Raw genomic sequence first — 144,179 nt, forward strand, 5'->3', positions numbered from 1 at the left:
AAGCAAAAAAATGCATTTTACCCCTATGTTCCATTATAGCCATAGTGGCTATGTTTCTTGACGTGCAAGGAAATAAAATACAAAATTTATACCAAATACTCTGAAACTCATTCAGCCCTAGTTTGGCTCAAAAAAAGTTTCAAAGCAGAAGATTTTTTAAAGTAAGGCAAGCAAACTAGACGAACAAAGTGTGAAAAATTGTCTTTAAAGGGCAATAACTCCTTAAGAGGTCAATTGACAATGTTGGTCATATAAAACATTTTTGTAGATCTTACTTCGCTGAACATTTTTGCTGTTAACAGTTTATCTTTATCTTCAATTATATTCAAGATAATCACCAAAAACTTCTAAATTTCCTTAAAATTACCAATTTAGTGGCAGCAACCTAACAATGGGTTATTCGGTTCGGCTGAAAATTTCAGGGCTGACAGATCTTGACCTATTGAACATTTTCACCCCTGTCAGATTTGCTCTAAATGCTTTAGTTTTTGAGATATAAGCCAAAAACTGCATTTGACCCCTATGTTCTATTTTTAGCCATGGCAGCCATATTTGTTGATGGATCAAAACTTCAGATACAATTTATAAACTAGATACCTTAAGGAACATTCAGATAAAGTTAAGAAGTATTAGGCCCAGTAGTTTCAGAGAAGAAGATTTTTAAATGTAAGCAAACATGATGAACAAATTGTGTGAAATTGTCTTTAAAGGGCCATCACTCCTTAAGGGGTCAATTGACAATTTTGGTCATATTAAACTTTTTTGTAGATCTTACTTTGCTGAACATTATTGCTGTTTACAGTTTATCTCTATCTTTAATAAGATTCAAGATAATAACCAAAAACTGCAAAATTTCCTTAAAATTACCAATTTAGTGGTAGCAACCCAACAATGGGTTGTTTGGTTCGTCTGAAAATTTCATGGCTGATAGATGTTGACCTATTGAACATTATCACCCCATGTCAGATTTGCTCTAAATGCTTTAGTTTTTGAGATATAAGCCAAAAACTGCATTTGACCCCTGTGTTCTATTTTTAGTCATGGCGGCCGTGTTTGTTGATGGATCAAACCTTCGGATACAATTTATAAACTAGATACCCTAAGGTACATTCAGTTATGTTAAAGTTTGAAGGTATTTGGCACATAAGTTTACGTCGACGACGACGACGGACACCAAGTGATGGCATAAGCTCACATGGGGCCCGAAGGGCCCGGTGAGTTACAAAAAAAAGACATTGTTTCAAACACGACTTCAACATTTTTTCAATCACCATATTTTTCTCCAACCATATAAATTGGAAACAACTTTCTTTTTGGTCGGCAAAAAGCACAATGAAGATTTGGATTTATTATACTAGAAACTCTAAACAAAAGCATCAAGGTTGGAAAAGGATAAAAAGTTGAGCGAATGCACATGCGTCAACAGTCTCACAAAATACTGCAAACTTATCGATGTATTAGGAAAAAACACTTTAATTGCTGTTCTTGGCCATGACAAATGTTTGTTTCATAGAAATCTTTTTGTTTGATTGTAGTTTAAATGTTTTGCCTATTAAAGGGAATACTATGTTTCCAATGAAAAAACTGTCCAACATGGACAAAAGGATGAAATGATGCAAACAATCACAGGTAACCTTATGAGCTTCAACTATGAGCAAACCCCGTACTGCATAGTAAGGTAAAAGGCCCCAGTAATACATTTAAAAATTCAAAAGGGAAATGTATCATCTTGATTGAAGTTGATATCTTTAATTAAAAGCACAATTAAGACTGGCGGTAACCAATCTTTAGACAGGCACATTAAATGTGATAGGTGTAGTCATATCTTGATGTTTTTTGTCTTTTAGGTGAACATAATTGTTTATCTCATGGTTCATTAACAGTGAAACTTAAGATTTTTTTTTATAATTCTATTCAATAGTTGGCCAAGTGACAGAAAAAATAAAGTCATTTCACATTTGTTTATTATGTTGTGCAGACTGCACCACAACAGTAATACTGAGTTTGGTTTTACCAATAGCTGAAATATAAATATTAATATTTACAATAATTTATATATACAAAATCCGTTACTATGGCACAGAGCCAGTTTCACCAGCGTCATATGGCAAGATGGTGTTCATTTATAAATAACAAGTAGAAACTTCCTCTCTAAATGTTCAAGTATCGTATTCTGTGAATATCAATTCCCGCGTGATTTTGTCAGTAATTTCGTTTTTTTCCGAAGTTGCTTTCAAAAAGCAACTGAAATTTCACTTCTTTAAGCTTAAAATCTTTAGTTTGCATCAACACAAAAATCCACGAAAAATCAAAATCAATTTGGAAAATGCTGCAACATATAATTTAATCAAAATCAATGTAAAGAGAGTGGTAACACTGTCTAGTTCGTGTTCTATTTGGAATTTATTGGTTTTCTATGTAGTTTAATGCAAACATGATAAATGTTCTTGCATTTGCAAGTCAAAATATGACAAAACAGGTTCATATGTGTTAGCTCTGGACCAGGGTTCACATCTCGGCAGCTGAATGCAAAGCAGAACATGATCCAAGGCTATATAGATACCACCAAATTTAGTTTCTGTTGCAGGATTTTCCAAATCGATTTTAATATCCAACAAATATTGATGAATCTACAAGAGAAATCTTTCAGACTAGACGATAATGATGTACATTCCATAGTTAAAATGTCAGCACTTTTAATGATGATGAAGCAATGGTTGCCCTTAATGGTCCATTTTTCCTGACTCTGATTCTAGTCATGCTTGGTACTGTAGTACAGGATTAGATAAGTGGTGACTGTTGTTCATGCGCAGTGCTGTCAAACTTTTGTTATACCAATCATCTTCGTGGTTGTCCTGTAAAATAATAAACAAGAAAACATGAGACTGGTCTCACAGCTAGACATATCCTAGTTATATATATAAAAAAGCATGGTTCATTCTCCACCACGGATATTATCTTTTAAAATTATATGCATATATTTGCATATATTGATCAATTTCTTTAAATATTACTATGCATGACTAAAAATCCCCTTCATGTCCTCAATGTAAGTAAGTTTATTGAATTAAGTCTAAACATTTGAATATCATCATTTACTTAAAAAATTTAGCAGAAAAAATTCAATGAAAACTATGACTGTGACTAAAAGAGTTATCTTGAATATATGAGAATAAACTTACCAAACTGTAGTCTGAAGACATTGGGAATTGTTGAACTTGTCTTGGCATACTGGCCATGTTAGAAGTGGCCATACTGGACATCCCTGAAAACTGAGCCATTGATGGATATGATGAGTTCATCTGTGGATATCTTGCCATAGAATTCATGTTGGTATGCGGTGAGTACGCAGCATATGGTCGAGATGTGGTAGGATACAAGTTTCTCATCATTCCGTTGCAGGCAGGGTTCATTACTGGGGACAGAGACTTGGCGAGTTGTTTTTCATGTTTCCTGTATTTTGCTCTTCTATTTTGAAACCAAACCTGCAGAAGAATCGAAACAAAATAGATTGATTGATTGGTGTTTGCTTGATATCCAGTGGTATTCAAAAATAACCATGGATGTTTCTTATAAAAGATTAAGGACAAAGTCGTCGAGTAAAGACGTGAACTGAACATTTATTACCAATCCAGCAAGGAATGGGGACATTTTTTTTATTAAACTTCCATCCAAGTTATGATCTTTTTCAAAATGTTACAGGGCTCACAAAATGTAACAAACCGATACAATTTGTTCAAAAAAGAAAGAAATAGCCCACACAAATACGAAAAAATCGCAGCCTATTTCCATTTAGGAAAACTATTTTTTATTTATGTAACAATTTTATGTTAGCATTTTCTTGTAATTATGTTTTTCAAATTATCATGAAATTGTTGTCATCTTAGTTCGTTTTATGTATTTTAACACCCATTTATATTAATGCTTACTTTTATTTAATAACCTAACTGTAACAAATGGATGCTTTTAATGTTCACATACCGAATGAAATAATTTCTTTTTCGACAAAATATTTGTAAAATAATAAAGTGGAAGTCCTCATTCGGTGCGTTCAAGTATGGGCTGGGTAGTCTTGATTGTGAATATGTAATTGAAATTAAATAGGTCCTGATGAGTCGAGTGGGCAAACACTCTTACAACATCTAATGAAGCAAGAACGTTCCTTGTCAATTACTCTGTACAAAATCCAAGTAGCATTTTAATCGAAGAAGCGGAATTGATTACAATTAGTATCGGCAGCTAGCACGAACAACTCGTCACCGATCAATGCATTAAACATTGGTAAAATTGAAAGAATTTGGTTCTCTATTCTACATGCAAGATGAGTCCGATTCAGTGATCGCATGAGCACAAACAAAGTCTTTTCAGTGACATAATAGTGCTCGCATGATCGAAGAAAATTTACCAATAGAGATGCCATTTTATGTTCATCAGCACAGTCCACGGCTTATAATCTAATAAGGTTTAAAATGCGTCTTGAATAAAGAATGCGAATTTGAGGACAGCAATTAGAGTTCTTTGTGTTCAGTATCGTGTTGACAATCCAGTAGTTTCCGATACCAATTGAAAATGTCTATACTGTCTTCTCCACTGTCAATTTAAAATTCAGTCGAAAGTTTTTGAATAATTTTGGCTCATTCATAAAATCCGTTCAGATAATTTAATTATGTTTTTTAAATTTTGTTTGTATGAAAACTAGACAACACTGATTTATACTTGAGTCGCATTCAGAAAAAAGTAAGAAGAAAAATGTTTACACGATATAAAAACTCAGATATATCACTATAAAATAAGGAAACGTTTGCTATAGCAACAGGTTATATTTAGATCAAGACGACATCATACAGCAAAAAGCAGACGAAAATAAAGTTTATTTAAAACTTTCTTGCAGATTGTATCATTTTTTTTGTTATATATAGTTGCGCCAAATATAAGGAATTCGAAACTTAGGTGAAACCCTGAATTAACTCTGCTAAATTATCTCCCAAAAGAATTTAAATAAATTTGCCCACGTTTTCTGGAAAAAACAGTATTTTTGCTTGTTACAAAAAAGAAAACAATGCTATGCTATAAATGTAGTAGCACAAACAACTTGACGCGGTTCAAGGGACAAAAAGCGAGAATATTCAGGGAATGAAAACATAGTCTTTCTTTAACTGAATTAAATTTGCATTTTTTTATTTTGTTTGTATGAAACATTTAGACAACATTTAGTAAAGTTCTGATTTGAGCTTGAGCCGCGCTTAAAAAAAATTGAATCGACAGCAAGATAAAAAAAAATACTGGATTCATTCCTGCTTAATTCTCTCTTAAAAGAATTTGAATAAATGTGCCCACATTTTCGGGATAAACAGTATTTTTGCTACATATGAATTAATGATATGCTATAAATGTAACCCAAACAACTTGACAGTTCAAAGGACAAAAGGCGAGAATATCCAGGGAATGGAAACATAGTTTTTTTTTCATCCCTTTTGAATCTTATTAACATAACAAGACAGAAATCTACAATTTTTGACAAACCAAAGACGCAAACCTATTTGATGAATATAAATTGTGAATATTTGGACACAATGGTCACTACCCTGAGAAGAAGCTCGCTATACTCGTCTGTCCCGAGACTATACATCTTATGAATTTTTATATTAAGAGACGTGGTATAAGAGAGAATAGTCATGAGGTTTTTAAGCGAAGTTATTCTGTCTCGTGAGAATGGCTCTAGTAATCAGGATTGACATATCTTTTAATGGAGCAGTCTCTAGCATCTTTACATTCGACGCATTAGCGACAGGCAAAAATTCATCAACAGCGATGTTAGAACACCATTGATCGTTCTTCACTCATTTACTAAATTCAATTGTGATTCTCCCTAAAGCAGTGCTAAGTTTTAATGTTTTTCATGGAGGAAAATGGCAACTTCGTTACTTTGTAAGCCTAAGAAAACACACCGAAACATTGCAGTATTAGAATGGTAGTCATTTGAGCATTATAGAATTAGTTCTGATAGGTAATTAGGGTCGAGTCTTTGAAAATTGTTCCAGAAATATTAAGCTGTGGTAAATAGGATTTTCCGTGTTGATTCAATAAACTGGGAACATGGCCTATAAGGGGACATATTCATTCTTATAAATAAAATATATCAAGAAATTCTTTTTTATTCTATAAAATAAAATGTGTCTGCAAAATAATTTTGAATGATTTCAATCTCTACGTTATAATATACCAAATCGAAAACTGTAAATTTAGAAATTTTTGCGGTGTTTTATGACGTTTCGGACATGGACCCCCTCTTTTTCTTTTCTGTTCCTTCTTCTTAATGGTACCACTCCACAACGAAATTTGGCATGTAAACGGTCAAACAAAGAGTATATCAGTGGAATTTTTATTAGAACTGTCCAAAGCAGGGAAATTTAAATACAGCGAGGAATTTGCATAAAATGAAAAGGTACTTAAATCTATTAACGACGATTATGGTTGCATGGACGGGTTGGTCGACGTGGGTCCACATGGGGAAGAGGGGCTCAAGTTACAGAAACAATGTAGAAAGAAAACATATGAATTGTCATGCATATACGAATCAAAAGTTTACCGTCCAAAATTGATATCAAGAAAAACATTTTGTAATAAATGGAAAGGCGAAATAAGTTATTTTATACAACAGACCCATCTTAAAAACAATAGCAAAACATTTGCACACATAATGAAAGCAAAAAAAACCAAGTTCGTGTTATATTGTTTATACCTTATTATAGTCTATTTTTCAATTATTGTCCTATTAAAACGTTACTTATGCATTAACCTATCCCGATTATCCAAATAAAATTTCATTTGCAATAATTTATTAACCTGTGATTTCAAAGATTGATTTCGTTCTGCAAATAATATTAATTCTTAATTTAAAAAAAAATGAAATAACATTGTGTGTGTACCTTCATCAGAAACGCCAAAACCAAAATCTTGTAAGCCATGGATTTATAAATTCTTAAGGAGCTATATGACTTCGATGAACCTTGACATAACAACAGAACAAAGTACAACTACTTAAATTTGGAGAACATGATTACGCAAATTCTTAGTAAGATGGCCATCTTTGATTTCTACTAGAGTGATAGCCTCCTTGCTATAAAATATATTAGATGCAGGTTTTTTTGTGTATGAGGAACAAAGGCTACTGATTTCTTTGTCTAATTTGAAGAGTATAGGGGTCAGTAGGAAGATGTGGCAGTGACTGTTGGTGATGGACAGAATAGACGAACATACAAGGGGTGGACGATATACAAAGTAATCTTTAAAAACCTCAAAAAAGTAAGTGTTATCGATCATGAACTAAATCAAATTCTAACCCTGAATTATTGAATCCGGGTTATCCCTTGTAGGTTTTTATCTTCCGATGCGAATAAAAAGATATAAGGTATGGGTCAATAAGACAGCAACCCAATGCCATAAAAAAATAAATCCAGCGACCGAAATACGGCCTTCAAAATGAAAGTGTTTGTATAAAATATGACAAGCTTTAAATTATCCCGAATCTGAATACACTGTATACAAAAGCTGTGAATAAATTCAGAAGAAACATTCAAAGATGTTGCACCAACACCAATATTGAATTGAATTGTGTTTTTTTAAAATGTATACGAAATGAAAGCAAGTTACCATCACATTTTGCATGAAGCGCTTCTAGCTAAAAGAAGTGATGGTCACTTTCTTCCATTTAGTATAAATTTGCAAAAACATAGCATTCAGTTTTTATATCTACAGATTTTCGAAATAGAAAAATTATATGTTATTCACATCTGAATCTGAAAGTAAAACTTTAAACACAAAATTCCGGCAGAAACTGTCTTTTGAGATCAAGGCAGTATCATTCCGCGTGCATCAATTATAATACGTCATGTAGACGAAATCGATTTCTAAAATCACAGTTAAACGGCATGGATTGCTTTCAAACGGCATGTGTTTCTTTCATACGAAATGAAAGCATATGACGGAATCATATGATTCGACTTTCAGCAACGAAAAAAAAAACAGATCAGCATTTCTATGAATTGAACACCTACTGTAAATATTTAAAGCTACATCTTTCAAATATAACTAACGAGAACCACCGACGAGGACACTGACTTGGGACAGTGGTTCTCTTAACTTATATTTGACTGTTTTTATCTTAAAACGTACAATTAATATCGGTTCAGAATAAAAATTTCAGGTAGTCATGATGGGACTGTTCCGACAACTTGGATGACAAACGACAGCGCATGATCGGCAAATTTGGATGCAAAATGCAATTTATTTGTTGAACTTTACATTTTAGATGTTTGTATATATGCATTTCTCATGGTGTTAATAACGGGTTTTTTTTTACAATTACAGTTTTTGTCTTATTTCTAAATTCTTTACATTTTTGAAAATGGGAGACAACTCAGATAATTTAGCTGTATACAGGAATTTACAGTATATCTGTAGCCCATCTTTTCAAATCTTATTTCGAAATGTTATCATAATGTTTTCTTTCTATAGTGACTATTACAGGGATACTGAATCATACAAAATGTGAGAATTTTGCACAGCCTACAATTTGAAAAACAAGTTGGTGATTTACCCTTTTTATTACAATGTATATTATTTACACATTTTTAATATGTTTTTAAAGAAATCAAGGGGTGCCAATATTAAACTATTTTACGTAAAAAAAACATCTACTGCGTGCGCTTCTTATAGTATATCTTGACCAGTTGAGTTTTGGTAGCATTACCTCCACGTCATTTATGCAATGTAGTTGTAAAAGTGAAATAGTGAAAAAAACAACCTAATGGTCCATTTGTCCCGGTAAGGTGAGAAGACCTAACAATATTGAAGAAGCTTCCTTTCTCTACAGTGTCCCAACACGTCTTGGTTTGCACAGCAATGGATACGCTACTTATATATATACATATAATTATATATGTGTGTAAGTTTATACTTTGTATGACATTAATTTACGAATAAAGAATAAGAAAAATATCATATTGATAGTCAAATGAAAATTAAAAAAAAAGAAAATAAATAAATCAACTATAGATGAGTAAATAAATTTTAATATGTACTTTCTTAATTAAATGAAAATTTAAAAAAAAGGATAAATTAATTAACTAAAGATAAAAAAAATAGATTTCAAAATGTTCTTTCTATCTCAATTAACTGTCTCTTCGTTCTGCTTAAGAGTACAGCGACAGTTTGTACGAAGCTTTCATGGACAGGGTAAACAAGGAGACATATGGACATTTCATGTCTAAAACTACAAGCATTTTCTGTTTTCTTTTGAGGAATTCTAACGGACTTGTTCAAGTGAATATAATGATTCCAATAGTTCAGTTTAGTGTATTTAGTTGGTGCCCCCCGCGGCTACATTGCTATCGCTAATATTCCATCTGTTCCTTAAATCTCTAAATTGAATTGATAATTTGCATCCGGGGCATATTTTCCTTTTCTCTTCCTTTCTTTTTAAAATCATCGCGTGCATCAACTATGTTTTACTTATTTCGAATTGTTAATTTGTATCGGGGTATATTTCGTTTTTTTTTTTCTTTCTTTACTTCTGTTCCTTTCTCTTTAAAATCAAGAGTTTGCATGACTTACCTTTTACTAATTTCGAATTCTTAATTTGCATGTAAGGCATATTTGGTTTTTTTTTTAATTTCTCTTCCTTTCCTTTTAAAATCATCGCGTGCATCTACTATCTTTTACTTATTTCGAATTCTTAATTTGCATCTAGGTCATATTTGGGTTTTTTTCTTTTCTTCCTTCTTTTTAAAATCAGTATGTGCGTCCACTTTCTTTTTCTTATTTCGAATTTATAATTTGCATGTAAGGCATATTTGTTTTTTTTCATATCTCTTACTTTCTTTTTAAAATCAGCATGTGCATCTACTATCTTTTACTTATTTTGAATTGTTAATTTGCATTGAGGGTAATTTTCTTTTTTGTTATTTTCGTCTGTTCCATCTTTTTAAAAATCAGCAGGCGGTATTAACTATCTTTTATTTATTTCGAATATATTTTCTGATGAAAGTATTTTCATCGAAATATACGGTTATTTTTCGACGAATATAAATGTTCAGGGAGTAATGAATATTTGTTTTATTTGTCTGTACCTACAGTTTCACACATTATAATTTGGTATTATTTTTTTTTAAACCCACCGTTAGAAAAGTTAAAAGATAGTCCTTAAATATAAAAATAAGGAGATGTGGTATGATTGCCAATGAGACAACTATTCACCAAAGTTCAAATGAAGTGGATGTAAGCAATTAAAGGCAACCATACGGACTTCAACAATGAGATAAACCCATACCGTATGGTCGGCTATAAAAGGCCCAGACATGAAAAATATGAAACAATTCAATTGAGAAAACTAACGGCCTAATTTATATCAAAACAATTTACGAAAAACAAATATGACAGACATGAACTATCGACAACCACTGAACTACAGGCTTCTGACTTGGGATAGGCACATAAAAATGTGGCGGGGTTAAACATGGTTGTGAGCGCTCAACCCTCCCCCTAACCTGGGACAGTGGTGTAACAGTACAACAAAAGAACAAACTATAAAAAGCAGTTGAAAAAGGCTTAACTCATCAGATGGATACAAATCGAAATACATCTAACAAAAACAAAGAGAGGACGTGGACGGGTACTTATACATCCACACAACAGAAAGACACTAAGTTAAGATCTGAGAGTACTCGCAGTTACTGCCAGCTAGTTCAAAGCCAATAAAAACTAATAAAAAAATCATGTATCTAAGACTAAATTAAAGCCTTTCTCATGCTTAATTTTCATTTCAAGTGTTTCAACTTTGAACATTTATTATTATATTTTTCATGAAATTATTTCATTAGTGAATCATACTTGAATTAAATAAATTCCGGCTTTGAATAATTAAATAAAAAGCGACATATTATTTTCTTATATTCAAAATACAAAATCAGCATGTACGAATTTATTTGCATACACTGTTTTCAAATGAAAATGATTTTTTTTCTTTAACTAAAAAATATATAAACAGAGATTTAAATTTGCGTTTTTCTTCACGGAAGTCATTGAAAATACACCCGTTGACGGCAAAAATTTACTGAGGTTGTAAAATTCAAACAATTTGTTTTCAGGAACATTCATTTTAATTTTCACCGTAAATATTTCAATTTAACTTGAGAATGACAGAAAAGAAATGCAAAAAATAAACATATTATAAACAAATAAACACGTAAACCATTAAAACAAATAACAAATAAAAACCAAACAAATAAAACCAGAGACATATAATACAATTGTATTATATGTCACTGATTAAACCAAACAAACAAATAATAACAAAGAAAAAAAAAAAAAAAAAAATAAACAAATGAAACTTACCTGTATCCTGGCTTCATTTAATTTGGTAATCCTAGCTAGTTCTTCCCGACAGTATATATCTGGGTAGTGACTTTTGGCAAAAGCGGATTCTAATTCTTGTAGTTGTTCTTGTGTAAATGTTGTCCGATGTCTCCTCCGTGCGGGGGTCGGGCATGAACTAGGGTTGTGACTACCACTTCCAGATCCTCCGCTTAAAAGTGAACTTGACCCGCCATTTCCAGGCTCTGGTTTTATCTTTTTAAAAGCTCCCTCTTGTACTGTAATTACAATATTATATTTACATGTAATAATGAAATATATATATAGTATATAAATATGTAATAATGAATTATATATTATATAAACTAATATTGTACATTATTTGTTTTGATTGTTTTAGTCTGAAATATAAAACAATCCTAAAAACTTGTTTTTACCGTAGAAATCTGAATCCAATGTATAGTATTCCATATTTTTTAATGAAACTTATTTCTTTGACAAAACCTCCCCCGTTAAGGTGAAAAATTACAGAAAAGACATATCGGTGGTCAATATCGGAAGTCAAACAATGATGTTTTTACGTAATTTATATTTTATTAATTATTTACAAAATCACATGTTAACAAGAAGGTGTCAACAGATGGTCAACTCTGGCCACATCACCGGACAATTTCATTTTAACGCCAGGTATAACAACAATTCGGAATTTCTGTTAGACACCTAGTTTTGCCACCTTTGACATTTCAGAAAGCTTGTTAAAAGATTGCTATTTTCTTATCTTCTATATTTACACACATTTTAGAATCAACACGCGAACAAAAATTTCAATCCGAATTATCACCTTCTTAATCGCTAAGAGTCACGAAAGGGTACCAGCGTATAGTTTGAAAATACATGATATGTATAAGAATTTCCTATAAAATTTCATTTAAAATTGTGACATAAAGAAAATTAGACTTTTAAAAAATACATATCTTTTTTTTTAATTTATTTATATGCTTTTTCTTTATTTGGCATGTGAAAAGCTGTAAGATGCTATTTTGATTCAAGACTTAAAAACAATGTGGGGTCGAATTATACATACGTTTTTTGTTTTTTGTTTTTTGTTTTTATTTTAGCCGAAAGAAGGCAATATCTGTTTCCATTATATGATGCTGAAAGCGTTCATATAGATATTTTTTGTTTTTGTTTTTTTATTTACCATTATTTTTTTTTTACAATTAAAGATTAAGAACAATTCCAAGAAAAACATTGCTGACAAAAAGGTAAAACGAGTTTATTAAATTCCGGATAATTCAACTTAGTAGTTTTAGGCGCAGAATAAATGTCTTTCTCGTTTAATCCCCCAAAATACTTGAAAAATAGTTTCTTAAGTTTGAAATTATTAGAAATTAAGGTTTCAACTCCCTCAGATAAAGTTGACCTTAGATGGATTTGGCTATTTTTTTTCGGTCCTTTTTGGTAATATAGCTCTTCAACTTTTCGGTTCTTATACATCCTTGACTTTCAAATATTCGGCTTTGATCGTTCCTGATGAAGGTAAATCCATAAAAGCGCTTCGGACGCATAAAATTTATAACGTGTTGTTTTCAATTTTTCTTAAGATTTGCATTTAAGTTCTATTTATCCTGAAATACGATGCCGAAAATTCTTAACATGAAGAAGCAAGTAAACTTTAAAAATTAATAATTCAAAGTTTACACAATTTTAATTTTGCTAATTAGTTAACTTCGACGAACATCAAGATAAATTATTTATTCTTACGGATGTAAACTGAAAACAAATATTATTGAAGAGATAAAGAACTTTTTTTTACTAATAATTCTTACCATATATATATGTACAGTGCTCCTGTATTGTTTAATATCACTTCTATATGATTGCCTCTATGTTGCATAAAATAGAATGTTCTTCCTTTATATTAGGTTTAAGACTGGAGTAATTTAATAGAAGCATCCTTTAATCATATATATTAACTTTATTGCCGCAGACATAACAAATGAAATTTTCCCGGAGTACAAAATTTCGTTACCAGAAAACAAAATTACGCTTGTGTAAATTACCTGGAGTTTGATCGAAACATTATCGGCTGTAAATTAGTACAATTGTATGAAGCGTTGGTAACATTATTTCATATTCCAAACGTGTCGAACATAAATAGGAATAATATATTTAGTTATTTACGACCATTGTAAACAAAATAGAATTATTGTCCGTATGTAATAACATTTCCGATCCCTTCGCATTCCCCTACCTTGATAAATTAATAAATTTTATTCCAATTCTTCAATTATTGGGTAATTGGAAATGAGATTAATTAATAAAATGAATTATTCGTCGTAATAAATTGAATTTTGTGAATTAGAGACCTACCGGTTGTTTCCGTTAAGTTTCTAGTGCTGCTATCGAGATTGTACAAAGCTGCAAAATCATCCACTTTTCTTTTTTCAACTCTTTCTTCACTAACTGAAATCCTATTTTCATCAGCCATTTTTTATCAGAATAAAAGGAGAAAGATATGCCCGATTCTAAGAAAAATTAAAACTCTATAATGAGATTTACTTTTCGTTTACATTTATATCAAAGCCTAAAGAAGTTTTCGGAATTTTCTTAACCAATCAAAAGTGTTTTTGATTGGTATTATCTTAAGTTATTTCTACCTTATGTAGTCGCGTGCCAAGACGTTCGCTGATTGGTCAAAATGATCAATCGTGCCGCGTTTAACCACAGAACTACTGCATATCGATAGAGAAACAACCGCAATTTCAATAAAAATAAAAGTTAACGGGTTCTAAATAATATTGTTTACAGATAAGTCTGATGCTTGACTAGGATTATATCAAATCTACATCACCATGTTTTTACTTCTTAGCATCAGAGACATACTCAGTAATAATTAATGTCTCTGTTGGTATCGCCAAAGACATGGTTTTATAAGTCTCTGGTATTGCTTATGCATTACTTTTTATACTCTTAATTCCGTTGCTTTGATAGATTTAAACCTCTCAGTGAAGTGGACAAATATAAAGTCAGCAATACGTAAAAAGCTTATATTTTCTTTAAATTCGTTGACAGAGATGGTTTTAGGGGGAGGGGAGAGCTACGAATTTCCAAAATACGTAACAGAAAAAAAACAATAAATGACCTCACTTTAATTTTAATAATATACTTACATATAAACAAAAAGGTCTTTCCTATCCCCCCCCTTTTTTTTTGTCTCTGTCTCATTTAGTCGGCGTCATACTAGTAAACTGTATAGGTTTTGCCCAAATAAAATTACAATTTTATATCTTTAAGGTTTTGGTGTGTTGTTGTTATAATGTATATCCCACGATTTAGTGTTCACAAGGATTTATACGTCTTGCTATATATATCTATAAATCCTTGGTTACAATATTTAAAAAAAAAATGATAATGAAGAAAATCTCAAAAGTGAACTTTAAACAAGACAGCAAACATAAAAACGTTTACAAAATAAGTGACCAGATGGCAGTGTAGAAAGTTGCATAGATATCTCTGGTCACTCTCGTGCCCCGGGAAGTGGACGTAATGAGCTTTCACAACTATCAATTAGGTAACTACAGAGTAATTAGCCTCGATGAGGGTCTAATGAAAGCGATGCCATGACCTTAAGGGGACAATCCTTTCTTTAATGGTCAAAAATAGAATTTAGTTTCATCCTTAAAATTTTCAAACAAAGTTTTGTAATTTTGTATCTCTTTACATTTGTTGTTTCTTACTAATCGTTTGAGTTTGAGATGGAGCAATCTGTCACAAAATCTGGCAATCGTGGTCAGTGTTGTTATAAGGTAGATATAGTATACATTTAACCTTTAACACCTTAATCAATTAATCAACGATCAAAGACTAATATACCGATAAACAAAAACACCCATATGGTGTTCCTTCAAGTCACCGATAGTTGTAATTATTCAGTAAAAAAGCGATCAAAACAATTTTAAAATATGAAAAAAGTAAAAAATTAGTATAAACAATATTTTATTTTGAAAACAATTAAATAATTATGTATAGCAAAACAATGCATGGATTGTAAACTAGTGACAAGTCACTTATACAAATTCATCTCCTTGTAGAAAAAATGAAAATTATGACTATTTATTTGTGACGAGCAAACTTTTTTTTCTCTAAATATACATATTTTTCAGTTTTCTAAAATTGACATTTCAAAAATTTGTCTTTTACTGTCTTGAAATATAACAGTGTTATTATGGGTGCTGGGGGTATAAAAAAAAACTTTGAGCTTGTCTATCCCCTCCCCATTTTACATTTTTCATGGAAATGCCCTCCGCCGAAAGGACACTTAAAATTGTAACCAGTATAAGAATGTTTGTAAAGAACAAAAAAAAAATCTCATTAGTTAAATTCTGCATTTGCAAAGATGGATATTTTAAAATGTGTCTCTAAAGTCTCAAAAAACACAACATTAAAGTTATACATGAATTTGATTTAAACCATCCTTACAATGTTGAATGAACGAGTTCTTCTTTATGTTAGCAGGGATTGTCCAAGCAGCTTCGCGAATGTACAAAATATACTTGACAGTGTATGAATACAAAATGTATAGTTAGGAAATTTGTATGCTTGCGTGATTTTTTAACGCGTAAGTGTTGTGTAAGGTTGCTTTTCATTAGTTTTTACGTCACATATTCTTTTATTGATATAATCCCTTTCTTTTAACACAGTATTGCATTTGTCGTTTAAAATTATTTTGAATAATTTTTCATTAAAATTTCTACTTAAAGGCATAAACATGCGAATTCCTAATGTAGAGGTTACACATGTTTAATTCAAAACATTTTTTCCCTTCTTAATTCTGATCATTTGTATGAATGGAAACAAAAGCGAGACACATCAAAACTGAAACAAAACAATTTTAACTGGGACAGAATGTTAAAAGTCAACAGAAAACTAAAACTCAGCAGGACCAGTCAGAATATTTCAATTACCATTTTTGTATTGTCAATTAAGCTGTATAACAGTTTATTTGTAGAAATTATAGAAATATTGCCAACTGAGTGAACAAGTTCTGCTTTATGTCAGCAGAGATCATTCAAGCAATACTCTCTTAAAATTGAATGCAAATGACAGAGAGAAAAACAAACCGAAGTTTCGAAATGAAGTTATGATAAGTATGATGAAAATCTGTGATTTGTGAAAATATCAATTTCCCCACAGTCGAAGTTGTAATGATGTTCTCTGACGAAAGATAATACGATTTGTAACATATTTGAAGAAATGAATAATTTTACAACTAGTCGTAGACCGATCAATTACGGGTTAAAGAAAGTTAAAATATGTTGTCGTAAATCAAGATACTCTCTAAACAGGTTACGGGAAAAAACAACTTGTAAGAGGTTTGCACTTTCTGGTTTGACTTTATAGCACCTTGATTTTTTTTCAGTTATAGGTGTCGCGAGAAGCTTAAACGGATAAAAAGTCATCTGTTTTTATGAAAAGTACATATTTTATAGAAATAATAAAAAGCAGATGTGGTATGATTGCCATCCACATAAGACCAAATGACCAGGAAGTACAGGTCAACGGCCTTTAGCAACGAGCAAAACCCAGACTGTATATTTTTAGCAAGCAAGTCTGAATTGAAAACAACGTTCACACCTATGATTGCGTTAGATAAAAACCGCATTTTTTATACGTGTGCATGCAAAACAAATTTCTTGGTAGAGGGGTCTAAATACAGCACAAAAAACATTTTCCAAAAGACCAAAAAAGTGAAAAATTATATAAAAGCAAACTCACTGTAAATTGTAAAAAGACTAATACTATGGTACTTTGTCATTAGCTTAAAAGACAAAAAATACACAATTAATATTTGTTTACAGGAGCACTGTTTTAAAACCTGTAAAAGAATTAAGTTGAAATTCTTGTGAAAATTTCACTTATAATAAGGAAAAGGTAAACTTAGTGTCATCTGCTTAAGCAACTTAAAACGACACTCGAAGTTATGTTCTCTATTGATAACTGTACAAGTTGTGTGAACGAACTGCCAGCATATTCATTTGTTTATTTTATATTATTCTTTGTATAAAATATTAAAAAAATGTTGCACGCATCTAACAAATGTTCAAACAATGCTCCCATGTTAATATATCCAGTCTATTGAAGGATTAATAATAACTAAAGGTCAGTAAATCATAAAGAGAGTATAGGTATGATTGACAACTATTTGGTCCGTCCAATTTTACATATAATTGTGAAATTCTGTTTCTGGATTATATGATAAAAGAAATAATTGTCCGTCGGATAAACTCAACTTTATTGATAATAAACTCATCATACATATACCAGGATAAAAATTTGGTACGCCAGACGCGCGTTTCGTTTATAAAAGAAGCTCGAACCAAAAAAGTTTAAAAGGCCAAATAAAGTACGAAGTTTAAGAGCATTCAGGACTCAAAATTCCGATAAGAGTCCTCCTGGAACAATAGAACATAATAAGTTTTGTAAATACATACTTGGAATAAAGACATGTGCTGTAACATTGCTTTTAGATATGAATTGTGAAGATTCTCCCTTAACTTTTTATTTCTACAGTCACTTTTGTAAGAAGACCGTCCTTTAACCGAACTTCGGAAGATGCACCGGCTATACTTAAAAGAGTACTATTCTCAATCGAAGTTCCTTCACGATCAAGGTATATACTCATGGTACTCACACGTGAATCATGGCAGGTCCGTTAATAATATTAGCAGACCCAAAGTTGAATTTAAAATCAAATACATAGTCTGTAAGTATCTCAGAAAACAATACTATAAATTGAGCTTGAGCAAAGATATAAATAAGTATATGACAATCACATATCATCTTCTGGTCAAAATTATTGACTCCTATAATTTAAACAAATAAACACTGAATATAAACACAAGTATTATAATTTTACCCAGAGATCCTGGCTCACTGCGCGACAGCAGACGTACTGACGCGAAGAGGAGGTTTGACCAGGATGCCAGGCTAGTATTATTTGACATGCCCTAATCGTGACACCAAAAAACTTATATGCAAAATTGAAATTCTGAGCATCATCACCTTGCTATTGAAAGTATCCCATTTCTTTTTATTTAGAAAAATAAAAAGAAAGAAAAACTTGCAAAAATAAATTTTTAATTAAGAAAGTTTTTTTTAAAGACTTAAAACATCAGAATTGTCATGTATGTTGCCCTTGACCTTCATATGGATGTAAAAAATTGAAAACAACACGTTTAATAATTTCATGCGTCCGAAGCGCTTTTCTAGATTTACCTTCATCAGGAACGCTCAAAGCCAAACATTTGAAATCCGAGGGATGTATAAGTACCGAAACAGTTGAAGAGCTATATGACAAAAATACCTAAAACAAATAGCCAAATCCATCTAAGGTCAACTTTGCCTGAGGGAGTTGAAACCTTAGTTTCTTTATAATTTCAAAATTTATAAACAGGCAATTTTAGAATTTTTTTTTATAAATCATGTCAGTACCGAAGTACTGACTACTGAGCTGATGATACCCCCGGGGACTGATAGTCCACCAGCAGAGGTATCGACCCAGTGATGTAAAAAATTGAAAACAACACGTGTAATGTGCGCGAAATAGCTGAATAAATAAAAGGCCCTGGATAACAAAATGTAGAAATATTAACGACAAGTTTTAAGAAAATAGCATTAGGTCCTAAACGAAAAAAATATTGACAAACGACACAATTCAGGGGCGGATTCAGGCCTCCAGGACAGGGGAGGAGTGTACTTGTCTGTAATGATAAAAATGGCGGCAGAATTTTGAGTTTTTATTTCGATCCCCTACGTACCCCTAACTTGTCACTGCAAATGTAATCTTAAACGATGTAATATATAAATAATACTAATTTAATTTAAGACATTGTATGAGAGTACTCACACTCTATTCTAGTTAAAACAGTTTGTACTTAACATATAGAGCGTCGGGAAAAAAAGAACAATTTTAAACTGAATAAGTGACTTGCTGTTGAAAAAGACATTTCCAGGGTATACATATATCATTTTCAGTGTTTTAGTTCTATCAACGAACGATCTTTGAATGAAGACTTTCATGTTCTAGCTTTTTCTACAAAATTTCAAATCATAATGGAATCTGCACTTTCGAAAATATCTGCACTTTCGAAAATATTCCATTTATCTGAGGCCTTGTGCCGTAATACGTAATTTGATTTAAATCCACAAAACCACCATATAAATCAGGCCATATAGAATACGGAAGTTGCATGTTTCACTTTAGCATTTAAATTTCAATATTTCTTTAATAGTAGTACATTTGTATATTTCTTGTTCAAATAAAAAAAATGAATAAGATATCAACTTCTGCAATTTTTTTTAATCAGTTGACGATTGTCTATAAATTTAATACTAGTAGATCATGAGAGCACTATCTAACGATTCACAACTGATTACGCAATACGAATTTTGGCTTAAAATTAATTTTAAAGATTTATAAATATTGGTATCAAATAATCTGATTTTGCGTCTCTAAATTAAGTAAAATTTTCACTCACTGTAAGTTTTAAAGGAATTAAAGTGTAAAGATGCTTTAGCAACGCCACCAGATATATATGGAAGAACACTCTGTTTTATCGCATATAGAATGTTCAAAATGAACGCAAAAGCTCCTAAAGAGTCATAGAAATGAATAATACACAATTCATATGATTATAGTGCAAATACACTGATCCCTGCTCGATAGTACGGACTCTAAACAGAGATTGGTCAGGTTCCAAGGACATCGTTGTTCAAACTGTGAGTGAAACATTCGGACGATTTTTTGCATTTTGAAATGAGGAAGAAGATACCAAAACAAAAAAGTCGAGGAAAAAACATATATCATGTGTAAATTCAGGTGCTCCAAAAGGGTCAACAGTTCCTGGTCCACTAGCAACACCTGTCGTGTTACTCTTGCTAAAATACGTTGATGACTCTTTATCTAACCATAATACTCAAGACATTACTAACTTCATAAATCATCTGTCATTTAAATTCTCTAATAACCCTAAAACTAAACTGAATATGAATTTCACAGTGTTTTGTCTATCTATTATACTTCGTACTTTATTTGGTCGTTTTAACTTTTTGATTCGAGCGCCACTGATGAGCCTTATATATACAAAACGCTCCGGCGTACACAAGTTTAATCCTGGTATCTATGATGAGTTTATGATAGTTACCAATACAATATACATAAATGCTATAATTCGTCAAAATTGTCTTTCAAGCGCAATTATTTCTCTAAAGGGCCATTTTATGTTTTCTGTCTTAAAAAAAACCACATTTTTGTAGATCTTGTATTGCTGATCATGTTGACATTTACAGTGTTTTTCTTTCTTTTATAGTTTTCAAATTAATATAGGCAACACTAACTATATGCCCTCCTAATGTCTTTTAATTATTTTAGTCGTTAGATTGCTGTCTTATGGGTGTATTCTTTTTATTCACAGCAAAGGAAAATAACTGTTACGGGGATTCATCTGATAATGTAAAAACGAAAAGTAGGTAGATCTTGACATTCGTAACTTTGTTTGTGTCTGTCAGTTATTCTATATATTTTATATATGCTCTATTAGGGTTTTCAAGCTATAAGACAATCAATTATATTTTACTCCTATTTTCTATATATATTTTTAGCAACGGCGGTTAAGTTGGTTAATGGATCTTAGTATAATTCACAAACTTTTATATAGAGACCCTAAAGATAAATCATGTAAGGGTTGTTTTGCATAGGTTCGGTAGTTTCGAATAAGAGGTTCGAAAATGTTTAGAACAGACGACGGACGACGACGAGTGCTACGTTTGTTACGTAAAGCACATCATAGTCTTTTAAATAGATGAGCCTAACAGAGGACTTTAGAAGGGATGACTTCAACTTTACGAGTATTTGTAACCCTAGCTTGGTTTAATAGTTTCGTAATAAGCAGCAAACCTCTAAAATGGAAACCATGATAGGAAACGCAAGCCTATATTATCGTTTCAAATGTGAGATATTTACAACATATGTAGGGACGGCTGGAGTGTTTCTACAGAGAAGTGGAAAGTTACAATGAGAAAATTGAAACACCTTTTTTGTCGTAAAGTTAGTTCTCTACTGACTCTCATTATTAGTATCTAGATGTCACAGGCATTGTCTCTTTAATATTAAAGTCTATAGACAACAAAAATTCAGAGACACGTGCCTGTGCTAGATGTGTGTAAAGATATGACGCATGTGTAGCAACATATCTGTGGTACCATTTGTTTTAAGTCCAATAGGATAGATGCTATCAAATAATTACCTAAGTGGGAATACATCATCTATATAGCGGAATAAGTAGTAAAATTAAAATGCCAGCTTCTTCTTCAGAAGCTTTTCTGTACAAATTGTACGAGTAAGGAAACAATTCGACAGAAAGGCAGAGACATATATGTGGACATAATGAATGAAACAGATATGGTATCAATAAAAAAAAATCCAAGCATCACAGTTTCAGAAAGCATTTTGTTTGAATCAGTTGGTTTTTACTATGTATGATCTGTCCTTCCCAAAAGAAGATATTGGTTCAGCGTTGGTAATTTCTTTATGAAATAAAGTTGGACTAATTCTTTCAGTCTTCTTTTAAATTTAGGATAAAACAATATACTAGTGTATAGGGTAAGTGTTTTTGTTATTACAATTGCATTACACGATGAAAGAGGCTTAGATTGTCTGCAGTCTAACAGATCTTTGACTTTTGTTAGTACTCACATCTTATTAAAATCAAAATATTCAAAACCTGTTGTCACCAAGTGCAAGGGATATATCGAAATCTCAGCCTATCTGTGCAAGAAGCGTCCTGTTCAGATGTTTTGAATGCCTTTGAGAATATTAATGATACTGTACCCCTAATTTTGACATTTTTACCTATTATGTCTGTTTGTTTTGTTCACACATTGTTGTCAATATGATGGAATTTTTTTACGACTGTCATACAAGTGAGAGGTTTAGCTAGCTATAAAACCAGGTTTTATCCACCATTTTCTACATAGGGAAATGTACCAAGTCAGGAAAATGACAGTTGTTTTCCAATCGTTTGATGTGTTTGAGCTTTTAATTTTGCCATTTGATAATGGACTTTCTGATTTGAATTTTCCTTGGAGTTCGATATTTTCGTTATTTTACTTTTTTGTATTATTGTTGTTGTTATTGTGAGGTAAATAAGTTTGGTCTTCTTATTTTTATATTAGAATATCTGTTTGCAAGGTCAATATCACAAAAATGTTCAACTTTACATCTCCAATTCAAATGAAATGTACAAAGTCATGTTAAACTAAGAACTTTTGAAAGCCTTCTAGGATATTTATGGTGGTGATTAAGTTATGAATGGCTGTCTGTAAGGACAAGTCAATATTTAAGATTTGATTTGATTTTTGGTGTTTTAACGCCACTTTTAAGCACCGCTTTTGTGCTATTTCGTGGCGGTCAGTTTTTATTGGTGGAGGCAGCCGGAGTGCCCGGAGAAAACCACCGACCTTCGATAGGAAAACTGACAATCCTAGTCAATTAAGATTGGAGTCGAGTACACCCGCACGAGCGGGGTTCGAACTCACAATCTCAGTGTTGACTGGCTAGTGATTACAGTAATAACTACTTAGACCACTCGGCCACCGAGGCCCCCAATATTTAAGTATATTAAGACTAATACCTGGATCTGGGGTATCATTGTTAGTTTTGCTGTTTCCTCTAAGTATGACATTGGGGTTAATTTTATCATAAATAGCTTTATTTTTTATTGTAGAAGTAGCAAATAACCATTTATGTTTGGAGATGCCATGTGCTCTCAGAGTTTCCAACTAGAATTTCATTTTTCCTTGACCTCATTTTCATTTTTGGATGACTTTTACCAGGAAGCTTCTCCATAATAATTGATTGAAAAAGTTGGTCATGGACCTTTTTCTAAGTTATTATGTAAAGTTTGTATCAGTTTAAGGGAAATCATAATGACAAGTCAATGATTTTTTGTGATAAGGTTAGTTTAAGAACCACTAATTGTAAGTCAATTTTAAGTCAATAAAATTTGTCTCATTTTCGTGGAGATTTTTTTACCCTGTCCACTTTTCCACCTCAGTCATGATCCATTGACGTTTGCTTGGTTTCAAAATATTTTAAAAACAATTACAATTTCTAATTTAATGTAGCTGAGGTGTCTAAATGTTCAATAATAGATTTTTCTTAAACTTCTAAATCAATGTTCTCTCAAATATCAATATAAAAACTGGGGGTAATAAACCTTGTTTTTATATTGGTTATATAGGGGAAACTTGATGTTTCCTTAATAAAGGAAACATTAAACGACAGAATTGGCTAAAATTCAATGAGATAATTGCTTTTTATTAATACTTCTGAAATATCAAATAAAAACAGGGGGTCACAGGCCTTGTTTTCTTGAAAAAAAAAAAAAAACTCAAATAGTCCTATAAAATTCAGTACATGTATAAAAGGATTTTTTTCTGAAAATTTTAAATATACTTTACGACACCTAATTGTTTGATAGTTTAATCTTTAAATTTAAATTTTAGTTATTTTTGTTGTATAATGAACGATACTTGGTAAAATATTTTAAAAACAAAAAAGTATGTTTGAAACATGCCCAGAAGGGATGCTCAGAAAAAGACAATCTATCTAGCTTAAACAAAATTTAAATGTCTTTAAGAATACAACTGCAAGGTAGGTATGTTGTAGTGGGGTAGCATAAAACATTTAGGAGTAAGAGCAAAGACTAGTTAGTCTGAATAATAGCTTTAGTTATGGCCAGAGGAGAACAGTTAATTACCTGATGCAGGCCGATTTTCTGTTGAAAAAACATGTTTACCACCCATAAGAAATATATTGTCAGTTAAAACAACAAGCATCTAGACAAAGTCGGTTCCTTGTTTAAACATAGGTATAGATTATCAGGTTTTTTACCCAATGATATATATAGAATAATGGCATTTTTTTTGTTGATACTGATTTTATCAGCAAGAATATCAAGCTAGCCCGGTAGGGCGAGCTGATATTTGAGCTGATGAAGTCAGTATCAAAAATTAAAATTCCATTATTTTTTTTATCAGCAATTTGTCTTAACTGTATATTTTTTTAGTTGAGATTATGAAGTAAAATGAAATAATAAGAAAAACTACTTTTACGCGTACAAAATGTTGGGAAGCATTTCATTGATAAATTGATGCGGATGGACTTGAACATGTGACGTTGCTGCACTGATACATGACGTCATTGCTTAATATTTTCGAGTATCAAGTCCTGTCCATGATCTTAAAAATATTAGGCAGTAAGATCAAAGGGAAAATGTACAAATTGCCAATAAAGTAAAATAACAGCCACGAGCCACAATGTGAACTGTTTTGTTGAGGGAGCACAGAGAACAAGCAAAAAAGCTTCACATTGTGTAGAGCGGCTGATATTTAAGATCTCTGAGTAGAAAACCCGATAATCTGTTTAACTTTCTATTACTCACTATTCTTTTCCACCTCTTTTAAACAGTTTTACGCTTGACAAAAGTAAGCTTGATATCTTCTCACACATTGTGACTTCACTGATAACTTCTACTCACACATTGTGACTTCACTGATAACTTCTACTCAGACATTGTGACTTCACTGATAACTTCTGCTCAGACATTGTTACATGGTTGATAATGTCTGCTCATGTCTCAATGTCTTGATACGAGGATTACGACTACGCAGGGTGATATAGGCAAATGGGACAATAAAATGATTTATTATATACTTAGTGGTAAATACAGATAAATTGTATGTTTAATACAATCATTGACAAACGTGCTGTATCAGCCACCCGTGATGATATCAATATCAGCACGGTTGCAAAGGCTTTATCACACCTTTAATCTGTATGACGTCACGTCATTGATTGCAGTCACTGTTGCAAAGGCTTTATCAAACCCCTAATCTGTATGACGTCATGTCAAACCTATAATCCGTATGACGTCATTTCAAACCTCCTTACCTGTATGACGTCATGTCACATAAAAAACATCTACGTGAGGTATATGTATATAATAAAGTGTATATGATATGGCCTTTTCAATATCACACACCGTATCAACCTTCAACCAATATAATCCCTCGAGCAGAGCTCTTGGGATTATATTGGTGTCTCGGGTTGATACGGGTGTGATATTGAAAAAGCCATATGATATTCTCTATTTATCACTATGACTTTAAGTGTAGAATAATAAAACTAAACACACATATTGAAGCAAAGGTTTTATTATACAATTCCTTCATAAAAATTATTGCACAATCATGATAACAATCCATCTTGCCACAGTAATGAAATACTTTAATAACACTTTTATTCATGGTTACAATTCATGATTTGTGGAATAAACTCCGATTCCTAAATTCTTCCTGAAACTAATCAAAGCAAAATTCACCGTTTGTTGAACATTTTTGTTGTTTTTGAATACAAACATAAAAAAAAAAATTGCACACAAAAGTTTTGATTCAGGAGATAGTTTATTTGAAGTCATGCATGGAATCAACTGTTGAAAGACTTTTTGTTAAACTTCTAAATAGTTTTATCAAATCGATATGAAATTACATTTGTACTTGTATGAACTAACAAGTTTCTTTAACATAAAAGTTTTTGATTTTGGAAAAAATGGATTAACAAAACTAAATATGAACAAAACCAAAAATAAATTGGCATAGATATCTGATAAGAGATTTAAAAAGACATTTTGTTTTTGGAAGAAGATCTAACAAATTTTCTAGTGAAGTGTACATGTTTTTTCATTCACATTCTGATATACTATATTTTTTAAAACTACTGAAACCATAATTTGTACATAATTGTTTTTATCAAGATTTTTGTGCCAACTAATAAAGAACTGCCTTAGATGAGTCCACTTGGTAAACATAATCACAATCTCTTGATAATATTTATAGCATGTCCTCACCCAAGTGTTCCATTAAGATGGTTTCACTGTACCCTGAAAGTAGTTTACAGGTAATTTTTGTGATACAAATTTTCTCAGACTTCGTGGTCATTCAAAACTGCAAATTTTTTAACCCATTGAAATGCATATTCTCTATCAAACTGATTTTTCAATTAATTTTCCACAAACAATGAAATAAGTAACAACTAATTTAACCACTTCCCAGTGTTTGTATATTTGTAGCTGCTTATCTTGCTATATTAGATTTATTTTAAAATAAAATACACATTTTATAACGAAACTTAAGTTCCCACATTTTCCTCTTTAGATTCAGTCTCTATGTTGTCCTTTGAATTTTGAATAATGTCACATTTTTTCTCAGTAGCAAATTTAACAGCGTTCTGCAGAATAATTTTCTCACATCTCCTTAACTGTATTATAAATAGTTTATTGTCTGGTATACCAGATTCCATTAACAGATTGGTATCCTCCTGTAATAAAAACAGAATATATAAGACACAGAATAAAGAAAGATGTGTAAGAAACAATATGATACTGTTTCATTTATATCGCTTCACAATTTGTCATGGAAAATAATTTTACCCTCAATCATAGAAAATAGGTCCAATTTGCCCCTGGATTCCCTCAGGTTTCAGTAAACAAGAGAGGCTGCACCATAATGACAGGTCTTGTAATAATAGAGATAAAAATCTGTAATGTTGGACATCAACATGATATCACAGATCAGTTATACAAAATATGTTCTTTTCCTGAAGTTTTCAGATGAATTAAGAATATCCTAGTATTTCAGCAAACATTTAGTCAATAATGAAAGAAAGTTCATTAACATGATTCTATTCTGTAATAAACAGCTGCGCCATGAGCGCATGATACGCCCGTCGTCTTGTGTGTGAATTTTTATGCAATAAGCATAAATAGTTTCTGACATACGGCGTGACATGCAAAAACCCCCCTTTTTTTTTTACAAAAAACTCAATATCTCTAAAATAAAATTTTGAATCAAAACCAAAAAGTATACAGATCTTTAGATTAATATAACTAAGAAGTGTGTAAAATTTTAAGCAATAATCATAAATCGTTTTTGAGATATGGCGCGACATGTGAAAACCCCCCCTTTTAAAAAAAAAAAAATCAATATCTCAAAAATAAGATCTTGTATCAAAACCAAAAAGTATACAGATCTTTAGATTAATATAACTAAGAAGTGTGTAAAATTTTAAGCAATAATCATAAATCGTTTTTGAGATACGGCGCGACATGTGAAAAACCCCTCCCCCTTTTTTTACAAAATACTCAATAACTCAAAAATAAAATTTTGAATCATCACCAAAAAGTATACAGATCTTAAGGTTAATATAACTAAGAAGTGTGTAAAGTTTTAAGCAATAATCATAAACTGTTTTTGAGATACGGCGCGACATGTGAAAAACCCCTCCCCCTTTTTTAACAAAATACTCAATATCTCTAAAATAAAATTTTGAATCATCACCAAAAAGTATACAGATCTTAAGATTAATATAACTGAGAAGTGTGTAAAGTTTTAAGCAATAATCATTAACTGTTTTTGAGATACGGCGCGACATGTGAACAAAAACACACACCTGTTTTAGTTACTAAGTCCCGTAACTCAAAAAGTTTTAATCTTATTTTCACCAAAAAGTATACAGATCGTTTGACCATCATAAGAAACAACTATGTTAAGTTTCATGAAATTTGGATAAGTCATTCTCAAGTTACGGTGCGACATGTTAACGCCAGACAGACAGACGGACGGACCCCGGACATTTGTATACCATAATACGTCCCGTCAAAAATTTGACGGGCGTATAATAAAAAAAAGTTAAAAAATAATAACACTATCATACCTCCGCTGTGGTATCATAAGCCCTCAGTAACAATGCCAGTCTTGTTTCTAAAAATTTCCACAATTTTTCTTCATTCTCCACATTAATTGGTGTGTTGACATCACCCATCTTTTCTAGGTCTTCTTCTGTCATGTTCTCACAGTCATAACAGGAGATTTCATCTACAATAAAGTCAATTACAATAAAGTCAGCAACACCCTTTAGACATTTTATGGAAAAAATATATTAAATTCTATAGTTACTTTACATTTTCAAAATGTCTGTGCTGTTGAAAACAAAAATAGTTTGAAATCTTCAGGACATATATCTTTCTTAAATTGCTTTTCTTAATTTCCCTTACCTCACAATACGTAGATATGCTCAAAATCTAATGCAGTATTTTTAATGCCCAAAATCCAATGCTTGTATTTTTAATGCTCAAAATCTAATACTGTATTATCAAACTAAAAAATACAAGATCAGAACAATATTGAAATAACTTATTACGAACGAATACAGCATTATGGATCGAATTCCCCTATATAGATATGTAAAACTTACCTTCCGTCATATTAAATACTCTAAGAAAAGATACAAGGTGTGGATCTACAGGGATTTCCCCTGAGTAAATAAAGAACATTCTGGACCTAAAAAATACAAAAATACATATAACAATGTTATTCCTTTGTCAGCATATACAGTGTTTACTTACTGTATGCTGTCTTGAGCTTATAGTGAGGTGAAAGCTACCCTGAGATGAAGAACAGCAATAAAAGCTCTGTTCCTTTACTTTTGGTTTCTTTTCTTGTGTGTGTTTTGATTTTGTGTCATGAATTTATAAACTATATCCTTATTTTCATGACTTACTTAAACCATATCCTGTTTTAAGTGGAGTCATAATGAAGCATGAAAGCAACCTATAAACCCTGTTCAACTTGACATGTTTCTTCATGAGTACAATTAATAGTAGTTTTGAAAAGTGCTTTTCTGGGGTACTTTATGTTTGCTCCTCTCTAGGCAATTGAACATATGTACTTCCTATATTCATGAAACCACTCCCCCTTATATAAAAATGTAACTGTCATTATAATCTGTTTAATAAAGTAAAGTATATTCTTCATTTTGGGTTAACTATAAACATCTTAATCTTTACTTACGGAGCTAAACCAAGAGCTGTTAATAATTTGGTTTTTTTGTCAATAAGGCTATCACTTTTACTAATTCCTGAAAAAAAATCCTTACTTGATTTAATCATAAATTTTAAAGAGGTAAGCTGCTGAATTCACAATAATAACATTTTCATAAATTAAGTATTTCTACAACATTAGAAGATTACAAAATTATGGTTACATAAGGATAAGTGTAAATATAAAAATAAGAAGATGTGGTATAATTGCCAATGAGACAACTCTCCACCAGAGACCAAATAACATAGAAGATAACAACTATAGGTCACTGTATGACCTTCAACATTGAGCAGAACATTAATATAATGGAATATGTAGACAGCTCTCTCACAAGCAAAAAACCCTAACTGTAAAATATAAGGGCATACACTACAGGTACGGGGACACATTCTACTGCATCCACACAGCATGAGTAACAAACCCTGTTGTAAATATAAAAATAAGCATTGGATAAATCAGAATTTTTGTCGGGGGAAAAAGATGTCTCTGGATTTTTCATATGAAATATAAAAAAAAACATATACTGTGGATTCAGTTATTTTCGTGCTGCCAATTTTCATGGATAGAAGAACATTACATTTTCTTTGATACTAAATTTCATTTTTGTTGTTAAAAAACTTTGGAAGCTGTCATTGTCAAACACAAAACTTTTAACAGTGTATGTTAACCCTTCATAATTATCATATAAGTTCATATATCATGTATATTATTTAACACTAAATTACAACTATTCAACTTTGTTATCCCATAAAATATACCTAATTTAATAGCTGTTCTATCCATATCATTCTCTGGGTAAACAAATCCATTATGTACTAGTAACTCAGCATTTGATCTGGCCCCATAAAATATACTGATCTGGAAACCACAAGAGGTATACATAGTTATTCTAATAACACAAAATTCAGTCCATATGAAAATGTGCTTCATTATAGGAACAAGTCAGAAACTCCTTCACACTGAACTATGTTTATTGACATCAATAAGTACACAATAGCGACAATACACTGTCATACAAGTGAGAGGTTTAGCTAGCTATAAAACCAGGTTTTATACATAAGGAAATGCCTGTACCAAGTCAGGACTATGATAGTTGTTTTTTTCCATTCGTTTGATGTGTTTGAGCTTTTGATTTTGTCATTTGATAACGAACTTTTCATTTTTATTTTTCCTTGGAGTTTGGTATTTTTGTTATTTTACTTTTATTATCAATAAGTACACTATATAATCAATAAGTACACTATATAATCAATAAGTACACCATGTCATCAATAGATGCACTACACTGTATGACATAAACAAGTACACTATGTCTCCAATTATGTAGTAAATTGTAATGAATATAGGATGATATTACAAATTTACAAATGAAATACTTTAAGAACCATGCATAATGGAAGTTCATAATGTACACTTTATAAATTGTAACTAGAGAGGGGGAGATACCAAAGGGATATTCAAACTTATAAGTCAAAAAATAAAATGACAAAGCCATGTCAGAAAACGAAAAAAAAAACAAGAAAAAAACAAGAAAAGACAAATAACAGTCTACAAAACAAAACAGAAAACAATATCTGAGCAACATGAACCCTACCAGAAAGGGTGATCTATAAATGGTAAAATGTTCAATACTGTAAATTCAGAAATTATTGTGAATAATGCTATTGGGCGAGTATCGCAATAATAAGAACTCGCATTCTGATATCTGATCCATATATCTTAATGGACATTTTCCTGAAATCGCAATAATTAATCTCGCATTTTTGTACATACTTCAAAAATAGCAATAATAAATGCACACAGTAATTTGTGAATTTACAGTATTTCATAGATGCCAAGTTTCCAGATATTGGTTGGACCCTCCAAATATTTTTTCCCAACATAAGAACACATGATCATCACATGCTTGTATATTTCACAAATAACGTTTTTATCATATTTAACATAGTTGTCCCAGGAAAGTAGAGAACAAAATTTCCATCAAAAATCAAGAAAGTTGATCTAAAATAATCCTGTATAATATCATTTCAAAATCAAAATTATGTCATCACCAAGTAAAGTAGCATTTTCATACATTTATTCCATAATGTTGTTAGCACTTGAATATTTTTTAAAAGCCAAATCATATTTCCCCACCTGCAAGGGTACAGAGATAATAACAAGCAAGGTAAATAATTTATCATAGTAATTATCAATATGTTGACTGCCATGACAGAAGACATGTTACTCTAGCATTGTAATGGTATTAGTTGTTCATTGAAGATCTTTAAGAAATACTCTTGAAAAAGAACAGCAATAAAAGGGATATATGTATAGGATAAAAACATGTAAGATGTTTGTTTGTTCGTGTTTAAAGCCATTTTCAGCACACTTAGCAATATCATGACATCCAGATTTTATTTGTGGCGGACACCATAATACCCTAAGAGAACCAACGACCTTTTGCAGGAAAACTAGCAACCCTTGTGAATTAAGAACAGGTTCGAAAAAACAAACTTTTTCTTTTGAACTCACAACCTTAAGAGTTGACAGGCTAGTGATAACTGTATATGAACAACTGAGACAACTCAGCCACCAAGGCCCCTCAGATAATACCCATGTGCGAGATGATATATCAGTGAAACAACAAGCCTACAACACACTTTCATTGCATGTAAATAGATGTGATAGTGTTTAAAAATTATCCAGATAATATTGTCTGATGTATATCCACCCGACATCCCATCTTTCTTCCTAAATAGTAAGTTTGCTCACCTGTTCACCTTGTTTAAATTCCTTCAAAGCAAAACAGTCACTGCAGTCTGATTCTAAGTTGTAATCTGTTGTTATCTGAAAATTGATTGTTAAAACAGTGTTTCATTTATCTAATAAAATAAAATAATAACAAAATATTATTGAGAAACAGTGTAGTCCCATGCAAAAGAAAATTTCTGAGGTGGCCTTTTAAAATCTATCCCCAAAACAACAATTTTTTTTTCTTGTTTGTCTGTCACATAGATTATTAGAGGGATTTACAGCATCTGAGCTGAAATTTTTGCCCTCAAAATCCTACATAACCTACTATGCAGAGTAGACATAAAATTATCTATGCATTGAGCTGGTTTAATCCAATCAATATTCATGTACCTGTACCTGTCCCATAACTGGAACATAAGAAAGTTGTAATCTCTATTAAATTGTTTAAACTATTTAGCCATGTCCCAAGGTTATGCCCCATCCCTACTGTGAAATCCATATATGTACATCTTAGTGGTTGTCATCATAGAGGTTGTCAGCATAGAGGTTGTCAGCATAGAGGTTGTCAGCATAGAGGTTGTCATCATCTCTTTATCGTTGATGACTGTTCATTTAATTTAAGGATGTTGTGCTAACATTATCTTTGATTATCTCAGTTGGTTTGTCTCTCAGGTTATACTTTTTCTGGAGAGTTAAGATATTACTGTACAGTGTGCATGGCTTATTAACATACTAAACCAAAATACATTTTGTACTGAGATCTTCATTTTTTATCTGGATGCTGTTTCAATTTTCCATGCAGGTTTTTTTTTTTCAAAGCAAGCAACATCCATCAAATTTTATCAGAACTGCTTCATAAGTTCATAATCACCCCCTTTAAATTTTACAGAAAGCATTAGGTTGCTACAATCAGTGAAGGAATCTCATTATCAAACTAAAAAATATGTTTACATTACTCTGGAAGTGTTAGGGTTTAGCTATTTGAATAAATGAACTTTCAGTAAAACAATAATTCCTGACAAACTTACTGTTCCATTACAGTGATTACACATATCCCACATTGGTATCAGACCAAATGTGATCTTACTGCCATCTGGTGTAGGGATCTGATTTTGTCTGGTCATAACTGTAGAAACTGCCCATCTGAAAAAATATTGAAGAAGTGTTTGAAATCATAAATAAATTACACCAAGATTGTGTCATAATTGATAATTTTTTTAACTCCATGAACACAAACTCAAATCTAAAATTTATAACAAAACAGTTATCTCCCCTTTGTAAATATAAATAAATGAAATACATACAAAAAACTAAGAGCTATAAGCTTGCATTAATAACATTTTGTTTTTTTAAATCCCATAAAAACTGGACAAAAGTATTATTACAACTATGTCTCACCTGTAATCATCAAAAGTAAAGCAGTCTTTTATTGGCAGCTTTGATGTTGTTGGCAAATTCTAAAAGAATCCAAAACAATTAAAGTAATTTAAAGTGTAACAAGCAATGTTGCTTGCCTAGAAATATTAAATATTCTAAAATGTCTTGGAATCTCCTTGACTAATTACAGAAATAATTATTCTTTACTGGAAGTTGGAACTGTTAAAACAGTATCTTTATACTTTTGTCAATTGAAGCTCAACATTACATAATAATGGTGATTTTCATGTTTTCTTTTAAAATTTAAATAGGAAGTCAGATAAAACAAGTGAATCTGTGAGCTACTGCCCACTAATGATACCCCCGTCTCGCTAAAAGTATAAGGTAAACAGGAATTTGTTGAGTGATGAATCTGAAATCGCATCACACGGTATAGCTGACTCATATAAACCCTGAAAGCAAATTACAGAAATCCTTGTAAAGTAGTTCCTGAGAAAGATGCGACGAAAAATATTCATGAGACGGACGGACTGACGGATGGAAAGTCAGAGGTAAAACAGTATACCCCCACTTTTTTAATGAAAAGTTCTGTTATCAAACCAGGAGGAGGCAAGTACATTATATGTCATGGTTTGTAGCTGCATCCTTCACCCACAAACCGTTATAAACATCATATCTTTGGAACAGCCAAAAATTGCAATTCAAGATGTGAGTCAACACAGATTAACTGTAAAGATGACTAAATAACATATTCAAAGAAGCTGCAGTTAGTTACCTGAAATAATCTGTAAAAGTAGGCATACTGTCTTGCTATGTTTTTTAACTGATTATAACAATCACCTAGAAAAGATATGTATAATAAAACATCATTATACTGAATTTATTATTGTTTTAAGCATGAGAATAAGTGTCTGTACATTTCAAAATTTGTACAATAACAACCCTGATCTGAAATATAAATAATTATTTATGTTGATCCAGTTTGCAGGTATGGATTCAGAAACTTGGTTTACAGAACGTAGATGCTTTAAATTGGTTACATGCATACAAAGCAACGCAAAATGGTAATTGCATATTTGGCATGTCTATAATAAAAACATCAGGCATTTCTTTAAAAGGTATGTAAGAATTTTTACCAAATTTTTCTCTTTCTTTATTGTATACAGTGGAATCATTTTTTGAGGAATATTACTTTATATCCATCTTCTTGTTCTATCTACACTTTCTCCTTTACTTCAAGTCACCATGGAAACATATCTAGTTTTATAAAAAACAGATGAAATAATGTATTGTTGCCTCAAAGACTGCTACATCATATCAATGCTTAAAGAAATTTTCAGAATGATCCCTCAACAAAATGTACGCCAGATTCTTAAAACAAAACAAGGCTTCTGATAACTGGACCTTTGCACCAATGGGGATAAACCTACTTATTCCAAGGGAGATAACTTACTTTGTACAGGAGAGCCTTTCAAAAGTTTGATTTCATCCTCTGTAAAGTAGAGTGGTGTACAATATGAATCTGGTAATACATCTATCATAAGTTAAGGTTATAAATATATAGCCATTTGTCACTCTATGCATTATGTCTCAAGTTGGTAGTAACAACTTGTATTGGGACTTTGAAGTGTAAGGACCAAAGGGTGGACCTTGGAGTGTAAGGACCAAAGGGTTTTTCCAAAAACTGAGAATCAGGGCTACTATGGTTTTAAACTTGAGTGTTCTTGGTTAAGCTGATAAACTCCACACTTAACAACAACATAAAAAGAATTAGGTCAACATATCCAAGCAAATTAGGTGAACAATTTCAATTTAATTACACTGTTGAAATTCTGTCACTGGTGTCCATCATAAGCCTTGGAATAGGTATTATAAATGCTATACAATGACAATGTATTTTGTTTATTTTCCACAAGAGTTAAAAAAAAAATCCTACTAGTTTTTATTTTATATAAATTGTAGCTGAAGCCTAAAGTTACATTTTTGTAGCATGGGAAAGGGGAGGTAAGTCATTGTATTTTAATGAAAAAGTCCATTAAGAGTAGAAAACGGCTTTGTTAATTATGTAGCTTCCAAAATATTACCAGACATCATTGAGTGTATATGTTTGAGAAAGATTCTTGAAATAACAAAACGATATAATGCTTTATATGAATAATTGACCATTTGTAAGTCAGTTTCAGCTAAGTGAAAAATATATAAAAGGATATCAACATAAGGTTTCCAGAATGATTCAGGTATCTTCTTCTCACAGAGCAGGTGTAGTGCTAGTAGTATACTGGGCATGGCTTGTAACATTTTATCTTGTCCTATTAATGGCCCTACAAAAAAAAATGCATAAACTGTGGTCTAAAATGGGTTATAATGATTTACGTAATACACATAAACATTTGAATATTGTAAACACTCAGTAATAAAAATATAAAATATGATTGTCAATATTAAAAAAAATATGCAGATTGTTTCATCGTTTATGATTTCTCTTTCCATTAACTTATTTATAATTAAAATATTTTTATTTCCTCAAAAATGAGCTGACATGCACTGTTAATGACATTTTTATTTAACCATTGTTTTAGTTTTTAAATTTCTATGATGAAATGTGATGATGAAATGTGAAGCAGATCTACATGTATCATGATTAAAATATTTGCTGTCTGCTGATCACATAATTGGATTACAATATCCCTCACAACCATATTTGGTGCAGATGTTTTCAGTTTTTTTTTTAAAACTTGTTGCCTTATATTTGTATTTGGGATTTGCTCTATTGTTGACATATACCCTGTTTCAACATTTAAAAATCTTTTACATTCATGATATCTTAATCCATCATTAAATATTAAAGGCTTTTCCATAAAAACATACATAGGACCCAGGGAAGGCACTTAAAGATGTCAACTGAGAGTTGGTGTTTTTGGACAGTGAAAGTGTAAGAGATATTATAAATTTGCATCTACAGAAGGAGGTAACCCCATTTTCAAAGTGCCTTCCTGGGTACAATGCTTTAATGGAACAGCCCTAAATTTTATATATTACCCAATACTGAATCCCTGGCTGTTTGTGTTGTCATCATGACTTTTCTAGGTATGGTTAAAAATGGATCAGCCTCCTGCAGAAAGAATATATTGTTAATATATATACACATGTATTGCTCCTAAAAATCTAAAGAAAGTGTGTAATCCTAATGTAACTGAGAAAACTCATTTAATGGAAGCCATCTTCAAGTTTCAGATTTTTTTTATAGGTTTCCTGAAAAGAGCAAATTTGCCTTAGAGCTATTGTCAAACCTGCTATAAAGGTCATCTCTGTTAAAAGAAAACCTGTCTTGTGTTGCTGTAGTAATAAATATGCATTTTGAACCTCAATACAAATGTGGTCCAACTTGTGAGGTCAGTTTTATCTGGTCCTGAGGGTGACCAATATATACATCTATCATACATTGTATTTTTGTTAATAAGATTATCATCCTTGCTAAAAAAAATTATAGCCGACTATACAGTAATTCTGTATGTGTTCTCCCTAGAATTTTCAAATAGCACCACGGAAATTAACATAGCACTGGTTTTCCAAAAATATAGCACCATGGCCCCTACACATTCTATTATAAAATCATCCAAGATAGCACCAGGGTAGAAAATATAGCACCAGGGTACCATGGTGCTTTATGGCCCTGGGGAGAACACTGACTACTGTATGGGTTTTTCTTCTCAATGCTGAAGGCTGTACGGTTGCCTATAATTGCTTACATCCACTTCATTTGAATTTTGGATAGTTGTATCATTGGCAATCATACCACATCTCCTTATTTTTGTATTGTGTTAATAAAAAGTTATAAAAGCTATCTATTAATAATTATCTGCTAATCAATTAAGCACTAACTTTGAGATCTTTGGTGGCTTGTAAGTCATATTGTTAATCAATTTAGCACTAACTTTGAGATCTTTGGTGGCTTGCAAGCCATATCCACATCCAGGGAAGTTCTTTATCTCTACCACACTTGTTTCTACCCCATTACTATGTAACCATTCTGTAAAGCCTGGGAAGTTCTTCTCTCTGTCTACTGCAGGAGTACCTAGAACTAGAAATAAAATATGACTCTCAATACTTCATGACTGGATAAATATTATATATATGTGTCGAGCCATGTTAGTCACTGCTATTACAAAACAATAAGTTGAAAAAAGACAGACAACATGGACAAAACCATGCTCAAAAGAAAAAGACAAATGATTGTCCACATACCACTAGTGACTTCACAGAAAATTAAAGACTGAGAAATACTAACAAATCTTAAAGGTCATGTCAGGAACTATGTAAGGGTAAAAAGTTCATGCGCTACTAGTGGTCCTTTACAAATCTTTATAAATGACTTTGAAACACTACAGTAGTGCATGTTTTGCAAATCAAGTGTTGAAAATCGGTCAGAAAAAAAACATTTGGTCTGAACAAAGTGAACAGTTATTGCCAGTTAATACATGTACATGTAGATTTAAAGTTATTTGATTTATATTAAGTAAAATTAAACCTCTACATTTACGTTTGCTTGTAGAAACACATAAACAATTAATATAGAAGAATTGTCTAATTTATAACTTTTTTTTATCATAATAATCTGTGTAGTAGATACAGTGTGGTAACCATTTTAAAAATGATTAAAATGTGTCATTTACCTAATTGTCACAGGTGTTGTTTATATAACAATATAAATACTTTCCACTTGCTCAATATGACTTTTATTTGAATTCCACTATCATGAGCAATTGAGTTAAAAAGTCTTGATTTCTAATACTGTCCTTCATGTAGAAATAAAGTCTGTATATTTGTTTTTACAAATTGCCCCTGTTCATAAACCTATTATAATTATAGGTTCTTGTATGGTCCTCATTGTCTGAATCATAAAATTGAGAATGGAAATGGGGAATGTGTCAAAGAGACAACAACTCGACCAAAGAGCAGAAAACAGGTCAAGGCCACAATGGGGCTTCTACACAGCAAGAAAATACTGCACCCTGAGGCTGGCTTTAGCTGGCCCTAAAAAAAATGTATACTGGTTCAGAGAAAATGGATGTCGCACTAAACTCAAAAACATATAAATGAACCAAATAAGATATAAAGGGACAGAGTTTATAGTGACATGCTGGCATAGTTTTTTTCTATAGAAAATTAACAGCCTGATATATATATATATATATATATATTTTAAAAAAATAAAAGAAAGAGTTATAAAAGACAGCAACCACTGAAAGTCTCTAGAATACAGGCTTCTGGCTCTGGACAGGAATATTTGAATAAAAATTTGAAATGACAAATTACAAGGATTCTTGATAAGCATGTTATTATCAGCAAGACCTATTGGTACCATAACAATAATTTAACATGCCCTTTTATATGTACAGTGTATCAACGAATCTAGTTATAATATGACATCATAATGAACTAGATAAAAATCACTGCATCTCAAATTACTGGCTAACTGCACCAGACAATTAAACCAACATGTAGTTCAAATTAGTGTTGACCACATGATTGGGCATTTTATAACCAATGAGAGAAGATATTTAATTAAACTAACCTGACTGTAAGGTTGAGCATTTCATAACCAATGAGAGAAGAGATTTAAACTAACCTGACTGTAAAGTTGAACATTTTATAACCAATGAGAGAAGAGATTTAAACTAACCTGACTGTAAAGTTGAACATTTTATAACCAATGAGAGAAGAGATTTAAACTAACCTGACTGTAAAGTTGAACATTTTATAACCAATGAGAGAAAAGATTTAAACTAACCTGACTGTAAATTTATCAGTTTATCAACTAGAGCCTTGATCTTCATATACTCCTCCAACTCTTTTGGACCAGCTGCATTCACAGGATTGGAACAAACTGAAATACATGCGATATTTATGAAAAGCTTGCTGATTATAATGCAAATATCTAATAGTTTTAGTTTCAGAATGGATGAAAAATTTCTATCACTTTCAACCTTCCTAGATCACCTGATATCACCCCCTGGTTTTATGTTTCCAAGTAGTTTAAAGTATTGTGTGTTGTGAACATGTTTCATTGCTTTGAGGTTGGCCAAAAACAATTGCCCTATTAGATATAGATATACATCATTTGTACATGTTACTGAATATTTACCTTCTAATAGTTGATTGACTGTATCCAAGACTTCTTTCTTTTCACCTTTTGATAATTCCTTATGTTCAGGAGAAGCTGCAGCTGGCTTTTCTTTATTCTTTTTACTTTTCTTTCCCATTATTATTCTCACCTTTCTGAACAAAGAATGTTCATACAATCAAAATAACAGTAAACTTATTTGAATCAAATAAATTAAAAAAAACAAGGGTAAAACTTAATGCCCCCTCCGCTACGGCGGGGACATAAAAAAAAACCACATAATAAACCATTATTCATTATTTAATTATTTTGTAATGTTTATACTTTTCTTGTAAATATATGGATGGAATCACTTTCAGTTTATTGATATTCTATTGTCGGTTCATATGTATTGTAAAGGCCATCCTTCCAACTGACCATATTGCCTAGTTTAAAGCAGAATCTAAAAGATTTTATTGTCTTTCCAATTTTTTCTTCAAAAAATAATGTTTTGAGTTGTTTGAGTGGACTACAAATCTTTTTTTCAAGATTCATAATTGACTTTTGTAATAAGATTGACCAAAATCGAGTGAAAATGTTGTCAAAATATTAGAAAATACAAATGTTCAATGTACCATTGTGCAGGCATGAAATAGAGGATGTTTGGACATGTGTAAATTAGGATTTGACTACGAGAAAACATGTTATTTTCAGAGTTTTGAAGCTAGGCCTACGTAATATGTGGGTTTTACTGTCGCAAATTGAGTTTTCCTGGTTGTATAAATAAGGTTAGTGTAAACAGAACAGCAAATTTATGTATTGATTCTTTTGCCCTAAGAGTAGATATACTGTGATTTTACTTGTTGACGATATATAGATCATTTGTGCGTCTTCATATTACATGTATTAGACATTTTCTAGTTTTTTTGGGCCTAATTCCTCTTACTATCAAAATAAATAGTACCCTCTCAAATAGCACTGGTAATGCTATCGAAGTCTGGATCTATATTACACATTTTTTAAAAGTCAAATTTTATAGTCTTAAAATTTACCATAAATGGCAATACCCCATCTAAAACTAAAGACTGTGTTGAGTAAAACTAAAAGACAGAGACGGTACAAATAGCTGACTTACCAGTGAATGAATTAAGACTGAAAATAGCTATTGGAAAAGTGAAATGCTATAAATATTGTTAAAGGCTTTGATAAGTTCTACCACCAGCTGACAATGTGATATTAAATTTCAACAGTGGTATCTTACTAATTCCAACTTCCGCTGTGTTCTACGTCACCATATCTCGTATGTCGTTAAAGTGTAAAAATATTAAATACAAATAAAACTTAATGCGTATTAACATAATTAAAAAAAATCATTTAAAATTCAATAATATGAAAAACAATTTTTAAAATACTGAAAAACAAAATGACTTGATATTTCTACGACATGCCAAAAACAAGTCTGAAAAGTTACGTTTGGTATTTTGAAACACTAGAGATTTATCAGTAAAACAGATTATTCACGTTTCAAAACAGGTATAATAAATTGAACACAGACGGTGTGTAAGCTAGTTTACAATATTTTTCAAGTTATGATCGAATAGGGACACAGATTTTCTGAGAAAGCTAGTACTATACATGATTTATCACTGACAAAATAATGTGAATTCATTTTATTTATATCAGTCATCATGTAACTAGAAAACAACAACCTATTATTGTTGAATATACAATGTACACTACATACTCAAATGTTAATATCAACAGAAAATATTCTGGCATTAACTGGAGGGACAGTAGAGGGCTTTAGATAAGAAAATATACAATTTGGGTTTTCTGGTAATTACAATGTATGTTCATTTATTGAAATGAAAGGACCTATCTGATGAACGAAATAAGTGGACTTCAGTGTAACAATGATAATATGAGGCAACTGCTGAAATAACTTAGGCATTCATAAGACAACAAATATAACGTGGAACGTACATTGTATATTAAAATCTACCTATATTTGTTTAGGGGCCAGCTGAAGGACGCCTCCGGGTGCGGGAGTTTCTCTCGCTGCATTGAAGACCCATTGGTGGCCTTCGGCTGTTGTCTGCTCTATGGTCGGGTTGTTGTCTCTTTGACACATTCCCCATTTCCATTCTCAATTTTAAGAACACATAAAGTAACCAAGGATGTGACGTTACATAAGGAACACCAAAGTGTAACGTTACGTTATGCGCAATTAAAGTCATTACATTTCTCCATTTCTTCAAAAGTTTTGATCAATCATTTCAAATAAAGTGCTGTTGAATAAATTAATGTTCAAAATTAAAGTTTAAATTTTACAGTCCATATTTCACTGATGATATCATATTTGATATTTACAGCTGTCTATATTTGAAATCACACTACACAGTCTCTAAATCTAGCAGGTGGTCTTCTTGTTCGGATTGGCATCTCTCTTCTTCATCCTTGTGCAACCATGTGTTTATCTCCATTCTGTTTAGTGTGCATCAAAATTCTATCTTGCCACTTATGATTTGAGTTCGGAATGTCAATGTTATTTGCGAGTTTGAAGTGTGAAGAGTCACGAAACACTTTTCTTCCGTCTGACTTTCGTTGAGCTCCTATGCTTGATCCGGATATTTTGTATACGATATACGGTTCAAGTTCATATGCAGTTGACCATTTATTCCTTTTCTCTTGCTTGAATATGACACGGTCACTGATTTTAAACGAATGTTCTCTATACCTCCTTTTTGTGAATGTTTATTTAAAACATTTTGTTTGTATTCTTTGTCTCTTTGTTTGATCTTCTTGTTCGTGTTTTCAGTTTTATTGCTGTTCCTTACGTGGTCTAATTTAGTCCTTGCTGCTTTGTTTTTTATATCTGGTATTTTATGTTCAAATTTTACATTTCCACCCTGAATTCCTAATTTATTTAGCTCTTTTAATGTGCCATCTTCTTTTATTTGTAGCATGCCTAATTCAATAAGTGTTTTCTTTCCAATAAGTGGTGGTTAATTAGTTTTTCCTTTAATCACAATTATTTTTGTTTTTATCCCTCGTGTTGCATTTCTCACTGTTGTAATAAATTCTCCTTTTTCTTTTAAACTGGTTTGCAAAGTACTCAATTTCGTTTTGCTTTCTAATAATTCAGTTCCATCACTAGTTCTGTTTTTGTATGCTCTGTACTGATACTCGTCCATTACGTTGACGTCGGCTCCACTATCTGGTTCTACTTCCACTTGTACATCATTCATCATAACTAGTACTGGTTTTGCTTTGTCTCCGATTTTATGTACATTTATTTTCTTAACTGCTCCCAAATGATTCACTGTACTTCTGAAAAACTCATCATCTGAACATTCTTCTTCGCTTGTGTCTTCCATTGTTTTCCTAACATTCCTACCTTAATTCGTTCAGTGTGTCATTGATTCCTGAATCGATCATTATCATGGTTTATGGATTGCAATCTCGATTTGCAAACTACAGCAAAATGATTCCTTTTCTGACATTTGTTATACTGTTTTCCGTAGCTCCTCAATCTTCACGTCGTTCAAACGAATGTGTTTTTCCACAATAATTACAATAATTGTCTGTGTTTTCTCTATATATTGCATGCCGTAATTTCTTTGTTTTCCTCCATAATTCGTCACGATTGCAATTTCTCCGGCTCTTGATGCTGTATGTATATCCCTCATGTCATGTATCTGCAATGTCGTATCTTCTAACTGGTGTACTTCCTGTAACATTTGATCAAGTGTCCAATTTCTGTTAATCGTCTCTTTGATTAGCAATTCATTATCTGTGGTTTGAATAATGTGTTCTAAAATTCTGTCATCTTGATTTTCAAACTCACAATCAGCAGCTCTCTCTCATAGTCATGTCGCGTTTGCCACTGTTGACTCTCCATTAATCGGTCGCATTTTCAGAAATACGCATCTCGCATAATGTTTGTTCTTCTTTGGAGCAAAATGATCATTCAGTTTCTTCTTTATCTTCTCATATACATCCATGCGTCTGTCTACGGGGTCAGGTGTACTTTTCTCTTATCTTGAAATTTCTTTACCTCCGTAAATTATCATTACGTCCTTTTTGTCCTGGGATCTGTAATGCGAAAATATCGGAATTCTCTTTCTATTCCTTCTAGCCCCATTCCTCCCACTGACTGCCCGTGGTGAGATGATCCTCCAACGGTGTGAACGGTAAAGTTCTCAAATTTCTGTTTCCTGTCACTACTGTAATTCTTTCAGCCATTTTTCTTTTTTTTCACTTTTTATGCCTTTAAATCTCTTCTTTCAATTGCTTTTCATTTCATTTCATACAAATTTATGGGAAATATTATGTTCCTACTACAGTAATCATATACAAATTTGTGGGAAATATTATGTTCCTACTACAGTAATCATATACAAATTTATGGGAAATATTATGTTCCTACTTCAGTAATCATATACAAATTTATGGGAAATATTATGTTCCTACTACAGTAATCATATACAAATTTATGGGAAATATTATGTTCCTACTTCAGTAATCATATACAAATTTATGGGAAATATTATGTTCCTACTTCAGTAATCACACACAAATTTGTGGGAAATATTATGTTCCTACTACAGTAATCATATACAAATTTGCACACAATTTTATGCTTCTGTATGATGATTTTTGAAAATTCCCTAAAAAAAAACCTGAAAGAAATTTGCCACCATGTTATTAAATCTGCTTAGTATGATAACATGATGATAGTATGATATGAAATATGGCAGGTGTTACATTTGCATTGTTATAATTTTTTCATTAAAGTTGCTTAACTTTGTTAAATTTACAAAATGTATGTATTTTTTTTATGAGAAACAATGAATTTCATAAACATGATAAACAGAATTTTGAATGAATTTTAATTGACATGATAGTATTACTTTCTTTTCCTTTTTGCTATAAAAAAGTTTCTTTTTTGTGCTACATGTAGATATTTACATGTAGTTGGAACATGTAGTTTCTGACAAGAGGAAACAATATGATTGTGCAACTATAAATGATTATTTAAGACATAAACTGAGACAACTTAAGTTGTACTATCAGGCATTTGTCAGGTATGAATTGAACAATATAAAAAATTATCAAATAAATAGTATTCATGTGGCTCTTTATATTATGGTAAAAAAAAATATTGTAGCACTGCAAGCGAACAAGCACTTTTCTTTAAAGTCTCACCACTTCTTCTCCCTATCAGTTTCAAAAAGAGAAGGTACTTCTCCATATGATTCTGAAGTACATGTAGTGTGAGCCCTGAGACTGCCAAGGATGTTTAGCAAAAGTTATTTCATTTTGACAAAATTTGCCTTAAAATAAAACAATTTTAATGAAAGATAGTTAAATATGGAATTGCTATTATAAATTTATGCTTTAACTTATTAATTTAAACCTTGTCTGGACATGCTGGAAGACTGAAACAATAACAACATGTACAAGAACAATTATATTCAGCGTATGTTACTCTGGGAAATGTTGAAATCAGGTAATACCCAATATAAAAGTGATTTTTTAACTGAATGTCAATGTGTTTTCTTTTCTTAATTAAGTTGCATATACAAATTCATATGTTTAAGCTAATTTGAATTATTTTCAGCACTAACTTGTATTATTATTATCATAGATATGCCTTGTTGGTACTTTGATAAGAAAGAGATACGAAACACACCAACCCACAGAGATGGGATTGATCCAACAACAGAAGCCAGATACAGAAGGGAAGGGGCAAGATTTATCATTGACGCAGGAACAAAGATGGGACTGTATCCTTGTATAAAAATTCACATTTTGTTTTAGTCATACAACATGTACAAATGTACAATAACATGTTAGTAAGTTTTATTTTTGAATAGATCCACCAACTTCCTGTCTCTATAACATTCAGGTAGTTCTGACGCACCTTACTAATTGCACAAACCTAGAGTGGGTCTTGGAATTTTACCATAGTAGTGATAAGGGGGCAGATATTGACCATCTACATGTACAAAAATATAAACTACATGTATCTACTCGGCCATACATGTATATGTAGACATTTTATTATCATTACTAATTCATATTTGCAGAAGTACAGTAGGTGTTGGAATCATACAAATGCTGATCTTTTATGGGCTTAAAGACAAATCATTTGATTCTGTCATATGCTTTCTTTTGTATGAAAACAATCCCTGCCATATGAAAGACCCAAGATTATAGAATTATTATAATTAGCTCGGCCTAATCTACACAATACTTCGTGCAAACGATTATGCTTTTTGAAAAATACCACATTTTATTCATTTGAAAACAGAAAGAAATGTGATTTACTTTATTTATGTATCTTGTTAATATGGAGTATTGATGAACATAGTAAATTAGTATTATATACATGATATATATGTCTATATAACGGTATGTGAAAATTAGAAAGACTCAGATGAATCTTTTTTTCTGCTTGCACTGTCAATATTTAAAGATGCCTCTCAGATTTTTATATACAACTAGATAACAAAAATGTAACAGAACAACAGAATGGGTTTTAAATAGATTTGACTGACGTTTCTCAAAGCTTACATACATGTACATTGTGTAGTGATAGAACGGTAGGCATTATTTAAATCAATTGATTGAATTGAATCATTTGATAGACACAAGTCCTTATTTTGACTTTTCCTTAACCTACCCTCAGGAGATATGATACATGTGCCACTGGTGTAGTATATTTTCACAGATTTTATCTTTTCCATTCTTTTAAAGATTTCCACCGATATGTAAGTATTAATGTTTAGAAGTTTTGTAGCTTATGTCATATGTGTTGCTTTTTTTTCCTTTTCGATACCTTTTGCACTTTTGTGATGTCATCCAAACTTCAAATATTGAATATATTTGTTCCTGAGTACTTTGCAATTAATTTTACAATACAAACATTTACTCTTTAGGCCAGGCAAAAAGGATTGATTGTTTCCCCTAACCCTGCTGGGTCTGTTTTACCTTGTGGGTCAGTTCTTTTTTAGCTCACCTGGCCCGAAGGGCCAAGTGAGCTTTTCTCATCACTTGGCGTCCGTCGTCGTCGTTAACTTTTTACATTTTGAACTTCTTCTAGAGAACCACTGAATGGAATGAAACCAAACATGGCATGAATGTTCCTTATGAGGTTCTGACCAAGTGTTGTTACTTTGTAGCGGATCCATCATCCAAGATGGCCGCCAGCAGGGGACTTAGTTTAACATAGGACCCTATGGGAAATACATACAAATGTCTTCTTTTAGAGAACCAGTGAATGGAATGAAACAAAACATTGCAATAATGTTCCTTATGAGGTGCTGACCAAGTGTTGTTACTTTGCAGTCGGTCCATCATCCAAGATGGCCGACAGCGGGGGACTTAGTTTAACATAGGACCCTATGGGAAATACATACAAATGTCTTCTTTTAGAGAACCAGTGAATGGCATGAAACCAAACATGGCATGAATGTTCCTTATGAAGTGCTGACCAAGTGTTGTTACTTTGCAGCCGATCCATCATCCAAGATGGCCGCCAGTGGGTGACTTAGTTTAACATAGGACCCTATGGGAAATACATACAAATGTCTTCTTTTAGAGAACCACCGAATGGAATGAAACCAAACATGGCACGAATGTTCCTTATGAGGTGCTGACCAAATGTTGTTACTTTGCAGCCGATCCATCATCCAAGATGGCCGCCAGCGGGGGGACTTAGTTTAACATAGGACCCTATGGGAAATACATACAAATGTCTTCTTTTAGAGAACCACTGAATGGAATGGAACCAAACATGGTATGAATGTTCCTTATGAGGTGCTGACCAAGTCTTGTTACTTTGCAGTCAGTCCATGATCCAAGATGGCACCCAGGGGGGGACTTAGTTTAATTTAGGACCTTATGGGAAATACATACAAATGTCTTCTTTTAGAGAACCACTGAAAGGAATGAAACCAAACATGGCACGAATGTTCCTTATGAGGTGTTGACCAAGTGGTGTTTCTTTGCAGCCGATCCATCATCCAAGATGGCCGCTAGCGGGGGACTTAGTTTAACATAGGACCTTATGGGAAATACATACAAATGTCTTCTTTCAGAGAACCACTGAATCGAATGAAACCAAACATGGCATGAATGTTCCTTATGAGGTGCTGACCAAGTCTTGTTACTTTGCAGTCAGTCCATGATCCAAGATGGCACCCAGGGGGGGACTTAGTTTAATTTAGGACCTTATGGGAAATACATACAAATGTCTTCTTTTAGAGAACCACTGAATTGAATGAAACCAAACATGGCATGAATGTTCAAGATGGTCAACAGGATATTTTATTAAATAACTGGACCAATATTAAACCAAATTTGGCCTCAATCATTATTTGGGTATATGTTATGATTTTTATCTATCTTTACATGATTTCTAAAACCAAAGTAGAGTCAGGTGAGCGACACAGGCTCTTGAGAGCCTCTAGTTTTCTTTTCTTTTTTTTGCAGGTGAAAAAAAAATGTTGCTTTGGTTTCAATTGACAATTTTCAATAATGCTTTTTAAAATTGTCTGATAATCTCTTTTAAAAAAGTGTTTCATCCTTGCTCAATTGTCATCCCTTTAGTTTCACATACTGTCATGATAGCTTATACCACAATATAGAATGTAAAATAAGAATTTACGATCAGGTTAACAACAACATTCTCACAAATTTTCACAAAAAAATAAGTAATAAAATAGAATAAAACAAATTTCTGTCTGCCGGACCTTGATAATTTTCTCAAGTTGGGGGAAACTAATATTCATTTTCCATGGCCTTAGCATACGCAATTACATGATTTGCCCCAGCTCATCTTAAACCATTACTAGTCACAGCCATCTGAAAAAATATTCTGACTTATTTTTGTTGCATGGTACAGTTGGTTTTTTTTTGGTTACAGATAACAGCCGCTGGTTGTTTATTTCTGGCTGGTAAAGTAGAGGAAACTCCAAAGAAATGTAAAGACATCGTTAAAATAACACAGAGTATCCTGTCTCCACAACTGTTTGCCGTGTTTTCGGATGATCCTAAGGTAAAGTTTTAATTTACTCAGGCTCAAAACATATGATCACTATATACACCAAATTAGTTGTTTAAATTAAGTACATTTGTTTTTTTCATTTTATCAGGCCATTAGAATTTTTAGATTTTCATTTTACAGTTTGTGGAAGAGACGTTGAGGTGGTTAATCTTTTATTTTCTTCATTTTATGCCAATTTTTCTATAAAAACTTCTTGCAAAATAGAAAAAAATTGCCAAAAATCAAATCAAATTTTGTTTGGAGGACAGGGATTGGAATCGAGTATTTTTGTTTATTATAGTTTTATTTAGAATTTTTGAATTCAATTAAAGGAAAAAATGATGTTCTGACATGATACTTATTAAGGATCTAATCAGTTTTATACAGACATGATTTGAGCATGTTCAAAATTTTATGAAAGAATCTTCTGGTTACCATGATAACAATAATACTGGTTTATAGAGTGTCAACACTATAACAAAAGCTAATAATAATATTTTATTATATTTGAACAGAAGTAATAATAATACAGTTAATTGGATAATACAAATGAACATTTTCAAATTAATCCAGCAGATGGCACTGCAAAAGCAAAGTTGCTTCAGGAGACAAACATTTACACCAAATTTCTAAGTTTCAAGTTTTAATTCTGATCTAAGACAAACTGGCATTGTAAATGCTGCTTCAAAAACAGATACATAAGATTAATTAAGAAGATGACTTTTTATTGCTTGATACACATAACTGAATAGTTGCTGCAATTATTAAAACTGGTATTTTTATTTTTCAAGGAAGAAATAATGACATTAGAAAGAATACTTCTACAGACAATCAAATTTGATTTACAAGTGGACCATCCTTATGCTTGCCTGTTAAAATTTGCCAAACAAGTTAAAAGTAAGTTGCTTTATCACTATGTTCCTGTAGGATTTTCACTGTTTTTGTTTCGCTATTGTGAAATTATGTGATAAGGCTACACAGGCAAATAAATTGACAGAAAAGTAAAGCTGAAAGTTACAGTGAAGACAGATTCAAAACATGGATTATCATTTTTTTTAACCACAACTTTCATGACTTTGTCAAACACAATTACCACATACATGCATTATCCTTCATTTCTTGTTTTTCTTGCATGTAGGGGTTTAGACATTGATAAAATATTAGTCACATTAAATATTTAATCTTAAATGTTTGGAAAATTCCCATGCTGTCGGATGTGACTTGGTAGCAGATTTTCTTCTAATTTTAAATCTTTTTTCAAAGCATTTATTAATAAAGACATTTAACACAGTCAGGGTAACCATTGGGAGATAGAGACATGGAAAGAGGTTTTATAAGTAGGGAACCAGACTAACATTTTCCAGCTAGGCATTAAACCTGCCACAAAATGAAAGATTAACATTAGCAATGTGGTCCTTTTCAGATATTTAGGGGTCCAGCCAAAAATTTGGCAATCTAGTCTACTGGGTCACTGCTAATCTTTTCCTCTGTTAAGAATGGTTGCTCCTCTGTTTCAAAATAACAAGCTTTTTGAAAGACTGATATAAATTGATAGTATACAAATAACAGAACTTAAAAAGTAAAAAAAAAAAAATGACAGGTCAAGATCTGTGTCCTTGTTTTTGAGATAAAATCAGTTGAAAATTTGGCAGGAAATGATTCTCTAGACTTTTCATGCATTTAACATTGACACCTTTTTTCTTTCAAAAACTATGAAAATAAAAGTAGGGGGAAACGGGGAAAATTCTTATTGGCACAACATGAATATAACTAGAGAATTCTGAATATCTGACAAAAAGTCAAAAACAAAGATTTGCGAACATCCTTAAGTATTTTATTACTTTATTTTACAGTTGAAAAGGAGAAATCACAGAAACTTGTACAGATGGCATGGACTTTTATAAATGATAGGTTGGTATAGTAGTAACACAGGAATTTACTGTATACCATAACAAAAGAGGTTTAAGAAGGAATATGCTCGGAATGCATATTTGAGACAGCAAGCCAACAAAACAAGAAATCTAGAAGTCAACATTCAGTTTTAAATAATATACAAGTAAAAGGGTATAAATGAAAATAACATTTATTAACTTTGTGTGTGGAGTAAATTTGATAGCTGTTTCACCATGTTTGCTCCTCCTCCTTTTGTGTTGGAATTAAACTTTTCATGTTTGTTTACAACATTAATCGTTATATATTTCAGTTTATGTACAACTTTATGTTTACAATGGGAACCTGAGGTCATAGGTATATCACTGATGTATCTGGCAACACGTCTGGCAAAGTTTGAGATATCTGACTGGCAAGGCAAGCCACCAGGAAGTAAATTAAAATGGTGGGAAGGGATTGTGGAAGATATTACAGTGGAATTAATGGAGGGTAAGATTAAGCTAAGTGTAAATTTTTAGAAACAAAATTGATTTACAGATTAGGTCCACATAGGCATATATTTGGCCCTAGAATTTGCACTGTACCAGAATCAACCCAATGAAATCTTGAAAGAAATTAGCATTATGCATATTAAGTGTGGTATTCCAATCCAATTTGAAAACTCTCATAATAAAAGCACCAGTAATTTAATACAGACCTCTGGGATGTCTTCTGGTTACCATATTTTTGTCATCGGCATGCTGTCTCATAAATGTATACCCCACATCTCCTTTTATTCCTACATGTATATTTGTCAAAATAGATTAAATCTATACATGAGGGTGTGGGTGAGGTTTACAGGAAAGAAAATAATGGACAAAAAATATAAGGAATAGAGAAAAATGGACCAAAAAAATAAAGAATAGAGAATATTGGGCAAAAAGTATAAAGAATAGAAAAAAATGGCCTAAAAAATTAAAGAATACAGAAATGAAGGTCCCCCATCCATACCCTCATACATGTCATCACCTCTTTTAATATTTTACTTAATAGAAAAGGTAATTTAATGAGCCTCTTCATGTCACAAATTAGGAAAATTTAGATTAAAGTTACCAGGTGTTCTTATGCAGGCTTGATAACAATTTTGATAATTATAAAAAACATTCAGACTCCAAACCAGATTATATTTAAAAGTAAAAGTAATGGAAATAAGGATGCAGCCATTCATTGAAACTCTAATTCTGTTATAAAGTTGTTAAAGGATATGTTGTTCTTTGTGTTTTTTGGGGTATTAAAGGAAAATGTACTTAGGACAGTATGAAAAAAGATAACAACCTAGATTAAGTTCACAATAAGTTCACAATATAAAACATAAACTAACACCATATAGAGAGCTTATAAAGGCTCATACAATTTGGTTCAAAAGAATAGAGAAAAAGCCGAAAATATATTTTTAAACCATAATGGCAAAAATTCAAAATGCTCTTAAAGAAGTAAGTCATTCAAACTTTACTGAACATCTAAGGTTTTCTGTATTGCTGTTCTTTTGAAACTTAGGCTTTTTGCTTCCTTGAATATATTTAACTAAAATGTAAATAATTGTACAGGTTTTTTTAATCAATTGTATTTCATAGATGTATAATACTGTAAAAACAAAAATTTTTGCCTACATTTATTTTTGCAACTGTTGAACAATCGAAACAAATAAGTGTTTAATATTTGCGAATTTAAGAAATACTGGGAACAACAAATGCTATCAAAATTTAAAATGTGAGTTTTTATTTTTGCGACAATTATCTCATTGCAATTTTCTGAACATATAGTATTTAGAATTATGTATATTTTCTTTATGTTCATTAACATACATTGTATAACCTTTTGTTTTCAGATATATGTCATAAGGTCTTAGATCTGTACAGCAAAAATCCCCAGCAACATGAAGATTCTCCCCCAGTCACGCCTAGTAAATCCCACAGACAAACACCACCACCACCACCCCCACAGAAACGTAGTGTAAGTATGGTGTGTAGGCTCGGATTTCTTTGAAAAGTCATTTATATCATCCTTATAAGGAAGTTAATTTATTTTTTTGAAATGCTCAATTTTACCTATATTTAAACATTTGTTAAATATATATTGTAATAATTAAATTGTAAGTACCTCAAAATTGCAGAAATGTATTAATGGAAATGAACTATAAAGTAAAATTAAAATATGAGTTCAGGACACTCAACCAGTTGCATTTTCGGCAGTAATAAATTAAAAATAATAGCAATAATAAATGAAGCTAAAGTTGCATAAAAGTTTTATTTATTTGTGTACTTATTAAAACCTACCACCTTCTAAAATGATTTAATATGGAAAATGATAACTTGTGGTCTATGGTTGAATCTAGATCTTTTGGGTTGTGGTTTGGTTGCTGTCTTATATATGAATACCTAACATCTCCTTTTGTTCATTAAAATAGACAGTAGAAGGAAAGAAAAGTAATAGGAAGTGATTTTTTTTAAGAAACAAAAAACATGGATTTTACCAATCATTATAAAGTATAGTATGTTTTTAACTGACTTCTACTGAAAACTTGATTTTAATGCAAAACTTTTTTCTGCAAAGTTGAGGGTCAGCCATAATTATAATATTTGCCCCCTTTCTTGTCCTCCTTTTCCACCAGTTATAAAAATTTAAATATGTAGTTTGAATTATGTAATTACAGACCACTCCAGCAGATGGTGCACCAGAGAGTAAATTAGCGAGAGTAGATAGTCGAACAACACCAAAAGTAAAAGAATCTAGTTCTAGTTCTGATCTGAGACAAACTGCCATGGTAAATGCTGCGTCTAAATCACATTCATCAGATGACTCAAATATACAAACTATACAAACAGTAGGCGCTGCACAAACAACAGAATTCTCATCGTATAATCCTTATATGTCTCGTAGCATGTACAGTTCATCGTTCTTGTCTGGAGAGGGTAGTAAGTCTATACAGAATTTAATGAGTGGGGGTGGTGGAAGCTCGTCAGAGAATTATCCTGCAGGGCAACAAACACCTCAGGGCATGGCCCACTACTCTCAATATCCTCCTGGCTACCAACAGGCAAATTATGTTCAGGCAGCTCAACAACAGTATTCTGCCCAGGGCCAATATCCTGGCTATCCACAACCATCATATCCTACAACACAACAGGTTCCCGGTCAACAGCAGGTTTATCCACAAGGTACCAATTATCAGCAGTATCAGCAGGGACAACAACAATACCCAGGTCAATATCCTCCCACCACATCAGTAGCTCAAAGTCCTTACAACACTGGAGGTCAACAGGGTTATCAACAACAGCAGCAAATGATTAACCAACGTGGCGCCACAGCAAATGTACCGCGTGGCCCAAGTACGCCACGCACATCAAAGTCACAGACCCAATCATCACAGCAAGGTCAAAATCAAAATTTAGCAATGGTACGAATTACTGGCAGATGAACAGATAATCTCATCTGATATGAAGTGGCATAATTAAAACAAGCACTCAAACAACAATGGAAAAAAGTAAACATTTCTAAAAATGAATTTGTTCCTTTGTGGAAAAGTTAAATGTGATGATATTTCATGTAATGAAATCAGAACAGTCAATTGAATGTAAAATAAATTTATGAAGTGCTAAAAACAGATGCCGGTACATGTACAACAATAATAAGAATGTCTGGATTTTAATCGCAAAACAATCATATTCTTTTTTATAAATGTGAAAACACAATAGATTTAAAACAATGGATTTTTTAAGACTGAATTGAAATATGATATACCATTTGTTTTTGTAAAAATGTGATTAATTTTAAGACTAAATGGAAGTATTATACACCTTAAGTTTGTGTGTAAACATAAATCATCAACTAAAATTTTACCCAAAATAAAGACATTAAGTGTTTTATGTATGGTATTGTTGAAGTTGTTGGAAACACAGTTTTTAAAATTCAGTCAGAACAATCTGACCTAGTTTTAGTTGACAAATTGTTTATACTGAATATTGGCTGTCAGTCAATTGTTATATTAAAATTAAAGTTCTTTATATAAAACATAAAAGAAATTTTGTCAGAATTTTTCTAATGCCAAATTCAAGTTTCCTAAAGAGGATTTATTATTATGTTACAACTACAGCTTCAAGATTGGTTGAATATTTGTAGATTCTACCACTAAAATGAGGGTGGTCAGATATTTCTCTACTTAAGACAAGTCAGCTGAATATTTTTAGAGAAATACTGTGGATCTGTCTGTCCATTTTGCCTTGTAAGAGCAACTCCTCCTAATGGATAGTCTGCCTCAGTGATCTTGTGGTAGAGTGTTTGCCTCGAGTCAAACCAAAGATTTTAAAATTGGTATTTGCTGCCTCTCTGCTTAGCACAAACATTAATGAGTAAGAGCAAAAACTGGTCGGCTCTGAGTCACAATAATGTGTCCGGGTATGGTGACATGTCTTCCTGCAGACTGTTACCTTGTGAACTAGCTATAGAGCGCATTAACAATCTTGCTCAGCGTGTTGGTCTTGTAAAAAGCCGGGTTAATATTCATATTACATTAACATGTTCTTGTCCTGAATATGCATTTAAATTTGCCACTGGACATTAAGCAGCCATCCATCATCCTAATAGATAGATATTGATGAAACAATACAGAGTTGTAAAAATGGTACATGAGGATGGGTATACAGGAACATAATCCTGGTCCAACAATGTTAAAGGGGCCATAAGCCAACTTACTTTCTCTGTCTGTCTGCCTACACATGAGCCTTGTCAGTCAACTAACAGGCTAGAGGGATATTGATAAAACTTTACACACTTGTAGAACACTTCCTGATGATGTGCATACAGGAATATATTGCTGGTCCAATGTGTTTAAAGGGGGATAATCAATCTTACTAACTCTATCTGCCTGTCTACTTGTGTGAGTTGTCAGCCAATCCTTAAAAACTGGATGATTATTGATGGCACTTGACACAGTTGTAGGACAGTACCTGAGGATGTGCATACAGCAATATAATTCTGGTCCTATATGTTAAAGGGGAGATAATCAAACTTACTACATAGGACTTTTTACCAATGTGCCTTGTTAACCAACTCTTAACAGACTTGTGGCATATTGATGAAACTTTTTACAGGTGTAGAACACTACGTGACAATGGGCATAGAGGAATACAATCACAGCCCTTGTTAAAGGGGAGATATTGAACTTACTTTTTCTGTATTTTAGTCTGTCCATGTGCCTTGTAAACCTTCTGCTTTTTAGTAGACTTAATGGACATTGTTAAGACTTAATACAGTTGTAGAAATTTACCCCAAGTACATGCATAAAGGAGTATAATCCCAGTGCTACGTGTTAAAGGGGAGATATTGGAACCTTTTTTCCTTCAATTTGTGCATAATGGTTTCTTGTAAGTCCAACTCCTTAAAACTGGAGGTGTATTAATGAAACTTTACACAGTTGTAGAACTTTTTCATAAAGGAATATAATCTTGATCCTACTTGTTAAAGAATATTACCTGAGAATATGCATACAAAAATATAATTCCAGTCCTAAGTGGTAAAAGGGAGATAATTGAATTTGTTTGCTTTATTATTTTAATATGTGGTAATAATCTCTTGTAAGGTGGGGGTATCTTTCTGTCAACAAGAAAAATTGTACAAATGAAAATGAAAATTACATTCATATCTATGTGATTGTAGACCAGAAGAGAAAATAATTTAAATGCATGGTTCATATGTACACACGAAATAGTTATCCCACGTAAAATAATGAATCCACAATATTATTTTGTCAGAATTTGAGATGCAGGGATGCTAATCTAGCACTGACTAGCCTAGAGAGAGATCAAAACTTAAGCTTTATATTACAGAAGGTAGAAGACCTCAATAATTCATATTTTGTTTCATATACTAAGATGGTAATGTCTGGCATATGTCATTTGTCCAGTGAATTATATTAAACTTTTGAGCCTTAGCAAACTCCCTAAAAAAAAAAACTATATATAAAAAAGATGTGATATGATTGCCAATGAGACAACTCTCCACAAGAGACAAAATGACACAGAAATTAACAACTTTAGGTCACCGTACGGCCTTCAACAATGAGCAAAGCCCATACCGCACAGTCAGCTATAAAAGGCCCGGAAATGACAATGTAAAACAATTCAAACGAGAAAACTAACGGCCTAATTTATGTACAAAAAATGAACGAAAAACAAATATGTAACACATAAATAAACGACAACCACTGAATTACAGGCTTCTGACTTGGGACAGGCACATGCATACAGAATGTGGCGGGGTTAAACATGTTAGCGGGATCCCAACCCTCCCCCTAACCTGGGACAGTGGTGTAACAGTACAACATAAGAACGAACTTTGAAAAAAAAAATTTTGCTTAAGTTATGAATTTTTCTAGACTTTTTGGCTCATTAAAACCAGTATATTCAATGTTGAATACATCACAAAAACAAGTGCATACTCTGAGATGCTTTATCATTACAGTATACATTAACTGTTTACAAAACTAATACTAAGGATTTTCTACGCTAGGAATAGATTACCTTAGCTGTATTTGGCAAAACATTTTGGAATTTTGGTTCCTCAATGCTCTTAAACTTTGTACTTTATTTGGCACTTTTAACTTTTTCGATTAGAGCGTAACTGATGAGTCTTTTGTAGACATACATCCGTCTGGCTTATAAAATTTTAAGTCTGGTATCTATGATTAGTTTATTTACTGTTCATGATTGAAATTATTTTAAAAACCTTTAATATCAAGGTTTTACTACATATATTAAACGTATTCCAAGGGACTCTAATCTCCAAAACCTTTCAATATCATGATCCTCTCCTTCATGACTTGTTAATACATGCATCATGTGTAAATTGCGTTGTTGTCTTGCACATGAAGTAAGTGGTCCAGACAACAAATATCCTATTTTTGAGCTCATCGCTGTCGGTCCGTCGCCTCGAACTATATTGTCCTTAATTACATCCCAGTAGTTGTCTGCTCCAATGAGTAAAGAAAGGTCAAAGGTATTATCCTCTGACAAGGGGTGGGCTAGTTTAAGTCCCTTCAAATACTGTAGTTTCTGTGAAATGTACCTGCGATTATTCTGGATCGGCGCTGCTATGGTAGGTACAATCAATACCTGTAAAGGTATTTTCTCTCCTGAGGCTGCCTCTAAGTATACTGTGGCTTTGTTCATGTGGCGAACATTCTAGTCTGAATCTCCAAAGGCGGATATGTTGATGGTTTCCTTTCTGTCTGGCTTGACTTTCAACTTGTCGGCTAATTCCTGTGCTATAAAGGATTGTTGAGCTCCTTCGTCAAAAAGTATGTTAGCGTCGGCGCACTGACTCTGTGACCATATAAGAGCTATTGTGGTTTTCAAGAAGACGGTGGAATTTTGTTGAATAGCAGCTGAATGCATGATCGGCGTGCTATTTTCTCTATCACTAGTATGCTTACTCTGTGATTGCTGATCGGACGATTCTTTGCACAAACTTGTGTGGTGCTTACAGTTACATTTACGACAGGTGTTTTTCGATCCACACTCTGATATCTTATGGTTACCCAAACAATTGAAACATAGATGTCTCTTCTTTACTATCATCATTCTTAATGTGCTATCTGTGTATTTTTTACAATCTGCAGAGAAATGATGATCATTGCAATAAATGCACCTTTTACTTTGGAAATAGTTGTCAGTTTTTGGTATATTTGGGTTCGTTCTCATACTTATTCCTGCATGAAAACTTGCGGTTGGGATCACATTTTCTGCTGTCTCATTAGTACTGGCTTCTTGAATAGATATTTCTCTTTGTATTGCCTGTCTAAGATTTCCAAGTGTCCAGTCATCGTTTCCGTTTTCTCTTGTTATGTTACTTTTTACGGTAATAGGGAGCTTACCAAGAATAACTGGGATCAACAGGGAACCATACGTATCTTGGCACTGTCCTAAAGATTCCAATCCACAGTTATAGACCTCTGACTTATCAGAAAAATTACGGAGACTATCTAATGTGCATGAGGGTGCTGGCAGATCTAAAAGTGCTTTCATATATGCGTTCACAATTTTATGTGTTTTCCCAAAGCGATTTACTAATAATTCTACGGCTTTGTGGTAATTTGCACTTGACAAGTTCAAACCATTTATGACATTCATAGCGTCTGCATCAAGAAGTGACTGTAGGTAGGTGAATTTCTGTACATCAGTTAGAGTATGATTACTGTGAATGGTGGTTTCAAACGACTCCCAAAAGTATTGCCACTCAAGAATATCCCCAGAAAAAGTAGGTAAGGTAAGCTTCGGCAAGTGGTGGTTTTGACTTGACAGTGAACTAGTTTGTGACGAAAATCTTGGGATGAATTCTGTGTTCATTACAGGACGGGTTTCGGGATTGACTTCATGTATGTTCATGATTGGGCGTGTGCTTGGGATACTTTCATGAGATAATTCTGTACATGTACGTGTAATTTTTTGTGCTTACTTCTTATAACGGCGTAAATGTGTTTCAAGTTCTAAATTATACTCATCTGCATCTGTGATTTCAACTTCTATATCTTCTTCCGAGGTATTTTCCAAGATCTGTTCATCCAGTTTAAGAATAACACTTTGTTTTTTCACTATAGCATCAATAATTGGACCTGCAATATCAATATCCATCTCCGAATCAGTGTTCAACTCATCTAGTTTCTTGAAGAATTTCGTGACGGCGGCTCTATTTCATGCTCGAATAGACTTGATTCTCGTCGAATCCATCTTTTATCCTGGTCTCGGTACCAATCTCGTGATCGTATAATTGTAGAATGCATTGTGTTATGAAGTGAGAAAAAGACGTCTATACAAATGAATGATTTAATGCTGGAATACAATGACGTTAACGCATAGCAACCATGACGTTACATATAGATAGCTCTAACGCGTATAAGCACACATATGATTCCCGCCGTACTGTGATAGTCTCTATTTATCAACGACAGACCAATGAACCATGAAAATTAAGGTCAAGGTCAGATGAACCTTGCCAGACTGACATGTACACCTTACAAACAATTTTTATACACCAAATATAGTTAACCTATTGATTATATTATCTGAGAAACAGACCGTACCATGAAAACTTAAGACTGACCAATGAACCAAGAAAATGAGATCAAGGTCAGTTGAACCCTGCCAGATAAAATGTAGACCTTACAATAACTTTGTTGGTTTGTATGGCTTTATGCACTTCAGCATCACAAAACTAATAATATTTTATTATAAAATTTTAAAAATGTTCACACAATACACGTAAATGGACAACAATTTGTATGTTAGCACTAAAACATATAAATAAAATCATGTATATAAAAAAAGTAAAACAATACAACCTTTTTTTTTAAATAAAAAACATGTACAACCTGAATTCAATAAGTAAGCAAAATATTCATAAGTCTTTGTCTTATGTTATTGAAAATGCTGCGTAATTGTAAAGCTTTTCATACATTAAAGTACAAGCTTAACTGCCAAATACAGTGAAAAGCAAAAATATACCTACCACACATGCTGTCAGAAAAAAAAAAAAAAATAAACTTAACTTTACGTAGTTTCTTTTAGATTATGAAATTCATAACTATTGAATGATGAAACATTCATAAAGGTTCAGAGAACCCGGTTTCTAGTCTAGCTAGTATTTATCCAGATATTGTTTGTTGATCATGAAGGTTTGACAAAGTTATTGATGGTTAAAAAGAAATTCAACCACAGACTGAACCTAAATTTTAACACCTTAGACACCAAGGACAGACTGTATGATTACTATGTCTCCCTTCTGTGACAAATTGTTGTATGTTTGACAAAAATGTTTTGAGTTAGTTTCATTTGTTTACAAAAATTGAATGTTCAAAAACCATTATTAACTTAAGATTTGATCTTGACTACTAAAGTTACTAGACCATGAATCATCTTTCCAGTTGTCTGTCACTGGGTTGCTGTCTTTTTGATGTTTACACCACATCTTCTTCTATTCATGATTGAATATGTGTTTCTCATGTTTTCAACTCTTACTTTATATTTTCTAAGCCCCATTGCTTTTTTAGGCAATGCACTGAAACAATTTTTGTCCCTATATCTCTCATTATTTTTTTAAACACATCTTCCATACACTTCTTGTAAAATATTTTGACATTTTGTGCATATTTAATACTTTTTCATACAGTTCAGCATATATATGAAAATCAAGAGACATTGTTATTTGTCAAAAATTCTAATTTCTAAAATACTAGAACCTAAAAAAATTCCAAAAATCCAAAAAACAACAAAACAACAAAACAAAAAACAAACACACACACACACCTTTCTTGATTTTTGTTTAATTTTAATGTATTATACATTAGCTGTTGAAAAAGACTTCATTTTTAAAATGATTAATTTAGAATCTTAGCCCGGAACATCCTTAATCATAAATCTGCTCATTTTATAAATCTTTTTAAGTTGAGAGATTGTACTAAAGGCTTTAATATTCATACTGACCTTACTGGAGCCCATCATTTTAGGGCCATCCCAAAATTGTCTGGTTTTGGGGGCTGGGTACTCAAATTTATCAATTGTGGAGGTAAAATTTTTCTTAGAATTTTTTAAGAATTATTAGTAAAATGGAAATTTTATATTAGGGGTGGTTAGGGCTATTCCATTAAAATGTATGTGGGAGGGTAGGAAGGGACTTTCAAAATATCCCTACAACCAAGAACCATTTTTTAGATAATTTTGCATAATGGTAATAGACGCATACTGAAAAAAGACCCATGACCCACATTCAATAATTAAACTTCCCTTCCTACCCTCCCACATACATTTTAATGGAATAGCCCTTAGGGCCCAAAAAAAGGTGACTCATATGCCCCCAATGTGTTTAATTCTAGAAGAGCCCTTAGTTAATCTTTTGAATGGTTTTTAGATATTAACTGATAAAATAAGACAAATTACAGATGTTTAGATTGAGTTTTGTGAGGATCTTTCAATATAATAACCAACAGCATATTTTGAATACAACATAAAAATGGATCTATTGTTCTGGCAATTTTGAATTCCTACATACATCAGATATTTTTGCTAAAGCTGCTTTACAACTATTGTCATCTTTGGCACAACAGGAGATAACATGAAGATATGGTGAACTTGGGAAGTTTGTAGTCTTCTCTATTGCTTCTGCTTTCTCACCTAAAAATATAAATTCTAGAAGAATAAATTTTTAAGAGCTGAATTTTATGGTAAAATTGTGACTTAATAACATGTGGTCATCATCACAGTTTATTACATAATATAAGAACCAAACGGAACTTCTCGGGAATCCTGCACAGAATGTATGGATAAATGTTTTTGTAAGAAATCATACACAAAACATAGCTATCGAAACTGATTTTCATAATTATATAGTTTTAATAAAAAGCCATTTTTGATAACCTTATAAAATCCTTGTTATTTTTTCATAGTTTTTAAAAGAAAAAAGGTGACAATGTTAAATGTATGAAAATTCTAGAGAGAATCATTTCCTGCCAAATTTTTAATGGCTTTATATATCTCAAAAACAAGGATATGGATTTTTCACTTTTTTCAGCTTTTTTAGTTTCCATTATTTATATACTATCAATTTGTAACCGTTTTTAAAAAAAACTTGTTACAGCAGCCAGCATGCTTAATTTCATCAAACTGTCAATCACTGAAATCGCCATCTGATTCATAGTAAGGATGAACAAGGTTTGACACATCAAAATAAGGTCTATGTAGTGTTAAAAGCAATTAAGATTTTTGGCAAAAAATGCACTGAAAGAAAACATTTTCATAACTTTATAAAGTAAATTTTCTTTGAAATTTGGCATATTGCAAGGTGGTTGAATGTATGTTAAAAACAGCGCTGATTGTTTTTCTTCATCCTTACTAATACTTTCACAAATCAATGAAAGATGTTTGTACTTCACTTTTCTGTAATGCCTATAACTCAAATTATTAACTTTTGAATTTCCAACAGCTTGGGATCCATCTTTCAAGATTCAAGATTCAAGATTCTTTATTTCTCAAACACTATGCATATAGTTACAATGGTACAAAGAAGTTCATCAAAAGTTATAACATAACATAAACACACATGACAAGATGAGAAGAAAAAATAAAATAAAACAAAATAACACAGTACTGGCAAAGAGTGGTGATTAACCAGGAAGACTTGCTTGAAAAGTTATAACCCTGATAAATTTGCACAGCTTTTTTAACTTATTTTTTAATTTTAACTGAAATAGTTTTCCAAACTTTAGTATATTACTTCTGTGCAAGAAAAAAAGTATCCAAATATTGTGCTCGAAAGTTTGTCAAAGAACTACATTGCAAAATGTAATGTAATTCATCCCCAATCTTTCTGACCTACTGTAATTAATGAAATCTTGGGCATCCAGACTTTGCCTCAACTTCTTAAACAAATTTGTATTGGACAGAAGTAGTTAACTCATATAACTTTGATTGCTTTTTATATTTGGTGTTTCAAATGGGCATGATTTACAGTTTCTAATCAATACTCCCATAAAACCATATTGAGTTGGCATAAAACTGGTTTATCCCCTCAACATATAAACCTTTTTTAAGCCAGGAATCAAAGCAGTACCAGCTGTTATTTTTATTTTGCGTCCCATTGAGAATTTGGTGTTGAGATCAGATCTTCAGTTTAATAGTGTTTACTCCATTCACAAATTTCTAGGCTTTGAATGATTGGGTCCTATGACTGCTTACCCTATAGTGAAGATTCTTGACAAAATACTTCTAACCATGTAGTGACTATATCACTCATGGTCTATTTTTGGTTTACTTGGGTCGTTGGATAGCTGAATCATTATCAAAGTTAATCCAACATTTTTACAGTTATATTTACATTACACATTTGTTGAATTTTTATGCATTCACCTTAATACAAAAACTATTTTTCAAATATAAAAAAAATTATATTAAATATGATAATAAAAGTGACTTAAAATGATTCAAATTAGTTTGTGTGGTTATAACTACATATATACCTACCAGCTATGTCAGATTTATTGAATATAAGTACACATGGAATGTCATCTAAATCCCTTTCCTGTTGAATGGAGGTGACATCTTCCCTCAGTGATCTCATAACGTCTTTGTCACTGCTGTCTACAACTATAACTAGCACTGCAAAAAAAGGTGGAGTAAATATGAATTAGATAAGATGTGGGGTATACAGAAATGAGACAGCATCCCAACAATACAAATATTTTAAATTCAGAAATTAATGTGTCCATTTATTATTGGGAATCACTGATTCATGGTAAAAAAAAATTCTAACTAATGTAATTGCAAAAATATTGTGAAGAAAAATCACTACTGAAATTATGAATGCAAGATTTATTATTGTGAACCTGATACTGATGCATTTAAATTATAACATAAATAAAAAGGTCACAATAATTTCTGAATTAACAGCTACTAAAAGACATCAAGAGGTCAACATATATACCTATATGCCAAGCACTAAATTGTTCAGTCTATAAAATTTGTGAATAAATTAAATAAAAATTATCAAAGGTCTGCCATCATACATACATCTAGAGACCGAAAAGCAGTTTTCTTTGTTTCTTGCTTCATGTTGATTGCAGATCTTTAGTATAGGTCTTGTTAAAATAATTCACAACTTGTCTAGAAAATGTGTGATTTATAGAGTCTGACATATGGTGTATATATATACTAGAACACACCCACGAAATCGTGGGTCTGTGACCATGGTGACTGAATTAAAATACCTATGCCTTATTTCTAGCCTGGATTTTTAGTATTGTATTGTCATCTAATAAAATCATACTGATTGTAAGGTGCCCAGTTTTCTCACCTTTCAAAATCTTTCTGTTTGAACCCGTCCTGGGTAAAATTCTTACTACAATAAACTAAATTTATTTTTTTAACTAAATAACTAAAATTAATAGTGGTATTGAGGTGGAAGAATACAGACTTGTTAAATAGTGTACTATAGTGTAACATAGATGAAAAACAACTATTGGAAGAATTTCATGTTCTCCTGATAAGAGTTTTTATTATTGCGATACCCATCCAGTCGCATTCACATTAATAAAAACCTGGCAATAATTTCTGAATTTACAGTATAGACACGAGTTAATGATTGTTATTTTATTTGATGTAGTCCTGATAAACTCATTCTAAACTTGTATAGAATCAATACAAGTTTGAGCATTTCATTTGGTGTAGATGGTATTTTTACATCTACCAGACAAGAGTTTACTTACAATATATGGTGAACTTGGTCTTTAGATGTCTTTTTTTTTAAAATCTTTTATCATATACATGTAAGAGTACAGTAAGATCATGCTCCTTTAAACCAGAAGAAATACATTTACTTCAAATAATAGTATTTGGGTAATGGAAATTCTTCATAGTTGAATTTGATAAAATTTTACACAAAGCAGCAAAAAATTTTGTTTTAAAATGAGTCCCCTTTGCCTTTGCTACTTAATTCACATTAAAATTCAATGTTATTAAAGAAATAACTAATCTGGTTATTTGTGAAGTAATGTGTTGTTTCAATCACTCTATGAATATTTTTTTACATTTAAATGTTTGGGATTAGTTGTTCTTTAAATATCAGCATTTATTACAACTCCCCAACATCAAGAAATATTATTTTAAGACAAATATCATTGCCGCTATCCCCTCTCATCCTGCAGGCATATAATCAGTGTAAGTATCATTCATTATCAATCATGATGTGAATAAATACCATTTGTTCCATGGTAAAACTGTCTCCATCTTGGATGGTAATTGGGAGCACCACTAAGATCCCATATTATGTAGATTTGTCCATTATATTCAATCTTTTCAACATTAAAATCCTCTGTAGGTATTGGTTTAATGACAGAATCACATCCTAGCTTCCAAGCATACAGTAAGCTTGTTTTACCTGTGAATAAAAAAAATTATATATTAATATTTATATAAAGTTTTATTATCAAAAATTGATTTCTTTGTGCAAAAATCAATGAATCAACATGCAAACAATTCAAAGAACCAAAACTGCAAACTCTCCCATTCAAAGAATCAGTGACAAGTGTTTCTTTTTCCTTGTCTTTGCAGGTTTCTGTCACAGGCACTTGGGTGATTGGACCTCCCTTTTTCTGCAATTTTTGTGTGTGCGTTTTATTTCTAGTAAATATTTCTTAATAGTTTATCTAACTAAATGTGTTATTGCTCTTATCCATACTATTTTACAATAATTTTAGTTTGTGTATGAAACCCCCATATTTTTATTTTCCATGTAAGGAATATCTACTAAAAAAAATAGATATTCCTTACGTGGAAAATACTAAATATATATATATATATATATATATATATATATATATATATGAGGGGCCTGATGGGTTATTTTCGTTCTTCGTGATTGGCACATTTTCACTAGCGTGATCCGTTTTTCTACAGATTTTTTTTTTTTTTTATATTTTCGTGATCCGTGATCATTGAAATTTATTTTCCATGAATCATGATTGACAAAAAAATCAACTCGTGAATCGTGATGAGACCCCCCCATCAGGCCCCTCATATATAATATAAATGCCTAAGAATGTAACTTTAACACATGAATGAGTGTTATAAAAATAGTTTTTATATTTTGTATATTCATGCAATATTTCGCTAAACAAATGAGCTTAATAAGGTGTGTGCAGCCGTCCAGGTAAAAACCGGATGCTTTAAAGAAATGTTTGCAGCTTATTGTACATGTCTTTTAAATATATTTTTGCAGCTTATTGTACATTGCGATTCTTAAATCAAAACAAATAATTGTGTTAGTTAAAAAGCAAGAAGTTCAAGATTTACTTCTTTGGTTTTGGATAAATCTATATATATATATATATAAAAAGGGGGGTCCTACATGTAGCTCTATAAAGATGACTCATATTAATTTTTCATTGTACCTGCACCGCTTTTCCCGAGCAACAATACTTTTTGTGGAAAGTCTATGACATTGTTTATATCAGGTCTTGTGCATGCCAGTCCCATCTACATTATAATGTCACTAAATTTTATATGTTTCCCAAATATTCAACTTCTGATTGTTTATGTTGGAGACGCAAGGGAGATAACCAGGAGATGAAAATATTACTTAAAACCCAAAAGGATATTTTTAATAAAGACGAATAGCCACGGTCATGGAAAGTCATGTAAAATCTATGAACAGGTAATTTACCCTTCCGGAGCACCTGAGATCACCCCCAGTTTTTGTCTCAGGGCAACATGGGATTTTGGGTACAGTTGTGCAGCTGGGATTTAAAAAACACCCCCCATTCATATATTGAATAATTGTGAAATCCCTATCTATACATATATTTCACAGCGAAATCATAACCCATTCATATATTTATCAGCTCAAATAGTACCTAAATATAATATCACAATTGGTCAATTTCTACCTATTGATATATTTCCTCAATAAAATTGCACCCCATTGATATATTTGACGTATCAAAAAAGGGACCCATTCCAGCGGCACATATGTATATACCTTCATATAGGAAGAGACCCCCCGTGGCTTCCTCCACCTCATTTTTAGTCTTATACGTCGAATTTGACATAAGCCGTGATCTCAGTATCAGAATCTATGACAAACGAGACGATTTTAATTTTGAAATTATCACCTTAGTAGCAATATCCCAACTTCACCTGCATATGGGATATACATTTCCCAACTCATTCGGTATTCAAGAGCTTGCAGCTGCTACTCAGACTTTATAAAACGTCACCAGTGTCCGAGCAGAAAGTTGATGAACCAGGGTTATGTGAAAGAACGTCTCGTCCTTTTTCTAAAAAAGTTCATCGGAAGATACCAAGACCTTGTTGATAAATATTCCGCATCAACTCCACAAATAATACATGATGGTCTTGAGGTATAGATTCTAGGTACTGATGTTGTTTATCATCTTAATTACGTTTATTTGTCTTTGTAAATTATTAACCTGTTTAGTTCATTTTTGATAATATCCTTTTGGCGTGGCTCGGTACTTATACATCCCGCCATTGTGTTGTTGTGCTATGGTCATTTTTTGCAATCTTGTCTTTCATTTTTGCTTATGTGCTTTGTCTATATGCCATTTTGTTTTTCTTTTATGACATATTTGTTTGTTTTTATAGTGATTAAGATTATAACACAATTTTGACTGCTGTATCCCTATTTTTGACATTTTTACCTATTATGTCTGTTTGTTTTGTTCACACATTGTTGTCAATATTATCGACTGTCATACAAGTAAGAGGTTTAGCTAGCTATAAAACCAGGTTTAATCCACCATTTTCTACATAAGGAAATGCCTGTACCAAGTCAGAAATACGACAGTTGTTTTCCATTCGTTTGATGTGTTTGAGCTTTTAATTTTGACCGTTTCCGTTTTGAATTTTCCATGGAGTTCGGTATTTTTGTTATTCAGTTACTTTTTATCCGTTTTCAAAAGTGTGAATCAGCTTTTAGGGAAAAAATAAGACTATTTTTAATTCCAAAACAAAAGAAATTATTGTAGAAAACAGGGATGTTCTTGGAAAAAGTTGTTGAAAGAGCGAAAGGAACGTCAGGGAAGGAAAATTAACACTAGAGAAGAAAGAGTTACAAAAGGGAATAGTATTAATAAAAAAATGTCCTATTTATCTTCAGATTTTAAGCACTTTTTAAATGTAATTCTTATAATTGTCAAAAATAGAAATAGCAGTTTCATTTAGTAATATATTATTTATATTATATATCAAAGTAGTACAAACAGAAGAAGCTTAGTATACCCTACTCGACAAGGATGCGTTGGGTATTACGTTTTTGACCCGTCCGTCAGTCCGTCAATCCTTTTCTTGTCATCGCAACAGCTCTGAAAAAGTAAAATAACAAAAATACCGTACTTCAAGGAAAATTCAAAACGGAAAGTCCTTTATCAAACGATAAAATCAAAAGCTCAAACACATTAAACGAATGGAAAACAACTGTCATATTCCTGACTTGGTACAGGCATAACAAAATTTCATGAAACTTTGTACATAATAAGGACATACTATATAGATGTGCATTTCGACAGGAAATTAGGATTCTATTTTTTTTTATAAGTTATGCCCCTTTGAACTTAGAATTTTGGCCTAAATATACTACTGCAACAGTTTGTCATCATGCACAACTCCTTTGAAATCACACATTGTAGATAATAAGATTGATTGATTGATTGTTGGTTGCCAAACGTCCAGTGGCAACTATTTCATGCATGTTCAGGACGAGAACAAATTAACAATACAAACAATAGGAAGGTCCTGTAATAGAGGCCGTTCGGGATGAAGGTTGGGGAAATTTAGACTGCCACAGGAAAATGAGGGTATATTGAATGTGGACAGAAATTTAGCCTTGCAACAGGCCAACTACGGACCCCTCAAAGAATTGTTACAAGGGATCTTGACGTACACAGAGCGTGGCACTCTCTCTACACTAGGCATCGAATTTGACATTCCTATTCTTACCGTACGTGGCTGCGTACTTTTATCCCGCACAGCCAAACGAACGCCCCACATTGGCAAGGGTTTTGCTGCTGGTCGGAAGAAGACCTGTAGTAACCATATTTCTATTCCCCATTCTACCTTGGGGTGTAGATAATAAGGACATACTACCTAGATGTGCATATCGACAGGAAATTAGGATTCAATTCTTTTTCTGGAAGTTATGCCTCTTTGAACTTAGAATTTTGATCTAAATATAATACTACAACAGTTTGTCATAGCAACTTCTCTGAAACCTACAACAGAATTTCATGAAACTTTGTAGATAATTAGGACATACTATGCAGAAATTATGATTCAATGTTTTTTTCTAGGAGTAATGCCCTTTTGAATTTAGAATTTTGGCAATAATATACTACAAACAGTTTGCCATCGCAACCCCTCTGAAACCACACAACAGAATATACAAGCCAAGTGAAAACATTGGGCAACCGCATGAACCCCACAAGAAGAGAAACCGGGTTCGTTGATAGGGTATGCGTCTCCTGCTATGCTACAGCTAAATTCACCATCCAGCGTCATGCGAATCCAGGCAGCCAAAATATAATGATAGGGACAGGACACAATCGCGCTTAATTTAAAGATCAGACGGCTATACTAGTATAGTCTTTGAGATATTAGGCAAAACTTTTACCCGTGTTTTATTATTAGCGACAGCGACCTTTTTCTGTTAATGGATTAAATCTCCAGATGTGCTTTTTAAACTATATTCCCTAATGAACATTCAGGTCAAGTTTGGCAAAGTTGTTTTAGAGAAGATTAAAAAAAAGTTTACTAAGACGGACGAATGACGGACGCAAAGTGATGTCAACAGCTCAAATTGCTATTTGCCGGCCAGATGAACTATCAGTCCGTCAGTAGAATTTCACATTTAGTATTGATTGAAATATCGATTGTTTGTTGAATCAATGTGGTTTGTCACAAAGTAAGATTTTTTTCTTTACTAAAATAAGAAATTGCATTAATAACTTACATTGTTTTAGAAAAAAGGCACTATTAAACGAGAAGCTAAAGTACATACGGAACAGTAGTAAATATAGAGGGTAGATAACATTCAAAGTTTTAATATTATGGTAAATTTGTTATTATTGTGTTTGAATTTTTTAATATATCTTTTGCACGTTTAAGAACCCAAAGCTGACTGCATGATACTGTCTACTACCAGTTAGGTAACCAGTTCATAAACCACCATAGTCGATTACATTGTTGCGTGTGATATCAAATCCTCTCCCGAGTTTTTCATGATACATTGCATATATCATTAGATAAACAGATTCTACCCTTTTACCCATATATTCAATATTTATTTGTACTTAAATTTTCTTTCTGCAAATCTTGTATTAATATTTTCTTTCAACTTCACATTTGTATTTGGTATTTGGCCTTTTTCGGGTACACAGTTCTATGTACTTACACACATATATATTGCTTTCAAACCTTATAATTATACGAGATTTCCGGATGAAGTTTGATTTAGAAAAGCGGTTCTAACGACACACATTCGGTATCGGTGTATCAATATCAAAAAAGGAAGCAACACCAAAGTGATTTTCAAACTCACAAGTCGAAAATAAACTGATAGTTGTTAATTTCTGTGTCATTTGGTCTCTTGTGGAGAGTTATCTCATTGGCAATCATACCACATCTTCTGTTTTATATTGACAACGCCATGGCAAAAAAAGAAAAACGACTGATAGCCACAGAAGATATCTGCACACCCGTCTGATGCGTCTGCACTGTCTGTGATGTTTTAGATACATTTCTGTTGATGATCTTTGTACTTTACTGATATACAAAAACTAAAGTTCCAATTCAATGGGACAGAGTTGACATTCGGTCAATTTTTTGGCACTCAATATATTGATTGGGGTTTAGAAATGGTCACCCGTTCTATCCCCACGACCCGGCTGTCAAATCCATAAAGAGAAATCCGTTTGGTTATGCTTGATCCAAAAAAACGAAGCCACGTCCGGTCGGAATAGGGAAGTTCAATCCAATGCATCGTGTAGGGAAAGTGCAACGTTTTATACACGTTTAAGAGCCCATTAAGAAGTCTTAGTGAGATCTGTTACAAGACCATGTCTGACCCTATCCGACACACTTTCGTTTTCAGTGGTAGTCCGAATTTCTCAATCTTCATGTCAACGGCCATCAATAATTTACTAATAAGAGTTATTGATAATTTGATCTCGTCCTGAATGTGCACGTATATTTACCACTAGATTTCGATCAGCAAACATCAATCAATCTTAAGGCTTTTAGCATCATTCATAATTACAGGCTAAGTAAAATGAAAGCTTCAAAACAATATTTTGCGTTATGTTTGACATTTTTGGCATCTTGTATACAGACCTTCTGTCGATAAAAGTATTCACATACCAGTCAACTACTTGAAGAGTTAGTTTAATACATGTATGTAATATTTTCATATAATATAAATTATGATCCCCGAGACAAGCCCCTGTGATGGGATGCAGTTTTAAAGGAATATTCAGTTTCTTTATTTAACTGATTTCAATACAGACATAACTACATATTGATTAAAAAGACAACACAGCATGATATATATATACAAGTAAAACCATGTGCTATCTTATTCACGTTCTTATCTTTCTAAGATCTATATGTAGTGTAGAAAATATCAATCAATAATATAGACAACTGCTGACAAATGAGCTTACTTTGTAAAGCTTGTATAGCATGTAATCTGAGAAAGTTAGGCACTGCCAGTACAATCAATACTTGTTCCTGATGTAACTTCGTTGTGCAGGTAGTTGTCATAATCAAGGACATTGTTGCACTAGCCTTGAACAGTGGAGCCGTCATGATAGTATCTGATAGCGACATTCCAAGGTAAGCCATTAACAATGCATCAGAAATATACATTATTTGTTATTATAATCAATGAGTAAAACTGCAGATCGTTTTATTTACTTTCAATGTTTTTGATTGACTGGTTTATCCATTTAAGGTTGGAAACCGATGAGAGATGAAATTCTAGATTTAATTGATTTACATAAAAATTATAGGCACTAATTTAACCTGCTTCCCTCAGAATTCACCAGATATACAGTAGTTTTAATTCAAATCAGTATTGTTTTTATAAAAAAATATTTGAAAAAAAACTATTAATTTTCTAATTCCTTTACCATGTTTACCATCACCATTGATATTTTGTGTCTGTCGACTTATGGAATATCATCATCATGATATCGGGTGTACCTTTAAAGGTTTAGTAGCTTACTAAACGTGCAATTTATGCTGATACATGGTGTAGACTTCTGCGTAAATATCAATATATAATTTTCAGGTATGGGGTAAACGTACATTAGACAATATACAAGAAAACACAACGTTTAAAAATATACCCACAAGTGATTTTTTTTATTAGAAAGAAACTGCACTTATCCAATCGTTCAGAACGGTATACGATTGAAACATATTATGTCGTCTGCAACTGACCGTGACGTGTATTACATCGAGCCTCGTGAGATGGAGCTCGATGGAACACGTGAAAATCGATTATTGACGATAGAACACGTGACAATCAATAAAGAACGATAAAAACTCGGTTAAAGGTGGGAATGAATGGCGAAAACTAACTCACCTCGTCTGCAACTATTTTTGACAGCGAATATCTGGCGCTTAGAAAAGTGTTGACCATAGATTTCCTTTGGTTTTTTTGTGTTTTTGGGTTGATGTTCATTTTCATGCATAGATAACTTTAAGGGTTACTGTATGGTCTTTCAAAACTATCTCTTTCAAAGTAAAGAACATAAACAGCTAAGTAGGCATAAAAAATACAATTAAGCAAAATTGCAGAATAAGCTAAAGTACTTTATTATTCAGATTTTCAAGGGGAACGCCCTTTAAAGGAGAAAGTTAGATGGATTTATCAAAATGATCCGTAGGATGTTCAGCGTTACTAAGAGGTGAAACAATCCATATTTACTAGTTTATTGGGAGATTTATGACATAGTACATTTAATAATTTTATATACGGACTGTAAAATTTGAATGGTATAAAGATCAAAAGATCATACTTGTTGAGTTTAAAATAAAGCAGTGCCAAATATACGTAAACACCTGTTCAATATTTATAATACGCAATTGTGCAATTATATGTGAGCTTTGTAAAAAGTCGACTTAATAACAATGCTAGAGTAAGACTGATTTAGTTTTAAATTTATTTGAAAGTGAAAGGTAAAGCTATTAATGTATTTAAATCTCGCTTGTACCTTATTTGCAACCACATGACTATACATTTATAAGTTTACTGCAGAGATTTGCTGATAGTATTTTCAAGGTGAGTAAATATTAATTTTATCTTTGTCTGTCTGAGTGTGACACACCCCATTGTACACAATATATGAAGGATATTCGTACTTGAAACATGGTAGGAGAAATTTATATCTTTGTAGTTCAACAAAAAAAACTTAAAAACATTCATAAAAAATATCGGCGATTAATTATATTTGTACAATGCGCATTTAATATATTGTGTCGAATGAATGGTAATTGTTTGGCATTGTGTCACACTCAGAAACTTATGTCAATAAGTGTCATTATTCAACTATATCGGCCTACCTCTTGTCAAAGAATGAGTTTATATTTCAATGAAGTGATGTAACATATTGATATTATGTCATATTGTAGAGACTCAAAGATATATTTCCGGGTTCACTATTTAGGGTGAAATATTTGTTTATCCCAATCTTTTCTAATACATTAATCATTTAGAGTTCTCCCATATCAAATTCATTTCGATGGTCTTTTATAAGTCGGAGATTGCTCCGATGTCTGACTGTCTATTTTTGGGACAAGTTGGCTTCTAAAGCCAAAACCAGTCTCCCAAATGGAAATCACTGATTCACAAGACAGGGCAATCTGGGACTAATATATTATACGCCACTTGCAGTCACCCCGGGTATATGAGGCCTCCAGGAACTAAATAAGTCATAAGTTTTGAAATCCAGAGAAATGTAGAGATGTTGAGAGCAATAGAATAGGTTGGCATAAAAAAAAAACCAAAAATCAGTTAGGTCAGGTTTACCCACATGTTGATGAAAGAGTCTGCCCGCTTCCCGGTGCGTGATTTTCTCGGGGTACACAATTGATTGTCGAAATGCGCATCTGGTGCAGAAAAATTGGTACCGTTTATGTTATTACTACCACTGATTCGATGCCTCTGCTGGTGGACTGATAGTCCCCGAGGGTATCACCAACCCAGTAGCCAGTACGTTGGTACTGGCATGAAAATACGGATTTTATGTTATTAAAAATTTGCTGTCACAAAATTTGGAAATTATTTAAAATTAAGGAATGTATCTCCCTCATGCAAAGCTCTGATTCCTTGCCCGGCTTTGGCTATACTTTTTGGTCCTTTTTTGTTTATAGCTCTTCATATTTTTAATAAGCTTTGGATTTTCAAATATTTTGGCCTCGAGCATCACTGAAGAGACATTGATTGTCGAAATGCGCATCTGGTGCAGAAAAATTGGTACCGTTTATGTTGTTACTCGTACCTTCAACAACTCGTACCCTATTTTTACCAACTCGTACTTCTACCAACTCAACCCAATATATTATTTTTATTTATATACATCATTTTTGTTATTTTCTTTCATTGCTAATCATTAGTCATTAGAATTTTTTGATAATATGAAATTGTTTGAACGGCAATTTATTTGGCATACATATTAAATAATTATAGCGTTTACGATATATATACATATGGTTTCAAAAGGATTAGATTATATACACTAACACGAAAAATCTCACATCTCCAACGCAAAATTCAGTATGAAATATCCTTTTCCAATATTCCATGGATCGTTCAAGCTTGAGATGATGTTCTATATATTCTTAGTTTACCAACAAGGGTTAAAACTAATGAATTAATTACTTCACAATTAAAGACTTATGCTGCATTTAAAACAAAAATGTTTAAAAAAAAACATTAAGAAAAATCATATCAGTAGATCAATTGCAAAATGAAAATAACAATTAAATATTCCAGATAACCTGTGACATAATTTATTGACAATAGTCCCAGATATAACCTAATAAATGAAACACAATCATGCTAAAAAAATATTGGGTACGAGTTGGTCAAAATAGTGTACGAGTTGACATGTATCCATTTTCTCTCTGTGTTGAAGACCCATTGGTGGCCTTGGGCCGTTTTCTGCTCTTTGGTCGGGTTGTTGTCTCTTTGACACATTCCCCGTTTCCATTCTCAATTTTATTGTTATCATTCAAATTTACGAAATTGATAAAGTGATAATTTCGCAAAATGTATACAACAGACTTCCGCTGACACACTTAAAAATCGATTAAGTATTAAAATAAGAAGATTTGGTATCCATCAGAGTTCAAATCGACGTGGAAGTCAGCAATTATAGGTAAAAAGTATCCATGGACTTCAGCAAATGTTCACCAACACAATGACCAAATTATACAGAGTAACAAACTTTTAACAATCAAAACTCTAGGCGCAAATCTATGCAGAAATATTTGAAAAGGGAAGTTTCAGTCCTTTCTTTCTTCGATTTTTACGTGATAAAAATAATCGAGCATTTAAAGGTGGAGTTACAACCCCGAGAACCACCAACGATCTGACTGCATGGCCCACCCATTATTACTCCACAAAGAATAGGGTTCACGAAAGTCGAGTGCGTTTGATCCCTGGCTGCTTACAAGTATGGTTAAATTATCAGATGTAAGCGATGATTGCAACCCACGTGGTCAGTTCTAATCAGATTTAAACAAAATTTGCCCATCTGATGTCTTAATGGGCAAATTTTGTTTAAATCTGAACTGTCATCCTGATTAATGTAAAAGGGGAGCGAAGAGGGGCAATCTCAAAGCATAAGTCGAAGTGAAAAAAAAACACCATTGCAAAATAAAACGTAACAAAAAAAACAGACAAACAACATTCCACAACACAGTTTACAGAAACTAAACATTTATCAACACGAGTCCCACTGAGAACAGTGGGTTAGTTAAATTATTCCGTTGTAATGACTCTTGTTAAACTTTAAGACATCATCAGAGTCATTAATTATCGATAAGTGGAAATTTTCTTTCTACAACTTGACCGAAAGCGAAAATTTGAAATGAAAATACCGATTTTGTTTTAAATTGACTGATTGATTGCTGTTTGCTTAATGTCCAGTGGCAAGTGGTTCATGCATGTTCAGGACGGGAACAAATTAACAATAAGTACAATAGATAAGATCCTGTAAGAGGGATCGACCATGCAGGACGAAGGCGTAAAATTTGGACTGCCACTGGACAATGAGAGTATATTGAATAGGGAAAAATTTAGTCTTGCAACAGACCATCTACGGGCCCCTAAAAGATTTGTTGCATTGATACTTATCGTACAGAGAACTTGGCATTCTCTCTACACGAGGCATTGGATTTAACGTCCCCTTTTTTGACCCGACGAGGCTGCGTATTTATACATCCCGCACAACTAATCTTGAGTCCAAAAAACAGTACACAGGAAACTAAAGATGGAGCAGCATATGAACCCCATCAGCAACCTAAGAAGAACTAAGTTAAGGAGTTCCCGCTCCGGCTCACAGTAATTAAAAGAAGCAAAACATAGTCATTGTTACCTATGACACAGATACACCATATTGGAATTTCAAAAAGTAATAATTTTGTTGTTATTCTTTTTACAGGAAATGGATATGATGAAGACAAAGCTGTTAGAATATCTGCCAAAACCAACACTTTACCCTTTTTATGGGACACTTCTGTTATACTTCATCTTATACCAGCCCTTTATAGGATATCCGCCTATAACATTCTTAGCGGCATTCTTTAAAATCCTTCCAATATGGTCGTTGGCATATTTTGTGCGGTCCACCGTTAAAGGAAACTTGAATAAACTGATGGACAATGACTATAAGAAATTCATTTTCATTGGATTGCTGACATCCAGTCTGGGAGATGCATTACTAGTGGCTCGTACCACTCTCTTCATTCCTGGTATGCTGGCCTTTGGTGTTGCGCATTTGTTCTATATCTTGGCTTTCGAACCATCCAGTGGCAAAAGCAGATTACAGAATTTGTACATTCTAGGATATATAGCTCTTGCAGTGACATTGCAAGCAGACATTGATAGTTTTATAATGTTTTGTCTTGTTATGATATATATGACATTGATTCTTATAATGTCTTGGAGAGCGACAAATGCCTATGAAAGAACAAAAACATTTCCAGCACTTGCTGGATGCGTCGGTAGCATGTTGTTTATTTTCTCAGATTTCCTGATAGCAGTTGACAAATGGAAATTGTCCGTACCATTTACCCAGTTTTTTGTGATGATAACTTATTATTCTGCCCAATTCTTTCTTGCTTTGAGTACAGATAGTTAGTTAAAAAATATAAAAGCTTAAACTACAGACAATCAAAAACAAATTTCAAAATGATACTAAGACTTTAATTGTAGCTTTTTGGAACTTCATATGTAGCTTTATAACAATAAATTAATGTGAAATACATTATATTCATTATGACAGCAGACACAAGATTTCTGAGATTAGTATGTACTTCAGTGGTATGATCAGATGAAAATATATGATACCGATTCCAGAGCACACGAAACGTGTTTCTGGAAGGACATTCATTAGGTACATTCGGGTTCAAAAGATTGTGAGAAAATACATTTAACGTTAAAATGCATACCCCCACAAAAGACAAAGAAAAAAAGGAGAAGATGATCAGAACAGCCAAAGTTGTCTAAGGTAATCGTTGTCTGAGGTAGTCGCAGCCTACGTTTTGGTCAAATTATTTTTATTATAAACTGATGTGCAACTAGAGAGGCAGCAGATTATTAGAAGTAAAATACTACCTAAAGAAAAAACAAAAACAAACAGCAATTGTTGTTTATTTCGCCATCATTTGTTTTAATATCAAATTAACATAATTTAGTTTATGGTATTAACTCTTTTCTGGAAAATTGAATAAACTGAGATGTCCCATGGTTAGTTCTTTCTATCATTAAAACTATTCATGAAAAGTTAATGAATTAAGATGTTTAGAGACGTTAGAATTCATGTATATGAGCTTATTTGCATATTTCGGATGCAAAAGTAATATTGAATAAGCTATGACAAGAATGTAGACACTATTAAAAAAAAAACATTGAACATGTATACACTAAAGCAAAAATATACTTATACATGTATGTCAGTTTCCTCGCCGTGTAGGATAGAACATAAGTAATGTTCGTATTATATACTCAAGGATAATTGAAAAACATCACCTATAGGTATTTTCTCGCTGAATAAAAAAATCAACTAATATATTTTTTTGAAAGATTTTGCAAATTGTTTAGAATATGCATACAGAACATTATAGCATTTCTTTCCGATTTTCACATTTTAAAATTAAAAAAGTCGAGAGAAAAAAAAGAAGAAAATGTTCACACTGGAATGAAAACTTCAACCTGTGCTGAAGCAAATATTAGAAAAAGTGACAGTCATCTTTTGTAATTGGTACAGCGCATTCACATTTGGAGGAAGAGCCGTAAATTTAAATTTTGACCGTAATGATACTGATCGAAAACTTGTTTCGGAACTAAAAAAAGGCAGAGCGAGACTAATTTTTTCTATTTTTATAAGTAACGTGCCACAAAATGTTCGAGCAATGCCACTATTAAAGAACTATATGTATTGCGATTGTAAATAAGAATAAAAGGGACTTGAAATATAATGTGTTTCCTTTCTAATGGCACCTACAACAGAAAATTTAACAATGTAAATATGACTTAGGATACTTTTTAGTGTAAATAAAAATGAACTTTTCATGACCTAAAGTGTTACCTCATGCCATGACGACTATTCAAGCCAGAAGTCTTAATCTTTATACCCAGATTATTATAAAACTGTCTGATCAGATTAGTTAATCAATAGTGTGAACGTATACCCAAAGGGAGGCAACAGCATTACCGGAAATTATAACAGTGGATCAAGGTATCATTCACGACAGCTTTCAATTTCATAGGAAAAGGTGAAATGTGTGAAAAAAAAGACGTGGTAAAAAGTATTATTAGCAATACCGAATTATTAGCATACTTTTGTTTGATATATCCGTGAAGAAAACTACTTGTTTTATAAGAATATAACCCAAAGGACGACCAAGTATTGTGATAAGAAAAAAAGCAGGAGAAGAAACCAAAAACCAAAAAGATCAATAAAAACCGACAACACCATGTCCAAAAAAAAAAAAAAAAAACAACAACGAAAAGACAACAGTCCACAAAACACTACACAGTAATTTAAAGATTGAGGCAAACGAACACCACCAAAACCCATGCAGAGATAAACACGGTTCCTCAGGAATAGTCAATAGATAATGGTTAATCTGTTTAAACCTAGTGAAGAAAAGCAAATTCAATGGAAAACACTCTAGTATTATAAAAAGGTTACACACATAAAATATGTGTCTATAAAGATGAAAATAACACTAGAAATATAAATGTGGTGCGTCCGGAGAGCTTTTCTTGATATACTTTCATCAAGAACACTGAAACCAACACATTTGAAATCAAAGGATGTATAAATACGCGAGTAGTTATATATGTGCAAACTGGAAAAACATAATGCTTGGTACTTGAGAGAAATTTGATTTTTATTCGTTTTTTTCTCGCATTAATATACATAAAAACATTTAGGTCAATAAATGGCTTATCAACACTGTCAAGTAACAAATAAAACAAGAGGACGAAAAGGGTACAATCTTAAATCACAAGTCGAAAAAAAACCAACATACAAGACCAAAAGAAAATGGACGAAAAAAACTCAAATACGTCAACAAAACACGACACAGAAATTAAAGACGATAAACAGTTCCAGCTCCACCAGAAGCACCAGACATCATCCGCGTTTCTAATGAAAAACCGTCTGACTGAAACTCTTAACGAGGAAAGGGGGTTAGGACTGTAGAAAGGACAAAGTATAGCTATTTCTTGTGACTAATATTCCGTAACAATGGATTTAGTAAGTATCAGCTCACAATGGTAAATAATTTCGGTAAATTTGAAAAAAAATCTGGATTATTTAGAGGGAATATGTCGCCTGAAAATCTGTAGATACTGAAAAAGGGCGCAAGATATTTGGATTAAATAATATGCGTGGCTACTGTATCTTTTGGGCTAAACATTTTTGGGTCAAGTTAAGTTTACATTTGAGCTATTAGTAATTAAATTTGACTAATTATAACTGTAGAGGTAAATTACAGATAAAATTTATCTATATCAATTCTAGTATTTGATATCAAATATATAATCACTGAACAATAATTTAAAAAATACAACCTGCATAAAAATCCGGTCATTAGAAAAGCAAGCTAGTTTGAAAAAGAAACAAATTGAAGTTTGACTAAAAACTAAGGATTTTCTTATCCCAGGAATAGATTACCCTAGCCGTATTTGGCACAACTTTTTGGAATTTTGGGTCCTCAATGCTCTTCAACTTTGTACTTGTTTGGCTTTATAACTATTTTGATCTGAGCGTCACTGATGAGTCTTATGTAGAAGAAACGCGCGTCTGGCGTACTAAATTATAATCCTGGTACCTTTGATAACTATTTACACCACTGGTCCGATGCCACTGCTGGAGGACGTTTCGTCCCCGAGGGTATCACCAGCCCAGTAGTCAGCACTTCGGTGTTGACATGAATATCAATTATATGGTCTTTTTTTTTTTATAGATTTCCTGTTACAAAACTTTGAATTTTTCGAAAAACTAAGGATTTTTTTTTATCCCAGGAATAGATTACCCTAGCCGTATTCGGCACAACTTTTTGGAATTTTGGGTCCTCAATGCTCTTCAACTTTGTACTTGTTTGGCTTTATAACTATTTTGAACGGAGCGTCACTGATGAGTCTTATGTAGACGAAACGCGCGTCTGGCGTATCAAATTATAATCCTGGTACCTTTGATAACTATTTACACCATTTAATTGAAACGAGTTTACAGTTGAGAGTTTTTTTTAGCTTTAAACTGGAAACAATAACCGATCTTTTAGAACAATCAATTGGATGAACTTTTTATATTTTTACCTAGCTGTTTAATACCTGCACGTTGTACATAGTTTTAAAAAAGGTCATTTAGTGCTGTTTAGATTCATCTTGCTCAAAATCCTACTCCCCCCTCACTGTGCCGAGTAGGGAGCAGATATTGTCTGGCAAACGAAAAGGGTGCATAAAACATGAATATGTTATAAATGTAAAGTCATATATTATACTTCGACAATTAATTTAAAATAAAAATACTTTATGATACCTTTATGGCCCAATTGTTAAACCAATTAGCCCAAACGTGCATCTTCCAATACAGAATTTTAGTTTTAAATAAACTCATCATAGATACCAGGCTTAAAAAGTTTTTACGGCAGAAGCGCGTTTCGTAAGTGAGACTCGAATAAAAAAAGTTGAAAAGGCCAAATAAAATACAAAGTTGAAGAACATTGAGTACCTAAAATTCCGAAAGGTTTTGTCAAATACAGCTAAAGTAATCTAATCATAGGGTAGACAATCCTTAGTATTTAAAAAATTCAAAGTTTTGTTAACAGTTAATTTATAATTATGATAATTCATGTCAACACAGAAGTGCTGGTTTTTTTGGTTATTAAGATTGATTGTTGTTTGCTTAACATCATGAGGCAAATATTTCAGTTATATTCAGGATGAGAACAAACCAACAATCTATACAATAGGTAGGTTCTTCAAAGTGGGTCGATCGAATGAAGGTATGGAAATATAGACTGTCGCTGAAAAAAGAAAAGATGATCTGTGACAAAACATTAGCATTACAATTTGCTTCATATGGACTATAGTTATTGATATGTGACATTCACCTCACACGAGGCATTGGTTTATTACTCATGCCATTTATACGGAACGTGACTGTGTATTTATACATCCACCCAGCCAAAAGGCTACCCCTGTCTAGTATTGGTTTAACTGCCGGATGAGTGAAGTTCAAGTGACCAGTCAAACTTTGGTGTTTTTAAGAAGTGCAGCATAAAAATGTGATACAATATATAAACCACTTATTGGTAACTCTATCCTGAAACGTAACAACAAAAAATTTCGTATGTTTTAGTTAGTTTTGGTACTGATAAGGGAATAGTAACCAACAGATATCATAGCAGCAAAAAGATTTGTAGTCATCATATTAGAAAATAAGGGAATTGTTATATATAAAAAAAAATTTGGTGGGGCTCGTGTCGCTCTGTCTTTAGTTTTTTATGTTGTGTTTTGTATACATTTGTTTGTCTTTTGGTATTTTTCTTGTTTAGCCATGGCGTTGTCAGATTATTTTCGACTTATGAGTGTGAATGTCCCTTTGGTATCTTTCATCTTTCTTTTATGCTCGCATCGTACAGACTGTAGAGAAAGCTGTAACGATTAACAGACTGACACATAACTCAACTGTTATCAACAAAAACCGTTTTAAAGGGTGGCAATATCTTTCTCTACTAGTTTCATTTGTCTGTCTTTTATTCAGTTTTTACTACATGAACCATATGGACGGCTGTTTGAATATTCATTTTTAAAATATAAACGATTAGAATTGAATTTGGTTGACTGCTGTTTATCCTTTTCTATTTTTTTCTATTGTCCATGGTGTTGTCCGTCTTTCTTTGAGTTCTTGGCATTGTCTTACTTTTGCAAAATGCCCTTCGGATTCACGAACAATTTTTTCATGCTCATTCAGGACGAGAATGTTGTAACAATTAACATAATAGTTTGGTCCGGTATGAAGGGCTGGTAATTTGAGCTGCCACTAGACATTAGGGTATGTTGAATTAAAGCAGAAATGTTGCCTTGAAACAAAAAATCTTCGATCCCCCCAGAGATGTGTTGCAAGGCGTCTACAACGCGTGCAAAGAACATAGATCTGACACAATTCGATGAATCGTAATTAACGTCCAAATCCTACCGGACATGACTGCGTATTTATACATCCTTCACAGCTAATCAGACGTATTGCTTTCCGCAATATTGCTCTCTGCCCGTAATGGACATCTTGCAATATCTCTCTGAGGTAGCCTGTTGCAAGGCAAAGTTTGTTTTATCCAATAGACCATAATTTCTAGTGACAGTTCAAATATCCCGCCTCTCATCTAGCTCTCACTAAACTTTTGTCGTCCTGAATATGGATGAAATAATTACCACTGGACGTTGAGCAAGCAACAATCAACCAACGGTAGCGTCGACAGGGTGATCGTCTACTGCTTTTCATAATATGTAATGCGAAAGCCGACTCATGTCACCAAAGGGATGGTTTATGCTGAACAGGCTAAAAGTTATGATTTTCTTTTATCAATACTGCATATGGTATCTCGACACTTATTTTGGCGTACAGACTAATTTAGACTATAACCCAAGACATTATAGACAAAATCGTATCGTTGTCATGTGCCATATGTTATATCACATTCGTACTTCAGCAGTTGCATTTGCCTTTTTGTATCGTCAAACTTGTTCAACTTAGTTGTTTGGTGCAATGGTAAAATGTTGCCCCGTATCCAATTCAAAATCAGTTATTTAGACATAAAAATTTACTACTTAAAGAACAGTTACAATTTAATTTTTTAAATAATATTTTTAGAATATTTTTGTTAAAAAGGAATCATGGGTTTTTCTTCAGATTTGAAACGTATGGGAGTCCTCAATTCATTATATTATGAGTCCGATCCTATAATCGAGTGTCCACTGAATTATTCTTGTTTCGTGGATCCTTACAATTTCGATAAAAAGTCACCATTTAAAAGGTGAAGTACATGTACACATAATTTATATATATTTAGACATTTTAGGAAATTTTGTATACATTTTAAACCCGTAGAGCTGCATCTGAAAATTGAAGGGGGGAGGGGACTATAAACTGTTTTTGTATAGTAGAAAGGTCGATTGCAGGATAAAGATAAAAAGATATACAGCATGTGCGAAAACAATATGACATAAAAAGAAAATATTTTCACTTTAAATTGCGATTGGTCGCCTGACACAAATGAAATAACTGTCATAGTATAATTAAATCTGATCATTACACATATTTCCTGTGTTTTTCATTTATCTGGTACAAACTTAACTAAATCAAACAAATGTTTATAAATTTGAACAAAGCTCAAATACTCTTAATATAAAAAAAATGTGATTTAGATCAATTTAGTGCACGCTATGTTTCATGCTTTGAATTAAATGTCATGTATAATGTATCATAATGAATATCACAAATTGTGATTACATGAAACAAGGTTTTTCGTGACTATCTCTATAAATGTAGTTTTGGGACTTCCTTAATTTTATTTATTAATATTTGCAAACACATATCTGGGTAATTTACATATATTATGTCCCGGCAAGTATAAACAGAAAAATAGAAAATTAGTTAGTTTATTGTGGATTAACATCCAGTTGGTCTGTATTTTACAATTATTGGAACGAGAACAAATTACAATATCCCACATTGTAGCAGATTTTTCTCTTGCGTCACAAACGGCGAGAGAATATCTAGTAACAAATTCACTCCTTTCGTCTGTCTGTCCTTCCTTCCGTCCGTCCGACCAAAAGACGTTGATTAGAAAACTTTCGTCAATTGTTTCCTAGCTTCTATGAAATTTTACAACACTCCGACATTGTACATAGAAAATTGTCTTCAAAATTTTCTTGGATTCAATGAAAGTGAATGATTAGTTATGCTTCAGTATATATGTTCCTCGATCAATTGCACGCAGAGACACAAGTCCAGACCAGGTATTGTTTTTTCCCGTAACTTAAGTTTGAATTAAAACTAGAATCATTATCTAATGCGATGATTTCAGTTACCGTATTTTGAAATTCCCGTTCTTTAGTTGTAACAAAACATCTGCCCCAGCCAATCACGTTCATGTTTCTCAAATAAAACGACATACAAGAGCACGTTTTCATTAAGGAAATTGTACTAACATAGCTATGCTCTGTAGTTATAAATGGTTCCAACAAAGTTAAGAATTAATTGACATATATCATCAATTCACAAGATTAGCTCCATGGGTGCCACTAATGCAACAAAGCCTTTTTGCCTTTCTGGAGAACTCGGAAGTCAACGCCGGGTTACAATGGGGTTTGTATTACCTAATTTTTGTTTTCTTTATATATTTATTATACAGGCGTATTACTTGTAAAATGTTTCCCATGCAACTCAAAACTGAAACGGAAGTATGAAACACCTTTGCAATAAATAATAGTATTCATCGAATATTTATAAAAACTGATGGGCCAATTTTTTATTTTTTTCACTATTGTGGATTGGTACCAAAAATTATTTTCCGTAGATACTTGATTTCGTTGTTTTAACAAATTCTGCCTAGGAGCCCACATATATATTTTTATTTAGTTGAAGACAAAACATCGTGGACAATCTTATACCAACGAAACTTTATTTGGCCTTTTTAACTAATTTGATTCGAACGTCACTGATGAGTCTATTGTAAACGAAACGCGCATCTGGCGTACAACATTTCAATCCTGGTATTCATGATAAGTTTATCTATCCACTGCTTCAAAAATATCTCTAAGCTCAATTTGAATTCTGCTTTTGTCCATTGTCTCTAAACTTCTCAACACCGTATATTTTAAGTTAAAGGTATCTTCTTCTCCTTTGCTAGTTCGACGTTGACCTTTGCTATTACAAAATGGTAGTCTGAGCCAACATCAGCCCCTCACATCCTGTAACGAACTTCTCCATATTCAAATTGTTTGTCCTGCCACCTCTCCTGTCACGTTGGAAATATGTTTGTGTGGATATATAGAACGACCTATCACGAATTCATTGATTTTACAGAAGTCTATTAGTTATTCTCCATTTTCATTCAGTTCTCCTGTAGCAGTGTGCTTTTGAATAACACTTACCCTATTATCATTGTCTTGGCCTATTGTAGCATTCATGTAACGCATCAAGATTTATACGACGTATACATGTATGTGAAAGGAACCTTTTTCCACACTAGGTCTAGTTGTTCATAGATATATTCTTGTTTAGTCTCGTTGGTTGGTGCGTAGCCCTGCTCGATGGTAAATTTTGTCCCACATTCATAAGTACTTCTATAGATATTAGAATTCACCGCTCAAAGAAAGATTAAATGGACAACGGGAATGTACTTATTCTGTTAAATACAACAGATGTTACTTTTCATATGCAAAATAGAAGACGATCATGTCTTCAAATTTTAAAAAGACTGGGAATGATTTTTGTTAAAAAGGAACTACATACATGTATATGAGTACATGTATCCGTAATTTCGATGTATTTCGATTGTTTTTATGAAATGTTGTATGCATTCAAAACTCGTGGAACTGCATCTTAAAATTGAAAAAAAAAAATATAATATATATATATAATAAAATTATACACCCGGAGAAAACTGAATATAAATATTTTTAAGAAGTATATAAAACATGATAATAAAAACACATGGAACTATGAAATGAGCAATTATTGTCCATTTTTAAGATAATCAGCTAAAAACTGTCTTAGAAACGTAGTCTGTTATCGGATTAGTAGAAAAATTATTAAAGTCCAAAAGATGGTAGTCCCAATAATTGACATGCTTTTCGTCCGGTCATAATAAAATGCGCGTAAGAATGCCATATAAAGAAAATGTTTTCATTCTAAATTGAGATTGTTTGTTTTACACAAGTTAAGAAACTGTTTGACTATATAAGCATAATTTGCTTTGCATTTATTTTTATTAATCTTTTACAATAAACTCATCATAGACAAACTACTATTATCAAATGGATATCATTTTGAACATAACACAACTAATTTGTATATAAAAAATTGTGATTTAGGTCAATATAGTACACGCTAGAGGAAGTAGATTTATATTCCATGTTTTAAAATGTCATGTATCATTATGAATTTCTCAAATTTTTATTACACGAAACTAGGGTTTTCCTGACGATCTCTTAAAATGTAGTTTTGGGACTTCCTCAATTTTCTATAATAATATTTACAAACTCTCATCTGGGTAATATATGTATTATGTCCCAGCAAATATAAATAGAAAAATAGAAAATAGTTTCTTGTGGATTAACATGATCCAGTTTGCCTGTATTTTACAATTATCAGAACGAAAACAAATTACAATACCCCAGATTGTAACCACTATGTTTTTTTACTTCCGTCGCCAACTCGAACGCAGGTCTAGTAACCACTTTACTCCGTCCGTCCGTCTGTTCTTTTTGGTTTTTCCTGGCTTCTGTAGAAGGGAATGCTTATATAATTAATCTAGCTTCATAACATTGGGTTATATTGTGTAGGCAATTTTTGCATCTGCCGTGCAGCCACTTCCTATTTCCCGATAGTTTGAAAATTTACAACACTCATTGTACAATGAAAATTGTCTTCAAAGTTGTCTTGGCTTCAATGAAAAGGTATAACCAGTTATGGTTCAGAATTCATATTCCTCAATCAATTGCATGCAGCGAGACAGGTCCAGACCGGTATTGTTTTTATCTTTTTTTAACTTCAGAAGTAATAAAGCACATGGGAATAAATCTATTTCATTCAATCTAAGATTTATTTTAAGAACCGTATTGTGAAACTCACATTTTTGAGTAGTAACAAACCACGTGCAAAGGGCGTTCATGTATCTCAAATAATACGACATACGCCTTGTTTGAGTATGGAAATTTTACAAACAGAGGCAACACGGTAGGTATAGAGTCCGCCGGAGATCGTGGTTTTTCGAGTAATTGGTCCACTTTTTTCGAGTGTAGATCGGGTTTTTTTCGAGTGATAAAACGTGCGATCAGGTCAATTAACTGCTATTTCGCAATTATAAAAGTTTTATTCATGACTGTCCATTTTATTTTGACTACTATACATGTTTTGAGCACAGAAGACGCACAATTCGTTGTATTTAACCTAAAGTTTAGTGTTTTGCATTGTCCGTGTTTTTTTGAGAGCAACAGTTAAAACGTCCGGGTTTTTTAATAAATGGTCCGGGTTTTTTGAAGAAAATGTGAATAAGAAATAAGGCATTCTTGACCTTAAAAACTGACTTTTTCTAGTTTACAACTGTAATTAAGTGAAGGACAATATTATATATTCCCAATATTTCACAAAAAAACCATATTACAATGTTGATAAAATTTATTAATAACCTTTCTGTTCTGAAAACATTTTACTATAACCTAGCAGTATTACGATATATAAGAAATCAATGGGTCCGTTTTAAAACGGTCTTAAGAACCGAGTACGGGGACTCATATTTTTTTAAATTTCATTGCATGCTACCTTTGTTTTTACAGTCAAAGAAAACGAAGGAAAAGGAGTAAACAATCAGAAAAATTCAATATAAACCCAAATATTGTACTAAAAGAGGACCCCCCCCCCCCCCCTAAAATACAAATTAATAAATTACAATAACATTGAATAGTATACCTAATAAAAAATGAAAACAACACTTTACAATTTTATGCATATGACCAAAAGGACCTAAAAAAAATAGCCAAATCCATCTAAGGTCAAATTTGCCTGATGGAGTTGAAACCTTAACCTCTTTATAATTTTTAAAATTTATAAACGGACAATTTCTAAATGATTCATTGTTGGTTGCTTAACGTCCAGAGGCAAATGTGTCGTTCATATTCAGGACGAGAACAAATTAACAATAAATCCAATAAGTAGGTCCTGTAACAGAACCTGCGTATACGGACCCTTCAAAGAGCTGTTGCAAGGGTTGTCAACGTGCAACGAGCGTAGCACTCTTTCTACACGCCCCATTGTGACCGGACGTGGCTGCGTTCTTGAACATCCCATACAGCAAAACGGACGTCCCACGTTGACAAGGGTCGGTCGGAAGAGGACTTAAGTGACCATATTTCTCTTTCCCTGTCCCCCTTGGAGGTAAATAATTTTAGAAAGGTTTGTTATAAATCATGTACTGACTACTGAGCTGATGATAAACTCAGGGACTTGTCCAATGTATTCAATAAACAACGAAATAAATGATCTGTAAGCTTTAATACGATCCTTTGGATATAATATTAATAAAAAAAGAATAAATGTGTATATAATATGCGTTCACCTCAAAAATATATATTAAATAACACCCACCCTAGTTCGCAAGGGGATAAAAAAAAATATGCCAAAATTTCCAAAAAAGAAAATGTTTGTCAAAATTATGAAAATTAAAATTTTGGAAAAAATATTAATAATAATAAAAAGATTTTAGATTAAAAAGTAAAATTTTGAAATTTTTTGCCAAAAAAAAAAAATCCAAGTGAAGAAAAAAAAGTATTCTCCAATATTCCCCAAATAATCAAATTTTCCACAAATAAAAATAAATTAAATAGATATTATTTGAAAAATGCACAGCAACGTCGGTGTTGAAAAATGTGTAGTGAAAGCGTGTCATAAGATTTTTTTTTTCAATTTTATTCTCGGAAATAAAAAAAGTAAACGAACGCTAAATAAGAAATAAATTCGTTATCTCGGTGCAGTTAGGGGTCTACGGAATTTTACACCGGTGTTGAATATGCATACGAATTTCGGCTGCGCCTCAGGATGTATATGTTTTCAACGCCGGTGTAAAATTCTGTACACTAGTACTCCTGATTACACCAAGATAGCTAATATTTCCATCAAGACAAATAGTAAATGAAACATTAAGGAAAACACCACATTTACCCGCTTTACGCACTATGTGTACGTACGTCTCAGTCCAACATGTCTTAAATCACATAAAGATTGTTTACATCACTAAATATTTACTGTTTGAAAACCATATCGGTACACTAACATGAAGATTTCTGAATGCAAATGAAGGATGACTTTTTATGAAATATACGTGTTAATACAGCATTATCAAACTGGTTTAATGCATTGTTTCGTGCTTTGAAAAGTACTTTATTTGAACCTCTTTATTGTTTTTTTAAACGTAAATGCATTGACATATTACATTTTAAGCCATAGGAATTTTGTTTTTTCACTCGATAAAACAAGGACACACTCGAAAAAACACAGACTGCTCTCGAAAAAACACCGGGACATATAGAAATGAATTTACTCTCCAAAATGTCCTTTTCAATGCAAAAACAAGAATTTTTGTAAAGTGTCTGTATATCCAAGTATACATAGATTCCATGTGCACATTTTCGTTGACATTTGCATTGGTATGTGTATGAAAATGGCTTTAAACTATATTTTGGAATAAAGCATTGTAAGGCTATATTAAACGTTTTTAGAACAAAATAATTTAGGGCTGGTAATATCTTTTTATGAAAAATACTGATTTACCTTACATGATCTTGTATATAAGGTTCTAGCATCTTTTTTCACGTTTTGCCCGAAAGGAAGTCTGTTTGTTTACATTTTTGATCATATTCACTCGAAAAAAAGTGGTCACACTCGAAAAAACCGTTAAAATCACTCAAAAAACCACGATCCCAGCCGGACACTATACCTACCGTGGGCAAGCTCTATAATTATAAACTGCTCTAACAAGGTAAGGAAGTGATTGACATATATCATCAATTCACAAGCTCCGCGGATAGCACTACTGTACCAGGGCCTGCTTGCCTTCTGGAGTACTAGGGTTCATCCTCGGGTTTCGATGGGGTTTGTTTAACCTAATTTTTAGTTTTCTTTAGATATTTATAATAAAGGCGCATAACTTTAAGAACAATATTTCAAAAACTTAAAACTGAGACGGAAGTATGATGCACATTTGTGAATGAATCACAGTATACATCAAATATTTATAAAAATTGAAGGACAACTTTCGTTTTTTTTTTTTATTATTGCGGATTTATTCATTTTTCGTTGGTACCATTTATTTTCGTAGATACTTGATTTCATGGTTTTTGCAAATTTCTGCTAACGAGCGTATGTATATTATGATGACTACAAAAATTCCGTGGTTAACCTTTACCAACGAAATCCACAAATATAAGTAGCACATGCAATAGACAGACCATTGTTTTCTCTTTTGAATTGTTTGGATTACATTTTGTCATGTCGGAGGCTTTTGTAGCTTACTAAACGGTATGGGTTTTGTTCATTGTTGAAGGTCACACGGTGATATATAGCTGCCTCCAACATGCGCGTGTCTCTTAAAAAAATGACTTTTATACACTTATATAACGCAAGTTACCCATCTCGTATTTTTTGAAAAAATACACTTGGTCGCGAACTATATCTATATCACGATTCTGCGGTCGCCTAACCTGCTTCATGATTAAAGATTATTTTCTGTTTAGCAGTCTGAGTTAATTTGAATTTCTTTTTTTAAGTATAGTTGATTAGATACCAATATCAAAATCTGAAAACATTAAAATAATATTTTCCACAACGCAAATAGAGTTACTCTTCTTTTAGTATACTACATTTTTATATAAAACAAAACTTGCGAATATTATTTTAACAAACGAAACTTCTATACTAATTCAACAACGCTTTCTAAATACCATTATAAAAACTTGTTTAAAACTACCAACATTTTCCGCAGATCAAATAGAGTTACCTTTCTTCTTATATATTCAATTTTAACTTGAGAATATGTTTACAAACGTTCAGCTTCTATGCTAATTCAACAGTGCTTTCTGAAGAACCATTATTAAAAACTTGTCTAAAACTTATTATTATAAGCTTGACATTTGCTATACACGCTTTGATGCAGACAATGTCTCTCCTGTTTTAGTGTAGGATTGTTGTCTTATAAGCATTTACATTAAATCTGTTTTCATACCTTTTTGAATGTTGTTATTAATTGCTTACTATTTAACATTATATTTTACACGAATAAAGGAAATGTAAGGTATACACCATTGCAATAGCAACCAAACAACAAAATAAAAATACACCTATAAAATTGTACTTATCTAACAAATATAGTCAAAGATCTGCCTCTATATCAAATTTTTCTAGAGGACACCAAACATTAAGGTATGACAATAGACAACTATTGAATATAATTTCGATAAGTATTTTTTTACATTTAAATAGTTTGTTATTTATTCCTTGCAAGTTCCAATATTGAAGTTGCTTGTTTACAATGCCTACGTTAATCAGGAGATGTAAGCATGATCAAAGAAAATACCGATTTTGATTGATGATTATCGCGGATCACGATTGTCTCCCTTGCGAAAAGATCAAATCCGGGAACGAACACATTGTTCGTGTAGATTTCCACAAAATCGTGTTTAGGGCTTTTTTCACGACCGCAATCGTTCAATTATAACAAGGAGTCAAAATCGCGTTGTTCACGCCTTTATCGTAAAAGTTGACAAATACGTAATAAAGTATTATACATATTGTTTTGCAAAAGGGACTAAAAAGCAACATTATCATTCCGTCTCCTTTGCATGCGAACGATAATTCCAATTCAAATTGTACAGGAACCTTTTTAAAGAACACACTGCTAGATACTTACATCAAATTTGTTGTTAGAACTCAAATAAATATATGGTATAATTATCATGTAAAATCTACTTCACTTGAAAGTAATTTTGATATGAACATCTGACGCCTTCTTTTTTTCTTTAACTAGTGTTCCTTTTTTTCCACCAGGAACACAAAGAGACAACAGTCGGTATTTACGAGAAAACAAAGACACGTGCAGCTGTTTATTCAAAAGGGCCAAACATATGTAGCCCAAACTATTTAGTCAGCGTTGGATCTAAAGATTCAAGTGGAACCTAACGTTGGATTAAAGGGGAATCCAGAAATTTATAATTCAGTTATTTAACAAATAAATGCATTATGCTGTAGTCATTTTCAATCTTGGCATTTTGTTTTTGTTATTATATGTATTTCTGTAGTTTTAATCATTTTTTTCATTTGAATGAATTGACCTTTTTACCACGATGATATAATAAGAATGTGCTTGGTACGTGTAAGCCAAATATCATTCAGTTAATAAAAGCCACTGGTAAATATAAAAGTGATCTTAACCTTTATCTTTATAAACATAATTTCTTTCTTTCTTTTCATTTCAGAATGCCATATTATAAAAGAATTGATTGAAATAAAAACATATTGTTTAATTAAGCCGTAAATCGGAAAACTCAGACATATAACAATGATATATGATTGCCACGTCTCAGCTTAAGGCCTCCTCTGAATATTTGAAGGTTCCTACTATGTATTGGTTACCTAAACTACACAAAAAACACGAAAAACTTAGTTTTATTTCTGCCAATAGTTCTACAACTAATTTTTAAGTGCTTTTAACTAGTTACTAAGCTACTATCAAAGAACTTAGTATAAAACTTTATCACATACTTGCCAACATAACTCTTGTAATAAAACACTTTAAAATAGTGGAATTAACTTTTTTGGACAATAAAAAATTCTTTAATGGTCATTTTCAATTTTGTCTTTGCATTTCTTTACACTAAACGTCCACACAATCTTATCAAACAAACGTTTTCCTATGTAATTAAATGGTCGTTTGAAAAAAAAATGTATTTGCTGAAACTCATACACAGCCTTCTCTCTAATGAGAAAGGTAAACATGCTAGATTTACTAACTGGAGGTGTGATGCGATGATTAAAACTGTACATTTTCTCCCTGACAACTGTTAAGTACGTTTCGGTAATGAAGTTTATCGACAGGTTGTAGGTATTCCTATAGGCACCAATTGCGTCCCTTTAATAGCAGACCTGTTTCTGTACTGTTATAAATCATAGTTTATGACCAAACGCACAAAAATAAATTAAAACCAAACTAAATATTATTGTTATACACATATGTACTTTCACGGTCCTACAAGCTGTCGATACCTATATTTCGGCGTTGCAAAAGGTCATGTTTTTCTCTGACTGTTAATAACGTCTTTACACTAAATTAATTGGACGTTGAATATGTACTGATTGATATTTTAGTCTTAGATGCATCATTTGTTTATATGGCTTTGAAATAGCTTTCAGTAACTGTGAGTTTTCTCAGATCTGTACTTTGTGTCTTTTGTGTTTTTGTTAGGGTTTTTTTGTGTTTTGTATCGATCTGATGAGTTAAACCCTTTTCAACTGATTTTATAGTTGTCTTATGTTTGTAACAAAAATACCGAACTCCTAGGTAAATTAAAAAAAGGGGAAGTCCATGATACTGACAAAATAAAACGTTAGACTTTATCACCCAACAATACGAATCGAATACAACTGTCATATTCCTGACTTGGTATAGTGTTACACCACTGTCCAAGGTTTAAGGAGGGTTTGGCGCCAGCAAACATGTGTATCCCACCACATTCTGTATGTGTCTGTAGCAAGTCAGGAGCATGCAATTCAGATGTTGTCGTCTGTTGCTTTATATCAATTTGTTTTTCGTTTATAGTTTTATGTATAACTGATGCAGATAGTTTTCTCGTTTAGATTGCTTTACATTTTTCATTAGGTCTCTGGTAGAGAGTTGTCTCATGGCAATTATACCACATCTTCATTTTTATGGTTCGAAAAGAGCACTAGATAAACGGTGTTACTTGTCATTTTTGGTTAATTGATAACAAATCATAAGTCGCGTATGGTTGGAGGATTTTTCGCGCTTCTTCTGTAATTAATCAATAAATTGACTGCTATAACTGTATAGTAAATAGAAAAAAATCATTTCTTTTTGCATTTTTAAAGAGTTACTTGTTGTCGAAGAACAGTGTTTCTTAAAGATTTTCGCTGATTCCTTCCGGTTTAAAAAAAGAGGTAGGCCAAACAAATTTGTATCTAAAACTTGTAAAAGAAGGACATTCTTAACCAAAATTAAAAAATAATAAAGAACTTTTAATTTAAGATATAAAAATAAGGAGATGTGGTATAATTGCAAATTAGACAACTGTAATCACCGAAGTTCAAATGAAGTGTATGTAAGAAATATAGGCAACCGTACGGCCCTCAACAATGAAAAAAAACCCATGCCGTATAGTCAGCTATAACATGTCCCGGCATGAAAAATATGCAACAATTCAATTGCGAAAACTAACGGCCTAATTTATAAGAAAACAATTTACAAAAATAAATATGACAGGCATGAACCATCGATAATCACTGAACTACAGGCTCCCGACTTGGGACAGGCACATAAACAGTGTGGCGGGGTTGAACATGTTTGTGAGCGCTCAAACCTACCATTGCCTTTCGGATACAAATTCATTTTTAAAAGAGACGTCCATCGATACAATATTTACTTAATAATATAGATTACCAAATTTGCATAAAAAGAAATGCCTTCAACAGCTTTATGAAACGTTGGATAACATTTGGATAGGAATTAGGAATTAGGTATAATAATTCAATTGGAAACTCAACATATACTCTCAAAAGAGGATATCCCGAACAGTCATAGGGTTATTCGTTATTTTCTTCTAATTTCAACCAAATATGAACAACTTGATTTTCCTACATTGTACCGGATACAATTTTACACAAGTGCCAAACAAACAACGGTATAATGCTCCACAAAACCTCTTACCAAATCATTATCATCAATTTTATCGGCAATTAAAGCCGAGCTTCATAGTTACTGTAAACCTATCTACTCTAAGGGAGTTTTTAATCACATGCGGATACTAAAATAAATCCAAAGATCTGTTAGATTACATACAATTTCCTCTCGCAAAGGTATGAAAACATTTGTATTTTCTAACATTTACGCTAATATTCCTCATGTAAACTTAAAGACAGATTGAAAAAATTTGCACTACTTTGTTTCATTAAAAGAATGTCCATCGTAGTTGCAAATATCTTGTTTTGAAGGGATAACTCATACTTAGAAAAAAAACTAAATAAGATAAAACATTATCTGAAACTAACATTTTCAAGATGCTAGATTTTTATTTATTGACAGTATATTTTTACGTGAGAAGGATGTATTTAAAAAAAATAAAATCGACATTCCTACGGGTACTATCAGCTCCTCTACTTGCCGACCTGTTCCTTTAATCATAGGATGCATACCTCATACAGGAAACTCTGAGAAAGAATGAAAAGAAGCTAGCAATATCATTTAACTTTACATTGCGTTAGATAGATGATGTCCTCTGACTAAATAACTCAAGGTTTGGTGACTATCTTGAAGGCATCCATCATATGAAATTAAGGATACCATAGAATACGGTTAAGTCTGCCTCATATATTAACTTACTTCTAGAAATATACAATGAAGGTATGTTACGACAAAAGGGATGATTTTAGCCTTCCAATTAGGAACTTTCCATTCTATGTGGCAACATTCCCGCAGCGCCTGCATATGGAGTTTATATTTCTCATATTGATACGATATTCCAGAGCTTGGGTTTCCAATCATGATTTCCTTAATATTGGATTGCTATTTACAATGAAGCTGTTGAATCAAGGGTTCCAAGTGGAGAAGTTGAAGTCGTCGCTTCGAAATTACGAGTTGGTTGACTGTTATGAGATAACTTTGTCACAGATGACCATGGATGTGTGCCAATTGTCGAAACCACAATCCCGTCCTCATCGATTGTGACATCACCGAATGAGACTCATAACCGAAATTGTACTAACCATGAGCAACAGAACGGGTTCCACCAGTGGAGCACGATCTGCTTACCCTTTCGGTGCACCAGAGATCATCCGTAGTTTTTGAAAGGTTCGTGTTGCTCAGTCTTTAGTTTTCTATAAAGGATTTTGTGAACTTGCGTACTTTTCGTCCATTTTCGTTTTGTGACAAAGCTTTTCCAGTTTATCTCGACTATTGTCCCCTTTGTATACCCTGTATTTTTTCCCCAGTAAATGATTTAGTTTTTTTATTGTTCAAATGCCTGTAAGATTTGAAAAAAAACAGTTAAAAAAAACATACATAGGAAATTAGCCTAATACCTATATGTTTTCGATTATTTCTATTTCGCATCAGAAACATTCAGTTTTGAGCGGATGTTATGAAGTTTTTAAAAGAAAAATGTGTCGTGCCCACTTAAATTCCCATCTTGTATTTAAGGAGGTAGATATAGGGACTCAACTTTTACACATTACTTGAATGTTTGTATCAATTAATTTCATAATTATATAATTTAAGCTTCTTAGTAAAACAGACAATTTTAAATTCTATTTTTCAAGAACACTTGAAAAGTATTGATTAAACTGCCTATTACAATCAAATTACTGATTTATTGAGCTATCTCCCTTAACCCAGGTTTTCTCATTAAAAATAAGTTTTCATACTCTAAATACAATGTATTTGATGTGATTTGCTTCCAAAAACATGTGTTGTGCATACCGAAAACCATATCAAACATCACCAAATAAGGATGTTAAATTTGCATTCTCACCAAATAAGGATATTAAATTTGCATTCTCACCAAATAAGGATATTAAATTTGCATTCTCACCAAATAAGGATATTAAATTTGCATTCGTTCCGTTGGTTGATATACTGTGAATTAATTATTATTCTTTGGATACCAATTTCGTGGATTTTGTGGGTATAAGGGAACCACGAATTCAAACGTTCAACGATTTATAAATTTTAAAAAATCATTCTTTTAAGAATGCATACAATTATTAATTGGAATGAGTGTCATAACATCATCCACGACTCACTCCGTACTTACTGCTCGAAATGGATAAAACGAGAAAAAGCTGACAAGAAATCCTTAGATCTTTTTTTTAATTCAGTAATGAACATAGTTGATATTCGTATAAAACATTTAAAAGAACATTTTACTCCTAACAATAACCATAATAGCTTTATTTCTCGTATCAAACATAAGCTAAAAGAACTCGCCAAGGAATTTGTTTTTGTCCCGGCTGATAATTATAAGTATAAAAAAGAAGATGTGGTATGATTGCCAACGAGACAACTCTCCACAAGAGACCAAATGACACAGAAATCAACAGCTATAGGTCACCGTACGGCCTTCAACTATGAGCAAAGCCCATACCGCATAGTCAGCTACACAAGGCCCCGAAATCACAAATGTAAATCAATTCAAACGAGAAAACTAACGGCCTAATTAATGTACAAAAAAATGAAAGAAAAACAAATATGTAACACAACAACAAACGACAACCACTGAATTATAGGCTACTGACTTGGAACAGGCTGCTAATAATATCATTATTGTTTGACGTAAATTTTACATTGAGGTTCTGCAAAAGGAAATCACGAATTCACCTACATTCCAACTAACTCCATTTTTGGAAAATGACATCTGTAACAAACATTTTGATCGACAATATATTTGTTGAGTTTGGAGGATTTATATTTCAACAGACAGTCGGTATTCCAATGGGAACTAATTGTGCACCCCTACTGGCCGATTTGGTTTTGTACTCGTATGAAGCAGAATTCATTCAGAACCTTCTAAAAGACAAAAAGAAAAAGCACCTTGCGAAATTCTTTAATTTTACTTTCCGATATATTGATGATGTTCTATCATTGAATAACCCATATTTCAGCCAATACTTACATCTCATATATCCCAGTGAACTTGAAATTAAGGATACTACTGATACTAGAAGGACTGCTTCATACCTTGATCTTTTCCTCAATATTGACACAGATGGACGACTTCACTCGAAAATCTATGATAAACGGGACGATTTCAACTTCCCAATTATCAATTTCCCATTTCTCAACAGTAACATACCTTCTGCCCCTTCGTATGGCGTTTACATATCTCAATTGATACTTTATTCTCGTGCTTGTTTACACTATACGGACTTCATATACAGGAGTGTGCTCCTTACACAGAAACTGCTCCAACAAAGTTATGAGGAGGACAGATTAAAAATGACACTCCGTAAATTTTACGGACACCATCACGAATTGGTTAGTCCATACGATGTGTCTTTGTCCAAACTAACTAAGGACATTTTTACCACGTGTTAGATTGTGGTTTGTCATTACGTCGTCTGGTCTTTTAATTACCGACCGTGACTTATTCCCGATTGTGACTGTTTTGCTGAGTGTGAAACCGCATTGCTATAAGACGTGTCACGGTACCTTTCTATCCCAAATTCATGTATTTAATTTTGATGTTATATTTGTTATTCTCGTCGGATTTTGTCAAATGTCTTAACGTCTTTTCTGTTATATTCGTGTGTTATGGTAAAGATAATTAATCACCCCCTTCATTTATTAAATTTTAGTTTGGTTCAACGAAATTTATACGATATATTTGGTTTACAGTTTGATTCAGAAGAAACACCGACATAGCTAGATAATACAATTAATTATCTAATTACTACCACAATTTGATATTAAGAAGTATTGTAATTTTCATTGTTATTAATAAATGTAATGTCAGTATTACAAATCTAATCTTGAATCAATCCTAATCCTATCTTATTTTTGGGAAATATTTTTACAAATTCAAATGTGACGTCACTTTGTGTGTTTTTTTAGAATTTCAAATGTGACGTCACTTTGTGCGTTGGTGCTTTGGCTAACTCGGCTGTGTATTTTTATATGTTGGATTAAGTTGTTTTATGTAATGTATCCGTTTTTATTCTGTAGTTAGTCCCCACTTTCTGTTTTATCATGTATAAAATTAATAAAATTGAGAATGGAAATGGGGAATGTGTCAAAGAGACAACAACCCGACCATAGAGCAGACAACAGCCGAAGGCCACCAATGGGTCTTCAATGCAGCGAGAAACTCCCGCACCCTGAGGCGTCCTTCAGCTGGCCCCTAAACAAATATGTATACTAGTTCAGTGATAATGGACGTCATACTAAACTCTAAATTATACACAAGAAACTAAAATTAAAAATGATACAAGACTAACAGAGGCTCCTGACTTGGGACAGGCGCAAAAATGCGGCGGGGTTAAACATGTCTTTTGAGATCTCAACCCTCCCCCTATACCTCTAGCCAATGTAGAAAAAACAAACGTACAACAGTACGCACAGTAAAACTCAGTTTAAGAGAAGTCCGAGTCCGATGTCAGAATAGGAAACAAAAGAAAATAAACAAAATGACAATAATACATAAATAACAACAGACTACTAGCAGTTACTGACATGCTAGCTCCAGACCTCAATTAAACTGATTGAAAGATTATGTCTTCATCATATGAATATCATGCACAATCCCTCCTGTTAGGGGTTTAGTATTATACCGTCATAAAATATATGAGAAGAACATAACCCGTGTCATGCCAACAACTGGTTTTAGAACAAATATGTTTAATTCCGATATCTATTATATAGTCATTTTATAAAATTTACTGTTTGCAAAATTATAAATTATTCTAAATAATAAGGATGTTCTTGTCCCAGGCAGAAAACCCTGGCCGTGTTAGGCGCAACATTTTGGAAGTTTTGGTCCTCGGTGCTCTTCGGCTTTGTACTTGTTTTGGCTTTCAAGCTTTTTTCATCTGAGCGTCACTGGATGGTCTTGTGTGGACGAGACGCACGTCTGGCGTATTGAATTTTAAGCCTAGTACCTTTTGTTAGCTATTATTCGTGTGTTTCTTTGTCCTATATGTTCTCCCATTTATTTGTATTGTGGTCCTGTCATGTGATGTTGTCGTTTTGGTGTTGTGTTTGACGTTGCCATTAAAGTGGGAGGTTTGGTATGCCACAAAACCAGGTTCAACCCACCATTTTTTTCTTAAAATGTCCTGTACCAAGTCAGGAAAATGGCCATTGTTATATTATAGTTCGTTTCTGTGTGTGTTACATTTTAATGTTGTGTTTTTGTTGTGTCGTTGTTCTCCTCTTATATTTGATGCGTTTCCCTCAGTTTTAGTTTGTAACCCGGATTTGTTTTTATCTCTATCGATTTATGAGTTTCGAACAGCGGTATACTACTGTTGCCTTTATAAACTTTTAGCTACCTCTTTACAAGCAGAACCAAATACAATGAAATTTCCAACTATGTACTGGCTTCCGAAGCTGCACAAAACACCTTACAAATATAGATTTATTTCGTCTTCAAGCCATTGTTCCACTACTAAACTGTCTATTCGACTTACTAGTACACTTGGTGTTGTCTGCTTTTTGGTCGGGTTGTTGTCTCTTTGACATATTCCCCATTTCCATTCTCAATTTTATTGGTACAATCAAAAACCTGGAAATAAATCGTTCTAATAAGGACTTTGAAATTGTGGAATTTCTACCCTATATACCACTTTGCCTCATAATCTTATTAAGAAAAAATTCACACACCTAATTAAATGGGCATTTAAAAAGTCAGAATGCGAATTTATATGTTCTTTTAGGTTTTTTTTTTACTAACAACAAACAAAAGAACTATGTCAATTGGACCTGATTTGATACTATAACTGCCCTTGAATTTTTACTAGATAACATTTTTGTTCGCTATGGAGATTCCGTATATCGTCAAGTTATCGGAATTCCAATGGGGACCAACTGTGCACCACTTATTGCGGACCTGTTTCTGTATTGTTATGAGTTACAATTTATGACTAAAATCAGCAAAGACCCATCGAAACAACATCTGACACAAAAATTTATTAACACTTTTAGATATTTGGATGATATATTGGCTCTCAATAATGACGACTTCAGTATATACACTAAAGAGATTTATCCTGCTGAACTGACTTTCAATAAAGCTAATACTAACAATGAGCACTGCCCTTTCCTGGATCTTCATATCTTTATCGTAAATGGGAAGCTTAATACAAAAATTTATGATAAAATAGATGATTTTGCATTTACTTGTCACCATCTTTTGGTGTTTATAAATTTCTACGTGTTCGATTCGCTCGTGTATGAAACAACGTATTTTATTTTAATGAAAAAAATCTCTGTATTACTGAAAAGTTATTACACCAGGGTTTTCGATATCACAAACTAGTCAAAACATTTACTAAATTTTATCAACGGTACAAGGAAATCATTCGTAAATATAAACCAACATGCAGACATCTTATACGTTCAGGTATTTCACATCCAATCTGTTATTGTAATATTCTATACAAAGCATAAAAAAATATCGGCATTATCTTCAAAAGCTAACCAAACCTTCAAACAGACTTATTCAGAAGGGATAAAGTTACGATACTGTTGTCAGGTCATTAAAGATGACATATTTTGGTATAAATATTGATTCACTTATAAGGTCTTTGCATGGGAAATAAACATATTTATTCTAAAACCAGTTGTTGGCATGATACGGGTTATGTTCTTCTCATATATTTTATGATGGTATGCTACTAAACCCCTAACGGGAGGGATTGTGCTTGATTTTCATATCATGAAGACATAATCTTTCAATCAGTTTAATGAGGTCTGGAGGTGGCATGTCAGTAACTGCTAGTAGTCCTTTGTTAATTTATGTATCATTGTCATTTTGTTTCTTTTGTTACCGACTCGGACTTCTTTTAACTGAGTTTTACTGTGCGTATTGCTGTGTGTTTGTTTATTCTACATTGGCTAGAGGTATAGGGGGAGGGTTGAGATCTCACAAAACATGTTTAACCCCGCCGCATTTTTGCGCCTGTTCCAAGTCAGGAGCCTCTGGCCTTTGTTAGTCTTGTATGTTTTTTAATTTTAGTTCATTTATATGTTTTGGAGTTTAGTATGACGTCCATTTTCACTGAACTAGTACACATTTTTGTTTAGGGGCCAGCTGAAGCCCGCCTCCGGGTGCGGAATTTTCTCGCTGTGTTGAAGACCCTTTGGTGGCCTTAAGCTGTTTTCTGCTCTTCGGTCGGGTTGTTGTCTCTTTTCCGTTCTCAATTTTGGACTTTTGGAAAAAAAAAAACACAAAATCTAATATCCACGAAAATTGGTACCCACAAAAAAAAAAAAAAAAAATCCGCAGTTGTCGAGCGTTTGATTTTGTCAGGTTTAATGGATTTTTTTTAATTTACCTTTAAGTTCGGTATTCTTGGTAATACTTTTTTTATCATTATAATAACTTCTTGTATTATTTGAAGTGTAATCATATTTTAACCATATTTTATTTGCTTAATTATTCAAAATGGATGAAACACAAGTTAATCAAACCGATAAAGTCTTCCGCAAAAAATGTTGAAAAAAGTATGACAATTAAAAAAGTAAAATATCAAAAATACCGAACTCTAAAGAAAATTCAAAACGGAAAGTACTTTATCAGATGGCAAAATCAAAAGCTTAAACACATCAAACGAATGGAACACAACTGTCATATTCCTGACTTGGTACAGGCAAGAGTATAAGAGTGCTTTCTCTTCATCAGTATTATAATTAGATCTTTGTGCGGTTTTGTTATACACAAGTTAAAAGATTTTACAATAAAAACGTCCAAGTTTATTGCAGAAATGTAAAAAAGAAATCCATTTGCATTTTAAACGAAATCGGATTTTTAAATGCAATATATTAATATTTTATTTGCGGTGTAAATCTGATTTTAACTAGTAGCTGCATTATGATATCAAGGGACCACCGGCAGGATATGATATCCTTTAAGGCATTCTTGTTAGGCCATTAAATCTTCTGTTTCAGTATCAAGTATTAAAATAGTTATTTACGCCTGATAATTTTGTGTCTAGTAGATAGATGACACCGTATAACCATGAATTTTACACGACATTTGATACTAGATTGATTACGAAATGAAAACGGATCCGGTAATTACTGGAATTAGTTAAAACTTTTTCGTCTGTTTGGTACCATGATACGGTTTGGACGGTGTGTCGGTGATACGTCATCACAAGAAACACACATTGGACATGTATTAATCACAAATAACAAAAATATCCAGCTGCTTGCAGCTCTCGCCATTTCCACTCTTTTGTATGAATGATGGATTGTTGTATCAGAATCTTTAAAGACGGTAAAAATCTCTCATAGCTTGCTTCTATTAATAGCAATTGCTTTTGTTCGTATCAATATCAAACTCCTAAATATTTGACACTTTATTAAAAAATAACAAATAATACTTTTTCCCCAAGCAACAATTATGATTCATAACTAACTCACTATTTTTACCAGCATTTCTTAAAGGGCTTCTTTTTCCCATGATACCGCTATAAAAGAGAGATGAAAGATACCAAAAAGGGACATTCAAACTCATAAGTCAACGCCATTGCAAAAAAAAAGAAAGAAAGAATACCAAAAGACAAACAACAGAACACAAAAAACAACACAAAAAACTAAAGACTGAGCTACGGGATACGGCATGATCTCAGGTGCTCCGGAAAGGTAAGCAGATCCTGCACCATATGTGACGCCCGTCGGGTTGCTCATATAAATACCAACCCAGTGATAAGTCTAATTCGGTAGGTCACATTCGAGGAAAAGAGGACGACAATTTGAACATATCTGTATCTATAGTTACATATTATAAGTAAAAGCTTATTTGTTCGGTCATATTGCGTTATTCATTGTTTCATTTGTTCTAATATCAATCACCGTTTGTCATTTTGTTTGTTTGTGTTCTTGTCTTTTTAGGAAGAGTTTTTGGTTTTACTTGATATTTTAACTTATTTGACCTAGATCAAATTGTTAATGAAAATAACACTGTATAATTTTGGTACATCCGAAACATTCCGTTTTTCTGAATTAACCATCACTACGAACGCTCAAACACAAAACTGTGAAAGTCAAGGATGAATATGTAGCACGTGATATCAAGTTAAAGATTGTATGTCAGTAGTATTGTATGGTTATATCAAATAAATTATTCAAAATCAGTATTAGTAGAGTTATCTATTCTGGAATTAAAATTCGTTCCAAATCGTATTCAGTGACGTTATTCTATCTTGTCTAGTTATTTTTCCATACTTTGTTTTTAGTCAAGGTTGACCTTAGATGAATTTGGCTATGTTTAAGGATCCTTTTGGTCATAAAGTTTTCAAATTGTGGGATGTTGGGAGTTCCCAATAAAGGTAAATCCAGAAAAGCGCTTCGGACGCATTGACTGTTTAAAGTGTGCTTTTTCCCGTCATTTTACGTCATGTCCTACTGCTTATATGAAACATGTATGTTTTGATAAAATGAGATTCGGTATAAACGGCAATGAGACAGCAAACTAACGACAAATATAACCAAAAGATATCTAGAGAGCAAGATGCACTCTTCAACAATAGACCAATGTATACTGTAAATTCAGAAATTATTACGTGCATTTATTATTGCGATTTTGTCATTTTAGACTAAAATGCGATTTTAATTTTTGCTATATTGAGAAAAATCCTGTTTAATTCATATAAAATATTTCAAAATGCGAGTTTAAATTATTGCGATTATAACCCTGTCGCATTTTTCGCAATAATAAAAACATCGCAATAATTTACAGTAAATAATATGTCAAGAGGCTATACATGTTGTGAATACATTTAACAGAAACAATCAAAGATCTACCATTAACACCCAATTCTTCAGATTACGAATAACATGAGAACTGGAACATGTCTATGGTCATCTCTGAATCGGATATTTCATAACGGTCAGCCAAATCGTCATTGTGTCCGAAAAAATTTCGAAGGAATGACTTAAACTTTGACACTTGAAACCTTTGGTTTAATAACTTTCTTGTAAGTAGCAACCCCCTATCAAGGAAATAATGACAGAAAAACGTAAGCTCTGTAATATCCGATCAACTGGGAGATATACAATCCATAGGCAGGTGTTGCTGGAATGTTGCTTCATAGAAATGAAAAGTTGACAATTGGAAAGCTGAAATCATCTGTTTTGTCTCTCAACAGACTTTTATTGTCAATTTTTAGATGTAAGTCAAGATATTGAGCAGACTCAAATGTATCTTTGGTATCTTTTAATTCAAATTTGATGGAATAGATATGTTCAACATGGTCATCCGACTTTGAATTATTTATTGAGAGGATCTCATCCTTATAACGGGATAATGCTTACTTCCTTTCAACTCATAAGAAGCTCCTGTATGAAAGCCAATGTTTGCCTATCACAGAAGACTGACGGAGTATATATCAAAAAGCTATTGGTTGAAAACCCAGTCAAAAACTATTATTTGTAAAATACAATTGACCAATATATAAAATCCAATAGTTGAATGTCGCGCCATAAAAGGCATTTTGTCAACTGATCAACAGAAACAATTCTTAAAGGATTCATCAGATTTATCTAAATAGCAGTTATATAAACAACTTCAAAGAATTACATTCCTGGTTCTTTCACTTAAGAACAGATTGTATATAGAAATAATTCAACAACTATTCAACTTTATCTTTTTCATAGTTCTGCCATTGTTTATGACTTTGATATCGAATGAATTGTGATGAAAACATGAATTTATGCCTGGAGTTACAGTAGTTCCACTGCTGTCGGTGTACCACTTGCGTACTTGTATCTTAACATCAATAGGTTCAAACAATATATTGACTTTAAATCACATTAAAATATATCTGCATCCAGTAAAGTATAGCAGCATAGATGGCTTTCTATTGACTGGCTGTCAAACAACAGTTAAGGTTCTCGTTATCATTATTATATTAACGGGTATCTTAGCATAGGTTTATCCAAAATGTTTTGCCGTCCTTTTTGACAACTGTTTTGGTTGTTTATGGGATATGTTTTGGATTTCGAATGTTTGATTTCGATCACAAATGATAAGAAATCAACTGATGAAATATTCATGCCCTTTTAATGGGTTTCTTGAATAAAAGAGGGACGAAAGATACCAGAGGGACAGTCAAACTCATAGATCGAAAACAAACTGACAACGCCATGGCCAAAAATAAAAAACAAACAGACAAATAATAGTACAGATGACACAACATAGAAAACTAAAGACTAAGCAACACGAACCCCACCAAAAACTGGGGGTGTCCTCAGGTGCTCCGGATAACCTTCACAATGTACGCTCCAGACCATAAGTTTGGAAAGCAAAAGATGGAAACGCTCTAGCCTTAACCGAGAAACCAAGATCGTCCGAGATCAGCCAACCCGATGTAGTTACAAACGTAGTTTTAGCATAATTACATAGTTTTGTGAACTGGAAATGTACAAACTAAATGTGTCATTCAAGTCATACCAGCACCAAAGCCATGGCTCGTTGGTGTATTGCACCCTTGGGGATCTACCTTGATAAGGGAAGCTCAAAGCCAAAAGTTTAAAAGCTAGGGATGTATTAGTACTGAATCACGTGAGGAGCTTTATGACCAAAAGGGATCTAAAAATAATAATAAATGTTCAACTCTCCCTTATGGAGTTGGAACCGTGGTTTCTTAACCATTTCTTTATTTAGAAACGGACAATTTAAGAATCATGTCTATTTCAAATCACTTACTACTAAGCTGGTGATAACCTTGTCGACTAATAGTCCACAAGGAGCAATATATACCCAATGCTATAACAAATGATACTAATACTTTATAAATGTTATGCATCTGAAGCGCTTTAATGGATTTACAATAATCAGGACGCCCAAAACGATCAGCATTTGTCTGGGATTGGCTCTACTTGTTACTTTTGGTTACATCAGCTTTTCAAATGAAACAAACACATTATAAATGTCGTCCGAGGCGCTTTTCTTCATGATTTACCATCATCTGAAACTTATATGTTTTTGAATTTCAAATATTTTGGCCTCGAGCACCACTGAAGAGACATACAATGTCGGGAATGCGCGTCTAGTCAAATAGGTTCTTTTTATGTTACTGATATACATTTTGTTTTCCGAATTCAATTATTTGTTTATGAGCAAAACAAAAACAAACATTTTGTTCGGTACCTAATATAAGACTTTTCGAGCGTTTAAATTTGTATAGATGTTATGTCTAAGCTGCTTTCCTCTGATGATGAGTCTTATTCACGACTGTTATGAAAAGTCAAACAAGTTCACAAAAATTCAATAGAAAACTATAGACTGATCAACACCAACCCCATTAAAACATGGGGCTCCGGAAGGGTAAGTAGATTCTGCTCCACATGTGGCACTTGTCGTGTTACTCATGGAAAGTATAAATTCTGTGATGAGTTTCATTCGGTGATATCACAATCGAGGAAAAAGGACGAGATTGTGGGTAAGACAATTAGAACATATTCGTGGTAATCTGCGACACAGATACTCTATAAAGGCCAACCAACTCGTGATGGCGTTTGTAAGACTTTTGAAGGGATGACTTCGGCTTTGCTACCTGGAACCCTTGGTTCAATAGCTTTCTTGTAAGAAGGAATGCTGGAAAATCATGATAGGAAACGTAAGTTCTATAATTTTGAATCAACTGGGAGATTTATACTCCATATCAAGGCGCTGCTGGAATGATTGTACATAGAAATGGTAAGTTCAGAATACGAAAACTGAAATCATGCCTATTTAGCACAACTTTGTTCCCAAACGACCCACATTGTCATTTTTTAGATGTAAGTCAAGATATGAGGCAGACTTAACTATATACTTTGTTTCAAGTTCGGTTTGATAGATGCCTTCAACATAGTCACCAATCTTTGAACTTTAGTGAGAGTAGATCATCTATATAGCGGAACGTGAAGTTAAAGGATAATGCTTTTTCATTCTATTTAGAAGCTCCTGATTGATGTCAACATTATATGAATAAAAGGAACAAGTCGTCAAGAAGGTGCACAGTTGGTTCCCATGGGAAAGACGATTGTGGAAAACATGTCCTCTTAACATAACAAATATGTTAAAAAAATCCATCATCTTGATGATGTCAGTCACAGATGGCATTGTTTGAATCAGAGAGCTTTTTATTCACATAGTATATAGTAAATGAAACAAAGTAGGACTAATTCTTTCAATCTGTCTTTAAGTTTAGAATGGGGAATACTATAGTGTATGAAAGGATAGAGAAGTCAAATGTTTTTTTATTCCGTTGCAAGAGGAAAGAGACATAGATTGTGGTAACTCTTACATTTTTTTGGAGTTTTTAAGTGTCCACACCCCTAGAGTATGCAGCTCTGGCGCACTTAACAAACAAAGCAATACAAAGTTAACTCTAATGACACTAACATGAACAATACGACGTATGACACATGTGGAGCAACATTTACTACCCTTCAAGAGCACCTTATATCCCCCTGTTTTATTTTGTGAAGTTCGTCTTACTTAGTATTTCGTTTTCGTTGTTGTGTTTTGTTGACTGTTATTAGTCTTTTGGTAGTTTTCTTTTTTAATCCAAAGCGTTGGTAGTTTGTCTTCGCCTTATGAGTTGGCATACCCTTTTGTATATTCCGGCTCTCTCTTAATCAATTTTTGGTATCCAGTATAGTTTTAAAGTACAGAAAAGTTCAGGGAAGAAAAACACGCGCCTGATAAATAAACACTTTTCCATCTGATGAATTGGTTATTCGATAAAGCTTGGTTAAAATTCTTCTTGTAGCTATTTCAACTACTTTTCCGGATATATATCAATAGGAAAGAAGGGAAAAACAAAAGAAAAAGACATACGAAAGTCGACAGAACGCTATAGAGAAGAAAATAAAGATTGAACAACACGAACCCAACCAGAATAAACTCATCATAGATACCAGGATTAAAATTTTGTACGCCGGACGAAAAACGTTTTTCGCTGATTTTTTGTAATTTCTTAACAAATGTTCACCTATTTTGAAAGAATTCATTTAGTAATATTTCAGAAAATAAAAGAGATTAATGCATTATTTTTCAATTTTCAGTTATAGTTCAACGATCCAAAGTTGTGTCCACATTTTTTAACCAAAATCTGTGATATCGCCCATTTATTGTACCTTGACCCTAAAGTGGCAAGACTTGTTGAATCCTTTCACCTTTTTGCTTTGCTATCTAGGGCCACGAACTTCATCAATAATTTTATATAGTGGTCGTTGTTTTATGGTTATTTGTTTTTTTTGCTAAGATAGAATTTGTTTGCACTGTTAAGGAATTTTGCAACCGGTTTATAGTCCGTATGGTTTTTCGTTGTTGTCTTTCCCCCTGCACAATTCAGACTATATATTAACATATGTTTTTTCTCCTATTAAAAATTAGTATTATTGATAAGTTCGTTGGAAGGTCACTCACTGTGTGATGATTTGCACTGGCTTATAATTAAACATTATTGGTTTTGTTTAATTAGTGCTCAACATTAGTGTATCAGTGTCTACGCTGTCGTTGTTGAGGACGTGGATCAAAAGAAGTTTGATATGAAGAAAAGAAAATGCTATCAATGTTAGGTGAAACCTCGATGATATAATCATATCACTGAACGGTTTACGTTAGATCTTCGTACGTGAGTTTTACAGCGGTAGATAATTCTCTATTACAAAATAAGTTAAAAGCCAAAAACTTTGTTTGCAATCGAAATTAAACACCCTTATCAGCATTCTTCCTAGCTTATGTTTTAAAGATGACAAAGAAATCAAATAACAAATTGGGATGAATATTCAAGGTTTCGCTGATAATTTTTCTCATAAAGATGTGTGTTTTTTATGGTTTAACCACACACATTGATCGCTTAATAAATCATACCACACAGATAGATTACCTGTGTCACTTAGACAGTTTTTCAAACAGTCAATTACAATATTAATTTGTGTGGTGATTTTGGACAGAAGGGAATCAAGCAGAGTTCATCATGGTAACTCTGATATAAGATCACAGACATGGGAGGTGTATATGTAACTGAACGTGACGTCACATAACATACACTAGAGATACAACTTAATGCTATGGAACTATACTTTTGCAGTTCATTACTGCACAAAATGAAACTGGAATGTCAATCATAGAAGCAAAGTAGATAACATGAAGTAATGATTATTAGCTCAATATCAATATGAACCACCCAAGTTGATGGCCAGACTTTTGTCTCGTTTGACGAAAGTCACTTATGCGCCTCGTCATAAACAAATTATTATTTTTTATCAAATTAATAAGTTGATGAGCTACTAATCTGTAGGTTATTGACCACGGCACCACTGAAGAGGAATTGACTTCTTCATACAACTAAATGGTCATTTCTTCCCTAGAGCAATTGTCGCGAATTTAATATTTGTAAGCGCGTCTATCATTTTTGCATAAACTTTTATGGCCTAACCACATTCGAAAATTAAATTTTGCTTGATAAATCTACTTTTTAAAACTTGTAATTATTTTGTAGGAGTTAATGCAACTGCTGGTATGTATAATTTATTTTCAATCATAATGTACATGACATAAAATCAAATACAATGTTCGCAAAAAAACAAAAAAACAACAGCAACAACAACAAAAGCAATAATAATAATAATAATAATAATAATAATAATAATGTAAGTAAATAAAATATCAAAATTTAAATAGATCTGTTCATTTTTTCAGACTAAAGTTAACTGAAAGACAAAAAGTTAACTTACAGTTTGCTTTAACACTAATTTAATTATAATAACATTAACAGTACCATTTTTTTTCTGCACCAGATGTGCATTTCGACAATAAATGTCTCTTCAGAGATGTTCGAGCTATGAACCAAAAAGGTCAAAAAAGCCATGCTATAAATCAGAGCTTTGAATATATTTTAAATTTTGCATTGAAAACTTTTATTTATAAAATGCTTGAAAAAATGAGTCCATTCAAATATTTTGATACACATATATTATTTATTTTAAAAGACGTGTGCATTTTTGAAACCAAACTCTAGTTGGAAAGATACATTATTCGCTTTTGGATATAGATATCGTTTTGTTGGCTTTTTGTCTTTGTGAGATTGGTCTTATACGGGATCTGTGAAATTGTAAATTAATGCAATTACATTTAATCGAACAAAATCTGGATTTTAAAATTAAAAAAAAAAAAAAAATTGAAAGTCAAGTGAAATTTATTTATTTTACAAAAACTAGAATAATATTATTTATTTTACATGAAATAATAGTAAAAAAAAAATTTTAAAATGCAGAGATGATCGAAAATATCTTCTGATTCCTAAGATACTCTGATTTTTAATCTAAAATTTCCAATTTGTAGCAAAAAGTAAAATAACAAAAATACCGAACTCCGAGGAAACTTCAAAACGGAAAGTCCGTAATCAAAATGCAAAATCAAAAGCTCAAACACATCAAACGAATGGATAACAACTGTCATATTCCTGACTTGGTACAGGCATTTTCTTATGTACAAACAAAATTTTCTACATTATACTTTTCGAATTTATTCATAATTAAAAAGAGTTAAAATTTAATTGCTTTTGAGCTGTTGAGAGGATCCGACCTCAAACACGACAAAAAACAGATAACGTAAACATCAAATAATTTTACTTAAACTTTTTTGAATTAATGTTCTTTCATAAAAAAAATGATGACACGTTGCAGTTTCAAAATAAAATGTCTAAGAAGCAAAGACGAAGATGATATCAAGGTAGCAATCAACATAATACAGATTTTCCTTTGTTTTAGGTTATACTTATTTTTAACGGAATGATTTCTTTACATCTGTTGTCCTTATTTTATGTTTAATATAAAAGTTAGCCACTTTTCAACGTTACTTTACTATCATTTATTGTTCAGCAAAGTAAAAGCTTAGCAAGAGATTCATAATCTTTATAAGGTTCCTATATCCCATATATCCTTTTTTTCAAAGTTTTGCTTATATTCTATTTTACAGTTAAAAAACGTTTAACATAAAATCGGTAAAAATAACCGGATCATACATAGAATTAACAATTTATTGTTTCCATCTTTTGACCGGAAATTTGAGGTCTAATTTTATCAATAAAATGTGCTTTGAGCCAAATTTTTAACTTATATCCGAATGTTAGATATAACTTTAAATGAAGCATTTTATGATGTAAAGAAGACATTTCACACACTAAAAATGTTTTGCAATTAATTAATACAAATATTACAAATAAGTTTCGTTGATTTTGCTTTAATTTGAAAGTCACACATTTAACTTCTACTTTTAAAAATGTTTTTTAATTGACTTCTGCATGTTGAGATTATTTTAAAGATCTATCCTTTATAATCTACATTAATATTAATTGTATTAGATATGAAACTTATGGGTACCACTTCAAATACATAAAATTTCTATCACCATTGTTTTTTCAAATGTAGTAATGTGAATAGCAAATCTCAATGACGTTTATCCTTTGCTCACACACACAAAGTACTATCCAACACTAATATTCAAATTATAATGACATATGGAGTGTTCATTTCCCAGTTGAATTGATATGCTTGAATTTGCAATGACGTCTCAGATTTTAATGAAAACAATATGTTTATACACAAACTTTTAAAACATTGATGCAGAAAGCACAAACCTTTACGTGTTTTATCACACATACTAGGACATGTTGTAAAGTACTACTCTTCCAGGAATTGAGTAAGTTGTAGTTTACACCCAGTGAATTTAAGTGATACTTTTCATAAAGCTAACAAGTATAATAGTTGTCCTTCAAATCTGTCTCTAATGGTTACATATAATTATTTTTAAATGTAATACTGATGTTATGTTATCATGCCGTATTTATTTTCTTCAGATTGATTCGTTTATTTTAGTTTCAAACATGTCTAAAATCATCTTTCTTTTCTTTTCCTTTCTTTGGCGAAATTCTGAATCAAAATTTAATATGGTCATTTTATAAAATTGCGTTATTTTGCACTCAACGTATGTTAATGTGTTGCTGTAAAATACTAGTGAACACAGCAATTAGAGAGCATGCTTTTTAAGTCAGCAAAGTAAACACTTTGAGCTTACTGCGACCAATTTAGTGTGCTTTTCTTTGTACTTTTAACGTTCGTTCAATGATTTATCCTTACTGATTTTTATTGTAAATTCTTCTTTATCCCATTTGATATTTCTGGTGTAAAAAATTCTAATTGTCAAGGTGGCAGACATGTTTGAAGACAGATTCTTAATACAACACATTGAATATTTATGGAAAAAGAGATATCAATTGGACATTCTAGTGCTTATGAATTAACATTCTGTCCCAATTTTCAATCTAATGATGGTTGCGTCAATGCATTTCACTAGATAGGGGTCTGCAATGACAATTCTAAAGGAAAGGAACATTAAAAATATATCAAATATATCATTTAAAAGAAAAGTAGCGGCGATCGTCATGTTTGATGGGGTATAGAGTAATTAAACTTCAAACATAAAAAAGGGTGAGTAGTTATTAGGGGGAAATGTAGTGCCCTTTATCTGTAAACATCCTTGTCTTTTGGTCTCTTACTGATAGTTGTCTTTTTTTGTGTTTTTATATAAGTCTAACAAAGATAAAGTACTCAATAACCAAAAGAGAAAAAAAAAGACTAAAAGACATACGCATTCCAAAACACTTCTTAGAAAACAAATATTTCAAGATTCTGCAACGCAAATCCAAACAAAATTCGAGATTTACTAATGTGTTCCAAGTCCAAAATAGTACGCATTTTCTGCATCACTAGGTAAATCAGTAGTGTTGTTCGTCCGGTCGCGTTGGCTAACGTCACAAAGGAGGAAAAGAGGACTGTATTGTGGATACAACAAGTGGTATACATATTCGTGATCATCCGTTACAGAGATAATCCATATTACGTTCGGATGACATCAGTTAAACTGAAGATGAGTTGACTTCAACTTAACCCCTAAGTACCCTTAGATTCCTTTTATGCTGCAACCCTTTATTAAAGAATTCATAACAAAAACATACTCAAAAGCCCAAATAGCAGGTATATAGTATAGACTAGGAAAAATATAATCCTTAAACAGTTTCTATTTTTTGTTTATTTTACCCATGTTCAAGAGAAATATCCCCCCCCCCCCCCCAAAAAAAAAAAAATAAAAGCTATCATCGATATGTAAAGCTACACAGGGAATTTGTTTTTTTTTATGTTTTCTCTTTAAATATCAATTACGAATCATGAACATTTATACTTTACGAAATTAAATATTGAATTTACTTTTCAATAAAAGGAGCTATTTTTGAAAAAAAATAATTGGCATTCATTATGCACAAAATTCGCAATACTGAACCTGTCGAATTTTGCCGAAATTTGTGATATATCTTTTTAAAAATAATTCTGTGAAGAATTATTCTATGTTCTTAAAGAGGTAATTAATGTGTTGATGACAGGTAAATGAACAGAAGCGAACTCTTAAAAAGGCCAAGGTATTTCCGAACTACAATAGATCGGCATCATTTTATGCTAAACTGACAAACAAAAGTTCTTTTTAGATGAATTATATTTAGATTGTTTTATACAAACAAACAAAAAACAGAAACTAAATAATAATAATAATAATAATAATAATAATAATAATAATAATAATAATAATAATACTTATTTAATTATCAAAATGAAAATTAAACAAAACGCAAAATTGCATAACTTTCCTTTTTTTCTTCATGGATCACTCATAACGCCATGAAATATATTCAAATTGTTGTGTATTGGAATAGAGTGAAAATAAGATATTCATAAAATTAAGATAAACACATGTTTGGTCACAAGCGCACCCGTAGATGATTAATACGTATTATTTCAAAATCAATGCTAATCTGATATTATAAAGTCTTTCCTCTTTATCTCATTTTGATGTATCTTTGATGAAGGATGTGATGTAACTTGAAAGATGTTTTTGGTCGATACAAGCTTAAAAGAACGTCAAAGGGTACCCTTTTGTGCTCCCGGATTGAATAAAAAAGTATAACAAAAATACCGAACTACAAGGTAAACTCAAAAAGAGGAAGTCAATAAAGACTGACAAAATCATACGCTAGACTTTCACAGTTTGTTCTTAAGTTGTGCTGTTACACCATTGTCCCAGGTTAGGGGAGGGTTTAGCGCTCACAAACATGTTTAAGCGCGCAACATTTTTTATGTGCCTGTCCTAAGTCAGAAGCATATACTTCAGTGGTTGTCCTTGGTTTTGTCTGTCGAATTAGTTTTTGTAAATTGTTTTGTTATAATTTAAACCGTTAGTTTTCTCGTTTAAATTGTTTCACAGTTTTCATGTCTTTCATAGCCGACTATACAGTATTGGGTTTTCTCATTGTTGAAGGTCGTACGATTGCCTATAATTGCTTACATTCATTTCATTTGGTGGATAATTGTATCATTGGCAATCATACCAATCTCCTTACTTTCATATCTATATCCAACAGATCGAATAAAAAACATTTGTCATTTTCCCAACTTTGTACAAGCATTTTCTGAAGAAAAGGGAGGTTAATTTAGGTTTTATAGCTAGCTAAACATTCCACTTGTATGCCAGTCGTTATATTGACAAAGTTGGGTGAGCAACCAAAACATCCATCAACACAGCGAGAAAATACGGCACCCGGAGGCGCGCTTCAGCTGGCCCCTAAAACAATGTGCAATAGTTCAGTGAAAATGAACGTCACACTAAACTCCGAAACATATAAATGAACTAAAATTAAAAAAAAACATACAAGACTAACAAAGGCGGCGGGGATAAACATGTTTTGTGATATCTCAACCCTTTCCCTATACCTCTAGCCAATGTAGAATAAACAAACACACAGCAATACGCACAGTAAAACTCAGTTTAAAAGAAGTCCAAGTCCGATGTCAGAATAGGTAACAGGAGAAACTAAACAAAATGACAATGGTACATAAATTAACAAAGGACTACACCACAGCCACAGAACACAACTAACTAAAAAATTCAAACAAACATACAAATAGATCTAACAAAGACGCCAACAAAAAAGTTGTTGTAGTTGATAGGTAATTTAATAAAGACGCCAGCAAAAACGTTTGTGTTAATGATAGAAAATTTGACAACGACGCCAACAGAAACGTTTTTGTAGTTGATAGTACATACATCACATAGTATACACATTCTCGATAAAGTCCAAAGTAGGTAAATAATAAATACAAGGGTGAACAAAATAAAATCAACACTGTAAAAATCTCTTCCGTCCGAATTGCACCTCTAGATCTACCTGCACCAAGAACTCTCAAAGCCAAAAAACCATTATCTAATAAAGTAATCCAAACTGAAGATAAAATAACATTATCTAAGAAAATTAATCCAAAACTGAAGATTTAATAATAGTATCTCATAAAATTAATCCGAAACTGAAAAACTTCGTCTGATGCATGTTGTCTGTCAAAGATTGAATTTCCTTTTAAGATAGGACAAGAAAACAGGTTATGCAACTTTCTTCAAACATTAGGCGATCTTTCTAAACGGTTGGTGGATCATCAGTTCCCAGGATATCATAGTCCCAGTAGTACATTATTTAAACTATATATTTTGTCGGAAAATATCCAGTTCGTTAAATTATAGAACTGTGTTAAAACAAGTTATTAACAGTTTTGAATAAGTTGAGTTCAGTGTTAATTATTTGGTACTTATTCTTAACCATATAAATGGGGTGAACATCCAATATTTTGAATTGGCGGTTATGGAAAGGAAATACATTCATCATAGATACCAGGTTTACACTTTTGTACGCCATGCGCGCGTTCCGTCTACCAGAAACTCATCAGTTAAGCAAAAATGTTAATAGACCAAATAAAGTAAGAAATTGAGTATTGAGGACCAAAATTCTGAAATGAGTGACTTTCACTATATTATTTACAGAACTGAGAACATCATTTTCAAAGATGCGGGGCTCTAAAAAATCTGTGAAAGTATAGCTATGCCCTATCTTTTTACAAAGCCTGCATGCATGTATAGAAAAAATATATTAAGACAAGGGTTTGTTGAAATTATAAATCGGCGGACTAGATAATGTTATAAATTATTATTAAACATAAATATAGGGGAAAAAAACTGATACACGTAGAGGCTTGAACCACAGAAGTTTGATTACCGACTAGGTTGACTGAGGTATGGAGGCCATACCTTAGCTTCTTCCAATTGGCAGTAAAACCGAGGGGTGTCAGTTTGGCTATGCAGTTGTAATATGCAACCACATCCTGACGTTATTGGGATGTTAAATCGGAAGCCCCCTTGTGAATGCTACGTTCATTTTGTTTGTTTACAAAACATTCAAGCGACTGTTTGAAGAGTCCGTATGTGTTTTGTTCAATTCTGGCAGATTTTCGAAAAAATAGACCTCTTACACATTTCATAGCATTTCGCTTAAAAATCTATGAAATAGAGCAACACAGAAAATGGGTTCAGTTTTATAAGAAAATTGTTCCTGCTAATATACAATTTCTAACAGTACCAGTAAATGGTAAATAACATATTTTTCCAGACCAGCCTCAAAATTTTATGGAACAAGATTAAGTTTTGAGAAATTTCATGCGAGGGTGCAAAAAGCGCAAATATCATTTGCCACAAAAGTGATATTGAATGAAAATTTATATGTGAGAGGTTATAATTCATTTAATTACTCTTTAGTTAACTAGATTTGTGAGGATGGAGAAGAACTGTATTTAATTTTTTTAATTATAGGGAATTTTCAAATGACATCTGAAACTTAGCTTTTCCCCATTCAGTTCATACATTCTTTGAGAACAAAACTATCACTTCAATGTTCATGCATTAGTCAGTTTAATGTTAATTGTCGCGAAACTTTTAGTGAAAGTTTTTACGTTTTAACCGGATAAAGTTTTTACGTATTATAACCGGATAAAACGCGTACGTTCCGATCAAATGTATATACACATATGATCGGAACCTCATGCGTACGGTCCCCAATACTGTTATTGTCTGAAGAAAATAATTTAATCGCTGCATTTTACAACATGGATCATTGTCCAACTTACAAAAATAACATTTAAAGAAAAAAATCCGCGTGTTTTTTTTTATTTTGAATGACAACTCCAATAGGCGTTGCTAGCTACAATAATAGACAATAAAAATCTTGTCAGTAATTACAGATTAATTTAGACCTCCAATGCAGACTTAGGCGAAGCAATGCGATTTATCATTTGAACACACATGTACATTCTAATAATGTTAAATTTAATATGTGATCGAATTTCCGCGAACTGATGATTAAAGATCATATCTGTCAATCTTCTGGCTTCCGTTAGAAGAAATAATTACGCCGTCATCTGTGCGTTTTTTTACTCTTGGCGTTGTAACGTATTTTTGTATAATTGACATTGAAACAGAAGAACCGTTGTTTCGTTATTAAAACTGAAAATTGTCGGTTTTCTGGAAACAAGATCCGGAGCAATTTAAAAACCACAAGAAAGCAGATGAAACTTTATACCATTGACAATAATTAAATTTTTGAGATATATGACGTGTATAGCTAAATCATGAGATGTATTAATATAAAGACCTGGCATATCGATATTGTGTAATTGTCAGTTTTTAATAGAAAGCCAAATTTGAAACGAGCACGAAACAAATTGATTTGTTGTGATTTATTATCTTTGTGAAGATCTTTTGTATGATATTGTAACTAGACTATTCTTAGAGTAAAATACATAGAAATGTACAACATATCATACACAATTGTTTACAATTTTTTTTCTATTCTAAGTTTGTGAGTGTTTTTAAAATTTTGATCCCTTTGCTAGTATACAAAATAAACTATGTTAAACTATCGTTGAATATAACTATTTAATCAATTATCGTTACCAATAAGTTGAAGGTTGTATTTCCACCTAGGAACAAGAATATCATAATATATTAAGAAAATTACATTTAATAATTGCATGATACTGCCAGCACGTAAAGACATTGTTTATTTTTTTAATTATAAGGATTTGTAAGCATCGTCATTTTGCCAGCATCAAAATTTTAAATATGGTCTGAAATTTAACCACATCTGCACCATCCAGAAATGGAGAATTCTTTATTTTTTCTTCTCAAAACTGCATTGCATTCTGAAATAAAGAAAATGAATTCATGCAATCTATTTGTTTTTTATTGTTTGTTTTCCCTTTAAGTTGTTGTTTTCCCCAATTTCTTATTTTAATAAATCATGCTGGAAGAAACATTAGGAGCATGTCTATAAAATTCACTTAACGGCATCTTCATATTTAATAGGCAGATGAAAGTATCGGTAAACAAAACAAAACAAAACATGTGATAACACAATGTGCTGTATGTATAAATATAATTGTTTATTTTAATTGAACTGATCTAACTAGATAAGTTCAATTATTATAAACAATTATATTTAAGTCAAAAGCACATTGGATAAATTGTTTGTACTTTCACGGGTAGCAATACCGTACTATGATTTAGTTTGAGGTTTTGGTCATTTTGTCAATTTTGCCCACAAAACGTATGTACAGACTTATAATAGATCGCGTATTACTTTAAGAACGCATCGGTCATTCACAGACTACAGAAATCGTTGACTGTTGTAACCGCTACATTAAATGCAACGATAATAAAAGATATATATTTTGCGTGACGGTATTTATTTCTTGTATATTTTAGTTGGACAATCGGATGCATTTCCTGTTTGGTACTCAATACCGGAAGTTAATCAAAGCTTGTTTGTATGTCGCGGCGCCATCTTAAACCTCTACGATTTACATTTGTAACTTGTAGAAAGCGTATTCATCATCATTCTTCTGTCTTAGACTTCCTTTATAGTTATGAATTTATACAATCAATGCCATATAATTACAGACTGCACCTGGTACCTTATACGTGTTGCAGTAATAACAAATGATAGTTATCACAATACCATTTCCGATTTCAATGTATCATTCCGACTTAATCAAACATGGCGTCCATAAATTTGTTATTTATTTCTGGAGCAGACTATTTGTAGTTTATTTGTAACCGATACTGCTAAGTTTTTCATTAGATCTTAAATTTTTGAAATGTCTTTATTCTGAAAAAATAATTGTATTTATAGAAGAAAATGAAGAAAAAACTAAATTTGGTGCATCTGGTCCGCTTTTCTGGATTCGCCTGCATCAAGAACCTCAAACATAAACAATGAGGTAAGTACCATGACAAGTAACATGACCAAAAAGGACCTAAAAAGAATAGCCAAAATCAATCTGTCAACTTTGACTAGGTTATGTTATAGATCATGTCAGTACCGAAACACTGATCACCGGGCTGATGATAAAATTTAGGCTTGGAGCCCACCAACAGTAAAATCGACCCAGTGATAGAAAATGCAAACAATAATTGATAGATTCGGTGCATCGATCCAAATAAGAAATATACAAAACCCCCAAATGACGATTTATTATTTTGAATTCTGCAACATTTTCCGTTTCTACATTCTTCAACTCATATGTAAAACAATAATTTTTCATTTCGACGTCGACAATTTCCTTTGTGACGTCAAAATCATAAATATAAATATGAAGATGTGGTATGAGTGCCAATAAGACAACTCTCCATCCAAGTCACAATGTATAAAAAGTTAACAATTATAGGTCAAAATACGGCATATATTCTATGATTTCCTGTAATGGGAGTTAAAAAAGATTAACGAATACATAGTTAAGTAAAATTCTGTTCTTATGTTATTGTCAGAGCTTCAAATATCATTGTGTAACTATGGGATAAATAATAAAATCTGTTTTGTCTATCACCTTTCTTGTGTCATTTTTTCAGCTTCTATTTCAATTTACCCAACTTTTTCCATTACTTCCCAGGTGTAACAATCCGTTGAAATTAGAAATATGGTAGTCGATTGTCCCGTTGTTCTCAAATGTTAAATGAATAAAATCAATTTAATAAGTGTATTTAACCACTATTATAGATGATGCTTATGATGTTTTTCGAAAATGTGATATATCATCGAGTTGGTCCTTGTGGTCAATTGTCGGTGAGAAATTGTCACCTGTTGTTTCTTGGACAAGGTAAAATGTTCTACACCATTAAGTGTGGTCATATATATGTATAACAAAAGTGAAAAAAATACGATATCAAAATTTAAACAAAAAACCGCATAGACAATTTTTCATATTACATATGTTGTATTACACATATCTATGTCACTATGACTTTAACGCTTTCTAAAAATCATCAGGTCACAGTATGGGGTTACCTACTTGACGTTTTCATTCGCAGCGTTCATGACGTTAAATCACTGTAAGGGGAGATTCAGCTTAGGTTGAAAAACTCTATTTTCACTAGGGCATTTCATTTTGTAAAAAAGTATAACGAAAATACTGAATTTCAAGGTAAATTTAAAAAAAAAAAGGAAATAGCATTAACACGTTATCATCCAACGGAATGACTAGAAAACAACTGTCATATTCCTTACTTGGTACAGGCATTTTGAAAGATTTCAATTTTTGGAGACCGCATATATTCAAATGTTTACTCCGATCTTGCATTCGAATTTGGTGATTCTTATTTGATGCCTGTTGATACTAACGACTCGCTCCGATATTGAGTGTCTGGTCTCTCCTATGTAGATTGTCTACCAATTATATAGTATATGATGTAATAAATAAGGTTCACGGCTTTACAATTATTATTATTATTTAGGATAATTGTCTTTCTATTTGACATATCAATTAGTTCCCTGTTCCTAATATTTTCATGAATCACGATTTAGAAACGGTATACTGCACTTCTTCAAATGATTTTGTTCTTGTCAAAAGGAAAGGTATGATGAGGACACATTTTGGCCTCTTAAATTCAAAAATAAAAAAAATATTACAAATCTGCCACAAATATCTTTCAAATTATCATAATCACATAAGTATCTATATTTTAGAATTGTGTCTTACATATTGACTTATGGCTTCAAACTTCTTACATTTAGTGCAAAACATCAAAAACTGCATAAAATAGCCTCAGTTTGAGATCTTGTCATTAGTCTTTAGATCTGAACGAGAGCTTCACTTATAGATATTTTTCTACAAAATGTATTTTACAAAAATGTTAATGTGTGTGAAATATCTGTTTGGGTGAAAAAGCTTTTACTCATATACCAAAAACTATGCGTGAAATGGCCATTTCATGTTATCATCATAAGTTTCCAAATTTCTATCAGTTGGCGCATTTATTAATACAATTAACATTATTTTGGATGGCGTGAATAACTTTATTGTTTTCCATTTCAGGGGCCAAATAAAAGCTCTTATCATAACTCCGCCTTTCCTTTAAGCTTTTAGATTGGCGTTTGTTTTTCAACAAGATATGATAATAAGGTTTTAAGATTTTCATTCCGATGAAAATTGGCATATGTCAATCTATAACTCACCACGAATCTGGACAAGATGTGAATAGATTAAACTGAGACTGAATAGAACCGGCTTTCGACAACAAATAATTCAATAGACATCAATGCCGAAATATTTAAAGAAAAACTAGCCTTGGGACATAACCTTCGATACCAAAAGATGGGGAAGCCAAATACAAAAGATCGTCAACAACAAAAACAATAAGTCATGCACTAAAGCTTTGTAGATTGTGTATATGAAGAAGAATCATAACCCGAAATTTTTAATGACTTTTATATTTACATATGTGTTTCATTATTGCACTCAAACTTTCTAACCATATGTTAAGTTATATTATAAAAATTTTGGTACACTAGTTTGGAATATTGTCGTGACCTCTTAAGGGCATACGATACAGTTACAGGGGAGATAATGACGTTGCTAACGTAAAATGTTATTTTCGCGAAGTCAAACTGTGACATATCGGGAAAAGATGCATTTTTCTACCGATTTTTATCATTCAGACTGATTTAACTTGAAAACGAGTTCATGGACCCCTCTTTTTTAAAAGGACATTAGGTTTGATTACGTATGAAGATTATTTGAACCAATTTTTATGAAAAAGTTACAGATGATTTTTTTTTAAATTAGATTAATATACAGCAAAAAAGCCGTTTTTTTTTCTAAAATCATGAAATTTAGAGCATACTTATGTAAAGAAGTTTTTCCAAATGTTTTTACAAAAATCCGGTTGTGTTTATCTTTTAAAACAAAAAAGTTAGGTATGTCTATCCAAAGGATAGAAATGTCCAAAACACAGAAATTTGGAGTAAAATTTATTTATTTCTTAAAGTAGCTCATGAAGGTATATTTTTTATTACATATTTGAATAGACTAGGTGAGTGAAAAATAGCTTGTATGCAAATTTTCGTAAAAAAATCACCGTGGGATCAAAACTGTATCGTATGCCCTTAAGAGTAATTCGTCCACTTAATTAGAAACGTCACCAGTGTCTGAGCCGAAAGCTGATGTGCCAAGGTTATGTCAAAGGACGTCTCATCCTTTTGATAAATATTCCGTATCAACTTCACAAATAATACATGATGGTTTTGAAGTATAGATTATAGGTACTGACGTTCTCAGTCGTCTTAATTACGTGTTATAGTGGTCTTTTTATTTGTCCTTGTACATTTTTAACCTTTTCTGTTTAGTCCATTTTTGGTAATATACTTTGACGTGGCTCAATACTTATACATCCCGCTATTGTGTATGTGTGCTATGGTCAATTTTGTATTCTTGTCTTTTATTTTTGCTTATGTACTTTGTCTATAGAGTGTCTATATGCCATTTTGTGTTTCTTTGTTTCTTTTCTTTGTTGAAATAGTTTTTTTTTTTAAGTGATTTAGATTATATTACAATGTTGACTGCTGTACCCCAATTTTTGATATTTTTACCTATTATGTTTGCTCACACATTGTTGTCAATATAATGGAATTCTATGCGACTGTCATACACGCGAGAGGTTTAGCTAGATGTAAAACCAAGTTTAATACACCATTTTCAACATAAGGAAATGCCTGTACCGAGTCAGAAATATGACAGTTGTTTTCCAGTCTTTTGGAGTTCGTTATTTTTGTTATTTTACTTTTAAATACAAGTTATTTTTGAAAACTGAATCTATAAAGAACGGTCAACTTCCTACATCAATCGTTTATTTTGTTGTTTGTAATTTTGATTTTTGAGTTGTTTCAGACTTGATCTTCACAAAAAATGAAAAAAAAATACTTTACAAATTTCATGCGTCCGAAAATTATCGTAAAGGGGACTTTAGATACTGTCTAGTGACGACATTGATGGGAACGTAGGATTTTTCAAGACATGTTAGTATTTTAACCTGTTTCAAGAATAATATAATTCATTTTTGTTATAATTTTTGGGCCAAAGGGGTTGGATCAACAATGATATGATATAACACTAACGAAGAGTTTATATTTTTTTACTATTGAATGTGATTCCGAACAGTTGTTAACTATGATTTCGAACAGTTGGTAACTATGATTCCGAACAGTTGTTAACTATGATTCCGAACAGTTTTTAACTATGATTCCGAACAGTTGTTGACTATGATTCCGAAAAATGTTATGTTTTGCAAAGTTTCTTTAAACTTGTATATTCGTATAACAAATTATCAGTATTAACCATTTTATGACCATTGCCTTAGCTACATGATATATAATTTTCAGTTTTAAAAAATTAGAAGTATTGTATTTCCAAATAAAATCTAAGTAATAACAATACCCTAACACTATAATACACCAGAAATGAAATCTACATTTATAATCCTGATAAAGTAGTTAGGAATTCCCCAAATGGGAAGATAGGATGTATTTTTGTTATTAAAATGTCATTCGCATGTGGCGTGCTGTAACTTGAACACCCCACAATTGCTATAGATTACAAAAATGACGGTAAAGTAAGATGATACGTAATTGAAATATTTATTATAAGGATTCCGTGTCAGTGTCGACATTGAATTTCCCTGAACAAATTATAGTGTAGCGTTGACGATCAATTACACCATAGCATTTCAGGTGTAACCCAACACCACTTTATAGACACTTGATAAATAAACATTATGAGACATGTCGTATTGATTCTCATCTTTTTAATTAATTGAGTTTTTTAATTCACATCTGAGATGATTTGAGCCAAAAGGCTGGTTTTAAACGAGTTTATGTCAAGTGTGAAAATTGTTACAATGAACATAATGATAGAAAGTAGAAAATAGCACAAAGCATTATTAAGTTTGATTTTTTTTTTATCTATGACCAAATAGTAAAACCCGACAAAAACAACCTTTTTAGGCGACCGTTGTTTATTGGTATACAAAAATTCAATTTATCATAATTTCGCAAGAAAATTAGAACATTATCATTAAATATATAATTTTACCATGAATGATCAAATATTGCGAGGAGTACACGTAACATACACTGTTACATCACATTTGATTGGTCAAGACACTTGCAGTGTGTATACAGATGCAGGCTGTCCTGAATTGCTTTCATATTATTTTGTCTCTAAAATATAACTGATTATATTCATTAGATGTACCCTCGATGACGTCAGCCTATCGCCATATATCTGATTAACATCGTGATATTATCGTATACGCAAAATGATAGCATTCAATAATTTAGGACGGTGTTTTCAGGAATTGGACATTATTTTAGGATAAAGCATGATAAATGTTCATATCCAAAAGTATTAAATCATCTAAGTATGTAGATGTGCATACAATAATCAAGTTAAATATGAGAAATGCAAAGTTCACAATGGGAAAATTGAAATCGTCTGTTTTATCATAAAGACTAGTTCTCTATCGCAACTTAGTGTCAATTAAAAGATGTAACTCAAAATAGGCAGCAGCCCTAACTGTATCTGTGGTATCCTTTTTCAAGTTCAATGGGATAAATATGATCAATAAGAGGTAGTTTATCGATATTCAATCCATTGAAAAGATACAAATTAAGGTACCAAACTAAACCCGAGGAAATTGAATGAACTCTTAAAGTAGCGATACCGGTGCGTCGACAGGGTAAGTGTCTCTTGCTATAAATACATCACCCGCACGATTGAAACATTTCTCGGACATAGATTTCTCTGTATCAATGAATACACTGAAAATTATATATATCAATCACAAATAACGAATGTATGTGTAATTCAAATTTAAGATGAATAATGGAAAACAATTACAGGGGAGAAATCGTTATTCTGCTCCACGAAATAATCTCAGAGCATGAAGTCATCGCTTTATCTGTTTGTCCGTCCGTCCACCAGTTTCCTTGTTTGGTTTATAATAAAACTTGCATAGATGGAAGATATTGAGAAGATTAAGAAACCAAATGGTTTGGTCAAATGGTCAACTTCCAAGGAGACAACTTCTAAAAATAGTCTGAAATTAAAGAAAAACTAATCTAAATTTGTTGTTTATGTGTGATATTTAGTGTTTACTTGTTGGATTTTAATAAAAGTAAAATAAGTGGCTCAAAATAGAATATGGTAGGAAGCCCATCGGTTTAAGGTCAATTGAACAAAAGTCAAGGCCATAGATGTTGCGGATCGCTGTACATAATATAAAATTTCTCAATTTTTTTGTTTCTAGAATCTGCAATTGTCTTTTAATTTTCTTGAATATCTTTACTGGACATTTGCTTGTAGACCTGATGGATAAGCGGAAATCCCTGCACATTTTGTTTAAATTTTATGCTCTAAAAGTTTTTTTGTGTATATTTGGAATCTGTAGAAGAAAAAAAATGGGAACAATTTTGGTTTCTAGATACCTTATCATTTTGTAATCCCTAGAGCATATAGTCCTTGCTTAACTATATTGATAACTTATATCATAATACCTGCAGTATCCCATTATGAATTGTTACTCATTTAATGAGGTGAAGAATTGGCAATAATAGCACATGTGTTATTTGTCCCTCCAAGTATTTTTCTTATGATTAAAACCCTTTATATAAAAATATTTCCCCTTAATAAGTATGTTGTTCGGGGAGCACCAGTCGGCAGTGCCAGCTTTTCACATGTTAGAAATTGTACTGAAAACGTTTACCTTAAGATTCTAGACTAAGTGTTTAACCTTTTATCACTTTCAGGTGATGGAATAAAACAGACTGTCAATTGGGTCAATAGAATCTTTTATTTTTAGCTAAATAAGATAAGACATTGAATAAATTATTCAGAGGAATCTCACATAAAAGAAAACTTATCAAAGATAACAGGCTTATAGTTTTGTACGCCAGACAATCCAAATCAAGAACGAAGTTCAAGAGCATTGAGGACCCAAGATTCTGAAAGATTTTGCCATATACATCAAAGGTAATCAATTGCTGGGGTAGCATTGAGTTTATTATTTAAGACCTGCTTTGATATTCCATATTTTATAATGTTTTATCATGAATGAAACTATACAAGAGGCACATCCTCATAATTTGCAAACAATGGTAAATCAATGTATTTTATGTCAGCAAAACAAAATTCCGTGAATGGCACACAAATAAGAGACTACAGCAGCTTACCGATATTCAAATCTCTTAAATCTATTCTGAATGTACAAGCCAATAAAAAATACTGAAGAAATTGTATGTACTTAAACGGATGCGTTCACATGGTATCCATCTCCTGCTACGCATGCATCACCCGTCATGCGAATCCTGACATGGTCCAAGGACACAGTTATCGTCCGTTGGTTTTCGTTGTCTACGAATATAGTCCCTAGTGTGAACAGTGTATAACTTGCATTTTTTTTAATACACTTTCCCAATTTATTTCTTGATGTTTTATGCATGAAATATTAAGTAAGGGGATGAAATTACATGTTAAAAAAATTTGGGTGCTGAATCTTTATGTTAAGTAGTGATTTGGTCCAGTTAAAAAATGTCAAAAATTAGAATGTCTGTATCTGTCAAACTGAATTTTAGCCCCCCTTAACACAGAATTGTCAATATTTTGAGTTAGAGCTGTTAGAAGTTTCTATAATTTTAACATTATTTGTATCAATAGTAGTATACTACACTGTAAAAATCTTTTTGAGATAGAGCAATTGCGATTTTTTTAATTTGAATTTATTGTCTAAAAGAAAAGCACTACGAAATAACTGTGTTATCGGGCCTTATGACACTGTGGATTATATTACAGTACTGTTTATATACCATTTATGACACACTACATCATTTTTTCGATGGTACTCCAATGGTTTAAAAACTATTCTGTAATCAGTAAAAAAGACTTTCAGATCCAACTACATGGTTACAAGTTATGTCTTGTATACCCTCATGTCATCACATGTCCTTAACAATGCATGCCTTTAAAATGTTGGAGACCATCAAATCGTGTAACACGGTAACATTTTATGTAACATGATAATTGAACAGTGAAACAGTATAATAGAGATGAAGTTTGAATTGAGGTTTAAAACGTATTGATATTATTAAAGCGTAAAAGGTACAATTTTCGAAAGGGGTAATTTCAAATTCAACACTTGGAACTCTTGTATTAAAAACTTCCGTGTAAGCAGCAACCCTCGATCAAGGAAATCATGATAGGAAATGCAATCTCTTGAAGGTTACAATCAACCATTAAATATTATGGGCGCAGCCATTTTATGAAGATAACATGGTATTCAGAATTTAGAGTATGGCTATAATCCTGATTGGTCGATATGTGCACCCGTTATTTTTTATTATAAGAGACTTCGTGCACTCTGCATTATACCAAAGGCAAAATATATTTTTTCCTTAGCCCTAACAGAACTGAGATGTGTTTTCAACGCTAGGATGAGACACGTGTTTTTAAGTGCAAAATTGATAGGCAAGGGAGATAAGTACAAATTACGTTAAGAAAAGCAACAGGAACCTATATTTTTTGGACCAAAAAATACTGTCCGAATAATTTTTCTTTAATTCTAACAAGGTTTCCTTAAATAATCAACTTTATAAAGTCTGTATCTCGAAAAAAGGTTATCATTGTCGCCTATGGGGAAATTAATTGTTTATTGCAATCTGAAAATCGTATCAACTGTGAGATATATACTGCATATGTAGTCGCTGCTGGAATGTCACTATATAGAAATGGATAGTTCAAAATTGGGAAGCTACAGAAAATCATCTCTTTTGACGTTAAGTTTTGTCCTCATTCGACCTTCATTATAAATTTATAGGTGTAAGTCAAGATAACTGTAGCATTAATGTGTAAATGAATGTCAAAGAATTCAGATAGTTAAATTGTGCAATAGTGTCTCTGTGTATTCAAAATGAGAAAATTTTACACAACTTTATGATTATTAAACAAATTAACAGTACATATATAATACTTTTGATTAATTTATTCGCTTGTTTATTTAACTTCAGCAATGCTTAGATCTGCATGCATAGCAATGAACTCACTACAAATAATTATCTCAAATACATGATCAACCATTGTAGTTAATTAAAGGCAACAGTAGTTTACGGATATTCAAATCTCGTAAATCATTTAAGAATTTATACAATATGAACATAGAAATAACTCCATAATAAACAGAGACCGCTTGCGTCGAAATGGCAAGCATCGGTATAGTAAAATACAGGAGATTAAATCAACCAAGAACGAAATATCATTAACATATAAGTACTCAATAATTGGTAAATATTGGCGAACAAAATAACAAGCTTTGTTTGGAGTATGGTTAAAGTCTATAAAAGGAATGTAAAAAATCGCGAAAAATCTGAACTAAAAAAAAGAGCAGTGTGTGAACATTCATATATATACAATAGCAAATAAAGTTGCCGGGTGCACACAAAAAAAAAGATAACCAGATGATGATGATGGATGGCTGTGTAACGTCCAGCGGCAAATTAATATGTATATTCAGAGAACGAGAACATGTAAATGTAATATGAATAATAACTCTGCTTTGTACTAGAACGACACGCTGAGCCGGATTTTTAACGTGCTAATTCACAAGGTAACAGTCCGCAGGAAGATATGTCACCTCACCCGGACACATTATTCTGACTCCGAGCCGACCAGTCTTTGTTCCTTCGCCATAATGCCGCGTGCTTAGCAAAGAAGCAGCAAATATAAATTTTTAAGTCTTTGGTTTGACCCGGTCGGGGTTCGAACACACGACCTCCCGAACTAGAGGCGAACACGCTACCACGAGACCACTGAGGCGGTTTAAAGATAACCAGATATGATGTCCCTGACTTGGGATATGAACATGAAAATGTGCCTAGGTAAAAAATTGTTTCTGAACCCTCAATCAGAAGACTAACATAAGGTAAATAAAGGATCCAAAATAAAATAACTGTAATCGCAGGTATTAGTTAAAGAAACAGTATCAACTCATCAAAGATAGCGAGCTTATAACTGAGGCCCCTCATTGGGATATTCAAGTAATCACATAATCACAATTTTTTTTTACAATATAATCGCATAATCATTAATTATTTTTTTAAACAAGATAATCAAAAATACAGTCCTAGATTATCAAATAATAAAATAATCATGAAATATTTGGTCTAGTAATCAAATAATCACTATAAAAACGGCCAAGTAATCAAATAATCAAAAACCCCATGAGGAGGCTCATAACTTATCACATCAGACGCGCGTTTCGTCTACATAAGACTCATCAGTAGCGCTTGAATAATAGTAAAAGTAAATACAAAAAGAATTTCCTAAACCTTACAGATAAATAGAAGGTTTTGTCGCAGAAATTACAACCTATATATCCTGTAGGATGCTCAGAGCATGTATAATCTCAGGGTCACTTTAAATTATTTGAACATTTAGCACTCATCAAACCGCGTACTTCGTTGATTCGTTTTTATATCAATGATCAAACTATCTTGATCTATTCATCCTAATTGTCCGGTTCCAGTGTTCCTAGCGTTCCGTCAATTTTCTAGCATAGAAACAGATATTCATACATATATTTGGATCTAGAATACAACAAAGATTGCTACTCCCGCAGGTTATGATGATATCAGATATTCTGTTACGTTTCCTTTGGCATTGATGCTCACAAATGTTTTTAGTATTTGGCAGTCAATACTTTCGTTCTCGAGCGATGACTCCATAAGGTGTCGTTATTTGTTGGTTTGGTTTGTACTGTGTGTTATTTAGAGCCATTCCTGTTATACCATTTTGTATATTTGTCCAGAACCACGTGTCGTTGTCATTACTGTAGACTTTTACTGTGTGTATTGCTGTGTGTTTCTTTATTCTACATTGGCTAGAGGTATAGGGGGAGGGTTGAGATATCACAAAACATGTTTAAAACCGCCACATGTTTGCGCCTGTCCCAAGTCAGGAGCCTCAGGCCTTTGTTAGTCTTGTATGTTTTTTATTTTAGTTCATTTATATGTTTTGGAGTTTAGTATGACGTCCATTTTCACTGAACTAGTACACATTTTTTATTTAGGGGCCAGCTGAGGCCCGCCTCCGGGTGCGGGATTTTCTCGCTGCGTTGAAGACCCGTTGGTGGCTTTCGGCTGTTATCTGCTCTTTGGTCGGGTTGTTGTCTCTTTGACATATTCCCCATTTCCATTCTCAATTTTATTAGACGTTATTATTAGCACAAATATATGATATAATACTACAACATATGGGATTTATACAACAAATATAACTTTCCTTTCCATTAACTTATCAACAGTATATTGGTTTTTAGTTATTCTGACAATAGTATCTGTATATTGACAACATATGAAACATTGATGATGAAAATGTCCAATTGCGTACATTGAAGATGGTCTGGATAGGGGTTCTGCATTTCTGTATTCTTTATTTTTATATGTCACTTGTCTCTATTGTTGGTCCATTTTTCTCTATTCTTTATGTTTCAGCACCCCGTTATTTTCTATTCTTTATTTCTTTGGGTCCATTTTTCTGTATTGTTTATATTTTTTTACCATTATTCTCTATTCTGTTAATCCCCATCCAGACCCTCATTGAAAAGTTGTTTACGTTTGAGTTTACTATTTGTGAATTTAATTAAAAGAACCTAGTTAGAGTCCAGCTGATATGATAGTTTACTCTAAATGGTTAATCATCAGATCAGCCATTGGATTTGACGGCCGTGTTTTATATCTTCAAAGACATTCGGTTATCAGATAAAGTATTAAAATTAATATCCGTGAACAGTTTCAAATTGGCGACAACCGGGAGAAATCAATAAATACCTCCCCAATTACGGGCAGTATACTGTGTAAATCTTGACATCTTCATAAAACGATACTTTATGCTGGTGTTTATTTGTAAAAAACGTTAAGTGCATTTACATGTAGTACGCAATTAGATTTCAATTCGAATCACCAAATATGGCACAAATGATTAAAATGTCAATTTATGATTTATGAAAGATGTTTCTATATATTGACCCCGGATCCAGCATAAAACTCATCAAAGATTCTAGACTTATAATTTGGTACGACAGAAACGTGTTTAGTCTACATAAGACTCACTAGTGGCGTTCGAATCAAAACAGTTAGAAGGCCCAAATCATATACAAAGTAAAAGAGCATTGAAAACCAAACAATCCGAAAAGTTCTGCATTAAAGCAATTGTTTTGTCTTTGGAATGGTACAGTATGAAATTGGTATTGTTCATTATTTTTGTTTGTACTAGCTCTTTTTTTTTGGGGATATCTAATATAAGTCAAATGCTTTTCTTGTTTTGATTTTCTTTTATATCCTTATGCGGACTTTTTCTTAGTCAACTTATCAAAGATTAAAGAGGAGGGTTGAGATCTCAAAAAGCTTGTTTAAGTCAGCAGTTGTATTATATCTTACCTAAATGGTGTTTTTTTATTAGGAAAATTTTGTGTTGTGGCAGATCTTTAATAGTTTCTGTTCAAGTTATTATCAATATCAGTGTATATATTTAAAAGTGTTTATTGTTGAAGAATGCCTTCTAGATGTCTTGGTTATTTTTCTCTTTGATTTGCTGTCTCATTGGCGTGTACCCCAATGGCTTCTTTTTGTTCGTAATGGAAATAGAGAATATAAATTACTGAAAAAGAGAAGAAGAAAAAAAAAAAAGACTATATCTTGGTCAGCGTTGGTGTGGTTTTGTATTGTTTAGACCTTGGTATGTCATTTCATCATTCGTTGTACCGGGACCATACATTTTTTTCATGTGTGCTGAATGTTGTTCTGGCCATTCCTGGAAAATTTTGTGTAAGCCTTTTGCAATTTTGACAATGTAAATAACAACAACTTAATTGAAAATAATCTACATGCACATATTTACATGAGTATTTTCCAAGAAAAACTAGAAAAAAAACCCGAAACAAAACTAATGATAAAAATCAGAACAAGGAAGAAATAATTTTGAAAAGAACTCGTTTCTAAAGTTCAATGGATATAACTAAAGATCTCTTAATTTTAAAATTATGATTAGGGCCAACAGTATTTAGTACAGAAAGATTGATTGATTGTTGGTTGCTCAACGTTCAGTTGCAAATATTTCATGCATGTTCAGGACGAAGTACAGAAAGAACATAATGGAGAGATTTTCGATGAGATTATTGTTTTCTAAATTATTCTCTAGATTAGCTAGTCTACTTATCGGCTGTAAAAGGAATAAATCTTTTATAAACGTGGTGCGTCCGGGGTGCTTTTCTGGATTAACCTTTATTTCGAAAGCCTAGAATGTATAATACTTAATTACGTGATAGCATTATGACAAAACGGGAACTTTTAAAGGATAGACGAATTTCGATCAGTCGTTTAACAAAAGACGCAGAGAACAACGTGCTATAAACATGATTAACACTTGAATTCAAATTCGACTAAATTATTATTGTGTTATTTTGTCGTTGGGTTTCTGACTCATTGACATTTAATTCACATCTCCTTTTATTCATACTACAACAAGATCGCAGATGGTGAAAGAAATCTGAGAGGCCTTTGTGTATATACATGTGTTAAATATAGAAATCAGTTCTTCTCTCTAAAATCGGTTGCTATACTTCCGAGAAGATTTCCTACAGTCATGGAAAGTGCAGACACATTTTGTCTAATTTTCTAGTCATTAGAAAATAAGAAATGAAACATATACAAGTGATTGAGTTTATCAGCGCTTCCATTTTTGTATTAATTTTTGGATTTTTAAATATGTTGGCCTATAGCATCACTGATGGGACATTAATTGTCGAAATGCGCATCTGGTGCAGTAAAATTGTCACCGTTAATGTTAATTGAATTGTAAATACTAAGTAGTGATTCAATATCAATAAATCAGCACCAACAAACAAACAAAACACACACAACATAAACAAAAACTAACAATTACGAAAAACACAAAGTAGTAGGGGTCAATGCACTCTTATTTGGTGGGACGCACGAAATTCATTAAGTGTTATTTTAATTTACCAGCACTGGGTCAATACTACTGCTGGTGTACCACTATTGATTAGTTGCTGATGGTATCGTCAGCCTCCGCACTTACATGATTCATAACATACTGTTCTAAATTCCCTCAGGCAAAGTGACCTTAGGTGAATTTCACTACCCATTCGTCTCTTTGTTATATAGCTTTTAACGTTTTTACGTATTTATACATCCTTGGCTTTGCAATGCCTATGTTTGAGCGTTTCTGATGATAGCAAATCCAGAAAAGCATTCGGACGCACGAAATGTGAGTGTTATTTTCATTTATTTGCCCTAAAATATGTGTGGATTAAAAGTTACCACACGTGATCCTGAATTTGCCCTAACATTACTAGGGTGAAAAGTGTTCAGAAAAAAAATAGCTGCCATAACAGAATTAGTATATCATGTAAAATTTCTTGATTTTCGAAGTTTTGGATCAACTTTTGACTATATTTTGGATTGGAAATGTATGTGCACACCTAAGAAACAACTTTATATTTGGTGAGATTTTGTAAATAGATTTAATAAAGTTTGTCCAAAAATTATTGTTGTGCTCACAAAGGAGATATGTATGAATACTGCATAATTAAACATTTTCTTCATTTTCAAGAAATAGGCATAGATCATTACGTAATCTTGTCTTATTCATTTACATTTGTTGATTCTATTTGGCAAATTTTAAGAAAAGTTATCAAAAGATCGTTTATCTTCTTAGGCCATAACATTGATTAATGCCTCAACTTCTTATTTCAATTTAGGTAAGAAAAATCATACTTTCACAATAATTTCTGATATTTGTGGGAAAATTTTTCAGGGGACCAATTTATGATACCAGTATTTTTATTGTACAAGCTGTTTTTATATCAATTGTATTCTGATACGTCACTGCAAGCATTTAATTAACTTGCTTATATTTGTCGATTATTTGGTGGCTTTGTATAGTAATGCAGATATGTTTTATCTGATGAGAAGTTATTAAAGTACTATAATTTCTATAAAAATATTCAATGAAATGCATAAAACATGCATTTACAAATTTCAGATTAAAAAACAGTAAAAGAAAAGCATTTTTCCAGGCTCAGAAGAAAAATAATGATAGATTTATCTGCAGATAAAATGAGTAGGTCTGATAATAGGCTTCATTATTCTCACTTTACAAAGCATTACGTGGGAAAGCGAAAACAAAGCCCTGATTATGTATATGCCACAGCAGTATTTTCCTATAGCGTGTCCATCTCGTAGGATCTAATTTCCGTTAGTCAATCTTTTTGACTTGTCTGTAATTTTAGATAACATTCGATCCATGCCCCCTTTGTACGAGGTGACAATCCATGAAGTCTGTAATCAGAGTGTGTGTGAGGTCCTATGATCTTTTTCTGATATTTTGTCAATCCTGAGCTAGCCCACGGTTTTTTTCTGTTAATTCTGACATTTCTGCTGATGCGAATTTTTGATTTCTAGCTCGTATTGCAAAAACATTTAAGGTTCATTACTATTTTCTTTACGATATACTGTGATATTTATCATCACAAGGGTACTGACACGTATGTAATTTTTTAAAAAGAATATATAGGTATAATATTGACTTAGCCGAGATAATTCTGTGTTTGATTTCATGTCACAAATATACGATATCTTGCCAAAAAATCCTCAAACCATATCTCGGTTTATCAATTCAGGTTTAAGAATCACAACCTTATGCTAAATGTAATATAAGGAAACACAGTCTGAAACATAAATACATTTACCTATTTTAAAAACAGGAACAGGGTTTTAAAATTTTTATGTAAAGTTAAGTACAAACCTACCTAGTTTCATTTTTTATGAAAATTTAATCGTGCTGGTAAATTAAAAACTATTTATGTGTTGTCTCATTGTCTCATTGTTAAGGGCTGTACGGTGACCTATTGTTGTTAATTTCTACGTCATTTGGTCTCTGGTGGAGAGATGTCTCATTGGCAATCACATCACATCTTGTTCCATATCTTCAATATTTCTTTAACCCGAATAATTCAGTCGTTATATTCCGCTGATCTACGATTACTCCATTAACAAGCAAGTAGGAGAGATCGATTACGGGGAGGGACTGAATTATTCGGGTTAATATTTCTTACGAATTCAGGGAACAATCAAACTAAAACCGAATAACACACACACAAACAAACATCTAGGGATTAACAGTTTTCAATAACTGTTTGTTCAAAATGTCAATCTATAAATCGCCCAGAAATAACTTTTACTGAAACTCCTAAAGAGTTACTTGAGGCTACATTCTGTATACTTCTATAAAGGGAAAAACAGATACTACTGAAGACAACTGACGAAGGACAGGCACATTAACATCAGAATTTTAATGCGTTTGATTTTTAAAATTGCTTTTAAGAAATATACATTTTAAGATGTGTTTATGTAAATTGTAAGTAAAAGTGAAATTTTATTGTTTTAAAACAAACATAAATTCTGTTAAAATGGTAGAGTCACACATTTTACAACAGACAAAAGTCAGCAAATTTCAAAAGAGTCTGACAGAAGATAGATAGGACTGACTAAAGATTGTTTTATTTACTTCCGTTGAACATTGACACAATCTACTCCTGAAGCAACCCTTAATTACCAGTGCATAATGAAAACGTCCCCCAAATACCTGGATTCATGTTTAATGTCAGAAATATTATCCCCATTCACTGGACCAAATGCTTTTTAAATGATATGTTTCTTCACTTTGATTGACAAGAAAAAATAAAATTGTCATTCTATCTCATTTGAAATGAATTCATTGCAAGTAAATTTGGACTGTGTGAAGACTATGTCTACATACAAGTGTTATTAGCGACTTAACTGTTGTCTCGAGGTGACAGCGTCTTGATAGGAAAAGACTTTCCCATACTCCGTAAGAACCAATATCAATTCTTTTTATGAGTCTGTTTTTCTCAACCACATCACGCAAGGCTATGATTGTCGAATAAAAATAATGCAAAATAAAAAAATCGAGCATGTATTAAGTTAATGTATAATTCGGATTATATTCGTCTTTGTGGTTTTAAGACCCCAAAATATTAGGTTCCTGAAATTAATATCACATATGAAATAAGATATTTTTACCTTTTTATCTATTTCAATTTGAAACCCTGCACAAATATCGTTTGTTTTGTGATATTTTTAAAATTGAAGATCATTAATATCTGCAGAAATAATACCCTTAATCGCGTCAAGTTGCTTTTGAAATTGACCACGTACGTATAGAGTATTGTTTAAGGATATCATTTCAAAACCATACCAAAGACTGTTTCACAGATAAAATCATTTAATCAAGATATTTTTTACAAAAACTGGCGTTTAAAAAAATGTTATAATGTAATATACGATTTAAACAAACATTAGAATAAATTATCATTCGGTAATGTTATATAGAAATGTTTATTTCATTTATTTACGGTTTGTAGTAGATTTCTTCATATTCTTATTTCGACACAAATTTGATATAGGGTATTAGGATTTTTTATAAAAGGGTTTGTTATGCAAAAGTAAGACGTGATGATTTTATTCTTGATATTATATGTATAAGTTGGTGATAACGTTTTAATTGTATTTTTTCAAATATGAAAAAAGATAAATATGTTAGGCCATATATTTATTTTCAGTTTTTCTTAAAAAGGATGCTTGCAAATCCAACGCACTTACATGATGTTGCTTAAGAAAGCTAAATTCACAACAATATATAAATAAATTAGTAAATAAAAATAAATCGCAAGAAACAAAATAAGTATCAAAACAAAAAGTGAAAATATGATAAAATGATATATGCAATTTTAATATGCACAAAGCCTGATATAATTTATGGATAAATTACCGTTTGTCGATGATGTTGTCTGTCTATTGGCAGTTTGTTGATATTATCGATCTATGAACAAACATTTGCGTCGCACTGATGCTCAGAATAGTCAATACATTCATCTCATTAATGTGTCGATAAACGGAAAGGTCACATAAGGTAGAAAATAGTAACTACAAATCAAAAGCATTTTTAAAATTCGTAAATTTAACAGAAAAATTAATTGACGGTTGAATTTTCGGAGGGACACTTATGAGCTTTTCATTTAATTTACTCTTCGCTTCACAATGTTTTGTTTCTACGAATTTGGGATATTATATATATGTTCTGGACAATATGCGTATTTGGACCATACGCGTATGGTCATGACCATATGCGTATACCCATATGGTCCGACCATACGCGTATGGTCATGACCATATGCGTATACCCATATGGTCCGACCATACGCGTATGGTTGGACCATATGAGTATAAGACTCGTTTGGTTATTAACGGGCCGGACCATGTGAGTATTTAGACCATATAGGTATTTTTCAAATAAATTCTAATTTCCTTCGGAAAACAAAGCTCATTCTCCGAACCCAAACCGGCACCAGTTACTAACTGATTCCTTTATCTTTACATATTGTCTGAATTATGGTGTAAATGTTATTTTGCCTTCGCTAGAAACAATTTAGAGCGTTTTATTTTGTTGAACTTTTCGTCCGCAAAAGAAGCCACAGGCGTTTTGAGCATGGACCTTTTTTCTTGTTTAAATTATTATTTCAGAAACAGAGTTTATTCTAATCTCAGCTTATTTTCATTTAATTATTGTGTTCTTTCTCCTTTTCGTATGATTTTTCTGTTATTGTAAGATCGTATAAATAGGAGCAAGAAAATATTAAATAACTAAAAACTATTTGAAATATTTAAGAAAGATAGATTTAATAAAAAAAACTATAAAATAAATTTTAAAAAAGAAAAGAAAGAGAGTCCAATAACCAAAATTCCTGTGAGTTAAGCAATTGACTTCTTTTTTTACAGTTCATTTAGATATTTCTTGAAGTTATTTTCATAAGTCGACATATTGCGTTTCGTACAAATTTAAGGAGAAATCAATAATGACCATGTAAAACTGATTTTACTATAAATCTTACTTGTAAGTAAAATTCACTTTATCTCATTAATCATGATTACAAAATGATTGAAAGAGTAAACATTTCATTTTTAGAAACTCTTAATTAATGGGACACCTTTTTAACGTTTATCGTGTTAACTAACCGGACCATACGCGTATATGAGTATATACGCGTATGGTCCAAATACTCATATGGTCCGGAACATATACACTGTTTTTTGCGTTGTGTTTTTTTGTAGACGTTAATGGATTTATGCCCTTTCCAGGGGCGGATCCAGGATTTTGGAAAGTGGGGGCGTAGTATTAAAGTTCGCCGAGCGGAGCGATGCGAAAAATATTTTGGACCTTTTTTTGGCTAAAAACATAAAATAAGTGTAAAATGCATTTTATAGTTAAAGTGTAGGGGTTGGACATTTTTGGTGCAGTATTCTCTACATTAATTGTCTATTATAAAATGATTGGATGGATCCAAAGCTATGTACTAATGAATATATTTGATGTGGGATTTGTCAGTAAAAAATGGACATGGAAAATTCTCGTTTGTTGTTAGTTAGCATAACCTCACAGATTTCTTGTTGTAAACAAGATATACGGCTATTCAATGAAATTTACAATACGACTGACACGAAGAAAGACAAACAAGCAATTTTTATACAAATGTTTGGTTGAAATGTTTCAACCAGCAAGGGAAGTGAGGGGTTCCAAATCAACCAAAGGCTACGAATGAGTCGGAAATGACAATGAAGTTGTGAATGACGGTCGACACATGGAGACATATAGGCCACACCCAGCAGGCAGGTTGCAGTCGGGCCTTGAAAAAAGTATTCAGTATATCAGTTCGGCGAAACAGACATTCCGGTCAGATATGGGATTCACATGCAACCCCCTAAAAAAAATTACGCCCGTTTTTCATTCATCATGTTCATTTAATGCTAAAAAATTTTGTTGAAAATTTTTTTTTCTAATAGCAAAAAGGTGGACAAGATTATTGTTTTCAATCCAGATACGGCCAGAATTTTTGTTTAAGGCAAAAATCAGGGTCAGAATTGTTTCTCTAAAATATATCAGACTAACCCCTCAAATCAAATGGTCCGTACCATAGACTTTAAATCTATATCTAGAGCCGACTGGCTTGGGATCACTATTCAGCAATGTTATTAATGGGCTGGGGCGTGTGGGGTTAAACATGTTTTCATAGGTAAATAATATTGCTGTGGAACTTTTTTTTTCATGAGAGTGTAATAGAGTATTACTTTCTGTTAGGTGGAATTGTGAAATAGAAGTCAATACGTTCTTGCTTAATACTTTGTCGCTTTGAAGGCGTCATGCTTGTCATCCTCAGCCTAAGCAATGTGTTACTGTAATTTGAATTTCAAAATGACTGAGTGACGTTTTTTTCGACGTACTGGTCAACTCCACCGTAGCGAATCACATGACTTTGACATAATCAATAATATATTACAGTAAATACGAACGAAAAATATCTTTATAAGTAAAGAATTGTCGCATAAAAATTAAATACACGGGAAATGACAAAGTTCGCGAAGTCTAGTCTGATCAATCATTTTACAAAAAAAAAAAAAAAAAAGTGCAAGCAAAAAGGGGGGGGGGGGGCGTCCGCCCTCTACGCCCCCTCTGGATCCGCCACTGCTTTCTTAGATTTATTTCCAGTATAACTTTATCAGTTTGATATGGGTTGGTGTTGTTTAAACCAGTAAAATGTAACAGTATGATGTTTTATGAAAATTAATAAATGTACATTTTTTGTCTGAAATTATGATAACATTATTAGTATTCCAATAAATGTTATTTTGTGTGTGTATTTTTCCACTCAAAATCTAACATCGCTGAAACTAACCCTTGTACACAATAACATAGTCGCATGGGCCATGGGTAAAAAATAAACACTTCACAAAATAAAATACATTTATTTAAGTCATTATTTAGTGCAATGTTAATTAAGTGCGATTTATCAAAAAGGAAAACGGAATTATTTTTCAGATCTTTTTGTAATCGAAAAAGATATTTCAAATGTATAGTAATTCTATATTCTCTTTTGAATTCTTCCAAAGTTAATCCCAATTCTGCCTTTTATAGAAACGTTAAATATAGGAGGAAAATGTGAAATTTCTTTTCTGCTTAATCTAAAACAACAAAACTTAAAATATTCAGATTTTTTGTTTGTAAATGATATGCTAGACATCTTTGTTGATTGATTAACGTCGAGTGGCAAAACTTCATGCATATTTAGGACGGGAACGAATTACTGACAAATAATTCATTCAGGTAGTCTTTGCAAGGAGGCTAGAACACGTGGGTTAGAACCATTATATGAAGAACGCAAAATTCGGAATGGCTCTGCAAAAATAATTTCAGCTGTCAAAAAGATTTGATTTGTTAAAATCAAAGCTTATCCTCCTGATGCAAAGGCTCCTTATACAGTTTGGTTATGGCGTCCTGGTTGGTTTACATTCATCACATAATTTCTTATGATAAACTTGTTTTTGAATCGCTGATCTGGCATAAATGAAAGCGGATTTATCAGACCAGCAGGCTGATACAGGGGCTAATATCGGCTTCTGATGCAATTTCGGTGTGGAGACCATATCAGCTGTCACGTGCAAAATGCGTATCAGCCTTCTTCCGGTTTAAAGAGTCATGAACAGTTTGCAAGACCTACTTGATCTGAATCTGACCTAATCGTTTATAAAACTATATGTATGACCAGGACATCATTTAAAGAAAATAAGCTCATCTTTTATTTTTAAAATGAAGTCCGAGATTGTGATATCTCTGCTGGAAACAATACTCTTATGTTTAAAGTACCAGTCGTTGTAATGGATATTGTTGGGAAATCATAAAGGAACGTAAAACAATGCAAAAAACATCAAGAAACAATGAAACAAAGGGGGAAAACCATTATTGCATAGGCTAAGTGTGTGATAAATAGATTATTTGTATCATGGCATTTTCCGTATATTTCTTTGTATATCGTCCATCTATCCTTCTTGTGATCAGGAGCTAAAGCCCTTTGTCCGATATGGGAATCTCGTGATGATACCAAGGCTGGTATTGAAAATGCCATGCTATAATCTATAAAAATAAATTCTATAATTTTTCAATTTTTGGTAAAAAAAAATTTAAAAACCCTTTGACGGGTCATTATTATAGGTGACAAATATGAGTCCTTGTCACTTGCAACATACTGGTATCCTCTTCTTAGTGAGACGCGGTCCATTCAATCCCGTCGACTAACGTAAAAGTGACCTATTGAAATTATATTTGACTCTGGAATCTTCGAAAGATTTACGGACATCTTCATAACGTTAGACCTCTCATCAATATGCGAGTATAAATAGATTGTCATGTATCTGTTTCATTTATAGTAGGCAAATTCCTACACTATCCTCTTTTCCTCGTTGGTGACTTAATTACGGATTTTACGTATTTTCACGAGCCACAAAATGGATGTCACTAGAGAAGCATAACTACTTTAGTTTTTCATGTTGTGGTGTGAGCTTTTTTTATGTAAAAACACAGGCCTTTCGTTATCTACATCCACGTCATTTATACTCTGGTGGATAGTTGTCTCATTGGCAATCATATACCACATCTCCTTAATTTGATAAATGTTTTCTGTCTGCCTCTATCATAGGTACTGAAATAGCATTTCGTATTTTCAATTCAATCCCTTTCTTTCAGTCCTAACGTAAATAGTATTAAAGAATTTACATGTACAGGATATTATTCTATTATACTTCATGTCAAAATGCTAGATTTTGATTGTTTAATACGAGGGAGATAATTTACTCTATCTCATGGCAAATACTATGTTACCCTTCACAGAGGCGCTTGATCAAATACGGATGGTTGTTATGTACAAGACGTTATTATATAAATAACACATAGCTGAGAGGGTGATAGAGCAGACTGTTACCCCGAGGAAACATTGTCAACTGAGGCGACGCTGAGGTTGACAATGCTTTTTCGAGGGGTACCATTCTGCTCTATTACCCTCTCAGCTATGTGTTATTTAATTTATTATATTGAATGTTCTATCACAAGTGTCTTTTACTGTTTAAATTTAAACTGAAACTTCTTAACTATGACGTCACGCACATAAGAACGTAACAGTTATTAGAAAAACAACAGAATGGAAGCAAGAAAATTTATTTTTGTTTTGAAAGCTACGAAAAAGTTCTTCTGAGGCCAAAACGAAGACCATGAGCATTGCCTTTAATTTATTGATGTAAATTCAATTCATTGTCCTTTAAATTATCGATTTTTGATTGGTCTGCACGAGAGGGTGACATTC

The 144,179-nt window shown here is 32.4% G+C and overlaps 5 protein-coding genes across 9 annotated transcripts; 2 read left to right on the forward strand and 3 right to left on the reverse strand.

Moving 5' to 3' along the window:
* Positions 1 to 2,026: 2,026 nt before the first annotated feature.
* Positions 2,027 to 13,864, reverse strand: LOC127737200 (homeobox protein unc-42-like). The gene is made up of 4 exons (XM_052247732.1): positions 13,747 to 13,864; positions 11,395 to 11,651; positions 3,183 to 3,485; positions 2,027 to 2,855 (listed from the first exon to the last, which is right to left on the reverse strand). Exons 1-4 carry the CDS (start codon positions 13,862 to 13,864, stop codon positions 2,757 to 2,759), a joined length of 777 nt encoding a protein of 258 aa, XP_052103692.1. The 3' UTR covers positions 2,027 to 2,756.
* Positions 13,865 to 25,634: 11,770 nt separating this feature from the next.
* On the reverse strand, positions 25,635 to 40,877 carry LOC127739252 (actin-histidine N-methyltransferase-like). Its single transcript, XM_052250871.1, has 16 exons — positions 40,725 to 40,877; positions 39,632 to 39,765; positions 39,278 to 39,373; positions 37,422 to 37,567; positions 36,526 to 36,598; positions 35,701 to 35,807; positions 34,940 to 35,024; positions 34,262 to 34,326; positions 33,508 to 33,566; positions 33,138 to 33,252; positions 32,128 to 32,202; positions 30,132 to 30,231; positions 29,344 to 29,410; positions 28,748 to 28,833; positions 28,208 to 28,368; positions 25,635 to 26,812 (listed from the first exon to the last, which is right to left on the reverse strand). Exons 2-16 carry the CDS (start codon positions 39,747 to 39,749, stop codon positions 26,624 to 26,626), a joined length of 1,542 nt encoding a protein of 513 aa, XP_052106831.1. The 5' UTR covers positions 39,750 to 39,765; positions 40,725 to 40,877; the 3' UTR covers positions 25,635 to 26,623.
* Positions 40,878 to 45,241: 4,364 nt separating this feature from the next.
* On the forward strand, positions 45,242 to 54,595 carry LOC127739253 (cyclin-K-like). The gene is made up of 8 exons (XM_052250872.1): positions 45,242 to 45,378; positions 46,284 to 46,365; positions 48,522 to 48,653; positions 49,433 to 49,538; positions 50,495 to 50,552; positions 50,845 to 51,020; positions 52,399 to 52,523; positions 53,224 to 54,595. The coding sequence occupies exons 1-8, from the start codon at positions 45,242 to 45,244 to the stop codon at positions 53,986 to 53,988; spliced, it is 1,581 nt and encodes a 526-aa protein (XP_052106832.1). The 3' UTR covers positions 53,989 to 54,595.
* Positions 54,596 to 59,772: 5,177 nt separating this feature from the next.
* On the reverse strand, positions 59,773 to 66,670 carry LOC127739254 (ADP-ribosylation factor-like protein 1). The gene is made up of 4 exons (XM_052250873.1): positions 66,502 to 66,670; positions 65,310 to 65,489; positions 63,578 to 63,712; positions 59,773 to 61,732 (listed from the first exon to the last, which is right to left on the reverse strand). The coding sequence occupies exons 1-4, from the start codon at positions 66,584 to 66,586 to the stop codon at positions 61,578 to 61,580; spliced, it is 555 nt and encodes a 184-aa protein (XP_052106833.1). The 5' UTR covers positions 66,587 to 66,670; the 3' UTR covers positions 59,773 to 61,577.
* A 5,092-nt stretch (positions 66,671 to 71,762) lies between these two features.
* Positions 71,763 to 77,617, forward strand: LOC127739255 (lysoplasmalogenase-like protein TMEM86A). 5 transcript variants are annotated; one of them, XM_052250876.1, is made up of 2 exons: positions 71,763 to 71,956; positions 76,795 to 77,617. In XM_052250876.1, exon 2 carries the CDS (start codon positions 76,798 to 76,800, stop codon positions 77,491 to 77,493), a length of 696 nt encoding a protein of 231 aa, XP_052106836.1. In that variant the 5' UTR covers positions 71,763 to 71,956; positions 76,795 to 76,797; the 3' UTR covers positions 77,494 to 77,617. The 5 variants fall into 5 exon arrangements, with proteins under 5 accessions (XP_052106836.1, XP_052106838.1, XP_052106837.1 ...); XM_052250878.1 differs by lacking the exon at positions 71,763 to 71,956 and adding an exon at positions 72,980 to 73,035; XM_052250877.1 differs by lacking the exon at positions 71,763 to 71,956 and adding an exon at positions 73,203 to 73,306.
* The last annotated feature ends 66,562 nt before the right edge of the window (positions 77,618 to 144,179 follow it).

Source organism: Mytilus californianus, unplaced genomic scaffold (assembly GCF_021869535.1).
Source record: "Mytilus californianus isolate M0D057914Y unplaced genomic scaffold, xbMytCali1.0.p SCAF_4, whole genome shotgun sequence".
Lineage (NCBI taxonomy): Eukaryota > Metazoa > Mollusca > Bivalvia > Mytilida > Mytilidae > Mytilus > Mytilus californianus.

Bases quoted from the DNA above. Each gene is read 5' to 3' on its own strand.
- LOC127739252 (XM_052250871.1), bottom strand. From the start codon at position 39,749: ATGGGAAAGAAAAGTAAAAAGAATAAAGAAAAGCCAGCTGCAGCTTCT. The intron at 39,374-39,631 runs GTAAATATTCAG...CATGTATTTCAG, and splicing joins AGTCAATCAACTATTAGAAG to TTTGTTCCAATCCTGTGAAT. The intron at 35,808-36,525 runs GTAATATATAAA...TTTTTTTTGTAG, and splicing joins AGCCAGGGATTCAGTATTGG to GGCCATTAATAGGACAAGAT.
- LOC127739253 (XM_052250872.1), top strand. From the start codon at position 45,242: ATGCCTTGTTGGTACTTTGATAAGAAAGAGATACGAAACACACCAACC. The intron at 48,654-49,432 runs GTAAAGTTTTAA...TTATTTTTCAAG, and splicing joins TGTTTTCGGATGATCCTAAG to GAAGAAATAATGACATTAGA. The intron at 50,553-50,844 runs GTTGGTATAGTA...TATATATTTCAG, and splicing joins TGGACTTTTATAAATGATAG to TTTATGTACAACTTTATGTT.
- LOC127739254 (XM_052250873.1), bottom strand. From the start codon at position 66,586: ATGGGACTGGCATGCACAAGACCTGATATAAACAATGTCATAGACTTT. The intron at 65,490-66,501 runs GTACAATGAAAA...TTTTATTCACAG, and splicing joins GCTCGGGAAAAGCGGTGCAG to GTAAAACAAGCTTACTGTAT. The intron at 61,733-63,577 runs GTAGGTATATAT...TTATATTTTTAG, and splicing joins CAATAAATCTGACATAGCTG to GTGAGAAAGCAGAAGCAATA.
- LOC127737200 (XM_052247732.1), bottom strand. From the start codon at position 13,864: ATGGCTGATGAAAATAGGATTTCAGTTAGTGAAGAAAGAGTTGAAAAA. The intron at 3,486-11,394 runs GTAAGTTTCATT...ATTCTTCTGCAG, and splicing joins TAAATGAAGCCAGGATACAG to GTTTGGTTTCAAAATAGAAG. The intron at 2,856-3,182 runs GTAAGTTTATTC...ATTATTTTACAG, and splicing joins TGTCTTCAGACTACAGTTTG to GACAACCACGAAGATGATTG.